We start from the raw sequence: 144,179 nt of genomic DNA on the forward strand, positions 1-144,179 counted from the left end.
TGGGAATGTATCCAGGACACCAGGGTTAACGCCCCTACTCATACGATAAGTGCCATGGGATCTTTAGTGACCACAGAGTCAGGACACCTGTTGAATGTCCCATATGAAAGATGGCACCTTAAACAGAGTAATGTTTCTAGTGTGGTATACTGCTGACTATGTAACTCTCACCTGTATATGAAGGAAAGATGGCACCTTAAACAGAGTAATGTTTCTAGTGTGGTATGCTGCTGACTATGTAACTCTCACCTGTATATGAAGGAAAGATGGCACCTTAAACAGAGTAATGTTTCTAGTGTGGTATGCTGCTGACTATGTAACACTGACCTGTATATGAAGGAAAGATGGCACCTTAAACAGAGTAATGTTTCTAGTGTGGTATGCTGCTGACTATGTAACACTGACCTGTATATGAAGGAAAGATGGCACCTTAAACAGAGTAATGTTTCTAGTGTGGTATGCTGCTGACTATGTAACTCTCACCTGTATATGAAGGAAAGATGGCACCTTAAACAGAGTAATGTTTCTAGTGTGGTATACTGCTGACTATGTAACTCTCACCTGTATATGAAGGAAAGATGGCACCTTATTGAATGACATCAGACCTTTAGATCTGTGGGACTTCTGTTTACGTGATCTCCCTGAAAACACACCACTTCAATGCAGATATGAGACTTTTCATAGCACGTTATGAGAGCATTTCCACAAGCCTAACTCTTTTACTAACCATAACCTAATTCTCATAACCGGCTACGAAAAAGTCAATTCCGGTCGTAGCTGTACCGAAGTGGCGTATTTTAGGAAATCTCTTCTGTTTAGATACAAGTAAGCGTTGCTCCTCTGACGTGAACCCTGAGGGTAGCCCAGACGTATAGGGCCTGTTTCGTGGACACAGAAAAAAGCATAGTTCTGAACTAAAAAGCATGTTCTATAGAAATTCTCAATTTAAAGTAATTTTTAGTACTAATAAATAACATGGTGTCAGCCCAATAAACAACATACAGCCATCTTTATGGAAGAAAGCAAGCATTGGTTTCCATGTCATCATCACAGGGCTAACTACCCAGAGCGCTCCTTCTCCTTGGTCAACAGGGCTGATAATGGAACAAAAGGGGTTTAAGGTTTCCTTTTATTAACATTTCTGAACAAGCGGTAGCCTTTGAAATGTAATGTAGTGGCATTTCTGGATGAAATGTACATTTCAGTCATTTAACAGATACTTATCCAGAGCAATTTACCGGATAAATTAGGGTTCAGTGCCTTGCTCAAGGCCAGTTAGATTTTTCACCTAGTCGGCTCGGTGATTTAAACCAGCAACCTTTTGGTTACTGTCACAACACTCTTAACCGCTAGGCTACCTGCCCAAATATAGTTCATTTGGGGTGGTTGATATTCTACTCCTGCTTGTGTAGATCTAACTGCAGTAAAAATCATTCATTTAAATCTGGAACATGAAGTTGTGGAACATGAGGTTGTGACATTAAACAAGGTGGCGAAGGTGATCTGTGAGGAAGTGGAATCTGGAGAATGCTGGTTCCCACATATTCCACAATGACTTATTCTACCCATAGGGTTCTGGCTATAGGGAAAAAAGTTGGTACTTTGCATAGACTGCTTTCCATATAGCATATTATCACTCCTATGAGAAGACATCTTGCGCTTTATTGTGACCAACTCAACATAAAGCACAGGTGGACATTTATTTTATACACAAATGTTTATTTAGTCAAATAAAGCAACATTCTGATAAGAACTAAAGGTGTGATCACTGATAGGTGAGCAGAGGATTGAGAAGGAATGGCCATTACAGCGGACAGTACACAGAAACCATGACAATATTTTAAAGAACTTCAAAACTCACTGACTTGCTTTTCCATTCGTTAACATGGCTAACTTACATCCTGCACGTCACTGTACTGCATGTGTCTATCATTCCTTCTGGAAATTATAAAAGAAATAAAACAATACATAAGCTCTAAGAAATGTTTGAGTTTTATATTTCTTTCTCCCTAATCATATACTGTTTTTATTTGATTAAAAATTAATTTTGGGCCACAGACACCGTGGCCATGTTGGACACACCCACTACAAAGACAGAGGGGCTAAATAATACAAAACAATGGACCAAGTCCTATCTACACACCAAGAGAGATAGGACAACAAGGGAAAAGACAGAGAGGAGATGAGAGAGAGGAGAGAGAGAGTGAACAGAGAGAAAAAGAGAGAGAGGAACAGAGAGAGGAGAGAGAGAGTGAACAGAGAGAAAAAGAGAGAGAGTGAACAGAGAGAGGAGAGAGAGAGTGAACAGAGAGAAAAAGAGAGAGGAGAGAGAGAGTGAACAGAGAGAAAAAGAGAGAGCGTGAACAGAATCACAGGAAGTACTCCAGCTCATAGCGGAGGTAAGGGTTCTTCTCATCGTTGTAGACGTGGGGGTAGTGAGCGATCAGAGCATCCTGGGAACCGATGTAGATCGAGTTATAGATCTTCCAGTAGACGTCTCGGACCTTCCTGGCTGGGTGGAAGAGACCCTGGAGAGATGAGACAAGGTTAGAGAGCATTACCAACTCAACAGCTGCACTTACAGTGCTAGTATCATTATGGCTCATTTGTTTAGACATTTTTTGTTGAGGGAGTTACAGGTACATCATCTCTGCACATTTTTAAGTTGATAAAACATGTACCTGTAGGTAAGAAATATATAGTGTTTAATAATAATATATTCAGTATAAAACAGGAAAAAACTAAAAAGTAGTCCTCCACCCATCATGTTCCCATTCAAGCCCCCCCACCAAACACCCCCAGAAACCATGTTTTCCACCCCTTCCCACAAGGTTTGTTGCTTTTTATCAAATACACTACATGACCAAAAGTATGTGGACACCTGCTCATAAAACATCTAATTTCAAAATCATGGGCATTAATATGGAGTTGGTCCCCTTTTTGCTGCTATAACAGCCTCCACACTTCTGGGAAGGCTTTCCACTAAATGTTGGAACATTGCTGCGGGGACTTGCTTCCATTCAGCCACAACAGCATTACTGAGGTCAGGAACTGATGTTGGGTGATTAGTCCTGGCTCGCAGTCGGCGTTCCAATTTATCCCAAAGGTGTTCGATGGAGTTAAGATCAGGGTTCTGTGCAGGCCAGTCAAGACCTTCCACACCGATCTTGACAAACTACTGCTGTATGGACCTCGTTTTGGGCACGGGGGCGTTGTCATGCTGAAACAGGAAAGGGCCTTCATCAAACTGTTGCCACAAAGTTGGAAGCACAGAATCATCTAGAATGTAATTGTATGCTGTAGCGTTAAGATTTCCCATCACTGGAACTAAGGGGCCTAGCCGAACCAGGAAAAACAGCCCCAGACCATTATTCCTCCTCCACCAAACTTTACAGTTGGCACTATGCAATGGGACAGGTAGACAGGTAGAATATTCCTGGCATCTGCCAAACCCAGATTAGTCCCAGACGGTGAAGCTTGATTCATCACTGCAGAGAACACGTTTCCACTGCTCAAGAGTACAATGGTGGCGAACTTTACACATCTCCAGCCGACGCTTGGCATTAGACATGGTGACCATAGGTTTGTGTTGTGGCGCTTTAGCACTTGGCGGTCACGTTCTGTGAGCTTGTGTGGCCTACCACTTTGCGGCTGAGCCGTTGTTGCTCCTCGCCATTTCCACTTCACAATAACAGCACATTCAGTTGGACCGGGGAAGCTCTAGCAGGGCAGAAATTTGACGAACTGACTTGTTGGAAATGTGGCACGTTGAATGTCACTGAGCTCTTCGGTAAGGTCATTCTTCTGCCAAAGTTTGTCTATGGAGATTGCATGGCTGTGTGCCCAATTTTCTACACATGTCAGCAATGGGTGCATCTGAAATAGCTGAATCCACTCAATTGAATGGGTGTCCACATACTTTTGTATATATAGTGTATCCACCGCAGTTCGTTCACAGACTTTATAACGGTATGTTGCTGTTGATAGTGATATCCCTTTTTACATCATTTACATCTTTATGGATATTTTATGTTAATTCTCAACATCTAGTAGCAGATAGTAGTCAATCTGCTACCTGTCTGTCAGAGCAAGGAGATCAGTGATGTAGTATCAGTCAGGTTTACCTGCAGGCAATACTGCAGCATGCGGCAGGGGCCGATAGCCACCCTGAGGCCCTCCAGGGCCCCCATGACAGCCTGGATTACATGGGGCGACGTCTCAAACACGTTGGGCCACACGTAGTTCAACAAGTGGTTAAGGGAGTCCTCACAGCCGAAGCCGTAGACGCCCAGGGACATGTGCTGCACCACGGCACTGGCAGTCTGTCTGTGGACCAGGTCTCTGCAAGGAGGAGAGAGAGGAGAAAAACAGGGTTACCATGGAGCCAGCCGAAAGGTGCAAAGGAGCAGGTGGGGCCTACTATACATTCTAACTCTGTGGTGGAAATCCACAATGACAATGAATGACACTTGACTTCTCATTTGTAATCAACAGGTGCAGGGTGAATACCTAGGATAGGATAAGTAATCCTTCTCACCCCCCCCCCCTTAAGATTTAGATGCACTATTGTAAAGTGACTGTTCTACTGGATGTCATAAGGTGAATGCACCAATTTGTAAGTCGCTCTGGATAAGAGCGTCTGCTAAATGACTTAAATGTAAATGTAATGGGTGAGAACAGAAGTGAACTGGATGTCAGATCTGCCAGTTGTGTCCATCTAATGAAGTACTAGTCCTGATCTCTGGCAGTCTCTATGGGGGTGCCACAGGGTTCAATTCTTGGACCGACTCTCTTCTCTGTATACATCAATGAGGTCGCTCTTGCTGCTAGTGAGTTTCTGATCCACCTCTACGCAGACGACACCATTCTGTATACTTCCGGCCCTTCTTTGGACACTGTGTTAACAACCCTCCAGGCAAGCTTCAATGCCATACAACTCTCATTCCATGGCCTCCAATTGCTCTTAAATACAAGTAAAACTAAATGCATGCTCTTCAACCGATCGCTACCTGCACCTACCCGCCTGTCCAACATCACTACTCTGGACGGCTCTGACTTAAAATACGTGGACAACTACAAATACTTAGGTGTCTGGTTAGACTGTAAACTCTCCTTTCAGACCCATATCAAACATCTCCAATCCAAAGTTCAATCTAGAATTGGCTTCCTATTTCGCAACAAAGCATCCTTCACTCATGCTGCCAAACATACCCTTGTAAAACTGACCATCCTACCAATCCTCGACTTTGGCGATGTCATTTAAAAAATAGCCTCCAATACCCTACTCAACAAATTGGATGCAGTCTATCACAGTGCAATCCGTTTTGTCACCAAAGCCCCATATACTACCCACCATTGCGACCTGTACGCTCTCGTTGGCTGGCCCTCGCTTCATACTCGTCACCAAACCCACTGGCTCCATGTCATCTACAAGACCCTGCTAGGTAAAGTCCCCCCTTATCTCAGCTCACTGATCACCATAGCATCTCCCACCTGTAGCACACGCTCCAGCAGGTACATCTCTCTAGTCACCCCCAAAACCAATTCTTTCTTTGGCCGCCTCTCCTTCCAGTTCTCTGCTGCCAATGACTGGAACGAACTACAAAAATCTCTGAAACTGGAAACACTTATCTCCCTCACTAGCTTTAAGCACCAACTGTCAGAGCAGCTCACAGATTACTGCACCTGTACATAGCCCACCTATAATTTAGCTCAAACAACTACCTCTTTCCAAACATTAATTTATTTATTTATTTAGCTCCTTTGCACCCCATTATTTTTATTTCTACTTTGCACATTCTTCCATTGCAAAACTACCATTCCAGTGTTTTACTTGCTATATTGCATTTACTTTGCCACCATGGCCTTTTTTGCCTTTACCTCCCTTCTCAGCTCATTTGGTCACATTGTATATAGACTTGTTTATACTGTATTATTGACTGTATGCTTGTTTTATTCCATGTGTAACTCTGTGTCGTTGTATGTGTCGAACTGCTTTGCTTTATCTTGGCCAGGTCGCAATTGTAAATGAGAACTTGTTCTCAACTTGCCTACCTGGTTAAATAAAGGTGAAATAAAAAAATCTGACCACGGACCAGTCCAACAGGCGTGTTACAGGCGTGTTACAGCACATTCAACCGAGTGATCCCTGTTACAGACAGAACTGATCTTGGACAGGATCGTGTGGCTATGTAGCATTTACAATACCTGGAAAACGTTATGTTTGTGGTTTATTGACTACAGGGTCACTGTGACTTTAGTCAGCCCACCAGACTGATTGTGAGTTACAATGTTTGGTCCTGTCACCTGTCCATCAGTGCGTCCTCCAGCAGGGGCGTGACAGCATAGATGTAGTCCTTGCCCATCTCCCCGATGTACTCAAACAGGAAGGACAGGGACTTGAGCACGCCGTTCTGCACGTTGAGCTCAGGCACACGGTACTCGTTCATGAGGGCGGGGAGCACGGTGAAAGGAGAACAGGTCTCAGCCACGATGGCGATGGCTACGGTGGTACACACTCGGTTCTGACGCTCCTGAACCTTCAGGTTGTTGAGTAGTGTGGCCAGCACATCATGGGGTCTGGAGGGGTGGAGAGGTCAATGACAGGCTAAATATATACTGGTTACCATGACAGTAACAGGTGAAGTATCACCAAGCATCATTATAATACAACTTTGAGACAACATTTTTCATGGACGCTCAGAAACCCTAATAAAATGTGCAGTAATGGAGTTCAACAACTCTTGAGAGGAGTATTGGGCAGTAGCCAGAGACAGGAGAACTCACCCAATAGCCTTGGCGATGTATCCGAAGGTGTTGACTGTGGCTCTGCGGATGGCCTTCTTGTGGGCCTTGAGGAGCTCCAGCAGCTCAAAGCAGATGCGCATCCACTCCCTGGCCGACACGTACTCAGCACCCCTACACAGACAGACCAGGGTAGGAGTTATAACATGTTTGATGAAACATCTAATATTATACCATATTTACACATATGGTTAAGAGACAAATATTGGAATTTACTAGTGAATGAGTGTGTAAACGATTGGACTGTACTGGTGAATGTCTGTATGTGTGTGATTACTTTGCTACAGACATACCTGTCAGCAATCCTGCCCACCAGGTCAATACAGTTCTCCTGCACCTTCTCATGTCTGTTCTTCAGGATTGGCGTCAGCCGCGGTAGCAGGTCTTTGATTGGTGGAGTCATCTTGTGCATACCTGAGTGACAGCACAGACAACCAATCAGCTCTCTGGATGCATATCACCAAGTGTTAACACCTCTACTATCTTAACTTAATCATAACCACTCTTATAGCATTACTTCTGTTAAACCAGCCCAATACTTGTTCTTCACTGAACTCAACTAACACAAGTCATTCACAGGCATCTCTCCACCCACTCGAGCTCTTTATCAAATGATTTCAGCTCCTCTTAGGAAGTGAGAGGGTTAAATTAGTGGGCTGAGAGTGTATGGAGCTACAAGACAGAGATTGGATTGCATTTTGGAAAATAAAACAAATGTTTTTTTTATTTTACCTTTAACTAGGCAAGTCAGTTAAGAACAAACTCTTATTTACAATGACGGCCTACTGGGGAACAGCGGGTTAACTGCCTTGTTCGGGGGCAGAACAAAAGATATTTACCTTGTCAGCTCGGGGATTTGATCTTGCAACCTTTCGGTTACTAGTCCAACGCTCTGACCACTAGGCTACCTGCCACCCCAAATGACTTTTCATTTGTAACCATCAGGTGCAGGGTGAGAACAGAAGTGAACTGGATGTCAGATCTGACAGTTCTCATGTTGGTGTCCATCTAGTGAAGTACTAGCTCTCAACATGCGAGAATGATTCGCAGGCATGTGACTGAAGACCAAAGGGTCATCAACCTTAGTGCCAACGTGCTATTGGAAGACAGGGAGTTGTAGAAGTGAGGGAGTAACATTTACATACCGATGACATTGACGATGGCCTTGAGAGCACCAAGGATACTTCCCAGTACTTCAGGATACTCTTCTCCTAGATACTCATATAACACCACTCCCAGGTGACCCATCAGCTTCTCCTGTGAGGAGAGAGAGAGAAATGTTTAGAAAGGGAATCAGCTTCTCCTGTGGAGGAGAGAGAGAGAAAGGTTTAGAAAGGGAATCAGCTTCTCCTGTGGAGGAGAGAGAGCGAGGTTTAGAAAGGGAATCAGCTTCTCCTGAGAGAGAGAGAGAGAAAGGTTTAGAAAGGGAATCAGCTTCTCCTGTGAGGAGAGAGAGAAAGGTTTAGAAAGGGAAATAGCTTCTCCTGTGGAGGAGAGAGAGAAAGGTTTAGAAAGGGAAATAGCTTCTCCTGTGGAGGAGAGAGAGAGAGAGAGAGAGAGAGAGAGAGAGAGATATTAGGGAGGTTTAGAAAGGGAATCAGCTTCTCCTGTGGAGGAGAGAGAGGGGTTTAGAAAGGGAAATAGCTTCTCCTGTGGAGGAGAGAGAGAGAGAGAGAGAGAGAGAGAGAGAGAGAGAGAGGATTAGAAATGAAAGAAGAACTCAGTCAGTGAAGGTGAAATCATTGCAGTTTGTGTGTATATAAATACACTGCTCAAAAAAATAAAGGGAACACTAAAATAACACATCCTAGATCTGAATGAATGAAATATTCTTATTAAATACTTTTTTTCTTTAGATAGTTGAATGTGATGACAACAAAATCACACAAAAATGATCAATGGAAATCAAATGTTTCAACCCATGGAGGTCTGGATTTGGAGTCACACTCAAAATTAAACAGGCTGATCCAACTTTGATGTAATGTCCTTAAAACAAGTCAAAATGAGGCTCAGTAGTGTGTGTGGCCTCCACGTGCCTGTATGACCTCCCTACAACGCCTGGGCATGCTCCTGATGAGGTGGCGGATGGTCTCCTGAGGGATCTCCTCCCAGACCTGGACAAAAGCATCCGCCAACTCCTGGACAGTCTGTGGTGCAACGTGGCGTTGGTGGATGGAGCGAGACATGATGTCTCAAATGTGCTCAATTGGATTCAGGTCTGGGGAACGGGCGGGCCAGTCCATAGCATCAATGCCTTCCTCTTGCAGGAACTGCTGACACACTCCAGCCACATGAGGTGTAGCATTGTCTTGCATTAGGAGGAACCCAGGGCCAACCGCACCAGCATATGGTCTCACAAGGGGTCTGAGGATCTCATCTTGGGAACCTAATGGCAGTCAGGCTACCTCTGGCGAACACATGGAGGGCTGTGCGGCCCCCCAAAGAAATGCCATCCGACACCATGACTGACCCACTACCAAACCGGTCATGCTAGAGGATGTTGCAGGCAGCAGAACATTCTCCACGGCGTCTCCAGACTCTGTCACGTCTGTCCCATGTGCTCAGTGTGAACCTGCTTTCATCTGTGAAGAGCACAGGGCGCCAGTGGCGAATTTGCCAATCTTGGTGTTCTCTGGCAAATGCCAAACGTCCTGCACGGTGTTGGGCTGTAAGCACAACCCCCACCTGTGGACGTTGGGCCCTCATACCACCCTCATGGAGTCTGTTTCTGACCGTTTGAGCAGACACATGCACATTTGTGGCCTGCTGGATGTCATTTTGCAGGGCTCTGGCAGTGCTCCTCCTTGCACAAAGGCAGAGGTAGCGGTCCTGCTGCTGGGTTGTTGCCCTCCTACGGCCTCCTCCACATCTCCTGATGTACTGGCCTGTCTCCTGGTAGCGCCTCCATGCTCTGGACACTACGCTGACAGACACAGCAAACCTTCTTGCCACAGCTTGCATTGATGGTCCATCCTGGATGAGCTGCACTACCTGAGCCACTTGTGTGGGTTTTAGACTCCATCTCATGCTACCACTAGAGTGAAAGCACCGCCAGCATTCAAAAGTGACCAAAACATCAGCCAGGAAGCATAGGAACTGAGAAGTGGTCTGTGGTCACCACCTGCAGAACCACTCCTTTATTGGGGGTGTCTTGCTAATTGCCTATAATTTCCACCTGTTATCTATTCCATTTGCACAACAGCATGTGAAATGTATTGTCAATCCGTGTTGCTTCCTAAGTGGACAGTTTGATTTCACAGAAGTGTGATTGACTTGGAGTTACATTGTGTTGTTTAAGTGTTCCCTTTATTTTTTTGAGCAGTGTATATATATATATATATATATATATATATATATATATATATATATATATATATGTGTGTGTGAGAGAGACTATATATATATGTGCGTGTGTGCAATACGTGTGTGTGTGTGTTCGAGTGTGCATGTGTGTATGTGCGTGACCATCTGTGAGTGGTTGGGAAGACTAACCTCCTGGCAGGTCTTCATGACCACAGCGGTGCGGGAGATGAGGTCAGCAGCCTGCTGGCGGACCTTGGCAGACTTGTTGTTGAGACGCCACAGCACTGTACCACAGATCTGAGGCAGGTAGGGCTTCACCCTCTTCCCCAGGGCGTTCACCACCGTGCCAAACCCGTTCAGCATTACAGAGTCCTACAGGGGTCAGAGGTCAAGTCCTACAGTCAGTCATGTTCTACACAGGTAGGCTAATGACAGACAGAGTGTCTGTGTCCAAAATGGCATCATATAGAGTGCACTACTTTTGACCAAGGCCCAAAGGGCTCGGGTTTAAAGGGAACAGGGTGCCATTTCGGACAACAGCAGTTACCCATCAAATCAAAATGAATCTCCCGTCAAGCCTCCGATTCCCATAAATCCACACTGCTGTTCAGACAGGGATAACTTGTTTCAGCACAGGCTTTCCCCGATGTTATATCATGAGCCAGGTTCAGCAGGCAAACGTTCTGGGCCTGGTGTCCCAAAAGCATCTTAAGGCTCGGTTCTTCATTAGAAACATCGTAGGAACATCGTTAAATCTCCGAGCTGTTTCCCAAAACCATCGTTATTAACGTTGCACTTGAAAACGCTGGTAATCTAACACCTGCCTCAGACCACTCGTAGAACAGCTAAGTGCCTCGTTAGATACTGAAGACCTCCTCTAAACATAGAATCACATGGTTTAACTGTCTCTGTGACCACGGGTAACTTCAGAACAAAATTGACTACAAAAACAAAGTTGGCAATGTCTTGACAATTGATACAAACAAGTGACGTGGTCTTTAAAAAAATGCTTTAAGAATATAAACAGTAGGCTATAGCTCTACGTCAATCATCTTGAAATACAGTTAATTTTCAATCAATTGAGTTTTTTTGTTTTGTTACTTGTAGACTATTGTTTGTAATTTGTCTCATATTTCATGTGCAGCCTAACGTGGCAATTTTTAATTGAGTAAGCATTATAATAAGCCGCCTCGATATTTGCAGCCGTAGGTGGTAATATCTCTTTAGGGGCTGATCCATCGTCAGTATTGTGACATAATTATAAATGTTACGGTAAGATTTTAACTGAGAAAGCTGATCCGAGAACAGCAATGCCTTTCTTCCAATCTTATCAATATTGACACAGGTGTTTTGGGAAATGAATGTTACATCTCAGACCATTGTAAGAAAGACACATCGGTAACACACTGGGAAGTCTAAGTTCCATTGCTTTTGGGAAACCCTGAAACGTATCAGATAGAAAGGTCAGGAGGCGACCTGATTCCTTATTCTACATTTCAGAGAGGCATGATTGTTCTACATAATCCATTTCTATCTGAACGTTCCACAACATTGTTTCTATGCTGAATGTGCCACCCCCCCCGGGTCTCACCTCAGTGGTCTGTTCCTGGAAGGCATACAGGATGCCGTCGATCAGCTGCTCCTCCAGCTTGTGGTCGATGTCAGCAGCTCCCAGGTTCCCCATGATCTTCTCTATGGTCTCCATCACCATCTTCCTGTACTGCTCTGCCTCGTCCTTCAGGTCATCTACAATACGAGAGATGATCTCTGCTGCCCCCACCTTATTGGCCAGCTCCACTGTGGTGTCCACCAGCTAGAAGATGGGCAGACATACAGGGAAGAGGTTAGCTCAAAGACCCCAAAAACACCAGACATGAATCAACTACGACCGGATTCTAAATGTTAGTGAGTTATTGTATTTCTTTGTATTTTACCAGTTTATCCCATTGAGGCTAAAAATATATGTAGATTTTATTGTCATAAAATTGACTACAACTGATTTATGATTGGTTAAACAGTTTAGATCTGTAATCAAGCCAGTCAGCATAAGGGATATGCATGGAGTCGTTCCTGTTTGAGCTGCGTCTGTACCTACCTGTCTGTAGTTGCGTCTGTCCAGGGCCATCCTGTGCTGCCAGAAGTGCTTGAAGAAGGGAGGCAGGATCTCTGTCTTGATGTAGTTGGCCTCCACACCGTCAGTACCACAACACTGTTTCACCACCTGGAAGAGAGGGGGGACAATGGGGGTTAGAAACAGGCCACACATACACCAATTCACCAAGTGTAATATGTAGCATGTGTAACTTATTTTTGTCCTGGAAATGTAACCAACAGGGTGAGAACAGAAGTGAACTGGATGTCAGATCTGACAGTTCTCATGTCGGTGTCCATCTAGTGGAGTACTAGCTCTGATCTGATAGGTCGAACAAGCGAGAATGAGTCGAACACACACGCGCGCGCAGGCTCCCTCACCTTGAGCACGATCTTCTTCATCTCCTCGTCAGGGGACTGGAACTCTCTGATGAGGATCAGCATGACCTCTCTGGTGTAATAGTTAGCGTACTCAGCATCCATTAGAGGGATCAGGTAGCCAATGGCCTTCAGGAACGCAGCCAGACCCTGGGACCCAGAGGGGAGAGGTGAGAGTTAACTCTGTTACTGTATCCAGACAATTTTGCCGTTTTACAGATCGTTTGCGGCAATTCTACACCTTCCATGGCTTATGCCGTGTTCTCATGCCATCTGAGTGACTCAAACATAACGTTTAAGTTCACACTAAAAACGCTTAAACGTCCCAAACGTTTTTGCTTCTATATTTTTTGTTATGTACATCATATTTTATTTGTATTATAATGTACATCATATTTTTGGGGGTGTCGGCCACTATTGAATGAATATTGGGGAAACACTGGTACCTGTACAGGCGAGATCCTGAAATGAAGTTGTATTGTGATGTCAAGTAAACTAGTTTATATTAACCTGTTTTAGGAATGTAACCAACAGGTACAGGGTGAGAACAGAGGTGACCTGGATGTCAGATCTGACAGGTCTCATGTTGGTGTCCATCTAGTGGAGTACTAGCTCTGATCTGACCACGGACCAGTCCAACAGGCGAGAATGATTCGCAGGCATGTGACAAAGCAATGTGTCCTCACCTTTCCTCTGTGCTGTCGGATACCCTTCCACAGGGGTTTGAGTACGGAGTCAAAGGACTCGATACCGTAGGGCGTGGCAGCCTCCGCCAGGGCGGCGATGGCCAGGGCACTGATGGTCCGCACCTTCTGCTGCTCATCCACCAGACCTGAGGGGGGCAGACACGGCAGAGGTCAGATCATCATATATGTTATCCTTCTTTGTAAAGTGTATTGTGACCATGTTATCCTTCTTTGTAAAGTGTATTGTGACCATGTTATCCTGCTTTGTAAAGTGTATTGTGAGCATGTTATCCTTCTTTGTAAAGTGTATTGTGACCATGTTATCCTGCTTTGTAAAGTGTATTGTGAGCATGTTATCCTTCTTTGTAAAGTTTGTGACCAACAATGCACTTTAAAATAAACTTGAAATGTCAACTCTCGCACCCTAGATACTAGAAAATTAATCTACTTGAGTTAAATATACTAGTCACTACTAAATATAACTAATGTACTATAACTAGAAAACTAATCTACCCCCCCAGGTCCAATAGCATCCTCAGGCAGTGGCCCCTCACCATGCTCGATGATCTCCACCAAACTCCTCAGATGGGGCAGGATGGCACAGCCCATGAGGATGGCGATCTGCTGGACAATCTTGATGCCCGTGTGGCGGGCCTGCCAAGACTTCTTGCTCTTACACACAGCTTTGAGGAAGGGCAAGAGGGAGGGGATTCCCAGAGCGGACGCTACGACAGCAAAAGCTCTTGCTGTTGTATTTCTGACGTATTCATCCATGTTGTCAATATCAGGTCTCATCGTGGAGATCATAGTGGCCAGGCCGGCAGCCTAGAGGGGGAGGGAGGAAGGGAGGGTAAGAGATCAACTAAGATGAATAGGTGTTTATGATAGTGCTTGCATAGACATCCTAAGTATACTTTTCTAATGTGATTTCAGGTCAAAATGTATTAGCTACTTGCTTTAAGGATGTGACTAACAAGGTGAGAACAGAAATGAACTTGGATGTCAGACCGGCTAGTTCTCCTGCTGGTTTTTCATCTAACGAAGTACCAGCCCTGATCTGACCAAGGACCGGTCCAACAGGCATACGACCCAACTGTGGTGGGTGTGTGAGTACACTATAGGGCCGGAAGTGGGGCTCACCTTGGCCAAATTAGAGATGATCTCTCTGCCCTCCACTCTGGCATAGTAATCTTCATCAATCAGCAGCGGCTCAATCACCACCAGGATCTGGGGAACAGAGAGTCAATTAGTGAGGGCCAATCTCAGCACAGGAGACATATTGTAAACAGAGTCAGTGAGTCCCTCGCTCTCACATGCGACGACCCACCTTGTGTACATATGGGCGGACCAGGTCATCCAGCTTGTAGAGGATGCGGTCTATGACCTTGACCAGCAGGTGGCGCTCCTGGTCCTCCAGAGTAGGAGACATGAGCAGGGGCAGGATCTGGTTGAACAGGGGCCCCGCTCCAAACTCCCTCGCCTTGTCTGTGATCTGACGCAGGGCAGCCTGAGAAGGGACGCAAGGGGGTTAGACTGGACGGTTGACTTTTCAGTGGTGAGAGTTATACACAAAAAGGAAGATGGAGCTAAGTCTATAGAGATGAAAAGTAACACTAGATAGGCCTATGTCAAACCTTCCTAAATCAGATTGTGCTGATAATGGCAGCCATCTTCAGGGTCAGCGAAATGTTCCATTAAATTCTGTGGTCAAGACTAGAGGTTGACCGATGATGATTTTTCAACGCCGATACCGATTATTGGAGGACCCAAAAAGCCAATACCGATTAAATCGGCCGATTTGTATTTGATTTTATTTGTAATAATGACAATTACAAAAATACTGAATGAACACTTATTTTAACTTAATATAATACATAAAATCATATCATAAAATCAATTTAGCCTCAAGTAAATGTTGAAACATGTTCAACTTGGTTTAAATAATGCAAAAACAAAGTGTTGGAGAAGTAAAATGCAATTGTAAGTGTAAAAAGGCTAACGTTTAAGTTCCTTGCTCAGAACATGAGAACATATGAAAGCTGGTGGTTCCTTTAAACACGAGACTTCAATATTCCCAGGTAAGAAGTTAAGGTGTAGTTATTATAGGAATTATAGGACTATTTCCCTCTCTACCATTTGTATTTCATTAACCTTTGACTATTAGATGTTCTTATAGTATTGCCAGTGTAACAGTATAGCTTCCGTCCCTCTCATCGCTCCTCCCTGGGCTTGAACCAGCAACACAACAACAACAGCCACCATCGAAGCAGCGTTACCCATGCAGAGCAAGGGGAACAACTACTAGAAGTCTCAGAGCGAGTGAAGTTTGAAACGCTATTAGCGCGCGCTAACTAGCTAGCCATTTCACTTCTGTCACACCAGCCTCATCTCAGGAGTTGATAGGTTTGAAGTCAAACAGAGCAATGCTTGACGCACAACGAAGAGCTGCTGGCAAAACCCACGAAAGTGTTGTTTGAATGAATGTTTACGCGCCTGCTTCTGCCTACCACTGCTCAGTCAGATACTTGTATGCTCAGTCAGATTATATGCAACGCAGGACACGCTAGATAATATCTAGTAATATCATCAACCATGTGTAGTTAACTAGTGATTATGATTGATTGTTTTTTATAAGATAAGTTTAATGCTAGTGTGACAAAAACCAAAAGGGATCTGCACACTCCCTCTACATGGGAAGACAACTCTGCTACAGGACATCCATGGGACCTCATGGAACCATGGACTACACTTACTGATAATGGACACCAGGGGGAGACAGAGGAGATACCAATAATAGACTTCTCTCAGCTGAGACTTGAAACACCACACCCAACAGTGGAAACAACCAGCTGGTATCATCAAGTGTAATCTACTCATCAGAACACGGAAGCAGAGCTATGGGCGTCAGTACTCTGTGACTTAGACTTAGAAGGGTGAATCAGAATGATGTAAGAGAGCTATCACTGTGCCTTTTACAGAAACCATAACATTGTGCAGTGTGGTCCAGCACTTTACAATCTTCCCCTGTAAAAAAAAGTATATAAAGAGAACAGAGATCATGAGAGAACCATGATTCTCACTGACATATGAGACAGACTTCATATGGAGAATCATCATTAGGTAAATTTACTATCGCACTATACTCTCTTTGACAGACTTAAACAATATTCAAGAACTGGTTAAATTTTGCTTAAATATTAATTGGATCTTTAACTGAATCTACCTGGTTAAGCTCTGTGAACCCGAAACTGAGTCTCTGAAACACAGAGGTCTTGACACCTCTTGATCAAAGACAAAGTGGAATTCGCACAGTGACACATCAGGTCCAGAAGTGATGAACAAATTAAAGAAACGGCCAAATACCAGTCATTGTAATATTGAGTCTATACACAGAGTTGGAAGTGAATAGTACTAAGGTATTAGAATTCGGAATCAAGCATTATTACTGAGAGAATACCAATTACGGCAAAGTGACCAAGGGACTGAGCATTTAAGGTCATTTAACTCTTTTGGCTATTTAGTCAATATTGTTAGAAGTGTTAACAATTTAAAGTATTGCAATATTATCTGGCATTAGTAGAAAGTGTATTAAGGATTGATTGTACTATTAAGTATTAGGACTGTATAACCATTGAATTGTAATGATTATGTATAAGACCAAAAACAGAGTGACTTAATAAAAGCTTGAAACTTTGACAACTAGAACAGATTAACGATCTGGAGAGGAAACGCCTTTGACACTCTCACTGAACATAAAGTGACCCTGGTTATAGGTTAAAGTGATTGCACTAAAGAATATTTCATTGTGTGGACAATAATATATTTTTAGGAGAGTCAAAACATATAACAATACTAGTTTCAAAGTGACTACTAGCTGACGAGCATAATAACTAACAGATGATTAGGTATTATTAGGTATTGATATATAAGAGAAGAAGACAAGGTAAGGGAGGAAGAAAGAATCCATAAACATAAAGTAATAAAGTACTCATCTATCCAAGGCCCCATACTAGACCGGGAAATAAGGGAGTGACAACGTGAACGAAGGAACAAACCCAACTCACGCGAAGGGCCATTACGAATAAATAGAAGGGTTGGTAGGGCCGCACGGCTAGGCCCTTGTTACACCGAAGTAACTAAAATGCTAAAGTTCTCTGCCCAGCCAGAGGACGGGGTAGAGGCTTTTGCTGCAGGTATTGGGCTAAAGTCAGAACCGTGACACTAGCTAGCAACTTACCTTGGCTTACTGCATTCGCGTAACAGGCAGTCTCCTTGTGGAGTGCAACGAGAGAGAGGCAGGTCGTTATTGCGTTGGACTAGTTAAATGTAAGGTTGCAAGATTGGATCCCCCGGGCTGACAAGGTGAAGATCTCTCGTTCTGCCCTTGAACAAGGCAGTTAACCCACCATTCCTAGGCCATTATTGAAAATAAGAATGTGTTCTTAACTGACTTGCCTAGTTAAATAAAAGGTACATATAAAAATAATTAAAAGTCGGCGCCCAAAAATACCGATTTCCGATTGTTATGAAAACTTGAAATCGGCCCTAATTAATCAGCCATTCCGATTAAATCGGTCGACCTCTAGTCAAGACTATGAGGACAGTTGGTATCTGTTCTCACCTTTCTCATGGGAGGTGTTCCGTTCTTGATCTTCAGCAGTAGTTTCATGATCTTACGTTCCTTCTGTTCCTCTGGGCTCAGAGTGGACTCATCCACCTCAACAAGCAGTTTGTCAAAGTACTGAATGTCATCTGGTTTGAGGAAGGGCAGGTTCCCACTGGGCTGGTCGTTGATCTGCTTCATGGAGCGGTCCTCCTGCTGCATATGGAAGCCCGTCATGCCCCCCATGGGGGTGGGGGTGGCAGACAGCTTCCGGGCCGGGGTACGGATGGGCACATAGCCTGCTGGTGGGGGAAGGACCTGTGGAGAATGAAACGTTAGTACTGTTCATTTATCATACTTTAGTGAGTCACTTTATTTACTTCAGTTCCATTCACTCTTTCCCTGTACTGGAATCGAGCCCTTCTCAGACAAATGCCTCAATGTCTTCAACTGAAGAGACACGCTGCTTGTGGGGATCCCAACCCAGAGACTCAGAACGGGACCCTGGCCCAGTGACCCCAGAGACAGAATGTGTCCCGTTCCAACTCGTCATTGTATCATCACCGAAGACCATTCAATCACTTAATATAGATACTGCATTTGATGTGACAAGTGACGGTTGAGCTCTATTTTGCCAATGTGCTGGGGAGTGACTGTGTACCTTGTATCCTTCTGGGAACATGGCATCCAGCTCATCGTCTGTGAGAGGTCGGTTCCTCTCGTCTATCTCCCTCTCCCAACGCCAGGCCTGCAGCTGCTCTGGGGTCATGCTCATCAGGTGACCTGACAGGATAGGAATTGCATGCATAATGTAAACATGCCTCAATAACCCAGTAGCATGACTTAGTGGAACATTCTACTACTTCTATTCCTACTACTAGTAAATTAACAAGTACATAATATCAATTCACCAACAGTTATCAGTGTTAAATGATATTCTACCTCTAAGGAATTTAAAATGGGTTTTAAAGGCCTGACAGGAAGGCTAGGTGATTAACAGTACCTGGAGAAGGAGTGGCCATATTCATGGCAGGGGTTCCAATAGGAGTTTTCCCAGGGGTCATCAGTGGGGTGGAAGAGCCCATCTGGCTGGCGGGGGTCTCGTCCCAACGGGATTTCCTTTTACTGGCCCCGGGGGTGGGGGTCTCTCCCACTGACTCGTCTCCTCTGTCTGTACGGGGGGTCTCAGCCCAACCACTTCCATGACCAGGGGTCTCCCTCTCCGTCTTGGGGGTTTCGTCCCATCGGTTTTTGCGCACGCTGCCTGTGGCTCCCCCGTGTCCAGGGGTGGTGTGTCCCGGTGTGTCTCCTCTGCCTGGCGTGGCTGCTCCAGCCGGGGTGTGGCTAGGGGTGGGGTCCCACATTCGGGAGCTGGGGGTGGCCCCTGGGGTCTCACTGCCCTTGTTCCTTCCGGGGGTCTCGTCCCAGCGGCTGTTGGAGGGGGTGTGACCAGGGGTGTGTCCTGGGGTCTGCTGTATGTGTGGTAGGGCGTGTCCAGGAATAAAGGGCTCAGTGAGTTCTCACAGTACAGAAATGGAGAAGCACGGTTGAGTTACTTTGTTCCACTAGGATCTTAAAAAGGCACATTTTAAGTCAAGGCAAATAAACTGCCCCAAAAACACTTCTACATCATTTGCTGATCGAACACCAGACCAAAAAAAATAATTGTAAGGATACAAACTGGATCTGATGAACTAAGATAATAAGTTTTACCTCAGCAGCCTGATCGGCCTGGTCCCAGCTGGACATCTTCTTCGGTGTGCCGGCGTTGCTGGGGGTTCCTGATTGGTCCTGTTTCTCGGCCGTCTGGTCCCAACGGCGTTTACGCTTTGCGGCGGCAGCAGCAGCAGCAGCAGCCTGGGAGGCAGCAGAGCCATTGACAGCCTTCAGGTCTCCTGTTTTGGCCTTCTCTGCCATCTGCTGACGGATCTCTTTCTGCATGGAGGGAAAGCAGGGAGACTGTGAGAACACCAACCAAAGGATACACACAACAGGGCAAAGTTTCCTGTGGGATTTGTAGGACTTAAGTCTATTGTAGGCAACGATACACCACACTGAACGATACAATTTCATTGTGTGGGTGTATTTATTATAAACTGGGTGGTTGGAGCCCTGAAGACTGATTGTTTGAAAGCCATGGTATATATCAGACTGTATACCACAGGTATGACAGAACGTGACGTTTACTTTTCTAATTACATTAGTAAACCATTTATAAAGCAATAAGGCACCTCAGGGGTTTGTGGGATATGGCCAATATACCACGGCTAAGGGCTGTATCCAGGAACGCAGTGTTGCGAAGTGCATAAGAACAGCTATTAGCCATGGTATATTGGCCATATACCACACCCACTCGGGCCTTATTGCTTAATTATATCCTTTGTGGGCACACAGCACTCAGAAACATAACTTCAAGACAAAGCCATGCCCTTGGTCTAAAGCAGTGTTTACCAACCCTGGTCCTCCAGTACCCCCACCAGAACACCCTTTCATTGTAGCCCCAGACAAACACACCTCCTTCAGCTCATTGGGGCAGCGGGGTAGCCTAGTGGTTAGAGCATTGGACTAGTAACCGAAAGGTTGCAAGTTCGAATCCCCGAGGTACAAATCTGTCGTTCTGCCCCTGAACAGGCAGTTAACCCACTGTTCCTAGGCCGTCATTGAAAATAAGAATTTGTTCTTAACTGATTTGCCTAGTAAAATAAAGGTTTTAAAAAATTGAGGGCTTGATGATTAGTTGACAAGTTGAATCAGGTGTGCTTATCCAGGATTACAATAAAAATGTCTATTGTCGGGGGTACTGGAGGACCACAAAGGTGGTTTATGTGGTCTGTCTTACCTCCTCTTTGGTCAGGTGCTGCTCCTTCATGACGTCCATGTACGACCTGGACTGCAGCTTAGGGTCCGGCGTTTTGCCCCCTGCGCGAAAGAGCACCAACAAGACACAGGGCAGCCGATTAGAAAACGCCCCCAGGACCCGGCTTCATAACACACACAGCAAGCACAACAACACAGCCAGCTCAGCTAGGCCCTCACTTTTTCTTTAGGAAACATTTACTGGTTTAGTTCCTTAAGCTGAATCACAACAAGACAACCCTAGATACACAACATACAGACAGTCCTCTCTTGCTTGCCTTACATACAAACATAGCTGTCTAAAAAAAAACAGGCAGATACATTGAGAAACAGCGGAGGTTGTTTTGTCTTTCTTTCAAGGAGATAACAGGAGAGGATAAAGCCATCACTGATGCAGGGGTCCTGGGCTGTGCTCTCCAGAATACGTACACTTTCAGTGCCAAGGGTCCTTCTGCAGTCAGACTTCAACCGGCAGAAAAGAAGCCTAGAAAATGTCTCTTTACCATTAGTAACACTTTGGAAAAGGGTTGGAACTCACACACATAAGCATACCACCTGTGATTTGTTTTATTTACGTCACAAAAGAAAAATCCTCCTGGGGCTCAAACTTCAAAGTAAAAATAAATAAATAAAATATCCCCCAGAGTGCGAATTACTGATAGCATTTTAAGAAAATGAAGTCAAGATTTTTTTTTAACCAAATCTAGGAATGTTCTGTGAGATAAATGTGTAGCTACTTTATGTAACCCAGGGCAGGGAGAGTATATCTATATATATGTAGTAACACGTGTACCTGAGGGGCAGTGGAGGCAACTTTTAGATCCATACGATCAATACCTTAGTTTCAGGGGAACTGGCCACATGCTACTGAACAGTCGCTAGTTTGACCTTGGAGTCCACTGCTATTCCAACTTCGTAAATGTAGATCTTGACTTCCTTTTTAGAAAAATGTTTTAAATATATATATATATATATTATGAATTACAAGATAAATCTAAAGCAAAAGACCACCATAAAATGGCAGAGGTTTCAATTTAATTCTATAAAAATAAGTCTTTGGTAGAAGACAAAATAAAAGGTTGTTGGGGTATAGCTGCTTTTCCCCCACCCAGACAGACAACCAGCCAGTGGACCCTGACAAAACTGACAAGCGCACACTTCTGTCTGTTCACCATAACCTACACAGGATGAGTTGCTGCACCCTTAAGAGACTGCAGTACAGGACTGGCAAAGCAGTACTGCTGTAGGAGAGAAATTAAGGACAGTTAGTATGGGCCTGTGGAATTGCGGCACACAGATTTCTTGATATGTTTCTATTTTACAAAGATGTGAAATAGAAATATAATTCCACAACATATTTGTATATGACAGAGCTGTCTACATGCAGGTTTGATACAGCCCTACCCCCAGACTACATTGAAGCACTAAGGCCAATTAAATATCAGACCCTACAGGCAAATTGTTGCATTACAAATAAATTGTTGCAACGTGTAAATAAACATACTGTAAACTTAATCTACAAGGTATGTGTTTAGTTAAAAGCTTAATGGCTAGTCAAGCTGTAGTCTGAGAAATAGGCCATCCTTGGTTAAACTGACAGGCTATGCGGTTCATTCTAACGAACAAACATACATTTAAGCTGGCAAGACAAACAAGTTGTAGCCAGGTTTAGGCTTTGAGAAATGTGAATATGTGTAAGTGACGGCTCCGTGCCCTGTGAGAGGTAAGGGACAGGACAATACTGGAGACAAAGCCCTTTGGCCGGCATCGTAATCCACTCTACTACTTAGACCCCTGGAGCCCAAGTTAAGATCCCTGACCAGACTTGGACTAAATGCCATTTAAAATGGGCTTGAAATCTGAAACCATAACTCACTAGTATTGTTGATGACAACTGCACTATAGTTTGTGTGTGAGTCTCATAATCGACTATGTCCTCATCTCTTCTAGTGGAACTTCCCTAGCCCCTAGAAGTCTGACAAGCCTGCAGTGGTGGTAACTGACCATAAACCTGCACAATGATACTATAGTGGAGTGAAGAAGGAAGGGCCACTTGGAAGAAAAGGGTGGTAAAATAGCATTGCTTATTACGAGTGTTCTTGTTTTACACAGGAATACTTCGAAGCCTCAGATCTGTACCCAGGTGGGTTGGCAATCTGGGGGCATTCCTTGACTGGGAGCCAAGCTTCAGACAGCCAGTACATTTCTGGCTTCTGACTGCCTGGTGATGGGGTGGTTTGCGTGTGCGGTAATGGGGTCATTGCATTACCGCTTACTGGGTACAGCAGGGTGCAGCACATTGTATGAGCAGGTGAATTACCCCAAGGATAAGCATTAAATCACAAACAATTAAAAACATGTTGCTACTCACACTACCCAATACCTTTCTTTAAATTAAACAGTTCATTATATAGATAGCCACATGTGTCTGTTAACCCTTCGAGACACTCACAGCCGACCTGCCACCCATGTAGTATTAGGTATAATAGTCTGTAACCAAGACAACAACCACCTAACCACCTCTCCCTAAAACATATGGACCCACTTACTGGCAAAAGTTTAATTTCGCACAACTTTGCACAACTTAATTAGTTTACAATTATTCTTATTTTTCGAGAGAAAAAAACCTTATATCTGCCAGGTTTGCCCCAAAACAAAGAGATTTTAGTGAGACAAAATGATGAGTGATAAAAGAGACCCTCAGGCCAGAAAAGATTACCAAGGGAAGGTCTTAGTCTGGGGAGCAAGCAGGTGCACAGTGCTCGAAGGGCTAAGCAGCAAGAGGTGGGTTGGAACCCTTGAAAGGCATCCATGGGATCATGGCAGTTACAGTACTACACATAACATATATCAGGGGAGGACACTATGGAGGGAACATGGAGGGGTGAAATTTACCATCTGCAAAGGGGTCAAGACGCTCTGGAGAGATGATCATCTGTCGACGTCTGGCCTTGTACTCGTCTTCACGCTCTGCAATCTTAGCGGGCCGGTGTTCGGCGAACGGGTCGTACTGAGAGGAGACAACACAGCATGTTATAATACATGTCATCATGGTAAACATTACAGAGTTTGATAAATAGCCATTCTAAAAATGGTGTCTATGACAAGATATGAGCAGGATAATTATGCAAATCCAAAACATTAGCACTAAGATTTGATAAAAGGTACTCTTGTCAGTTCTGAACTCCAATGTAGAATTCTACAGGAAGAGAGGAAGATGGTGTTGCGAACCTGTTCATCTGACTGTGGTATTGCATTGAGTATAGCCACCGGAGCGTGATATCCCGGTTTCTTCTGTCCAAGTAGACTCGTTGACGAGTCCTCCTCATCATCCTGAAAATAAGAGAGAGACAAGAGTCTGGTCAAGCCTAGCCATTTAAGGCAGACTCTCCCAGCTCGAGGACAACAAGACATATTGGTGTAGCCAACTCCATAAAAAAACAGACAGTGGAATAGCTGATGGCTGACCCCTAGGAAGAGAAAGAGGATTTCAGTGTTGCATATAGCAGATGACATGCAACACTTTTGCCAAGTTACAAAGAAAACATGCATCATTACATCACAGGATTTGACATCAGGACTTACATCCTCCTGTTCATTGGCCGCGATGGAGGTGACATATCCAGCGAAGCGGCTATCGCTGCCACCGTAGATCTCCTGGTCGTAGTATCCAGTAGAGTCCAGGCCCACACCCTGATCTCCTCCCTCCTCCACCAGGGCAGCTTTCATGCCCTGGATCTCCAAGATCTGGGCCTCTATGTCTGGGGGGGAAGAACAACAGTCATTGACCATCTGGGCACAACATCACCAATGATGTCAAGAATATTACCAAATCAAATGCGATTTTGCATTAATGTAAATAAATAAGCAGCACTGACAGGTTATACATGAACTAAAATAGATGCCATTACAACTAATTATTAAGCTTGACTACCATGCTCAAATCGTGCGCTGTGTTGACAAAGTAGGGCCTGCTAAATTAGTTTCGATTTTAGCTTGCCAAGGACTAGATAAACCACATAGCTAGCAACTTACAGAATATCCGGCAGGGTTAGTTAGTTACGTTATGTAGTTCCTTAGGATTTACCTTCAACGCCATCTTACTTAACTAGGTAGCTTTTACAACACCAGTGTGACGCTGTAGCCATATCAATATCATAGCAAGTTACGCATGTCTACATCTACACAAACCTCCCATAAATAGTTTCAAGAGCACACTAATATATATATATATTTTAAGGCAATCATGCTTATTGAAATTCTGTATTATCTAGGTTAGCTAGCTTAGTAGTTAGCGGGACGCCATTATCTATTATACGCCCGGCCTCGTTGAGTCTAGATTGTCAACATCATGTCACGAATGAAAATAGAGCTAAGACATATAACGTTAGCTGACTTATAAACAACAGATGCATTTTGTCGAATATTTACTATGAAACTGACGTAAGTAAAATTAGGTTATAATAGTATTTTAAAACACTTTGTAAATAAATAATCTTACCTTCGTGTGTTTTGGCGATCTTCGCCATTTTGGTGGTTCAGTAAGAGTGAAACCGGAAATCAAAATGAATTCATATCCGTTCTGCAAAAATAGATGCGCAGGCGTGTGTAAAACAGAGAAAATGTGCATTTGTGTCTAAATATCACAGTTCCCAGTTGCTTGAGAGGGACATATCTGAGGTTTTTACATTTCAATTAAAATACTTAACGCCCTAAAATTAGTTTGGCTATGAGAAAACAGGAGGTTTTAATATTGTGAATAAACTAACCAATTCATTGGGTTTGAAATCAAAGTAGCACTTTGAGGGAACTGTTTATAAATGTATGCTGAACATCCAAACGTAAACCACCATAGAATAGAGTATATATTTTATTTATATATTATAAATAAACACAGGCCAGGCTGGGAGTAGCACACGGTAAACTGAAGGGAAGCGCCCCTAGAGAAGATGAAGTGCCCTGCTCAATGGCACATTAGTGGTACCTGAGATATTGATATCAATCACCCTTATGTACATTGGATAGCTGAAGTTTCTCTAGAAACTAGCTTAAATTCTAAATTACCATTTTATAATTATATTATTAATGCAGTCAATGTTATTACAATATGCTTGGCCAGATATGCAGTTCACTTGTAAAAGCATAATCTGTGTCTCCATATCACATTACTCAGTCAGTAGCATTACAAGAACCATGCTATGGGGAAGAACTAGCTGCAGGGGATGAAAATATACAGTGACGGTTTTGACACACTATTTGGTCCTAAACGGAGAGCACACACTGGCAGAATGCCTGACCACTGTAACTGAACCAAAGTTATGGAAAGCTTTGACTACATACAGACTCAGTGATTGTAACAGTATAGCTTCCAACCCTCTCTTCGCCCCTACCTGGGCTCGAACCAGGAACCCTCTGCACATATCAACAGGCACCCTCGAAGCATCGTTACCCATCGCTCCACAAACCACTACTTCAAGGTCTCCGAGTGACGTCACCGATCGAAACGCTCTTCGCGCGCACCACCGCTAACAAGCTAGCCATTTCACATCGGTCACATGGGCATAGCCTATTGAGAGAAGCTCCCATAGGCAGACCTGGCTCTCAAGAGAAGACAGGCTATGTGCACACTGCCTTCAAAATGAGGTGGAAACTAAGCTGCACTTCCTAACCTCCTGCCAAATGTATGAACATATTAGAGACCCATATTTTCCTCAGATTACACATACCCATAAAGAATTTGAAAACAAACCCAATTTTGGGTGAAATAACACAGTGTGCCATCACAGCAGCCATATTTGTGACCTGTTGCCACAAGGAAAGGGTAACCAGTGAAGAACAAACACCATTGTAAATACAACCCATATTTATGCTTATTTATTTTCCCTTTTGTAACTTAACTATTTGCACATCATTACAACACTTTATATAGCCATAATATGACATACTCAATGTTTATATTCCTTTGGAACGCTTGTGAGTGTAACGTTTACTGTTTATTTTGATTGTTTATTTAACTTCTGTTTATTATCTATTTCACTTGCTTAGGCAATGTAAACATATGTTTTCCATGCCAATAAAGCCCTTTAAATTGAATCGCGAGAAAACCCCTGCTTACGTTGTGTCCTTTCAACAAATTTAGCACTAACCTTTCAGAGTCAAATATGCACTGTAGGTCGATCAAGTCAAGGCAACTCAATCCCACATCTCGTGACATTTTTGCACACGCACTCACAGCACAATGGAAAAAAAAAAAACACAGGTCAACAGTTTTAGGGTGACGGAGGTATACAGTGACCAATGAAAACTCTTAACAAGATAACTATTCTCCAATCATTGCGCTAGTTAGAGAAGGCGCGTCCACGAAGGAATGGGCTGCGGGAGAAGTAGCTAGTGGCTGAGAGAAGCGATCATCGCAGTGAAGATGGCGAGAGGAATGCGGGGACTAAGGAGAGCGGTACTAGAATGTATAAAACAGTTACCGGTCACAGCCAGCCGAGAAACACCTAAAGGGATTGGCGTAAGGTAACTGCCGTTCATGGTTTATGTACAAATGTAAATCCTGAATATGGTCAAGTTACTGCTAGCATTATTAGCCCACCTACAGTTCGCATTTTTTTTTCTCGATTAAGCTAAAGTTCGCTAGCAGGTTGTTAGTTTAGTTTGCCTCAGCTGCTTTGTGTCCAGCCGGTCTATCTGCTTTTCTGTCTCAAATTAACTTTAGCAGACTACTTTAGCTAGCTTACTTAAGTTATCTAACACATTCGTATAACTAGCCAAACATGTCATTTTAGCAAACTGTTTTGACAACTAATTAGGGCTGCTGCCTGATTGCTAAATGTTAGCTATGGTAGGGGTACTGATGGGTACTCGGGACACAGTTATGAGAATACATCTTTAATCACACACTCTTTAATCGTTGGACGATAGTGGTCAGAGCATTGGACTAGAAACTGACGGGTTGTTAGATCAAATCACTGAGCTGACAAGGTAAGTCTGTCGTTCTGCCTCTGAATAAGGCTGTTCCTAGGCTGTCATTGTAAATAAGAGTTTGTTCTTAACTGACTTGCCTAGTTAAATAATAAAATCCAAGGTGTTTCCTTTGAAGCATTGGTATGTAAACGTTAGTTGAGGTTTGTACAAAGGTGATATTTTTATCTATGGCATGTTTACAATTAGAATGCTAGTTGGCTAGACTGTCTACTACCTCCGATATCAGTCAGTGCAGTGCCTCTGGCTGAAATGGTTAACATGTCAAAAGCATTCATCCACTTAGCTAAGTGGCTGAAGTTATTAGAGAAGTCTGGAAAACTTCCATGTATCCAGCTACCTGTGTTACGCAATCTGTCTTTGGACATTATCTGGGGCTTAACGCATGATAACACGGACAGTGTCCTTTTGCAAAATGGTACACGGAATCATATGGATATGTGTGCAACGAAAGTTTAACATTTACTTTCTGTTATAATTTCTGTCAAACCGTCTACGCATATAGTTTGACGCATGCGTTTGCTAAATCCAACGAATGCACCACACAGAACGCTCTGCAACAGCAACAGCAATGCAAAAAGTCAAATGCAGGGTTCCATCAGAAATTAATGGAGTTCTGGTTAACCCAAAATGCAATGACCCTGTCGGTGTGATCTAGGCATTAGGCACTGCCTAGAGTGATGAAACCAAACTCCTAGTTGCTAAACAGTTTACAATTGCACTGAGTCTTAGGAGTTCCCATTCAGAAACACTACTCCTGTGCTGTAGGTGAATTCAGTAGGTGCTCTTAATCTGACTATCAGTGTCTTGAAAACATAAACGGATTGAAGTTCATTGGAACTCACAATTTTGTATTCCTCACACCATGCAGTGCTACACCAAATAACATCACGACACAAAGTGACAATACCCAAGCTGGTGGTGATAACTACTGTAGTCCAATCAGTCATTCCCCCCCAATGCTGACCTCCAGGTACGTTGTGTCCCCGTGTGGCAATCACCAGCCAGGTGCAGCGGTGGCTAAGCTGCTGGCAGATGGCCATCATCTGTTTCTGTCAGGGTCACAACTGCCACCACAAGCATGTTCTCCACTAATGCGCCTCTCTCTCTGTCACTCACGCAGCTATTTCAACGCAGCTATTGCGTTGAAAGGAACTAACAGGCTTTCACCATAATCCTACCGGCTCCTACTATTCAGTTATTTGGGATTTACAGCATTTCATTTGAGTCAGTTGTCTGCTTCTTGTGTGTATTGGTGTGCATATAGTCTTTCATTGGAATTGAACCACTGTTTGAATAGTCCTAGGTGTGTGTTGAGAGGTTGTCCTCTGAGTCAGAGATTCAAAGGTATTTTCTGACTCACTCTTTGCAAGTGTTTTTTTTATTTTTTTTATTTTTACGCTGAAATAGTTGTCACTGGGGCAGCAGCAGGTGTGCTCACTGTGCAGAATTCAGTATTTTCACTTTACTGCTTACTGAACCGAAAATGTGAAACCTGGAGGACCCTGTGTCTTTCTCAGCTTCAAGCCTCTGTAGCTGACAAGCCTTTTCATTAGGCTAGTCATATAGAGATCAACACTAGTTAAGCAGGTGTAAATGGAGCATAATTCCCTTTGTTATGCACTGTTCTCTCTGTCTATACTGACCTTGAACGTAAGCATGAGAATAGCATACTATACACCTACTATTTGTTGGGGGTGGAGATACGCCGAATTCTGACCATGACTTAATTCCACCATCTTTTACGTGTGATGAAACGATGAATGAGGTCGAGCGACCTATCGGTTCCAAGTGGAACAACCTCTACTTCATTCTTTCAGATAGAAATAACCCCGTTCTCCATGTACTGTCATTTACAACTTGGGGTTTGTAAATGACAATTGTTTTACCTTTTTGTTGCTGAAAACAAATGTGGTACCAGTCATATGGCAGCAAACTGAAGCATATCAAGTAGAAGTCGACCGATTTTAATCGGAAGGGCCAAGGGCCAATTTTCAAGTTTTCATAACAATCGGAAATCTGTATTTTTGGGTGCTGATTTCCGATTTTTGTATTTTTTTTTTTTAATACCTTTTACTTAACTAGGCAAGTCTGTTAAGAACACATTCATATTTTCAATGACTGCCTAGGAACTGTGGGTTAACTGCCTTGTTCAGGGGCAAAGCGACAAATTTTCACCATGTCAGCTCAGGGGTTCCGATCTTGCAACTTCACAGTTAACTAGTCCAATGCTCAAACCATTGCACTCCACGAGTAGCCTGCCTGTTATGCGAATGCAGTAGAAGCCAAGATAAACTGCTAGCTAGCATTAAACGTATCTTGTAAAAAACAATCAATCATAATCACTAGTTAAAACTACTAATCCAGTTTAACAGGCAATATTAACCAGGTGAAATTGTGTCATTTCTCTTGCGTTCATTGCACGCAGAGTCAGGGTATATGCAACAGTTTGGGCCGCCTGGCTCATTGCAAACTAATTTGCCAGAATTTTACGTAATTATGACATGTATTGAAGGTTGTGCAATGTAATAAGAATATTTAGACTTAGGGATGCAACCCGTTAGATAAAATACCGAACGGTTCTGTATTTCACTGAAATAATAAACATATTGTTTTCAAAATTATAGTTTCTGGACTCGATCATATTAATGACCAAAGGCTCGTATTTCTGCGTGTTATGTTATAATTACGTCTGATTTGATTGAGCAGTCTGACTGAGCAGCAGCAGGCCCGACTCATTCATTCAAACAGCACTTTCGTGCGTTTTGCCAGCAGCTCTTCGCAAGCACAGCGCTGTTTATGCCTATCTTCGCAAGCCTATCAGCCCAATGGCTGGTGTAACCAATGTGAAATGGCTAGCTAGTTAGCTGGGTGTGCGCTAATACTGTTTCAAACGTCACTTGCTTTTAGATTTTGAGTAGTTATTCACCTTGCAGCGGCTTTTGTGGAGCGAGGGTGGTTGTTGTCGTTGTGTTCCTGGTTCGAGCCCAGGTAGGGTGAGGAGGGGGACGGAAGCTATACTGTTACACTGGCAATACTATAGTGCCTATAAGAACATCCAATAGTCAAAGGTATATGAAATACAAATGGTATAGAGAAATGGTCCTATAAATACTATATTAACTACAACCTAAAACCTCTTACCTTGGAATATTGAAGTCTCATGTTAAAAGGAACCACCAACTTTCATATGTTCTCATGTTCTGAGCAAGGAATTTAAACGTGAACTTTTTTTTTTTACATGGCACATATTGCACTTTTACTTCTCCAACACTTTGTTTTTGCATTATTTAAACCAAATGGAACATGCTTCATTATTTATTTGAAGCTAAATTTATTTTATTGATGTATTATATTAAGTTAAAATAAGTGTTCATTCAGTATTGTTGTAATTGTCGTTATTACAACAACAAAAAATATCGGCTTTTTTGGTCCTCCAATAATCTATATCGGCGTTGAAAAATCATAATCGGTCGACCTCTAATATCAACATCACTTTTCCCACAGTGAAGTTTATGAAATGCTGGCCTTATAACTTGATGAAATTTGGACACCCAAGCTATAGATTTCTTTAGCCATGCACAAATTATAGTATAGCGCCAAACCTACTGAGCTGATTTATGATTTTTAGAGTTTAAAAAAAATTAAATGCCCAGACTTTTCACTGTATTTTTTTTAGTTCTGCAAGTATAGCCAAAGTATGTTGTGGTTGACTTTGCATATTTCTGGTTACTGGTAGCTTGTGGAAAAGGAATTCAAAGCAGTTGATCTTAGGAACCAACACTACCTGTTTTCACCAGAAAATGTCCTGTTCCTTTTAACAGTTTTCTTTTACCCTGTGGATGTATTGGCCCCTTCACATGGTGGTTTTGTAAATAGCTGCAGTGTGAGAACATGAGCTCAGAGACCTGAGGCTCTGATGAACCATTGGCCCTGATGAACCATTGGCCACTTCCATTGATCTTGACATAGTTAGCTTTGATCTAACTTTATTAAAAGGGCACCCAGCAGCAGCCGAGTGTAACGTTTCTAATCCTGTACGTACACCGACGGGTTGGTTGTTCAGCTATCGGGAAGAGGTGTCCAGAGAATTCGGTCATGCAGCCAGTTCATACATAGGAATTAGATACTCAGAAATGATAGTGAATTTGATGCTGATATGTGTGTGGAAAACTGGCAAATGATCGACCCTTATGATGTTTTCTGACTCACCTCTCTCATTGTTTCGGAACAGATATCTCTCCTCATGTGGGATCCTGATGATGAGGGTGCCACCCCTCCTGGGGGCCATGCCCAGGTCCACAGTCATCGTGGCCCCCACCCGCTCCTTCTTCAACCTGGCTGACACCTTCAACAAGAGGAAGGAGTACTCTGAGAGACGCGTTATGGGGTCAGTCACTGTGCCTCCCTGAAATCAGACCTGCCTTTGTCTGGGTTCAAATACTGTTTCAAATCTTTCAAATAATTTGAACGTCTGCTTTAGGCTTGCCTGGAGTGCCAGTTGGTCATGGTTTAGGAGTTCTCTATTAGTTCTATTGCAACAGTTCAGTGGAGCACAGACAAAGTTGCCCATTTGAAATTATTTCAAATAATATTTAAACCCAAGTCTGCCTCATAGAAATTAATATAGATTCTCTGGTTTCTCATGTATTGTCTGTCCTGCTCCCACCAATGACTCTCATATATCCAGTGAAGGTCATAATCACTCAATGTTACACTATTAAAAGCAACCCATTCTGTGTCCTGGGCTATATTAAAAGCAACTCATTCTGTGTCCTGGGCTATTTGCCAGGCTTATGTAATGATTGGCTGGGAAATTGCAATAGTCTGACTGCGTTAGTCCCCGGGCAAGTTGAGACATGGGGGGCAGAGAATGTCAATCATCCCTGTTAAGTAACAGTCTTCTTCCGTTGATGACCTTCACCTACATTACAAATATAATTTAAGGTCAGAGTTTGGAGGACTATCTTCCCTCTGTAAGATGTTGACTCAGGCCTCCTCTCTCTCTCAGGTACTCTATGTTGGAGATGTATGAAGTGGTAGCTGGGGTGGAGAACTACCTTCACTTCGTTCCCTGGTGTAAGAAGTCTGACGTGGTGTTCCGGCGCTCGGGGTTCTGTAAGGCCAAGCTGACAGTTGGCTTCCCCCCGGTAGTGGAAAACTACACCTCGCTGGTCACCACAGTGCGCCCCCACCTGGTCAAGGTAAGGCACTGCAGTAGTGGCTGGTAACTCCCACCACTACTGTATATGCAGTGAGGGTACTTGGCTAGATCTAAGATAAGCAGCTGATGAAGTAGATGGACACTGGGTGTGTTCCTGTTTGTCTTAATTGCTGTTGCGTTGAATAGCTGATCAGATGTCACTGTCTGGAGAAGTGTTTAGCATCTCAGGAACTACATAACTATTATATAGCAATCTAATGAATATTGTAGTGGGCCTTTTTAATAAAGATGACCTGGAATGCAGCCACTGTGGTTATATCAGCAGTCTGACCGTGGCTGTGTTGACCCCCAGGCAGCCTGTTCAGATGGTAAGCTCTTCAACCACCTGGAGACGGTGTGGCGCTTCAGCCCTGGCCTTCCTGGCTACCCTCGCACCTGCACGGTTGACTTCTCTGTAAGTACCTCAACACACTGCACTGTGGGTATCTGGGTTAGTGTATTTTATGTGTGTCCATGTATGCGTCTACATAAGAGTTAGCTATGCATCTACTATCTTTGGCACTGTTTTCTTCTCTCAATGTTTTTTTTATTTTCTTCTCTCGCACACATGCATGTATACAGGATCATATGTCTAGATCACTTTCTCAACTACTCTCCATCTCTCCGGTCTCCAGATCTCCTTTGAATTCCGCTCCCTGCTGCATTCCCAGCTGGCCACGGTTTTCTTTGACGAGGTGGTGAAGCAGAACGTGTCGGCGTTTGAGAGGCGGGCCGGGAAACTGTACGGAGCACAGACCATGATCCCCAGAGAGCTCATGTTTCATGAGGTGCACCACACGTAGCGTGCCCCAACGGTTCATCCTCTCTACACACACACACACACACACACACACACACACACACACACACACACACACACACACACACACACAGTGTCAGCCATGGCAGGGAGGGGGGGAGAGAGGTTAAATGCCTGAACACTGCAGTGCCTTATCAGAAAACAACCAATGATTTTATACCCATTAACTGCTTGTGGCTAGATTCTGCCCCCCCCCAAAATACCATCCCCCCTGTACCACCATAGACCCCTACTGGTGCCACCTCGCCCCAAAGAAACCATCAGCACCTCTGGCCAGTAGGCACATCTGAGCTTAGTGCTTTCCCCATGTGGTGAGCACAGGGCTCATAATAGCCCGCTTGTGGAGATGTAAAAACTCTTCTACTAAGGCCTAAATAAAGTCTGTTTATAGTGAAAGGCTATGTGTAAGATACTATGGTAGCGAGATCAGGGGAAAGGGACTGGTGTTATGTCCTGATCAGGCCAACAGTTTGTGAAGGCCCATCCAAGATGTGACATGTGCATTACGTTATTGTAACTAACATTATAAACTGGGTGGTTCGAGCCCTGTATGCTGCTTTGGCAGTATGTTTTTTACTGCTCTAGTTACCTTGGTAACCAGTTTATAATTGTGATTAGGCACCTCTGGGGTCTGTGGAATTTGGCCACTATTTCACAGCTAAGGGCTGTATCCAGGCACTCTGCTTTGCGTGGTCCAATAGAACAGCCCATAACTGTGGTATATTGGCCATATACCACACCTCCTATGGCTTAAGTAGCCTAATGCTATGTTGTCATGTGGATAAGATGGAGGCTGGGGTATCAAAGGATCGGCTTGTACATTTTTGAATGAAGTGTGAGCACTTGAAGATCGACGTTTCCTAAAGGAATGTCGCAACACTGCCGAGCCTACCTACACATACCTGTTCAAGAGGTGCTGTGTTGCAACAATGTTACCGGGGACATTTCTGCTGCATCCCATATAGCACGTTCTCTAATGACCATGGGAGGCATGTTCAGTTATGGCACTTGTGCAATATTTGCTTAGGGAAAAAGTAGCTGCATTTAGAAAACTAGAGATATCCACTGTTTAAAAGGGCCCAGACTGGCTAGGCAGGGTAGTGTCATCCAATTTCCTATACAATATACCCGTAGGGCTCTGGTCAAAAGTAGTTTACTATGTGCACTAAAGGGAATAAATTAACATGTCAGTTGCTTGTCTGCCAGTCAGAATACTGTCACTGAGGTATCTTACCATAGAACCTTTTAAAGATGTCACTTATGTACACCCAGTGACCTTTGACCTGATCCTAGTGGAATCATATTTATATTTTATAACCTTAAGCATTCTACTCATAGATATTTATTAAGTTAACATGTACATAGTTTTAAGACCACAGATGAGTGCTGACTTAACTATAATTGTGTTTTGGGGGTGTTTCAATGAGCAAAGATGTAAACTATTTTTTATATTAAAGGTTTGTGTGTAGTTCTAGTTGCACAGTTAATGTAGACTCCAGAACATTTAATGGGAAGTCTGTTTCGGTGTTGTCTCTTCCTCGGGTTTAGTTGTCAACATCCGATTGGTTGACCATAGACACGGGAATCATGTGAGGTAAGAATAGAACTGACAGTAAGTTATGACTCCTGCTGGACAAATACAGAACCACATGCACAATTTTTCAAGGACAGAAATGCTGTAACAAAATACCATACCAACAGGTTCTTGCCAGAGACATGAGCTAAGATACTACATATTTAACCAGGAGAGCTCATAAAATGTAGACTTGGGCTCTCCAACCTTGTTCCTAGAGCTAACCTGTATATATTCACTCCAAACAATTCTAAATGACCCGATCCAGGTTACCAACTAGCTAATTCTTGAAATCAGGTGTGCTAGATTAGCGTTTGAGTGAACCTACAGGACAGTAGTCCAGGAACAGGATGGGTGAGCCCTAACAAATGATCAAATTGACAGGAATTTCATTCTAAGTGATGTTAACTATTGCGTTTTCCAGAATTCCAGTTCAGTATATCTGGTGTTGTACTATGAAATGATCAGATATGTGAAGTGTTTGCTCATGAAAGCACAATGGTCTTGTTCAGAACATTTGGTTTTATTAAATAAAAACAAATTAATGTCTACATTGTACAAAACATGTCAAATGATCACGATTGGTTATTTGCAAAGAAATAATGTACTGGGGTGGGGGAAACACAGCTCAACACTTCTTGAATGCACGGTTGTTTATAGTACTGATTGAACACAGTAAATGTAGGCTAAACATCTATGAGCAGTAAGTACAAATCCGGTCATGAGGACATCAATGGGTTTCACAAACTTGTGGCTTGGACCTTCCCTGGCCCAAACTGCTGTAACTAGTCCGACCAACCTACAGTCCACCTCTGCTGGAAAGACATTCAGCTATCTTAATGCACAATAACCATCCTATAGAATTCTGATATGAATCTTTTGGTTCCAAAGTTCTAGAATATTTTAGTATTGAAATCAGACAAAGTAAAGGAATGCTCATGCGCCGCAATTATTTTATTTTCATTAACTCAACTGAAAAGGTTAATGTTCCTCCCAACATTACTTGGGTGAAACAGGACAAAGCTAAAACTGACACGGTTACGACAAAAATTGACAGTGGCATGTCTGGCCAAGTTTCCTTTCTCTAGCAAACCCCCTTCTATCTATAGCTATCCTGTGTTTAACCAGTTTATTCAAATCAGCCTAGTCTTTAACGTCAGGAAGTTACAGGCTTCATTACTTCCATTTGATAGAAATGACAATTTATCAATACCAGCATTGCATTATTCGCACTGGTTAGCATCTTTCATAAACAGTGAATATTCTGCATGTTGCTGATGGATGATGAGACGGCCATGTTTGTGAGGTAAATGGAGGGGGTCTCACAGCCTCAGTTAATAAGGGGGGGGGTCATCGGGGCAGACTGGGGTCTCAGAGTCTCAGTTAAAGAGGTAGAGGGATGGAGAGAGGCTGAGCGAGGACACGCTGGTCGGGTAGAGGGACGGAGAGAGGCTGAGCGAAGACAGGCAAGTCTGTTCTTCCAGAGGGTGGAGGGGAGACAATCAGCAGAAGTAGTGTGGTTCATCCATTTGCAGCTCCAACAAAACTCACGGCCATTCAGTTTTGGCAAGTCTGGGGGTTGGAGGGACAATTTGCCCCCTAGCCCCACGCTGCCATTAAGTTTTTACAGCGCTTTGAGGTGGGCCTTAGAACATGCCACCGCCCATACCTCCCATACCACCCATACCACCCATACCTCCTGGCATGCCACCCTCCTTCTCCTCCTTGGGCAGCTCTGTGACCACACACTCAGCAGTGGAGAGAAGGGATGCGACACCTGCAGCATCCATTAGTGCAGTCCTCACCACCTGTAGGGGGAGACAGACTCAGTCCTTGTTGTAATACAGACATACACCAAGAGAGGGAGCCAGGGCACTTCAGCAGAGAACCTGTAATATCATTAGCAGCCATTTGCTGTCTACACAACTTCAGTCTAGTGAAAGCATACACCGTAAACCTTATTGCAACAACTAATCAATCTTGTATGAATTAACATTCATATAACTTTGCCAACATTAGTTCTGTACATTTTCCATCACTATAAAAGGAACATGTCTTTATTATATTTTTGGTATGCTGGGTGAATGACAACGAAATGACAGTGCAGTGCCGAGCTAAAGCATCCATACCTTGGTGGGGTCAATGATGCCCTTCTCTACCATGTTGACGTACTCTCCTTCCATGGCATCGTAGCCGATCTCCACCGCGGCCTGAAGGATCTTCTCTACCACTAGAGAGCCCTCCACACCAGCGTTCTTAGCAATTGTCATGGCAGGAACACGCAGGGCTCGTCTGATGATGTCAATTCCTATAGACAGGAAGCGATATACCAAGTTAGCCTACATTACTTCTCTCTAAAAGTTTGAAATGAAACATATCTCGCCACTCCCATGTGACCAGAGGAAAGCCTATTGGCAAGTTGGGTAAAGATTAAGAACTCTACTTACCAATCTTCTGGTCAGAGTTGATGGGCACGAGGGCATCCAGGGCAGGGATTGAGCGCAGCAGGGCACAGCCACCCCCGGGCACAATGCCCTCCTCCACAGCGGCCCTGGTGGCATTCAGGGCGTCGGTCACACGGTCCTTCTTCTCATTCACCTCCACATCACTCGTTCCTCCCACCTGAAACAGAACGGTCAGTGGGTGACTATCTTTCATGCATGGTGGATACAGGAGCAACTCAAATGTAATTCCTGTCTCACATTAGGAATCTCCGAATGTCAACTCATCCTACCTTGTTTTTTTTGCTCCGTATACAAACGAACAACAACTTACAGAAGCACACACATCTGCCCAGACCGCATGCATTATTGTTCGCCACAAGACTCCAAATGGTTTTTCCTCCATCACCCATGCTATTTCAATAAATAACTTTCCCATTGTGTTGATGGCGGATTGACTGACTTCGAAGTTTAGTATACGTCGCCAGCCCATTGGGTATATTCTAGGCTTATTTCAATAGCCAGGACTAAAATGTGACAATATTCAGGGACATTAAAAGGACAAAACAAATGTAATTAAATTATACTGTCATCTATCCCTCTTAAGCGCTCTCTCTTCAATCCCTTCCATACAGCCCCCGACCTCTTCTCCTCTGACCTTGAGCACAGCCACTCCGTCAGACAGCTTGGCCAGCCTTTCGTTGAGCTTCTCCTTCTCGTAGTCGCTGGTGGTGTTCTCCAGCTGCTCTGCGATCTGAGCCTGCCTCTTCTCGATGGATGCCGTGTCTCCCTTCCCCTTCAGCAGCATGGTGTCGTCCTTGGTCACTGACACCTCGCCCACCTGGCCAAAGTCATGTGCCTGGATGTCCTCCAGAGCAATGCCCACCGCCTCATCACCAAACACCTAAGGAAGAGAGAGGAGGGATGTCAGTAAAGGGCAGGTAATCATTGGCCCTGATAAAATATTTTTTAAATGGTGTCCATCTTTTAAGAGGGGGACAGAGGGTGTACTTCACCATTATTAGAATAGGGCCATTGGGTGCCGAGCTAAACCCTTAACCATGGGATAAGCAAGACTATGCAACATTCATTGATTGATGAATCATGCCAGTGCAGACGTGTCTGAGACCAAGTGTCCCTGCCTGCTGTGGGATGCAGCCAGACAGGGACAGGAGAAGACACGTTTCTGTGTGCAGGGGGAATGACAACCGCACTGAACAAGCTCTACTGTAACTTATCCTGTTTTTCCTATTCCTTTTCTCAAGTAGTGATTGACTGATATAAGTTGGGGTGGTTACAGGTAGAAATGGATTGATGTTCGTATAGGCCCTACGGTGATGATTCGTGTAAAGTGTGCTTACAGTGCCCCCGGTAGCCACGGCCATGTCGTGCAGCTGGGCCTTCCTGTTGTCTCCAAAGCCTGGGGCCTTGACTGCCACCACTTGTAGTCCCACCTTCAGCCTAAAGACAGAGTAGAGGTTAAATGAACACACCCAAACTGACATCATCCAGCATCTACACATGAAGAGGGCAGGAATAGCAAAATTGTCTACAGCTTTATTTTGAGGTTGACTCTTCAGTTATCAATACCCAGAGCTGAATGATGTTGGTGATATATCTCAGTGTTCTATATTAGTAGTGCAGCCATGTGAGCTGGTTGTGTCCCATTGGCCCAGGTGCTCAGTCAGTGTTGATGTGAAGGGGAAAGGTCCTTAAAACAGGCCCTTTACCTCAAGGGTGTTTACTGGTTAAATTAAGGACACTGACTGACCTGCTGAGGACAAGGGCCTGTATTCACAAAGCATCTGAGCAGGATTGCTCATCTGGGATCAGATCCCCCTGTGCATATCTAGGAACAGATCCCCCTGTGCATATCATTATGATCCCAAAAACCCAAACTGATCCCAGATCAGAACTGCTACTCTGGGACACAGGGTGCTAAAGGGACAGGGAACTGACCTGTTGAGAACCAGGGTGCTGAGGGCCTCTCCGTCCACATCCTCAGCCACGATGACCAGAGGTTTGCGGTGCTGGTTGGCCAATTCCAGGGCAGGGACAATGCTCTGGACAGTGGAGATCTTCTTCTCACTCAGCAACACATAGGCATCCTGAAACTCACACTTCTGGCCTAAGGGACAGAGATGAGAGATGTTATGTAAAAGCTCCAAAATGGCCAAATGTGGAGAATCAACATCATAAAAATACATTAAATCTGTAGAGCATCAAGATCACCAGTGTGCTGGAGTTTCTTTTAATCTTAAAGCCACAAAATAGCTGGGCTTGGTGGTGGGGTCATGGCAGACAGGGGACCTTACCTTTGGCTGTGTTGATGAAGTAAGGTGAGATGTATCCGCGGTCGAACTTCAGCCCTTCAATGATCTCAAGCTCATCATGCAGAGTTTTGCCATCCTTGACAGTGATGACTCCCTTGCGGCCCACTTTTTTCATGGCGTTGGAGATGATGGTGCCGATCTCCACGTCTCCATTAGCAGAGATGGTGGCCACCTAGCAGACAGAACAGAGCATTGAAAACTTTACATTCAACATCAAGAAGGAGGTCTTAATATAAAGTAGAATATAAATATTACATCAGTCTATTAAATAATTATTTGTATCAATTGAATAGATATGAATATTGACTTATTTGATCAATCCATATTCTTAACACAATTGGTTACCTGGGCAATCTCCTCAGGTGTGGTGACTGGCTTAGACATCCTCTTCAGTTCAGCAATGACGGTCTCCACAGCCAGCATGACGCCACGGCGGATCTCCACAGGGTTAGCGCCTTTACTAATGGTGTCAAAGCCCTCCTTGGCGATGGCTCTGGCCAGCACGGTGGCGGTAGTGGTGCCATCTCCTGCTTCCTCGTTTGTGTTGTTGGCCACGTCCTGGACCAGCTTGGCACCGATGTTCTGGTACTTGCACTTCAGGTCGATGGCCTTGGCTACAGTGACACCGTCCTTGGTCACCTTGGGGCTGCCCCAGCTCTGCTCGATGATTACTGTGCGACCCTGCAGGAATGTGGCAAAGGATACAGCTCAAAACACTTGTGTTCAGTTGTTCCTGCCCGAACAAGACACACCGTGGTGCATACGGTTCTTCGGGTGGAAATAAAACCAAAATAAAAAGTGATACAATAATGAATTGGTTATACATAAGACATCCCACCCCTGGATGAAATTTAAATCGTACAGAATTGTATATATTTATTTGGCACCGCAATATAGCAGAAGGTATAGTCATAGCAATTCCCTCCTCCTACCTTGGGACCCATGGTGACGGCGACAGCATCAGCCAGCAGATCCACTCCCTTCAGCATCATGGCCCGAGCATCGGCTCCAAACTTAACGTCCTTGGCGTAGGCTCGGGTGAGGTGGGGGGCCAGGGCCCTGCAGACTGGCCTCATCTGTCTCATCACTGTGGGTAGACGCAGCATCTCTGGAAGGGGGAGAAAGAGAAATTATAGGGGGCCACACTACCAATCATTCAGTCACAGAGCCGCCAATAAAAAATGTAATATGTCAGCTGTTAGATATCTTATTTTAACATGCACTTAAATTGTTGGTAAAATCTCAAAGTAGCAAACAGGAATCCATGTTTGCCCTGTAACAAATGAATCTTCTGGATTATACCAAAGACTCCTTCTACCCCCTCCCCCGGCCCATATGTCACATAATGACTGTCTGGAGGTGACAAAACAAGCTATACAGTACAACCTATTGGCCTTTCATGATACAGCAAGAGTTGTCAGGGAATAATTAACAAATGAATGACAGCATTCCCATGATGAAATACCCCTGAAAATCTCAAGGACAAAAAGGACATAACCCCAGAGCAAGACCACAAGCAAATGTGTGTTTGAAGTCTTTCAGAAAGACAAAGAAATATCCATCTTACTTAGCAGAACATGGTCTAAAAGGGAAAACGTCAAAAGGAGGGAATCTGAATAAACTGTCACAGTAGGCTATCATAAATTAGCTTACATGTTGGCTGAATGTATTGATCTATATAACCCAAATCAAGGGCTTAAGTCAACATAATGCACATTTCTCAAGGTCCTGAGAACAGCAGCCTGAGTCCATGTCCGGCACGCTAATGCACATTGTTGTGCATCCTTTTACAAATTAATCTGAGACGTTCATTCGGAATCGTAAATTATTCATGTAATGGGGCGTTTGCTGATATTTGCGACATCATTTCTGAAATATCTCGAACTGGTCTTTTCCTGATTCTCCCCACGTGTGCGCAGGTCATGCGTCACAAGGTCAAAATCGCACAGCGTATGGAGAGTGCGCAGTAAATACCTTATCTCAATGAATGAACTACTTAATGAATAAAAAAAATGTACTTGTCGTAAAAATGTCCAGCACAAGCATTATTTGTCAAATAATGCTACATACAACAACATCTATATCGCAGCCGATACCAGCCCGAGGTAGCCATTTATTAGATATCCCAAATTTGATTTTGAATAGGCATTTAAAACAAACAAAATATTGGAAAGACTGGGACTACGTTTATTTGTCACGCCGGTATGTAGATGTATATAACTAGGAGTGAGAAAAATGATACGTTTAGCAATCTTTTGGAATTAGGCCTAGTTGTGATGGTGACCAAATATGTTGTAGGGACATGCATGAGTCAATCAATGTTGGCCCAATTGGTGACGTTATCTGACTATCTGTCATTACTGAATGAAGATCAGAGCACATGACAACATCAAAATGAACGTGGAAAATAATTGCATAACTAATGCTAATTGTTAACTAGCTACCTTCAAAAGCTGGCATGTTAGTTAGCTAACTACCAATTTAACTTACCAAATAGATAGACTTACGGAAAATACTGGAGAAATAACGACAAGTAGCAATGCCATAATTACCAGTGCCTGATATTCAGGGACATAAAGGTAAATTACCATTCCAAACGAGCATGACTACTTGACTGTCCTTGCTGGATGGAGGCTTGAAAATACTAACGATGCTCGCAAAAGCATGACGTTTGAGACAGTTCATTATGCTGTTTAGATTGATGCGCTACAGAGATTTATAAAGACATAATAGTACTTACTTGTCGTTTGAAAGATTTTAGGCTGGCACGATTTGGTCGTCTGGAGGAAACTGAGTGATTGACGTTATAGAGTTGAGGAGAACGACCAGAGAGAGGTGTGGTGAATCGAACTTCAGAGACAGCACTGCACATGGCTTTTTGCATCCGGGTAATTTACTGGTCCGCCCCAAAACCTGCATAGGGGAAATATAAATTAATTTAGCTGAAATTGAGTGACATTTTGTATCATATGTATTGTATTTCAAATTAATGGGCTATCTATGTACACGCATAAGGTAAATGACTTTATTTGGTGAGTTTATCGTGTAAAAAAATTAACTTGTCACTGTAATGCTCGTTCCTGGGCACCCAGATTCCAGAATGTACTATTGGAGAAAAAAAGAGGGGTCAAAGTTGGCACATTGTGCAACATTGCTGCGAATTGCAATCACATAAAAACTCATGAAGCATTAGTTATAATTTCATCAAAACTGTCCTGACGAGTCCCCCCTGCACACGTGTGATCATTTATGTTTGCACGTGTTACGACGTGCTTTTTTGCGTTATGTAGAGGTTATGGAATATTCTGGAACGGAAACTGTCCAGGAACCGCAAAGTGAAGACATTTGAAGACACGCATGCGCGTCCCAGTTCTCGATATTTCCTCACGTGGAGTTTCCGCTTCAGCCTGTTAGATCCACACTCAAGAAGAAATCGGGGCTCTACATCACGAGGTTTCAACGACTATCACTTAAAGATGGTAAGGAATTCTTTCTCAAAACAATGTCACATAGCTAAGATATAATTTAGGATACTTAACGTTCTGCCACAAACAGACTTGCTAGCTAGCTAGCTAGCTAGCATAACGAGTTTCATAACGTTAGCAAATTAGCTAGCTTGCTAATTATACCTTGTTTTCTCTCAGACAAGGTCAGACAGATGTTGCCATTTTCAGTGTTCGCACAAATTAGTCGAGCTTGCTAGCACCACTGCAAGAATACAGGATGAGATGAGTTTGGCAGCTTCACACTGCGCAAAGTACTTCAGACAATGTCAAGCGAGCTGCCATGCATGATTGTGCCAAAGCAGATCATTAACAGTTAACAGACACCACTTGAAACATTCAATCTCCAATCCTTGGTTATTGGTGAAAATATACATCTGATTTTGGTATTGCTAGTGTTGTACTTAGAATGAATGAAGTGATGACACGTGATGTGAACCATATTTTGCCTAAACTAATCTGAGGCCGCATGCTGTGTGGTTGATCCTTTGTGCACAAAACGTTAGCCATCAGTTTTTTTTTTTATATATATATTTTTTAAATCTAATTTTAAATTTCATTAATGGATCGATTCTGTTTTTTTTTCTGGTTCATTGTCGTGTCCTTGCACAACGACAATATGAAATACCGGCTCCTTATCAACCACTTCTGGTTTACGTTGCTTCAGACGTCGTGATTCCATGTGCAACTGCGTCAGAGCATTTTAATTTGGTCCGTGCTATCCAGGGTCCTTGGGAGGTTAGGTAGGGTTTAGGGTAGGGAAGGTAGGGTTTAGGGTAGGGAAGTCCAGGATAGCACTGACCATTTTCATTTCATTATTAATTTCAGCACTTGCTGCTTGTTTAAACATTTCAGACTAGCCTATATACTACAATAACTTAACTTTAGTATGCAACACAATTCAAAGTTGGGATACTGCCCATTACCCTAAATATGATAGACTGGGGGATCTGAATCATGAGACAAATCAGTTACTGAAGAACAGACATTGAATGTTTTCTCTGGGGGTCTGGGTCCTTGAGTCCACTATCTAGACCCCACAAAGCTTTCATTGCCATGTGGGGGTGTGTCTTGCTGACTTGTTCTGGAATTTACTCCAACAGTCCCGCCATGATTAGTCTAAAAGATTATCTGTGGGTCAGGGTCCTGTCCTTCACTGAGATCATGGTAAACATTGGCAGTACACCCCCCCCCATCCTCCACCTCCTGTTTCCCCTGTTTCAGAGATGCCCTTCACTCAAGGTCAAATATAAATTTGCTAGCAGACTGGCAGCTGGTGTTGCAGATCTTCTGTTTTGGTACCTTGCAATGTGCTGGCCACATAAAGAACCCACACTCTTCTTAGTAGTCTTAGTTTAAGCTTGAAGATCGTCCTACATCAGTATTCAAACAATTGCTTTCTTTATACCCGTCATTAGTGAATACAAAGGGTTTCTTTGTTGCCTTTGGCAGGCTCTACTTGGCAAATTGTATGGATACTGCTAGTTATCAAGGTCCATCGCTATGGATATTCCTCCCCCATTCTAATGAGGTCTGTATAGGAGAGTACCACTAACCTGTATACTAAGTAGGTTTATGAATACCTAGTTGATAACTTGACCAAACCAAGAACTCTGGGAAGACGCCAAAGGTTTAAATGTACATATTCCACCAAAATGTCCTGATTTTCAGTGGCAGATGGCTACAACGAATCTCCTTTTGGCTATTTATGGGGCCACTATGGGGGGCCCCTCCTGCTTTTGTTAAATCTTTACCAGTTCACACAATGGATCTCAGGCTCTACCTAGTGGCTATTTGAGGGTATGACCATTGAATGCTAAGCACTCACTGTAGAAGAGTCCAAACCTCTTCAACTCTGATGTGCTATTAAGCTAAAATCAGTTGCAATGTTTTTTTTGTTTTGTTTTTTAAAGTTAGATTGCAATGTTTTGTTTGTACATAGTCTCTGTCAAATTAAATACTTCCCCTTAATCTTATAGGCTTTCAGGAAATTCCTTCCCATGTTTGACCGGGTGCTGGTGGAGCGTCTGGCTGCAGAGACTATGTCGAAGGGGGGCATCATGTTGCCAGAGAAGGCCCAGGGCAAGGTGCTGCAGGCCACAGTGGTGGCAGTGGGACCAGGCTCCACCAACCAGGTAACTTACTGCTCCTGTTTCACTCTCTCCGGCTAAACAATAGCTTATGGCTGTGCTGTCGAACTAACTGGCTTGTCTCTCTGGTGTGCAGTTGATCAGATTTCAATGTAAGGAGATTAGAATTGTTTATCTTCATGGACCACATTGATACAATATAGTAATCTTTTGATGTGAGAGCTTGCTGCTCTGGCTTGTGGCCATAGAAAGAGAGGACGCATATTTATATCTGTGCCATTGTAGTGTCTGACAGCATGGGCAGTGGCATTGGGGCTACTATTCATAGGAAACCCCACCCAGTTGACTACTTTAAAATGGTGCAAGCCTCTCAATGGTGCTGTCCATGCAAAAATGGCTTTTGGCCACTAGAGGCTTCTATCATTCTCTATGGTTGTCTAAATGTGTTGTCTACTGATCCCATTCAGAAAGGATATCTGACACCCATGAGTGTCAAAATTGGAGAGAAGGTCCTTCTGCCAGAGTACGGAGGAACAAAAGTTCACCTGGAAGACAAGGTATGTCTAAAAATGTTATCTATAAAATATCATACTTATCTAATACAATGATTAGTTGTGGGAGTAATCTACATGTTCATTAGAATATAAATAATTATGACCACAGTAAAAGCAATTGATTCTTCTAATTGTATATTCAATTTCCACATTTGTCTTTCAGGAATACTTCCTGTTCCGTGATGCTGACATCCTTGGCAAATATGTAGAATAATCCTTTTTGCTGTACAACCTCCATTCATCCTAATATAGGTTGCCTCGTTTTTGCTTCTTATTGTTATTCAATTGTAAATAATTCTGATCATGTTTTGTTACAATAATAAAGTTAACTATTGAATCTACATGTGTTGCCTCTTTCATACTCCTGCCAAGCAGATATTCTATATGTGCAAGTGGGGACTCTTCGTGCTGAGGAGTGAGTTTGACCGATATAACAAGTTGAATATGCATGAACTTTCCACAACAATCAGATCTGCAGAAGACTTTGTTGAAGTACCAGTTGATTAGCAACTGGTTTTGGTTAATGGAAAAGTCCTTTCACTCTTGCAATACACTTGTTCCATGAACTTTAAAGATTACTTTCAAATCAGGGGTGAGCAACTACTTCTCTATTACTGCAGATACATATTCTATATACAGCAGCTTCGGAAAGTATTCAGATCCCTGGACTATTCCCACATTGTTATGTTACAGCCTTAATCTAAAATCGATTATTGAGTAAACAAAATGGTGTAGGAAAACACAATCTACACACAATTAGTCAATTCAGGTTTTTAGAAATTTGAGCAACTATTACGTTCACAAGTATTCAGACCCTTTACTCAGTACTTTCTTGAAGCAACTTTGGCAGTGATTTACTAGAGGTCAACTGATTAATCGGAATGGCTGATTTTTATTTTTTACACCTTTAATTTAACTAGGCAAGTCAGTTAACACTTTCTTATTGTCAATGACGGCCTAGGAAAGGTGGGTTAAATACCTTGTTCAGGGGCAGAACGAAAATGTTACCTTGTCAGCTCGGGGGTTTGTTTTTGCAACCTTCCGGTTACTAGTCAAACGCTCTAACCACCTGCCTTACATTGCACTCCACGAGGAGCCTGCATGGCAGGCTGACTACCTGTTACGCAAGGGCAGCAAGAAGCAAAGGTAATTTGCTAGCTAGCATTAAACTTATCTTATAAAAAACAATCTTAACATAATCACTAGTTAACTACACATGGTTGCTATTACTCGTTTATCTAGCGTGTCCTGCGTTGCATGTAGTCGATGCGGTGCCTGTTCATTTCTCATTGAATCACAGCCTACTTCGCCAAACTGGTGATGATTTAGCACTGTCGTTGCACCAAACCTAACCATAAACATCAATGCCTTTCTTTAAAATCAGTACACAAGTCTATATTTTTAAGCCTGCATATTTAGTTAATATTGCTTGCTAAAATGAATTTCCTATAATTAGGGAAATTGTGTCACTTCTCTTGAGTTCCGTGCAAGCAGTCTGGGCCTCGTTGCGAAATGTGAATAAATTAATTTGCCAGAATTGTTCATAATTATGACATAACATTGAAGGTTGTACAATGTAACAGTAATATTTAGACTTAGGGATGCCACCCGTCAGATAAAATACGGAATGGTTCCGTATTTCACTGAAAAAATAAACGTTTTGTTTTCGAAATGATAGTTTCCAGATTTGACCATATTAATGACCTAATTTCTGTGTGTTATGTTATAATTAAGTCTATGATCTGATATTTGATCGAGCAGTCTGAGCGATGGTAGGCAGCAGCAGGTTCGTAAGCATTCATTCAAACGGCACTTTTGTGCGTTTTGCCAGCAGCTCTTCGCTGTGCTTCAAGCACTGAGCTGTTCATGACTTCAAGCCTATCAACTCCCGAGATTAGGCTGGTGTAACCGATGTGAAATGGCTAGGTAGTGGGGTGCGCGCTAATAGCGTTTCAATCGGTGACATCACTCGCTGAGACATGGAGTAATTGTTCCCCTTGCTCTGCAAGGGCCGCGGCTTTTGTGCAGCGGTTTTTGTGTAACGATGCTTCGAGGGTGGCTGTTGTCGTTGTGTTCCTGGTTCGAGCCCAGGTAGGGGCGAGGAGAGTGACGGAAGCTATACTGTTACACTGGCAATACTAAAGTGCCTATAAGAACATCCAATGGTCAAAGGTATATGAAATACAAATGGTATAGAGAGAAATAGTCCTATAAATACTATATTAACTACAACCTAAAACCTCTTACCTGGGAATATTAAAGACTCATGTTAAAAGGAACCTCCAGCATTCATATGTTCTCATTTTCTGAGCAAGGATTTTAAACGTTAGCCTTTTTTTTACATGGCACATATTGCACTTATACTTTCTTCTCCAACACTTTATTTATGCATTATTTAAACCAAATTTAAAATGTTTCATTATTTATTTGAGGCTAAATTGATTTCATTGATGTATTATATTAAGGTAAAAGAAAAGTGTTCATTCAGTATTGTTGTAATTGTCATTATTACAAATAAATAAATCGGACGATTAATAAGTATCGACTTTTTTTGGTCCTCCAATAATCAGTATCGGCGTTGAAAATTCATAAATCGGTCGACCTCTAGTGATTACAGCTTTTTACACCTGTATTTGGAGTTTTTCCCCATTCTTCTCTGCAGATTCTCTCAAGCTCTGTCAATGTGGATGGAGAACGTTGCTGCACAGGTATTTTCAGGTCTCTCCAGAGATGTTCAATCTGATTCAAGTCCAGGCTCTGGCTGGGCCACCCAAGGACATGCAGAGACTTGTTCCAAAGCCACTCCTGTGTTGTTTTTGGATGTATGCTTAGGGTCCTTGTCCTGTTTGAAGGTGAACCTTCGCCCCAGTCTGAGGTCCTGAGCGCTTTGGAGCAGGTTTTCATCAAGGTTCTCTGTACTTTGCTCTGTTCATCTTTCCCTCAATCCTGACTAATCTCCCAGTCCCTGCCTCTGGAAAAACATCCACACAGCATGTTGCCACCGCCATGCTTCATCGTAGGGATGGTGCCAGGTTTCCTCCAGGTGTGACGCTTGGCATTCAATCTTGATCTCATCAGACCAGATAACATTGTTTCTCATGGTACGAGTCCTTTAGGTACTGTCATGTCTTTGGCTATGCCGGATTAAGTGATATGACATGCTATTCTATAAAATAATTTCTCCGTAATGAATATTACCTGATTGAGCTAATCATGTAAATGTAATTAACTAGAGAGTCGGGGCACCACAAAATAATATTTATAGAGCTGTTATCTTCCGAATAAACTCTTAAAGACCTACCAATATTTTTCATCAATAGCAGTCAATATTAATCGTCATCTTAATTCAGTCTCATCTGAAAGTTGTAAATTCTTGGTTATCTGCACGAAACCTGGCTAACAAGTTGAATCAGCAATACAAAATTGGGTTGAATTATTTATTTACTAAATACCTAACTAATCACACAGAATTACACATATACATTATTAATCAGAACTTGATTACAAATTACGTCATAAAGGAAAACGTCCCTAGCGGGCGGAACAGATATGACAGCTGGTTACACAAAATAAAAGGGCTGGGTTTTAGTGAAAGAGCGGGAAGACTGAGGGACACAGGGAGAAGCTGTGCTATCGTAAATACAGTATCTTATGCATTCTAAATTACCGCCCATTTGGAAAAGGAAAATGCAATAAATATTTACTCTGAGCTGTGCTTCGGTAGGTTGGTGGTAGATGGAAGGCCGTGTTGCCCAACCGAGTCCTTTGTCCTTTGAAGAATGTCTCTGCTGGTAAATTGGATACGTTGTAGTAACGTTGTTGTGTGGTAGACGGAATACTCTGTCTGTTCCTTCCTAACCTGCATTTGCAGCTGTTGTTGCTAACTCAACAGCTAGGAGGTATCACTTCTGTAGTGAATAAGAGTTCAAAGTTCATACCATTCGCAACAAAAGCTCACACTGATGTTTGCTTCGTTCTGTAGTTATTATCTGAACCATTCTGACATCGGACCGTCGTCCTCACATCCTCGGAACAGGAGGTTATATTGTCGTCAAGGCTTTATATAGGAAGGGAGAGGGAGGGTTTGAAAAGTTTTATAGCCCATGTCCCTTCACAGGGGCGGGCCACTGATTGAGCAGAGCCCTACCTTATGAAAACCCAAATCTCACATTTTAGAAGCTAAAATCACATCACAAATAATTTCATACTCAAACATTTAAATTGAACAACAATTCCATGTGATTACTCTGATGTGTAGACTTTCTACTGTAAAGTTTGTCATTTTATCATTGATGAGAATGTCTCAGATGACAACCGAACTGACATCATATTCATTAACTACCACCGCATATGTTCAATTGGTCGGATTACCAGAATATAGTTAATTTCCCCCCACCTTCTGATGTTCCCAGAATCTCTATGTTAACCAAGGTGTTTGCAAATGTAACATCAGTAGGGTAGAGAGAGGAAAGAGGGGGGAAGAGGTATTTATGACTGTCATAAACCTACCCCCAGGCCAACGTCATGACAGTACCTTATGGCAAACACCAAGCGGGCTGTCATGTGCCTTTTACTGAGGAGTGGCTTCTGTGTGGCCACTACCATGAAGTCCTGTTTGGTGGAGTGCTGCAAAGATGGTTGTCCTTCTGGAAGTTTCTCCCATCTCCACAAAGGAACTCTGTCAGAGTGACCATTGGGTTTTTGGTCACCTCCCTGACCAAGGCCCTTCTCCCCTGATTTCTCAGTTTGGCTGGGTGGCCTGCTCTAGGAAGAGTCTTGGTTGGAGTCCATTCCAAACAAGACTTGGCACGCCCCCATTCTAATCGACGGGGCTGTAGTGGAGCAGTTTGAGAGCTTCAAGTTCCTTGGCGTCCACATCACCAACAAACTAACATGGTCCAAGCACACCAAGACAGTTGTGAAGAGGGAACGGCAAAACCTATTCCCCCTCAGGAGACTGAAAAGATTTGGCATGGGTCCTCAGATCCTCAAAAGGTTCTACTGCTGCACCATCGAGAGCATCCTGAGGGGTTGCATCACTGCCTGGTATGGCAACTGCTCGGTTATTCTTATTACTTTTTTAGGGATTTTCTTAAAACTGCATTGTTAAGGGCTCGTAAGTAAGCATTTCACTGTAAGGAGAGTTGTATTGTATTCGGCACATGTATTTTACCTGTTGTATTCGGCACATGTGACAAATAAAATTTGATTTGGTGGTTCCAAACCATTTAAGAATGATTGAGGTCACTGTGTTATTCGTGACCTTCAATGCTGCAGAAATGTTTTGGTGCCCTTCCCCAGATCTGTGCCTCGGCACAATCCTGTCTCAGAGCACTACGGACAATTCCTTCGACCTCATGGCTTGGTTTTTGGCCAGAAATGCACTGTCATCTGTGGGACCTTTTATATAAACAGGTGTGTGGCTTTCCAAATCAAGTCCAATTCATTGAATTGACCACAGGTGGACTCCAATCAAGTTGTAAAAACATATCAGGGATGATCAATGGAAACAGGATGCACCTGAGCTCAATTTCGAGTCTCATAGCAAAGGGTCTGAATACTTCTGTAAATAAGGAATTTCAGTTTTTTATTTTTAATAAATGTACAAACATTTCTAAACCTGTTTTTGCTTTGTCATTATGGGGTATTGTGTGTAGATTGACTAAAACCTATTTAATCGATTGTAGATTAAGGCTGTAACATAACAAAGTGTGTGTGTGAGTGAGTTAGTGGTGGCAGGTAGCCTAGTGGTTAGAGTGTTGGGCCAGTAACCAAAAGGTTGCTGGATCAAATCACCAAGCTGACAAGGTAAAAATATGTAGTTCTACCTCTGAACAAGAAAGTTAACCCACTGTTCCCCGGTAGGGGGTCATTGTAAATAAGAATTTGTACTTAACTGACATGCCACGTGTCAGTGATATATAGATATATATATATATCTGGAGGAATGCAGTGGTGTAAAGTACTGAAGTAAAAATACTGTAAATTACTACATAAGTCAATTTGAGGTAACTATACTTTACTATTTATATTTTGGCCAACTTTTACTTTACTACATTCCTAAAGAAAATAATGTACTTTTTACTCTACATTTTCCCTGACACCCAAAAGTAGTCGTTACATTTTGAATGCATAACAGGACATGAAAATATTCAAATTCATGAACTTTTCAAGAGAACCTCCCTGGTCATCCTTCTGATCTGGTGGAGTCACTAAACACATGCTTCCTTTGGAAATGGTGTCTGAGCTTTGGAGTGTGCCTCTTCTTCTATGAGGTTTAACGGGCAGTTGGCATCCAATTTGTTGCATTACCGCCACCCACTAGACTGGAGAACAACTCCCTTACACTTTGCTTAACACATTCCACTACTTTCCCCAATACTACACATTCCTTTGCCTCATGCCCTTCTGCACATTTCTCACACCTTGGACCCTCCCTCCTACACACTGCTGCCACATGCCCATAAGCTTGGCATCTGTAACATCGTAATGTATTTGGCACATACGCTCCTACAAGATAACTTATATATCCAAGCTTCACTTTGTCTGGCAAAAACTCAACTTCAAAACTCAAAAGAACAGACAATGCCTCTTCTGTTTCCCCACCGTCTATGCGTCGCATCTAACGACGAGCATCACATACACCGGGATTCTTTCCCCTCAGCTGGTCAACTTGTATATTTACTGCTACCCCATTACATTTACATTTAAGTCATTTAGCAGACGCTCTTATCCAGAGCGACTTACAAATTGGTGCATTCACCTTATGACATCCAGTGGAACAGTCACTTTACAATAGTGCATCTAAATCTTAAAGGGGGGGGTGAGAGGGATTACTTATCCTATCCTAGGTATTCCTTAAAGAGGTGGGGTTTCAGGTGTCTCCGGAAGGTGGTGATTGACTCCGCTGTCCTGGCGTCGTGAGGGAGTTTATTCCACCATTGGGGGGCCAGAGCAGCGAACAGTTTTGACTGGGCTGAGCGGGAACTGTACTTCCTCAGTGGTAGGGAGGCGAGCAGGCCAGAGGTAGTTACCACTCCTTTCATTGGCGTCCTTTTCTTGAGAGCGAAACGACTTTTCTTGCCCCCATTTGTTTTACTCCGAGCGCCTTCTCCCTCTGACCAACACAAACAATTATCACTAGACCACTTCTGGTTACCTTCACCGATTCCACATAACCCAACTATTTCACCCACCGCGAAATCACAAATGGATCAGCCAAAATGCAAGAGTCCACTTTTTCCATAAACTTCACTCCTGTCAGATTCATAGTGCCGTCTGGTTTGTTTAATATGAATTTTAAATTATTTATACTTTTACTTTTGATACTTAAGTACATTTAAAAACCAAATACGTTTAGAAGTTGTATTTTAACGGGCGAATTTCACTTTTACTTGAGTCATTTTCTATTAAAGGTATCTTTACTTTTACTCAAGCATGATAATTGTGTACTTCTTCCACCACTTGACGAATGGCCACTGCTTGGTCGCCTTGCAACTCCCTGTCTGCGCCCCTGATCACACACAAGTCAGTAAATGTGCGCATCATTTGCATCCGGGCATTCTGTCGAGATGGTCATGGCGGAGGGTACTGCAGTTCTGAGGAGGAATCGGCCTGGAACCAAGGCGAAGGTATGTTTCCACAAAGCGGAATACGATTGCATATGGTAAAGAGACCAACGGTGACCACGGCGGTCTTACAGGAACAGTGAATTTCATTCAGATTTGGGGTTTTGAGTCGTTTCTCTGAACGGTTAGCTCGGAGTTGTCTTTCCGGAAAATAGGAAGAGTCGGGCTTGCAACTGGGTAGCGTTAGCTAACGCTAACTAGGCTAGCTAAAAACGACCACAGAGAATTTGAGACTTGCTAGGTAGTTAGACTTTAAAACAATGAAATATAAATACCATCTGAAAACCACTTTACTGTTGATGGCTAGCGAACTAGTAGCTATCCTAGTTTAAGTTAGCTAGATATCTAAGTTAGATAACAGCTGTAATTGTTGACATATTAGCTAGCTACTGTTAGCGAGCTATTTTGACATGGCTAACTGTTCATGAGTTGTAGTCTTCAGCTACTGTACTTTAGCTAGCTGGCTAACGTTATATTATTTTCCATCAACTAGCTATCAAGCCAAGTAACGTTAATTATTTGTGTAATTATACGTGTCCCCAATGTAGTTAGCTAGTTTACCAGTAACTGTAAACGTAGCTAGCTAAATACTGTATATTGTTTATTTATTAGGATCACCATTACTACTCTTCCTGAGGTCCAAACAGGATTAAAACAATTAGCTACATCACAACAAAACGCAACAGCCTACATAATAAATAAAACATATCATGCGATACATTATTACTTTATTATGCAAATATACAATAGTGACGAGTCGGTGTCGTTTAAGATTAGGGAGGATTTTTACATTTTTTTTATGAGCATGTCCTTATTTATATTACATTCACCCAGCTCAATGTAACCTCGATAGTTATTACACATTATACTTGAATTTTCCCTATACCCATCATCATGTTTCTACAATCTAGACTGCGATTGAAAGTTTACAACAGGTGCACAGGTCAAGAGAGAAATTTGAGTAATCAAGGTGACAGTGACACATTTAATACGGCCTTGCGTGACACATTTAATACCTCCTTTGCACACACTTGCCTGCATCTAGCTGATCTAGGGTGTAGTCATTAGTGTAAACGAGAGATTCTATTGGACAAATTCAGGTATATTTATCCCCGTTCTGTTTGCTTCCATTTAAGAAACGTTTTTCAACAGAATCTGCAGAATAAATACACCCCTGAACACATGTGAACACAGTTAATATTCATAGCAGCCACATACAAACAGCATGATTACTTTTCTAGTTGTATTCCTTCTCGCATCTATGTGCTCTCTTCCTCTCGCATTTTCCCTTTGCTTGTGGACTTCAGTGCACAACATATCAGCTGTCTGTGACCAGGCGAAAAAACCTTTCCAAACCAAACCTTCATATCATAATCGCTAACTGCTACACACGGGCCTACATCGTTGCCACCATATTAGCTAATATCATAGTCAACAAAACTCTACAACTGACACGTTAGTAAATCCGCTACAATCATGCAGTACAGTCAGCAGGCAGTTTAGTAGTTACACCGGAAGGCCCTGGTGTCAATTCATAAACCAAAAGCTTACCTTGACTTAGTTCCAGTTTTGGATAGCCATAGCATCCCTCTTTGTTTGAGCCAGGTGTTTGAGTAGGCTAAACTAGTTAAGAAAGCGAGAGAGAAAAATACAAGAAATATAGCTAGCTCTCTCTCTTGCTTCTCCTTCATTTTTGAAGGAATTAATTTGTTCAAAACTTCAACTATTGTCTTTCTCTCATTGAGTCACAACTACTCACCACATTTTATACACTGCAGTACTAGATTCATCCTCAGATCCTTTGATTGAGTGGACAACATGTCAGTTAATGCTTCAAGAGCTCTGATAGGTTGGAGGACGTCCTCCGGAAGTGGGACGGCACACACTTTTTATAGTTTTCATCCTTATGTTACACACAGTCACTCCTCTGTTAATGATTCATCACCTCGGGCATTTAGCCACCATTTTATTTTTGCCTTGAACTTATTTCAGCTTGGTTTCCATTTTCTTGTTGGCACAGAGTTTAGGGAATATATTCTATTTGTGGTGTAACCATAGCAATGATACAAAAAGAAACAGACACGCATACTCCTAATGCAGGTACATGTCTAATGGTGCTTTTAGTAATACACACCTATGCTCCTAATGCACATCTAATGAACCTCACGGGAGTGGGTAATGGCTTCCCTTATCCTGATGACCTATTGATTATTGGTTTCCCTTAGCCTTATGACCCAGACACACATGCCTTCCCTTAACCTAATGACCTATTGATTAATGGCTTCAGAGTGCACGTCTAATGGCCCAGGCACGTATGGCTTGTGTTGATTCTGCTTACTACTCTGAGATGTATAATGTGCACATATGTACTGGACAATTCCCAATATCCTCCACCTACACCATGGTGCTAACCTACAGAGTGCTGTTGAGGATACTGTAGACCTTCATAGCAAAACAGTGCTTTAATAAATTATTTGGTGACGTGAATATATGTTTCTCAAGTTTTAATGTCACATGCACAAGTACAGTGAAATGCCATTCTTGCAAACTATTTAGCATTGTTTCATCAAATGTTTCACAAAAAAAATATGAAATTCCCACTGATATAAAATAATTTTTACAGTGTGTCTCTTCACAGTCTGCGTTGTGAGGTGTTGTTTCCATCTGATTTTACTGCACGCTTCAGTTACTTGATGTGGAAGAGTTCCGTGTAGTTATCTCTCTATGTAGTCTGAATTTCCCAGTCTGTTCTGGACTTGGGAACTGTGAAGAGACCATCTGTCTAGTTAGATGAAATATGAAAGGCTGAGAGGTGACACTATTTTGCCCTTTGAGCCATAGCCACACATGCACTGAATATGATTATGGCTCCCTCTCTCACTGCAGGATTTCTACAACTGGCCTGATGAATCCTTTGAAGAGATGGACAGCACGCTGGCTGTACAACAGGTGTGGTTGAGTTAGCTAGTGGCGCATGACTGTGGAGTCCATTTTGAGCTTCAAGTGTCATAATTGCAGAATTCTGTTCGTAGCTGTCAAGTGCCAAGCCTGACGCTGACATGGTGTGCTTTATTTTAAGATGTCTGCCTGCTTCCCTATAAGATGCTTCGTAGGTTATCTATTAATGGTTGATTATTGTGATCATTGTCACCCATGTTAGAACCTATTTCTTTTAGCTAGCTAGGAGGATGATTGCAAGATGTTTTGATCACTAACCTCGGCACTTCCCCTGTCCCTCGTTCAGTACATTCAGCAGAACATCCGGTCAGACTGCTCCGGTATCGATAAGATCCTGGAGCCACCAGAGGGACAGGACGAAGGGGTGTGGAAGTACGAGCACCTCCGGTACAGTAGCTGCACGACACACTGAGATCAAAAACCTTACTCCGTGCGGGTGTGTTGACCCAGTCTGTGTCTACCTTTCTCCCATCTAATACAGGCAATTCTGTCTGGAGCTGAATGGACTCGCTGTGAAACTGCAGAGCGAGTGCCACCCAGACACCTGCACCCAGATGACAGCCACAGAACAGTGGATATTCCTGTGTGCTGCACACAAGACCCCCAAAGAGGTGAGTGTTACTAAAATCAGGATGAAGAATGATTGTCCATGTACACTTATAATCTCCACCCCTCAGAGCCTGGTTTCTCTCTAGGTTTCTTCCTAGAGAGGAGCCTTTCTAGGGAGTTTTTCCTACCCACTGTGCTTCTGCACTGCTTGCTCTTTGGGATTTTAGGCTGGTGTCTGTATAAGCACTTTAGGACAACTGCTGATGTAAAAAGAGCTTTATAAAATACATTTGATTCAATTCACTCAGGATTACATTTTTCGGCTCAGCCTGCAATGCACTTCTGTATTTAGGATTCATGTACATTGCCTGTGCTTGGGTCCACAGTGCCCTGCCATTGACTACACCAGGCACACGCTGGACGGAGCTGCCTGCCTTCTCAACAGCAACAAGTATTTCCCCAGCCGGTGAGCACTCACACACACACACACACACACACTATGTAAAGAAGTGCTTTGGTTCCCCACTCATACGCTTTCAATCTCCCCTCCCCAGTGTGAGCATCAAGGAGTCCTCAGTGGCCAAGCTGGGTTCTGTGTGTCGCCGGATCTATAGGATATTCTCCCATGCTTACTTCCACCATCGGCAGATATTTGACAAGTATGAGGTAAGTTGAAGGTTCACACTTCCCAAATAGACTTGGCAGTGAAGTATGATTTGGGCTCTTCATACCAATTGAAAATGACAGTAAAGCTTCATTGGGACATTCATTACTTGTTTGAATTAGAACATATAATGCACTTATCCACACCACATGTGCAACCGATTGAGCAGGAAATGAGTGATTACCAACTCCTTTATTCTCCGTATGTGGCCAACCAGCTATGAACATATTCCATCTTGTAGTAGTCCCATGTTAAGCCAACAGGTGGCACTACAGACTTAGACAATAGGGAAACACTGGACTGATACTGTCTACCGGAGCTGAATAGTCTGGGACCTGTGCATGTCCATAATGGCCACATCATTGTCTACTGTACTCATGCCCTGTGGAGTTCAGCCATGTAATGACTCTAAGCAGACTGAAGCTATGGCTCTACATACAACAGTTAGTTCTGATTCTGGATGCTGATTAGCTGCGTTCCAGACATGATTTACTTCATGACAAATCACGGCTGTGACAGTATGGCTTCATAGTAAATGGTCAGTCAGCCTCTAAACTAGTGCATCAGATCGCATCAACTCATCCTCTTGTTTAGGGGTTGAGGCTGTTTCTGGACAGGGCCCAACTCTCATCCCCTTTCCTTCCCTGTAGAACGAGACCTTTCTGTGCCATCGGTTCACACGCTTCGTGATGAAGTACAACCTGATGTCTAAGGACAACCTGATTGTTCCTATCCTGGAGGAGGAGGTCCAGAACACCTCAGCTGGGGAGAGCGAGGCCTGAGAGGAGAGCTGCACACAGGAGACCAGATGTGAGTTCAATTACTAGTATTCAAATACTGCTTGATTGAGCTTGCCTGTTGCAATGAAACCAATGAGAGTCCCACAAGGAAAATCCCACCCACCTGGTACTCCAGGCAGGCTAAAGCAAACACTCAAAGTATTTGAGATAGTATTTGAACCCATGTCTAATGCAGCTACACACTAGCCAGACCCACTACTCTGTGGGGAATGTTAATTGAACCTTTTGAGCAGCTAGATTTACAAAACCTACATTTAACCATAATGTGTTGATGGTAAAGGCACACCCTTATTGGCTCCCTGTATATAACCCCTGCTGTCCCACCCCCCACTATCATGTGTTTGCTTTCTCCGTGTTGCTTTTGTTCTCTCATTGAATTCCAAATAGACTCCTTGCCACTCCTGTAGATCTGAGGCTTGGATAGCTGGAAGAATATGCAGACATTTCCAGGAAACTCATTTGGAGGCAAGATGAAGCTATGACCATAATGCTTCTCTGTATCCAATCTTCTCTAGTTTACAGATGTACCTAGGGTTTAGAGAGGCTAGGGGTCCATTTGTGGTTCAGAAGCCCTCTATGCTTGTGTTGCTCTGAGTACACACCGCTCTCATCATTAAGTTATTTTGTGGGAGGAGTCTTGTCTATCCGCCCCACTTTTTATTTTCCTTTAGATAATTACATTTTGTTACTGTCGACATTTGTCTTAATAAAAAAAGACTTACCCCGTTGTTGACCCCCCCAAAAAATCCCTTTATGTATAATTTGGCCCCATCTGTTATGACTTTATTTTAAAACATTCAGCTTGTAAAAGTTATGAACATTTTGAGGTGTACACCTCTCAACACATGGATGAAGGCAGATGTGAGTGTGGGGCCACTGCTGGAACCGTCAAGAATGAACTTGTCCTGTCCGTGGCCTCTCCTTTTTAGCCTAGTGCTTTAAAAGTAAATAATTGGTCAGTAAATGTGAGGAAATCATGGGCATGTGTTTTTCTAAAGTGGACACAGCTGAATAAGGAGGAATAAACACTGATGACAAAAGGAAACAAAATATTACAAATTCTCAAATAACACTGATTTGTTTCACCATCCCCCAAAACAAGGGGGCTCATAAACCTGTATTGTATAACTACAACTGTCCATCATTGTGGTGTTCTCTTATACAAATACTTTAATAGTAGTATTAAACAAATGTCATCTCCCTTAGTAACACAATTAGGGCCTTTGTCTGAAGAACTGAGGAAAGGAATCATCACTGGGCAGAATGAAAACAATTGAGGCCTGATAACCAGTACCATAAAATAACTACCAGCTATTTCGAATGACAATAGGTGCAGGAATAGAATCTGATGCCAATGAATAAAAATGCACACTAATGATGACATCGTGAACAATCAGACAATACATGTATAGCCCTAATGTACATATCTAGAGACGGTTCATAATAATAATAATAAATGCCATTTAGCAGACGCTTTTATCCAAAGCGACTTACAGTCATGTGTGCATACATTCTACGTATGGGTGGTCCCGGGGATCGAACCCACTACCCTGGCGTTACAAGCGCCATGCTCTGCCAACTGAGCTACAGAAGGACCATGTAGTGCAGCTGACTAGTATGCAGCTGACTAGTAATTCATTCCCAGGCAACCCTGTGGCTTAGCAGTCTGGTATGTGGAAATAAAACTCACCCATGCACTTACTGTACAAATAATCTTCTCCAGGCCTGAACTAAAACAGCCCTAGTTTGACAACTATCACAGGAAGATGTCTGAATAATATTGCTGAATGCTGCAAGGCCCTGGACAGTAGCAGCAACACACAGCGAGAGTGTATTTGTCCGCCTGGTACGTTTCCTTCCAGCTGGGTGTGTTTGAGACAACAGGGGAGAGGAGCAGGAAAGGGAATACCTAGTCAGCTGCACTACAATGTATTCAACCCAATGTAGCTGTGCTTCTGGCCCGTGTCACCATGTGCCAGAGTAGGTGTGATGTTACACGTCAAGAGGACGAGATTAAAGTTGTATTGAACGGAGGTGTTGGTAGTTCTGTGGGAGGGGGTCCCAAAACGTGGGGACACGTTCCAACAACCAGGTGTGTAATTGGTCAGAGTTCAATCCAGTGGTCTGTATGGAAGCTTCTTCCTGGTTCCCCCGGTCATTGTGGAGATGTCCTGTGCTTTCTGCTGGTCACAGTTGTGTGAATGTGTGTGTGTTCTTTCTCATCATATGAAAAAGGTGCTGTGTGAACGATGTGATGTGTGAATCTGGATTGTTAAGTGCATATGTGTGAGGGTATGAACAAAGGTGTCTCGACAGCTTGCTTTTCCCAACAAAATGTATAAAAATAACACTTCATAATTTTAAAAAACAGTGCCAAGTTTTGCTTTTCTAGTCTTCTTGGTTAGGGAAGCGATTAGAGGGATATATATATATATATGTCCATTTCAGGGGTCACATGCAGGTCACCTCTGCCACCCCGTCATCATGCTCGAAGCACCCCTCTAGGTGGGACAGGGTGCTGGGGTATCCCCCTCCGAAGACGGGGAACCCCCCGATACCCCCAGCGGTGGGGGACAACTCCACATTGGGGGGTGTTAGGGGGCTGCCCACACCTCGACTCACAGAGCCAGTGGACACGTCGCTCTGAATGGACCCGGCCTTGGAGAGGACAGAGAGGAAGAGTCATTCATGTGTCTGATGGTGACTATGCAGTAACGCTAAACATTATGCAAATAAGTCACAGGTCATTCAAATATCTAGTAAAAGCAACATGCAGATGTGTGTAACGGCAACTAGCTTTCAGTCTCACTTCAGAATTAGACATTTCGAAGTTGAGTGTTTTCAGGTTAAATTCAGGCATTATAGTGTAGCAATTTAAAACCTCTTAAGGATCTCTACAGATCGGTGTCCCACCCTCGGGACGGTTGAGCTAAAGTGCGTTAATGTGATTAGCATGACTTAAGTAACCAGGACAAACTAATCTAACTGCACTGTCCAATTTACAGTAGCTATTAGTGAAAGAATACCATGCTATTATTTGAGGAGAGTGCACAGTTATGAACTTAGTTATTAATAAACCAATTAGGTGCATTTGGGCAGTCTTGATACATTTTGAACAGAAATGCAATGGTTCATTGGATCAGTGTATTACTTTGCACATACACTGCTGCCATCTAGTGGCAAATCTATATTGTGCCTGGGTTTGCATTTTGAAGATGGCAACAAAGTTTTTTTCTTTATCCTTTACCAGATCTGATGTGTTATTCTCCTACATTAATTTCACATTTCCACAAACTTCAAAGTGTTTGCAAGAATATGCATTCAGGTTCTGAGCTACAGGTAGTTAGATTTGGGTATGTTATTTTAGGCAAAAATGTAATAAAGGGTCAGATCCTTATTAATACAATTAATTGATTTGTATGACACTGCTACATCTCACTTTGCTTTCATTTTCCACTTCCCTTTATCATGTTACAAAATCCACATAGAACAAAAACACTACAACAGGTTTTTGTTCTAACTGAAAACAAGCCCTCACATGGTTCCTCTGTGGTATTGAAGAGGTCTTGATTGGTCTCTGTAGGAACACCACATGCTTGGTTGCCAGGTTACCATCACTAGACAAAACACACAACATTACATACGTTTATGAAGGAAAACAGTCAAATAAGGCGTGATGACCCGGGCTACAAAATTGACGTGTTTGTTCTGGACCATCGGGCAGTGGTGTAAATTAAGTGAAAATATTTTAAAGTACTACTTAAGTAGATTTCTGCGGTATCTGTACTTTACTATTTATATTTGACAACTTTTACTTCACTACATTCCTAAAGAAAATTACAGATTTTCTTTGACACCCAAATGTACTCGTTACATTTTGAATGCTTAGCAGGACAAAAAAAATGATAAAATTCACACACTTATCAAGAGAACATCCCTGGACCTCCCTACTGCCTCTGAAGGACTCACTAAAACATGCTAAGTTTGTAAATTGTCTTGAGTGTTGGAGTGTGCCCCTGGCTATCCCTAAATTAAAATAAATAAGACAATTATGCTGTCTGGTTTGCTTAATATAAGGAATTTGAAATGATTTAGTATATTTCAAACAAAATACTTGTAGACTTACTCAAGTTGTATTTTACTGGGTGACTTTTACTTGAGTCATTTTCTATTAAGGTATCTTTTACTCAGGAATGAAAATTGGGTATTTTTCCCTCCACTGCCATCAGGCAACACACAAAACATTTAAGTGCATTGTCAGGTTCATCACTTGAGTACAGAGACTTGAGCCAAGACTGGTCCAACAACATTAATATCAAAATGTCCATCAATTATGTGTGTTACCTGTCATGGCGGATGATATGTGTGGGCAGGACACAGGTGAGCAGCCAGCCGAACTCAGCCAGTGTGTGAAGGAGTGGCCCATAATCTGTCTTCACATCAGAACCCTACACAGCACAACAATGTTGTCAAACACTGGATAAAGGTAATTGTTGAATGTTTTCTACACTTGTTTATCCATCTTCTTGTGTTACCATTAGGGTTGCTGACACACAAACAATCTCCACCCCCCACAGACATGCTAATCCCCCACACACACACTATGAAAATCTCCCCCAACAGACACAATCCAACCCCCCCCCACACACACACACACACGGTGCTAATATCTCCCCCCACACACACACAATGCAAATCTCCCCCAACAGACACACACACGGTGCTAATCTCTTCCCCCCACACACACGGTGCTAATCTCTTCCCCCCCACACACACGGTGCTAATCTCTTCCCCCACACACACACAGTGCTAATCTCTTCCCCCCCACACACACACGGTGCTAATCTCTTCCCCCACACACACACGGTGCTAATCTCTTCCCCCCACACACACACGGTGCTAATCTCTTCCCCCACACACACACGTGCTAATCTCTTCCCCCACACACACACGGTGCTAATCTCTTTCCCCCCACACACACACGGTGCTAATCTCTTTCCCCCCACACACACACACTGTGCTAATCTCTTCCCCCCACACACACTGTGCTAATCTCTTCCCCACCACACACACACACGGTGCTAATCTCTTCCCCACCACACACACACACGGTGCTAATCTCTTCCCCCCACACACACACGGTGCTAATCTCTCCCCCACACACACGTAATGCTAACCTCTCTCTTCCTACAGGATCTTCCCTAGGGAATACCTACTGCAACACATTCACCTGCCCTCACTGACTGACCCACGCATGCACACACGGTGCTAATCTTTCCCCCCCGCACACACGGCTCTCTGACCTCGATGACGATCCACTGCTCCACTACGATAGTGTCATTGGCAGGAGGGGCAGTGCTTCTCTCCTCATAGACAAACAGCCCCTCTAGTGACCTGGGCACAGGCTCACCTGACAACACACACAGTAAACTATACTGAACAAAAATATAAATGCAACATGCAACAATATCCAAGATTTTACAGAGTTACGGTTCATATAAGAATATCAGTCAGTTTAAATAAATAAATAAATCTATGGATATCACATTACTGGGAATACACAGATACCTTAAACAAAATAATTGTAGGGGTGTGGATCACAAAACCAGTCAGTATCTGGTGTGACTACCATTTGCCTCATGCAGCGCGACATCTCTTTCGCATAGAGTTGATCAGGCTGATGATTGTGTCATACACATCAATCAAGAGCATCACAAATATGCTCAAAGAGTGACATGTCTAGTTAGAATGCAGGCCATGGAAGAACTGGGTCATTTCCAATCTTCCAGGAATTGTTTACAGATCCTTGCGATATGGGGCTGTGCATTATGCTGAAACATGAAGTGATGACGCCGGATGAATGGCACGACAGGATCTCATCACGGTATCATTAAAATTTCCACCGATAAAATGCAATTTTGTTCGTTGTCCGTAGCTTATGCCTGCCCATACCATAACCCCACCATGGGACACTCTGTTCACAACGTTGACATCAGCAAACCGCTCGCCCAGACGACACCATACAAGTAGTCTGCGGATGTCAAGCCGTTTGGACATACTGCCAAATTCTCTAAAACGACGTTGGAGGCGGCTTATGTTAGAGAAATTAACATGACATTTTCTGGCAACAGCTCTAGTGAGACATTCGCACATTCAAATCAAATAAAAATGTTATTTGTCACATGCGCCGAATACAACAACCGTGAAATGCTTACTTACACGCCCTTAACCAACAATGTTAAAAAGATTTACTAAAATTAAAGTACAAAATAAAATGAAAAGTAACACAATAAAATAATAATACCAAGGCTATATACAGGGGGTACCATTACTGAGTAGCCATTTGATTAATTGTTAATTGCCATTTGTCTTATGGCTTAGGGGTAGAAGCTGTTAAGGAGTCTTTTGGACAGACTTAGCGCTCCGGTACCATGCGGTAGCAGAGAGAACAGTCTGTGACTTGTGTGGCTGCAGTCTAACAATTTTTTGGGCCTTCCTCTGACACGTCTAGTATAGAGGTCCTGGATGGCAGGAAGCACTACCATCTGTAGCGCCTTATGGTCACATGCTGAGTAGTTGCCATATCAGGCGTTTATGCAACCGGTCAGGATGCTCTTGATAGTGTAGCTGTAAAAACAATTGAGAATCTGGGACCCATGGCTAATATTTTCATTCTCCTGAGGTGGAATAGGCATTGTCGTGCCCTCTTCACGACTGTCTTAGTGTGTTTGGACCATGATAGTTTGTTGGTGTTGTGTACACGAAGGAACTTGAACCACCTGACCTGCTCCACAACAGCCCCATCAGGAAGTCCAGGCTCCAGTTGTATAGAGAGGTGTTTAGTCTCAGGGTCCTTAGCTTTGTGATGAGCTTTGTGGGCACTATGGTGTTGAACGCTGAGCTGTAGTCAATGAACAGCTTTTTCACATAGGTGTTCCTTTTGTCCAGGTGGGAAAAGGCAGTGTGGAGTGTAATTGAGATTGCGTCATCTGTGGACTTGTTGGGGCGGTATGCGAATTGAAGTGGGTCTATGGTTTCCGGGATGATGGTGTTGATGTGAGCCATGACCAGCCTTTCAAAGCACTTCATGGCGGTGGTCATTTAGGCAGGTTACCTTTGCATTCTTGGGCTCAGGAATTACGGTGGTCTGCTTGAAATATATAGGTATTCCAGACTCGGTCAGGGAGAGGTTTAAAATGTCAGTGAAGACACTTGGTCCACGCATGCTTGGAGTACACGGCCTGGTAATCCGTCTGGCCCTGCGAATGTTGACCTGTTTAAAGGTCTAGCTCACATCGTCGATGGAGAGCGTGATCACACAGTAGTTCGGAACAGCTGGTGCTCTCATGCTTGCTTCAGTGTTGCTGAAGCAAACATAAAAGGCATTTAGCCCATCTGGTAGGCTCGTGTCACTAGGCAGCTCGCGGCTGGGTTTCCCTTTTACAGAGTTTGTAAGCCCTGCCACATCCGACGAGCCTCAGAGCCAGTGTAGTAGGATTCAATCTTAGTCCTGTATTGACGCTTTGCCTGTTTGATGGTTCGTCTGAGGGCATAGTGGAATTTCTGCCAATTGCCCACTCCCTCAACTTGAGACATCTGTGGCATTGTGTGACAAAACTGCACATTTTAGAGTGGGCTTTTATTGTCCTCAGCACAAGATGCAGCTGTGTAATGATCATGCTGTTTAATCAGCTTCTTGATATGCCACTCCTGTCACGTGGATGGATTATCATGGCAAAGGAGAAATGCTCACTAACAGGGATGTAAACAAATTTGGGCACAAAATTTGAGCGAAATAAGCTTTTTGTGCGTATGAAACATGTCTGGGATCTTTTATTTCAGCTCTCATGAAACCAACACTTTACTTGTTGTATTTATATTTTTGTTCAGCGTATCAACCAGAACATAAAAATCATACATAAATCTGAGTTACATGAATGCAATCGGGGGACAGACGTGCATCACCAGATACCTTATGTGATGTATTGTTGTCTCTACCTTCTTGCCCTTTGTGCTGTTGTCTGTGCCCAATAATGTTTATATAATTTTTTGTGCTGCTACCATGTTGTGTTGTCATCATGCGGTCTCTCTTTATGTGGTGTTGTGTTGTCTCGTTGTGATGCGTGTTTTGTCCTATGTTTATATTGTATCTATTTAAAAAAATTAAATCCCAGGCCCCTGTCCCCGCAGGAGGCATTTTGGTAGGCCGTCATTGTAAATAAGAATTTGTTCTTAACTGACTTAAATAAAGGTTAAATAAAATACCTTAACAGTAGCTGTTGAACTGCAATGTGAACAATGCTCTGCGAGGCAGTGAATTCTAGTCAGTACTGAAAGTATGTCATTGGCATGACAATGAGCTAGTTAAAGACAAGAAGAATTAGGCTGTATGTGAGCGAGAGTCCCCCGTGTGCTATACTCTCAGGCCCCAGATGTCTACAAATGATGTGGATTTTATGCTGCTAGTCTATGGTGCAACAAGAAGCCAGGTTGGGAAGAGAGGTCCAAATATAGCCACAGTGGAAGAAGAGGGAGGGGAAAGAAAAGGAGAAGGGAGTGAGGAGGAGAGAGCAGGAAAGGTGGGAGAGAGGAGGAGGAGGGATAGAAGGGGGAGAAGGAAGGAGGAGAGAGCAGGAAGAGGGAGAAGGAGGGATAGAAGGGGAGGAGAAGGAAGGAGGAGAAAGCAGGAAGATTGAGAAGGAGGAGGGATAGAAGGGTGGGGACAAGGGAGAGAAGGAGCAGGGACTGGGAAACAGGAAGTGACTGATCCGTGGGACGAAGGAAGCATGGAGACAAAACACAACAGATTTCTGAAAAGACAATGGATAGAGTAGCAGAATGAGAGAAGGATGATTGAGAAAGATGTGGATTCACGAGAGATGGATGAGGACAAAGTGTTCTTAATCTCTCTTTAATCCCATCCTCTCTTCCAGAGAAGTAAACTGTAATAGGATGTTGACCTATCATTGTTGGAGACCTTATAACTCCTAGGCAAGATGTCACAGCATGCACGTTGTTTTTGCTTTCTAAGCCTGATGTGGCTGTCACTACAGAAGAGTTATACATGCCACTACTACACAGTAGTTCCTAGGCTCGTTTTCTCAGAGTACGATTGCTGATCTAAGTTTAGTTGTATGTTGTGAATCCTAATGAATAAGATCACGTGTATGAGGGGGGCACGGATGTACATTCACCTTAGTCTCTCTATATCTTAGTATTTGACAGTACCTTTGGGTGTGTCCCAGTACACAAACGAGTCCACCAATGACCAGCCTTTGCAGTAGTAGGCTGCAGTCAGCTCCAGCCAATCGGCCTCCAGCGAGCTGACCTTGGGCCCCTTCCTGGACACGCACATGGACAACGCCCCCTGGTGGTACTGGCAGGCCAGAGCGTCCAGAGGAGCACAGCCTGGTGCCCACGAGTGGAAAAACACCAGCAACCTCAGGTCTGAGAGATGGGGAGGAGGTAAGGATGGAGAGAGAGAGATGCTCAACATGCTCGGTGATGGTCCGGGCCTAAACCACACAAAAACAACACTAGGCACTATGGAACACAAAGCTTTTACTATCTCATCCTGGAATATTCAAGGTCTGAGGTCATCTGCCTTTGACCTAAAGAGAGGAACTTAATCAAATAAATTGGAAATACAGACATCGTCATACTACATGAAACATGGTATAAAGGAGACGGACCCACTGGTTGCCCTCTAGGTTACAGAGAGCTGGTAGTCGCATCCACCAAACTACCAGGTGTGGAACAGGGAAGAGACTCAGGGGGTATGCTAACGAGGTAAGAGCAGACCTAACCCACTCTATTACATTAGTCAACACAGGAACATTTTACATCTGGTTAGAAATGAAAAAGGAAATCATCTCAACAGAGAAATGTCCTCCTGTGTGCTACCTATATCCCCCCAATAGAATCCCCATACGTTATTGATGACAGCTTCTCCATCCTAGATGGGGAGATCAACCATTTCCAGGCCCAGGAACATGTACTAGTCTGTGGCGACCTAAATGCCAGAACTGGACAAGAACCCAACACCCTCAGCACACAGTGGGACAAACACCTACCTGGAGGTGGCAGTATTCCCTCGCCCATATGCCCGCCTAGGACACAACTACAACAACATAATCAACAAAAATGGGTCACAACTCCTGCAGCTCTGTCAGACGTTTGGTATGTACATAGTCAATGGTAGGCGTCGAGGAGACTCCTATGGTGGGTACACCTATAGCTCATCTCTTGGCAGTAGTATTATAGAATAGGCCCATGGAGTTGGTGGAATAAGCCTTTAATTCATTGCCACTTACTCAGCTGGGCCAGGGGCGCTTTAATTAGGTCAGGTGGAAATGTCAGACAGATCTCAACTCCATAGAGGAGGAAATTGTTATTGCCTGAGCTCTGCTTTCTCTTCCTTAACTCAGTCTGATCCAGAAGTTCTGTGCATCCATGAATCCACGTAAGTCCACCGACTCTTACCTTTCATCTGAACTATCTGTTGCGATCCGGAGATGGGCCATTAGTTATTGTTAATAGTTATTACCGCGGAGCGCGTCTTTGAGCGCAGCTTCAAACATATTGTGTAATGTGAATTGTCAATGATCACGGCCCTACGGTTCCTCAGAGGCCAATTATGCAATCGATATGGGTAATATGTAATGAAATTGATTACATGTACACATGAAGACAATTGAAAGGGTGAAATGAGAACTGTCATCGTTTGCTAACTGATCGACTTTGATATCAAACTAATGGGGATTATAAATTGAATGACCACTATTTGTATTCTTTCATGATTTATGATAAATAGTTACGAGCCTAAATGACTCACGGATGATTACTATGGACTTCTTAATGAACTGGATTGTTGACTTCCCTAATTATGTTAATCATGAATGATTGGTATGGGATTATGAATTTGATTGGATACATGTTATTTGTTTCCTTTGTGATGCAGCACAGACTACTCAGTAAATATACCACTTTATGGTTAAAGGAATTCCTGCCTCAGTCTCATCCATTTCTCTTTCACCTGAAACCACCTGTTCACCTTCACTGTCAGTCATCCTACCTGTCCAGCTACTCACACAGATTCCACTAATCTTTCAGGTACTGTAGACTACTTTATCACTGACCTCAACCCAGAGTCTATAAGGGGTGTCAGTGGACTGACTGAACGCTCTCAGATCACAGCAAAATCACACTACTTGAACAGAGCTCTGCTCAATCATGAGGCATCAAAGCCAAAGGAACTGAATATTAAGAAATTATATAGATGGAAGAAAAATAGTGTGGAAAACAATTAAGCAACAACAAATTCAACCCTTCTTGACAATTTCCTGGAGAAAAGGTTTCACTGTAATAGGGAAGGTATAAACTTGGCAGTAGAAAACCTAAATAGTATATTTAACCTCTCAGCTTCCCTATCAAATCTAAAAATTTCAAGCAGACAACCTAAGAAAATGAACAACTATGACAAATGGTTTGATGAAGAATGCAAAAACCTAAGAAAGAAATTGAGAAACCTATTCAACCACAAACAAAGATGCAGAAAACTTGAGCCTACACCGTCACTATGGTGAATCACTAAAACAATACAGAAATACACCACGGAAAAAGAAGGAACAGCCGAAATCAGCTCAATGTAATTGAAGAATCCATAGAATCTAACCACTTCTGGGAAAATCTAAACAAACAACAGAAGGAGTTCTATCCAAAACAGAGATGTATGGATAAACCACTTCTACAATCTTTTTGGCTCTATAACAAAGAACAAACAGCAAAAACCTTTACAAGATCTAATATAAATCTTAGAATCAACTATTAAAGAGAACCAGAACCCACTGGATTCTAAAACTACATGAATTGAACTACAGGACAAAATGGAAACCCTCCAATCCAAAAAGGTATGTGGTGTCGATGTTATCCTAAATGAAATGATTCAATATACTGACCACAAGTTCCAATTGGCTATACTTGAACATCACCCTCAGCTCTGACATCTTCCCCAATATTTAGAACCAGGGACTGATCACCCCAATCCACAAAAGTGGAGACAAATTTGACCCCAATAACTACCATCAGATATGCGTCAAGAGCAACTTGGGCATTATCATTAACAGCAGACTTGTACATTTCCTCAGAGAAAACAATGTACTGAGCAAATGTCAAATTGGCTTTTTATCAAATGACCGTACGACAGACCACGTATTCACCCTGCACACCCTAATTGACAAACAAACAATCCAAAAACAAAAGTGAAGTCTTCATGCTTTGTTGATGACAAAAAAGCTTATGACTCAATTTGGCATGAGGGTCTGCTATACAAATTCATTGAAAATATACAACATTATGAAATCCATGTACACAAACAACAGTGTGAAGTAAAAATTGACACAGGACCGGGGGGTGAGACAGGGATGCAGCTTAAGCCCCATTCTCTTCAACATATATACTGTCACGATCGTCATAATGAGTGGACCAAGATGCAGCGTGGTATGGTTCCATCCTCTTCATTATGAAGTGAAACTCAAAGAAAACATTGCACAAAACGAAACGTGAAGCTGCTATAGTGCTCACAGGCAACTATACAAAGTCAAGATCCCACAAAACACAAAAGGGAAATGGCTGCCTAAATATGATCCCCAATCAGAGACAACGATAAACAGCTGCCTCTGATTGGGAACCATACCAGGCCAACATAGAAATGTAATTACCTAGATGACCCACCCCAACCTAACAGAAAATAAAAAGCTCTCTATGGTCGGGCCGTGACATACAGTTGAAGTCGGAAGTTTACATACACCTTAGCCAAATACATTTAAACTCTGTTGTTCACAATTCCTAAAATGTAATCCTCGTAAAAATTCCCTGGTTTAGGTCAGTTAGGACCGTAGTCTGGCTTTTTTATGACGGTTTTGGAGCAGTGGCTTCTTTCTTGCTCAGCGGCCTTTCAGGTTATGTCGATATAGGACTTGTTTTACTGTGAATTTAGATACTTTTGAAACTGTTTCCTTCAGCATCTTCACAAGGTTCTTTGCTGTTGTTCTAGGATTGATTTGCACTTTTCGCACCAAAGTACGTTCATCTCTAGGAGACAGAACGAGTCTCCTTCCTGAGCAGTATGATGGCTGCGTGGTCCCATGGTATTTATACTTGTGTACTATTGTTTGTACAGATCAATGTGGTACTTTCATGCGTTTGGAAATTGCTCCCAAGGATGAACCAGACTTGTGAAGGTATACCATTTTTTCTGAGGTCTTGGCTGATTTACTTGATATCCCCATGATGTCAAAATTACCCACGTAACAGTATAGCTTCCGTCCCTATCCTCGCCACGACCTGGGCGCGAACCAGGGACGCTCTGCACACATCAACAGTCACCCTCGAAGCATTGTTACCCATCGCTCCACAAAAGCCGCGGCTGGTGTCAGAAGTTCGATTGAAATACATCCATAGGTACACCTCCAATTAACTCAAATGATGTCAATTAGCCATACAGAAACTTCTAAAGCCATTACATAATTTTCTGGAATTTTCCAAGCTGTTTCAAGACACAGTCAATTTAGTGAATGTAAACTTCTGACCCACTGGAATTGTCATACAGTGAATTATAAGTGAAATAATTTGTCTGTAAACAATTGTTGGAAAAAGTACTTGTGTCATGCACAAAGCAGATGTCCTAACTGACCTGCCAAAACTATAGTTTGTTAACAAGAAATTTGTGGAGTGGTTGAAAAACAAGTTTTAATGACTCCAACCTAAGTGTATGTAAACTTCCAACTTGGACTGTATCAACGAATTGGCGAGGGCACCAGAAAAGTCTGCAGCACCCGGCCTCACCCTACTGGAATCTGAAGTCAAATGTCTACTGTTTGCTGATGATCTGGTGCTTCTGTCCCCAACCAAGGAGGGCCTACAGCAGCACCTAGAACTTCTGCACAGATTACGTCAGACCTGGGCCCTGACAGTAAATCTCAGTAAGACAAAAATAATGGTTTTCCAAAAAAGGTCCAGTTGCCAGTACCATGAATACAAATTCCAGTTGGACACCGTTGCCCTAGAGCAGACAAAAAAACTATACAAACCTCAGCCTAAACATCAGTGCCACATGTAACTTAGGATCTGGCTAAAAATACTTGAATCAGTTATAGAACCCATTGCCCTTTATGGTTGTGAGGTCTGGGGTCCGCTCACCAACCATGAATTCACAAAATGAGACAAACACCAAATTAAGACTCTACATGCAGAATTCTGCAAAAATATCCTCAGTGTACAACGTAAAACACAAATGAAATCAGAGCAGAATTAGGCCGATACCCGCTAATGATCAAAATCCAGAAAAGAGACATTAAATTCTTCAACCACCGAAAAGGAAGCGATACCCAAACCTTCCATAACAAAGCCATCGCCTACAGAGAGATGAACCTGGAGAAGAATCCCCTAAACAAGCTGGTCCTGGGGCTCTGTTCTCAAACACAAACACACCCCACAGAGCCCCAGGACAGCAACACAATAAGACCCAACCAAACAAAAATATTGTTACTTGACACATTGGAAATAATTTATTTAAAAAACAGAGCAAACTAGAATGCTACTTGGCCCTAAACAGAGAGTACACTGTGGCAGAATACCTGACCACTGTGACTGACCCAAACTTAAGTTAATATTTGATTATGTTCAGACTCAGTGAGCATTGCCTTGCTATTGAGAAAGGCTGCCGTAGGCAGACATGGCTCTCAAGAAAAGACAGGCTGTGTGTACACTGCCCACAAAATGAGGTGAAAACTGAGCTGCACTTCCTAACCTCGTGCCAAATGTATAACCATAGAGACATCTTTCCCTCAGATTACACAGACACACGAAGAATTCGAAAACAAATCAAATTTTGATAAACTCCCATATATATATTCTCCTATATACACACATATTGGGTGAAATACCATAGTGTGCAATCACAGCAGCAAGATTTGTGACCTGTTACCACAAGAAAAGGTCAACCAGTGAAGAACAAACACCACTGTAAATACAACCCATATTTATGTTTATTTATTCTATTTGCACCTCATTACAACACTGTATAAAAGATATGACATTTGAAATGTCTTTATTCACTTGGAACTTTTGTGAGTGTAATGTTTACTGTAGATTGTATCATTTATTTCACTTTTGTTTATGATCTATTTCACTTGCTTGGCAATGTAAACATATGTTTCCCATGCCAATAAAGCCCCTGAAATTTAATTGAAAAGTTGAATTGTGGGTGCAGGGAGGGAGGGGGAAGAGAGAGAGGCAGGGAGGGAGAAGAGAGAGAGAGAGAGAGAGAGAGAGAGAGAGGCAGGGAGGGAGGAGAGAGAGAGAGAGGGAGGGAGAAGAGAGAGAGAGGCAGGGAGGGAGAAGAGAGAGAGAGGCAGGGAGGGAGGAGAGAGAGAGAGAGAGAGGCAGGGAGGGAGAAGAGGCAGGGAGGGAGAAGAGAGAGAGAGAGAGGGAGGAGAGAGAGAGAGAGAGGGAGAAGAGAGAGAGAGAGAGAGAAGAGAGAGAGAGAGAGACAGAGAGACAGAGAGAGAGAGAGGCAGGGAGGAGAGAAAGAGAGAGAGAGAGAGAGGCAGGGAGGAGAGAAGAGAGAGAGAGAGAGGCAGGGAGGGAGAAGAGAGAGAGAGGCAGGGAGGGAGACAGAGAGAGAGGCAGGGAGGGAGAGACAGGGAGGGAGAGAGAGAGAGAGACAGGGAGGGAGACAGAGAGAGAGAGAGGGAGGGAGGAGAGAGAGAGAGAGGCAGGGAGAGAGAGAGAGAGAGAGAGGCAGGGAGACAGAGAGAGAGACAGGGAGAGAGAGAGAGAGAGAGGAGGGAGAGAGAGCAGGGAGGGAGAAGAGAGAGAGAGAGGGAGGGAGAGGCAGGAGGGAGGGAGGGAGAAGAGAGAGAGAGAGAGGCAGGGAGGGAGAGAGAGAGAGAGAGAGAGAGAGGCAGGGAGAGAGAGAGAGAGGCAGGGAGAAGAGAGAAGAGAGAGAGAGAGGCAGGGAGAAGAGAGAGGCAGGGAGAAGAGAGAGGCAGGGAGAAGAGAGAGGCAGGGAGAAGAGAGAGGCAGGGAGAAGAGAGAGGCAGGGAGAAGAGAGAGGCAGGGAGAAGAGAGAGGCAGGGAGAAGAGAGAGGCAGGGAGAAGAGAGAGGCTGGGAGAAGAGAGAGGCTGGGAGAAGAGAGAGGCAGGGAGAAGAGAGAAGGTAGAAGGAAAACAGAGGATAGAGAGACAAAAGCGAGTCAGATCAATCTGCCAGTTCAAGCCATCACTGGGGAGAACAAGAAGACTAGATAAAAACACAGCCAAGGAGGTTATGGGAACTATAATGTGAACTCCACTCGCTCTGCTAAGGACAAGGACATGTCACTGTATGGTTGTCTCTGTGGTGAAGAGTTGTGCCCTGCTTGGTGGGTAAGCGTTGGTGCTGACTGATAGTCCTGGGGCAGGAAAGGCCACACAACACAGAGTTAAACTGAACTACACTGACCGACTGAAGGAGAGGGGAATAAGAGAAAGATGAGTAGAGTGTTGAAGGGAGAAAATATCCAGGACTCCATGTGATGATGGGTTCAGCATGTTGAGGGTGTGTGGAGAGCTGATATAACCAACATGTCAACATTGTTCAGGGGAGGAGACAGATGAGAGAACTAGTCTCGCATTGCCATCCTTCCAAGTTATGAGAAAGAGAGAAAAAGGAAAGAGGTGGAAAGGAAAGATGAGAAGAGAACACGAGACCCGGGACAAGAAGAGACAAGAAAAACATTCTCACCAGGGCTGTTGGTAGGGCTGTGCTCCTCCAGGTCTGTGTCTCCATCACCAGGAGGGGTACATGGAGGAGTGCGTGGGAGTGATCGGCAGCCCCTCCTGGGGCTAGGCATCCTATCGTTACTGGCCCCTCCTCCAGCCAGCTGGAGCACCGAGCCCACAAACCTCACGCCCCCCTGGGCACGACTGTTCACCCTGTCAATCAGTGCTCTAACATTGTCACCCGTCAGAGACTGTCCTGTGATAGGCCACTCCTCCACCCTCAACACCGGAACACATGGACACCGCCTGCTTGCTAGGAGACAGAAGAGAGAAGAGAACATCAAATAAAATACATTTAAAGAGATATTCAGACAGGTTTAAACTGTGAATCACTAATTATCACAAGCAGAATACAGGTCATTCAATCCTTCCAAGTGACACTTGGTATTGGCGGTAGCAGGCTCGTAAGCATTCATTCAAACAGCACTTTCCTGCGTTTTGCCAGCAGCTCTGCTGTTATGAATACAAGCCTATCAACTCCCGAGATTATGCTGGTCTAACCGATGTGAAATGGCTAGCTAGTTAGCGGGGTGCGCACTAATAGCGTTTCAAACGTCACTCGCTCTGAGACTTGGAGTAGTTGTTCCCCTTGCTCTGCATGGATAACGCTGCTTCGAGGGTGGCTGTTGTCGATGTGTTTCTGGTTCGAGCCCAGGTAGGAGTGAGGAGAGGGACGGAAGCTATACTGTTACACTGGCAATACTAAAGTGCCTATAAGAACATCCAATAGTCAAAGGTTAATGAAATACAAATGGTATAGAGGGAAATAGTCCTATAATTCCTATAATAACTACAACCTAAAACTTCTGACCTGGGAATATTGAAGACTCATGTTAAAATGAACCACCAGCTTTCATATGTTCTCATGTTCTGAGCAAGGAACTTAAACGTTAGCTTTCTTACATGGCACATATTGCACTTTTACCTTGTTTTTGCATTATTTAAACCAAATTGAACACGTTTCATTATTTATTTGAGGCTAAATCTATTTTATTGATGTATTATATTAAGTTAAAATAAGTGTTCATTCAGTATTGTTGTATTTGTCATTATTACAAATAAATAAAATGTAAAAATGAATTCAACTTTTTTATTTTTATATATATATATATATATATATATATATTTTTTTATACAAATCGGCCGAAGTATCGGTATCCGCTTTTTTTTGGTCCTCCAATAATCGGTATCGGCGTTGAAAAATCATAATCGGTCAACCTCTAGTTGTTTCCCATGGTCTGCCACTGTGAGGACAATCAGCTGTCCGTCCTGTCTCCCTGTAGCGCTTTTTTAGGCGTCTCACAGTACAGACATGGTCATTTATTGCCCTGGCCACATCTGCAGTCCTCATGCCTCTTTGCAGCATGCCTAAGGCACGTTCACGTAGATGAGCAGGGACCCTGGACATCTTTCTTTTGGTGATTTTCAGAGTCAGTAGAAGGCCTCTTTAATGTCCTAAGTTTTCATACATGTGACAATTGCCTACCGTCTGTAAGCTGTTAGTGTCTTAACGGCCGTTTTACAGGTGCATTTTCATTAATTGTTTATGGTTCATTGAACAAGCATGGGAAACAGTGTTTAAACCCTTTACAATGAAGATCTGTGAAGTTATTTGGATTTTTACAAATTACCTTTGAAAGACAGGGTCCTGAAAAACATTTCTTTTTTTGCTGAGTTTATTTCCCAGGTTGGTTGGGTGGCATGTTTCAATACTGAACTCAGATACATTAAGTGTTGGTTGGGGGTTTAAGGCATCAGCGTGCTTCAGTTCAGCTGGCACCTAGCCCAACTCATCGAGCTGAACCGAACAAGTGTGCTCACATATTCCCTTAAAAGACTTCCGCTTGAAAAACGAGAACGAAAGCGGCAATGGCACTGTTTGTCCATTTTGAGACCCCGTAACCAGTATACACTTCCTCAAAATAGTCCAAATTAAATAGGAGAAATCTGTCAAATTTTTGCACTTTAGCCAAGATCTTAGTCACGCAATTTGACATCTAACAAAGATGTTTGGTGCAGTATTTCTCAATGAAATAATTAGCATGAAAACGAGTCGTTTATCACTGAATGACAACAGAATCCCTACTGTTGACCAATCACAGACGATGGGGCGTAGACTTCGGCTCCGAACATCAGCTTGTCTCCAGAAAAAAAATGTGTGGGCCCGAACAGCTGAAAAACCCCCCACCAAAGTCCAAAACAAACAAAATTATATGTCACAAAATGTTTCCATAATATATGCACCAACTCTTCTGAACTGTTTAGTCTGGGAAGAGGATACCTTTAGGGGTTGTTGTGACGGCTTAGGCATAGACTCAGATTTCAAACTGATTCTAGAAATGGGGCAATTTTCTACCATGAAAGGCAGCCCTTGCGTGTGTATGTGTCTGGTACCTGGGTCGTGGGCGGGTGAGGATGGCTCGGTAGAGCATGCTGAAGGGCAGGGAGCGTGTGCGTCCAACAGAGAGGATAATGGGATGCAGGGTGGTGAGGACATAGCCCTGGATGTAGTAGGGCTGCAGGGCCTGTGGCAGCTCACACAGAGAGGACATATACTGCACAGTGGGGCGACTACCTGGAGAGGAGAGAGATGAACAGAAAGGATGACAAGTGGCAAGGAAAGGAGAAACAGAGAAGGAAAAACAGAAGGAGAAACAGAGGAGGAAAGAGAGAAGGAGAAACAGAGAAGGAAAGAGAGGGAGAAACAGAGAAGGAAAGAGAGAAGGAGAAACAGAGGAGGAAAGAGAGAAGGAGAAACAGAGGAGGAAAGAGAGAAGGAGAAACAGAGAAGGAGAAACAGAGAAGGAAAGAGAGAAGGAGAAACAGAGGAGGAAAGAGAGAAGGAGAAACAGAGAAGGAAAGAGAGAAGGAGAAACAGAGAAGGAAAGAGAGAAGGAGAAACAGAGAAGGAAAGAGAGAAGGAGAAACAGAGAAGGAGAAACAGGAGAAACAGGGAAGGAAAGAGAGAAGGAGAAACAGGGAAGGAAAGAGAGGAGAAACAGGGAAGGAAAGAGAGAAGGAGAAACAGGGAAGGAAAGAGAGGAGAAACAGAGAAGGAGAAACAGGGAAGGAAAGAGAGGAGAAACAGAGAAGGAGAAACAGACAAGGAAAGAGAGAAGGAGAAACAGACAAGGAAAGAGAGAAGGAGAAACAGAGGAGGAAAGAGGAACAGAGAAGGAAAGAGAAGGAGAAACAGAGGAGGAGGAAAGAGGAACAGAGTGAATCAATAAAATGACAAGCAACAGAAACTAGAGGTTAGCAGCATGACATCCTTCTTTGTCTGTCTGAAGATTAACACCAGGAGTCCCAGTCCCAAAATGACCTCACCACCAATCAGATCTTCTCCTATGTCAGTCTGTCTGTTTAATAATCTCGTTAGCAGACCTACTGCATTCCCTAGTCACTCCCAGAGGAGACCAGTCTGGAGACTCTGGACTGTCCAATAAGCATGAAGATGTTAATGGATAGAAATGGTTTACTGTATCAGACAGACACTTATGCAGAGCGACTGAAATAATGCTGCCAGCAGCTATGTTTCCATCCAATTCGCAAAAGAGTTTCATGCAAATATTCTCAAATCTGCATAAAACAATATGAGCATTTTCCCACCAGAGATGCATTTCCAGCAAACTGACTTTTTGTAAATAAAAGCCTGTGCGTGATGACATAGTCCACATAAAAATAACTTTTGCCATAAAATTCCCATGTACCGAGTGAAAAATACAAGTTAAATGGATTTCCATAGTATTTTCAACTCTTCTGATACTTTCGTCACAAAAACAAATAATATCGCTGTTATCCATAATAACCTCATTATGTAGGTAGCCTACCCACATTGTATCTGCGAGCTGCGTTATAAAGCAAATGTGCTCTAGCCAACAGCTCGCAGATACAATGTGGGTAGGCTACCTATATTATGAGGTTATTATGGATAACAGCGAAATTATTTGTATTTGTCAAACGGCAGCCAAGCAATGATCATCATGTCACCAGAATAAGACCCTTGATATTTATTGGAAAGGAGTATCAAGTACATTAATTACCCTGTGAGATTCATCATAATTGATTTAATCTGTAGCCTAATAAACTGCATGCTGTCCTGAGTCATAGTGTGAGGACCACACAACATACCCTCGCGTGACTCCAAGTTTACTTCGATAAGATGGTTATATAAATATTTGGGCATAAAGGCATTTCCACCGCCATTTTATAATTTTACAAACACAAAAAGATCCCACCATGTCTTACAAACAAATTGTCTGTCTGCATTTAGAAATTTGTACCAGCATTTCATGATTCTATCAACCAGGTCGGGACTTTTTTTTGTCAGGTAATTAATCAGCATGAAATGGTCAGATGGAAATGTGGTTAGTTTCACACTTCTACAACAATACACATCACCAACTTCCCTCAGTTTATGGTTCCAAAACAAAACACATCACCAACTTCCCTCAGTTTATGGTTCCAAAACAAAACACATCACCAACTTCCCTCAGTTTATGGTTCCAAAACAAAACACATCACCAAATCCCCTCAGTTTATGGTTCCAAAACAAAACACATTCCCAGATCTTCCTCTTGCTATACTGCTCAGACAGAGAGACATCTGTTGCTCCAGTGCATTCCCTTCCACCTCTAACCCAGGGCAAGCCCCACCACCATGGAACCACCACACTATAAATACTGCATCTTACCAGCTCCTGCTCCAGCTGTGGTAGTGTGTCACAAGTTTACATATACTTAATTTGGAGTCATTCAAACTTGTTGTTCAACCACTCCACAAATTTATTGTTAACAAACTATAGTCGGTTAGGACATCTACTTTGTGCATGACACAAGTCATTTTTCCAACAATTGTTTGCAGACAGATTATTACACTTAATCACAATTCCAGTGGGTCAGAAGTTTACATACACTAAGTTGACTGTGCCTTTAAACAGCTTGGAAAATTCCAGAAAATGATGTTATGGCTTTAGAAGCTTCTGATAGGCTAATTGACATCATTTGAGTCAATTGAAGGTGTACCTGTGGATGTATTTCAAGGCCTACCTTCAAACTCAGTGCCTCTTTGCTTGACATCATGGAAAAATCCAAAGAAATCAGTCAAGACCTCAGGATTTTTTTTAGACCTCCACAAGTCTGGTTCATCCTTGGGAGCAATTTCCAAATGCCTGAAGGTACAACGTTCACCTGTACAAACAATAGTATGCAAGTATAAACACCATGGGACCACGCAGCCATCACACTGCTCAGGAAGGAGACACGTTCTGTCACCTAGAGATGAACGTACTTTGGTGTGAAAAGTGCAAATCAATCCCAGAACAACAGCAAAGGACCTTGTGAAGATGCTGTAGGAAACAGGTACAAATGTATCTATATCCACAGTAAAACGAGTCCTATATCGACATGACCTGAAAGTCCGCTCAGCAAGGAAGAAGCCACTGCTCCAAAACCACCATAAAAAAGCCAGACTACGGTTTGCAACTGCACATGGGGACAAATATCGTACTTTTTGGAGAAATGTCCTCTGGTCTGATGAAACAAAAATAGAACTGTTTGGCCATAATGACCATTGTTATGTTTGGAGGAAAAAGGGGGAGGCTTGCAGGCCGAAGAACACCATCCCAACTGTGATTCATGGGGATGGCAGCATCATGTTGTGGGGTGCTTTGCTGCAGGAGGGACTGGTACACTTCACAAAATAGATGGCATCATGATATATTGAAGCAACATCTCAAGACATCAGTCAGGAAGTTAAAGCTTGGTCGCAAATGGGTCTTCCAAACTAACAATGACCCCAAGCATACTTCCAAAGTTGTAGCAAAATTGCTTAAGGACAACAAAGGCAAGGTATTGGAGTGACCATCCCAAAGCCCTGACCTCAATCCCATAGAAAATTTGTAGGCAGAACTGAAAAAGCGTATGCGAGCAAGTAGGCCTACAAACCTGACTCAGTTACTCCAGCTCTGCCAGGAGGAATGGGCCAAACTTCTTGTGGGAAGCTTGTGGAAGGCTACCTGAAACGTTTGACCCAAGTTAAACAATTTAAAGGCAATGCTACCAAATACTAATTGAGTGTACGTAAACGTCTGACCCACTGGGAATGTGATGAAAGAAATAAAAGCTGAAATAAATCACTCTTAATTCTGACATTTCACATTCTTAAAATAAAGTGGTGATCCTAACTGACCTAAGACAGGGAATTTTTATTCGGATTAAAATGTCAGAAATTGCGAAAAACTTAGTATTGGAAAGGAGTATCAAGGAGGTGGATGTAAACTTCCGACTTCAACTGTACATAGTTTTTTTGAACAGCCATGTGTTGCTGATAAGTTAAGGCTGGCATGGCACTTTGTTTTGATTGGTTTGCAGTGTTGTGGGGGAGTTGCATCGAGTTTGTCTCTTGCATTGATACTTTAGTGCTGGTTGTTTGTGCTACTGGATTGTTGTTTATGTTGTTGTTGTTGAGAAGTTGGTTCTTGTCTGTTGAGGGGGCGTTGTGTTGGTAATATGTGAGGTGTAATCTAGTGGAGTCTCTGGAGAGTTATAGCACCACCATCACTATACTTCTTGTGTCCACAAAGAGGGTCTGTTCACAGGGGCTGGCGCTGTGCCACACGCACACACACACACACACACACACACACACACACACACACACACACACACACACACACACACACACACACACACAAGCGCACAAAAACACAACACCAAATCAGACGGCCCATTCTTGGACATAAAAACACGCTCAACACATTCCAACAGACTGAACAAACACACAAAACACTCTCACTCAAAACGCACACTCACACACTCCCACACAAACACCTCAGACTGAGATAAGAGCTTGTTACTGACATTTCTCCATGTGAATTCGGCAGGGCCTGGCTGAATATGGCCATGGTTGAAACAGAAAGATCCTGGCAAGTCCAGATCACAGTGAAATCTCTAGACGAGTGGGTGGCCAGGGAAGCAGTGAAAGGGAAGCTTTTGACCTGGCAGTGTCTCTCATCTCACCGTGTGTGATGGGTCCCACCTAAGCTCTAGAGCAAGGAGAGTGACACACTTCGACCAATAGCTCCCTAGTGGAGCTCAACGCCGGGCTATTCATCCAGTCTCCAGTGTCACACACACGTATGTCGGGGTGCTGTCGTCGCTCTCCATCTCCCTTCTTAAAGCCCCCTCACACCCACTCCCGTCCCCACAGCTCACCCCTGTCAACACACACACTGAGCCCTCTGTTCTCCCCATGTGTGAGAAAAAGCATGGAGAGAAGAGGGGGAGCACAGGAGGGGGGAAGAGGTGGTGACTGAGGAAAGAAGGAGACAAGAAAATAGGGTGAAATGAGAGGCGGAAGGAGATGGACAGATACCAAGTGTGGCGCAAAAAAAGGTGGGTTTACAGAAAGATTTGAGCCAGAAAGCTGGTCTGTGACAGGGAGAGCTTGTGTAAACGTGAGAAAGAGGGAGAAGAAAGCTGGTCTGTGACAGGGAGAGCTTGTGTAAACGTGAGAAAGAGGGAGAAGAAAGCTGGTCTGTGACAGGGAGAGCTTGTGTAAACGTGAGAAAGAGGGAGAAGAAAGCTGGCAAAAGTAGAAGAGAAGGAATGAGGATAAACGGACCAACTGGCAAGTGTCTTCACTGACATTTTCAACATGTCCTTGATAGAGTCTGTAATACCAACATGTTTCAAGCAGACCACCATAGTCTCTGTGCCCAAGAACACAAAGGCAACCTGCCTAAATGACTACAGACCCATAGCACTCACGTCCGTAGACGTGAAGTGCTTTGAAAAGCTGGTAATGGCTCACATTAACACCATTATCCCAAAATAAACCCACTCCAATTTGCATACCGCTCAAACAGATGATGCACTCTCTATTGCACTCCACACTGCCCTTTCCCACCTGGACAAAAGGAACACCTACGTGAGAATGCTATTCATTGACTACAGCTCAGCATTTAACACCATAGTGCCCTCAAAGATCATCACTAAGCTAAATACCCTGGGACTAAACACCTCCCTCTGCAACTGGATACTGGACTTCCTGAAAGGCCGCCCCCAGGTGGTGAGGCTAGGTAGCAACACATCTGCCACGCTGATCCTCAACACTGGAGCCCCTCAGGGGTGCGTGCTCAGTCCCCTCCTGTACTCCATGTTCACTCACAACTGCATGGCCAGGCATGACTCCAACACCATCATTAAGTTTGCAGACAACAACAGTGGTAGGCCTGATCCCCGATGAGACAGCATATAGGGAGGTCAGAGACCTGGCCGGGTAGTGCCAGAATAACAACCCTCAACGTGAGCAAGACAAAAGGAGACGATTGTGGACGACAGGAAAAGGATGACCGGCGGCAGCGTAGCCTAGTGGTTAGAGTGTTGGACTAGTAACCGGAAGGTTGCGAGTTCAAACCCCCGAGCTGACACGGTACAAATCTGTCGTTCTGCCCCCGAACAGGCAGTTATCCCACTGTTCCCAGGCCGTCATTGAAAATAAGAATATGTTCTTAACTGACTTGCCTGGTTAAATAAAGGTAAAAAATAAAATTAAAATTAAAACATTTAAAAAACAGGGCTGTAGTAGAACAGGTTGAGAGCTTCAAGTTCCTTGGTGTCCACATCACCAACAAACTAGAATGGTCCAAAACACACCAAGACAGTCGTGAAGCAGGCACGACAAAACCTATTCCCCCTCAGGAGACTGAAATGATTTGGCATGGGTCTTCAGATCCTCAAAAGGTTCTACAGCTGCAACATCAAGAGCATCCTGACTGGTTACATCACTGCCTGGTACGGAAACGGCTCGGCCTCCGACCGCAAGGCACTATAGAGCGTAGTGTGTACGGCCCAGTACATCACTGGGGCTAAGCTGCCTGCCATCAAGGACCTCTACAGCAGGCGGTGTCAGAAATAGGCCCTAAAAATTGTCAAAGACTCCAGCCACCCGAGTCATAGACTGTTCTTTCTGCTACCGCACGGCAAGCAGTACCGGAGCGCCAAGTCTAGGACCATAAGGCAACCCCGACAACCCCTCTTTTACGCTGCTGATACTTTCTGTTTATCATCTTTGCATAGTCACTTTAACTATACCTCCATCTACATATTACCTCAAATAGCCCAACTAACCGGTGCCCCCGTACATTGACTCTGTATCGGTACCACCTGTATTTAGCCTCGCTACTGTTATTTTCACTGTCATTTTACATCTTTTTCCCCCCCTTATCTATTGTTAACCTAATACCTATTTTTTACTTAAAAATTGCACTGAAAAAGTGATGCTCGATTGATTCCAAATATACAGTGCCCTCAGAAGGTATTCACACCCTTGACTTTTTCCATATTTTCCATTTTTCTGTCAATGATCTACACAAAATACTAATGTCAAAGTATAATATCATGAAAAACAACAACAAATGTATTACAATACTTATGTAAATGAGATATTTCTGTATTTCATTTTCAAAAAATGTGCTAACATTTCTTAAAACATGTTTTCACTTTGTCATTGTGGGGTATTGTGTGTAGATGGGTAAGAAAATTCAGGTTGTCGCTCTGGATAAGAGCGTCTGCTAAATGTCTTAAATGTAAATGTAAATGTAACAAAAGAAAATATGGAATGAATACTTTCTGAAGGCTCTGTAGCTGAATTGTTGCTTAAATGTGATTGGCTGTGGTCTTGGCGACGGAATACAGCCAGGGAGACAGGGCTGCCTGTTAGGCATCGTTCAGGGCTGACAGTGCCTTGCAAAAGTATTCATCCATCTTGGTGTTTTTCCTATTTTGTTGCATTACAACCTGTAATTTAAATGGATTTTTATTTGGATTTCATGTAATGGACATACACAAAATATTCCAAATTGGTGAAGTGAAATGAAAAAAATAACTTTAAAAAATTATATAAAATTAAACTGAAAAGTGGTGTGTGCATATGTATTCACCCCCTTTGCTATGAAGCTCATAAATAAGATCTGGTGCAACCAATTACCTTCAGAAGTCACATAATTAGTTAAATAAAGTACACCTGTGTGCAATTTAAGTGCCACATGATCTCAGTATACACACACACACACACACACACACACACACACACACACACACACACACACACACACACACACACACACACACACACACAGTGGGGCAAAAAAGTATTTAGTCAGTTCTCCCACTTAAAAAGATGAGATGCCTGTAATTTTCATCATAGGTACACTTCAACTATGACAGACAAAATTAAAAGAAAATAAATCCAGAAAATCACATTGTAGGATTTTGAATGAATTTATTTGCAAATTATGGTGGAAAATAAGTATTTGGTCACCTACAAACAAGCAAGATTTCTGGCTCTCACAGACCTGTAACTTCTTCTTTAAGAGGCTCCTCTGTCCTCCACTCGTTACCTGTATTAATGGCACCTGTTTGAACTTGTTATCAGTATAAAAGACACCTGTCCACAACCTCAAATAGTCACACTCCAAACTCCACTATGGCCAAGACCAAAGAGCTGTCAAAGGACATCAGAAACAAAATTGTAGACCTGCACCAGGCTGGGAAGACTGAATCTGCAACTGTGGGAGAAATTATTAGGAAATGGGAGCCATACAAGACCACTGATAATCTCCCTCGATCTGGGGCTCCACGCAAGATCTCACCCCGTGGGGTCAAAATGATCACAAGAACGGTGAGCAAAAATCCCAAAACCACACGGGGGGACCTAGTGAATGACCTTCAGAGAGCTGGGACCAAAGTAACAAAGCCTACCATCAACAAGGGCATCGAAGATGAAACGTGGCTGGGTCTTTCAGCATGACAATGATCCCAAACACACCGCCTGGGCAACGAAGGAGTGGCTTCGTAAGAAGCATTTCAAGGTACTGGAGTTGCCTAGCCAGTCTCCAGGTCTCAACCCCATAGAAAATACTTTTTTGCCCCACTGTACACACACACACACACACACACACACACACACACACACACACACACACACACACACACACACACACACACACACACACACACACACACACACACACACACACACACACACACACACACAGAAAGGCCCCAGAGTCTGCAACACACTAAGCAAGGGGCACCACCAAGCAAGCAGCACCATGAAGACCAAGGAGCTCTCCAAACAGGTCAGGGAGAAAGTTGTGGAGACGTACAGATCAGGGTTGAGTTATAAAAAAATATCAGAATCTTTGAACATCCCACGGAACACCATTAAATCCATTATTTAAAATAAAATGGCACCACAACAAACCTGCTAAGAGAGGGCCGTCCACTAAAACTCACAGACCAGGCAAGGAGGGCATTAATCAGAGAGGCAACAAAGAGACCGAAGATAAACCCTGAAGGAGCTGCAAAGCTCCACAGAGGAGATTGGAGTATCTGTCCATAGGACCACATTAAGCCGTACACTACACAGAGCTGGGCTTTACGAAAGAGTGGCCAGAAAAAAGCCATAGCTTAAAGAAAAAAATAAGCAAACACATTTGGTGTTCGCCAAAAGCCATGTGGGAGATTCCCCAAACATATGGAAGAAGGTACTCTGGTCAGATGAGACTAAAATTTAGCTTTTTGGCCATCAAGGAAAACGCTATGTCTGGCACGAACCCAACACCTCGCATCACCCCAAGAACATCATCCCCAAAGTGAAGCACGGTGGTGGCAGCAACATGCTGTGTGGATGTTTTTACATCGGCAGAGACTGGGAAACTGGTCAGAATTGAAGGAATGATGGATGGCGCTAAATACAAGGAAATTCTCGAGGGAAACCTGTTTCAGTCATCCAGAGATTTGAGACTGGGGAGGAGGTTCACTTTCCAGCAGGACAATGACCCTAAGTATATTGCTAAAGCAACACTCATGGTTTAAGGGGAAACATTTAAATGTCTTGGAATTGGAATGGCCTAGTCAAAGCCCAGACCTCAATCCAATTGAGAATCTGTTATAGGACTTAAAGACTGTTGTTCACCAGCGGAACCCGTCCAACTTGAAGGAGCTGGAGCAGTTTTGCCTCGAAGAATGGGCAAAATCCCAGTGGCTAGATGTGCCAAGCTTATAGAGACATACCCAAAGAGACTTGCAGCTGTAATTCCTGCAAAAGGTGGCTCTACAAAGTATTGACTTTGGGTGGGTGAATAGTTATGCACGCTAAAGTTCTCTGTTTTTGTCTTATTTCTTGTTCAGTAGGCATGTAGCGTAAATCAAATTATACAAACCCCCCAAAAATCTATTTTAATTCCAATTTGTAAGGCAACAAAATAGGAAAAATGGCAAGTGGGGTGAATACTTTCACAAGCCACTGTAAATACCCTACGAGGGCTTAGATTCCCCAAGAGCACTTAGCACAAGGGACATTTAGCTTGCTATCATTCTAACTTATGAACTGATAATGAGCTCCAAACAAATGAAAGCATAATGTTAGCATTAAAATATACCATCCCTTAATGTAGCAATCAATCAAAACATATGTGCTGATCCACCGTGGGCTCTGCCGCCTCAGCCACACTGTCAATCTATCATCAATGCATCCACTCCTATTTATAGAGTTTCTTGTGGTCTCGGCTAAATAACTTTTGTTATGTCGTGATCATGAGATAAATAAGTTCTGATCGACTTAACAAGGGATTTCATATGTCCTCTCTGGACCTCCATATGATGCATCCACCACCATGCTTGAAAATATGGGGAGTGGTACTCAATAATGTGTCGTATTGGATTTGTTCCAAACATAACACTTTATATTCACTTTATATTCAGGACAATCAATTCAATATTCACTCTGTGAACTGTCAATTAGGTTAGCATTGTGGAGTAACTACAATGTTGTTGATCCATCCTCAGTTTTTTCTTATCACAGCCAATAAACTCTAACTGTTTTAATGTCACCATTGGCCTCCTGGTGAAATCCCTGAGAGGTTTCCTTCCTCTCCGGCAACTGAGTTAGGAAAGATGCCTGCCTGTATCTGTAAATCAAGTTACTTTTTAATCTCTTTCTCTGACTATCACTGAAGCGTACGAATTCCTCTTCCTTGCTTAAGCAAGTTCTGTCTGACGCATCAGAACTGAGAAGAATAAGAGAAGTGATGCTTTTAATCTAAATGTTATCTCTGCCGGCTTTTTATTTGAGAGAAACAGTGGTTTAAATTGACCCTGTGTATCGGTATACCATCCAGTAATAAATAACTTCACCATACTCAAAATGGATATTCAATCTGTTTTTTCTTCTTTCTTTACCCTTCATAATTCCACTTTGACATTATGGGGTATTGTGTGTAGGTCAGTGACTAAAAAAACTACAGTTAATCAATTTTAAATTCAGGCTGGTTACAACAAAATGTGTGAAAAAAATTCAAGAGGTGTGAATATTTTGAGGGCACTGTACTACAGGAGTTCAGGAGATAAACATGAAAGCGGACAGCGAGTGCGATACTGTCGATCTCATAGCAAAGAGGAAAGGATCATCTTAATGTGATTATCAAGGCACTTAACCTACTAACGTATCCATCTCTGCTAGCAAATCATTACATTAGCTAAACAGTACACCGTTCTGCCAATCAGGGTCCCTCGAGTTCACTGGAAACTCAATTGAGCTGAGCAGAATTGATTCTTCACTGTGTGTTGAACCATATCACAACACCAGCCAGGTCGGCTGGTACCACTGATCTTGTAGTCTCTTCCAAATTTAAAGAGCAACTGCCCCTAAAAACAACTTCTCGTTGAGAAAACAGCCTGTGTGGCATCGATACGAGTCATTCTACTGTCAAAATTTACTACAAAGCGTAAATAGAATAATTTTGGTCGTAAAGTTAGTTTTGTCTAAAACTTTGTTTAGTGAGACTTGTAGTTGTGACTACATCACAACGTAAATTAAGGTTGGGTTTGTTTCAATCCTGCCAACAGCTGGCAGGACACAAGTAATCATCAATTCGGAGTGCAGGTTCATGTGACCCAATCGTAATAGCAGTGGTAAATTTGGGTTGACTTTGGATATCCCTATGGAACTCGTTAGGGACCATTGGTAAATTACACAATGTACATGTGACAATGTTACAATTCTAATAGCTCCAAATTTCAATTATTTAAAACCCTCCAACTATAAATTAATATACAAATATTAAAAGCATTTAATGTGAACTAAAAGGTATGCAACATGATAAGTCCCATTTAGATTGTATAATTTATTGGTCTCTAACTAGCCCCAGAGAGAACCTATCCGAAGTCAAACCAATTTTGCCACCGTCACATACCAGCCGACTGAAGCTAAATAATTTGTGTAACTCATCCTACCTGTAAACACACACACACTTGGGAAAAATGCAGTGTCTTAGACCACTGCACGACTCGGGAGGCCCATCTTTCTCTTACTCAACTCACCCAGCTCTTTCTGACACCAACCAATGAGGCCCCCTCTCTTTGCATTTACTGTAGCCAGCATCCTCACCCACTGAGCACCGACAAACACCGGAGAGCCATGGACGTTGGGTCAGTTCACCCTGGCCTTGATGTTAACGTCCGCAGACGGACTGGACCAAATCTGAACTTATTATAGATGTATGTTTGGATAGCACAGTAGTGAGTAGGCACAGTATAATACCGAGTACAGTAGAGTACAGTATACTGTACCCTCTGTTGTATTGTACTGCACTGTGAGGTCCAAACTTGTGAAACATGAGGAGAATGACATTCACATTTATAATTATTCATTTCCGTGTAGTACAGATTAGGAACCCATGATTTCATTCCGTTACCGGGTGTAAATTCACTTTAATCACCATGTCATAGCTGACACCCCATTCTTTCTGCAGACATCTTTGAATCTTGCATAAAAACCTGAGCAAGAACACCGTAATTACGTTATCAAAGTTGGTATCTGCGCAGTTCATTTTTTTTTTTAAATGTGTGGAAATTGGTCAGTCACCCTTGTGCAAACCTTGACATCAATGTTTTTTGTTTGGCATACATTTTAAAGTGAAAAAACTGAGTCAAAGCGTAATTCGGTGACAGTGGAATTGCCCATAGGTTATTGGTAATCCTAGATCTATTTGTAACGTCTTGCCAACTCATATGGTAATTTTCACACCAATTGTATTTACATTTTATCAAAGAGTCATACTGAGACCATGGTCTCCTTTACATACGAACCCTGAATTGCAGAAATACATACATCATAATACAAAATGGAAGCAGAAAGAAAAACGCAGTCATAAAAAACAAACACATTGATCAGTAATAAGGTCCTCGATCAGGTGTCTGAATGGATCTAGAGGCAGAAGAACATCACATTGATCAGTAATAAGGTCCTCGATCAGCTTTCTGAATCACCCTAGAGGCACCAGAACATCACATGCATCAGTAATAAGGTCCTCGATCAGCTTTCTGAATCACCCTAGAGGCACCAGAACATCACATGCATCAGTAATAAGGTCCTCGATCAGCTTTCTGAATCACCCTAGAGGCACCAGAACATCACATGCATCAGTAATAAGGTCCTCGATCAGCTGTCTGAATGGATCTAGAGGCACCAGAACATCACATTCATCAGTAATAAGGTCCTCGATCCGGTGTCTGAATGGACCTAGAGGCACCAGAACATCACATTCATCAGCATCAGTAATCAAGAGGCACCAGAACATCACATGCATCAGTAATCCGGTGCTCTGAATGGGCACCAGAACATCACATGCATCAGGCATCAGCAGAACATCACATGCATCAGTAATAAGGTCCTCGATCAGCTGTCTGAATGGACCACCAGAACATAGAATAAGGCATCCAGAACATCACATGCATCAGTAATAAGGTCCTCGATCAGGTGTCTGAATGGACCTAGAGGCACCAGAACATCACATTCATCAGTAATAAGGTCCTCGATCAGCTGTCTGAATCACCCTAGAGGCACCAGAACATCACATGCATCAGTAATAAGGTCCTCGATCAGGTGTCTGAATGGACCTACAGGCACCAGAACATCACATTCATCAGTAATAAGGTCCTCAATCAGCTGTCTGAATGGACCTAGAGGCACCAGAACATCACATTCATCAGTAATAAGGTCCTCGATCAGCTGTCTGAATGGACCTAGAGGCACCAGAACATCACATTCATCAGTAATAAGGTCCTCGATCAGGTGTCTGAATGGACCTAGAGGCACCAGAACATCACATTTAATAACATTTTAAAGATTGTTCTACAAATAAGGTGTAAGAAAATAAAAAAGATGACTTCTCTGACCAAATACATTTCCTGAGCCATTCCTGAGACCGGGTGTGGTAAATCATACAGTGCCGTCTGAAAGTAATCAGACCCCTTGACTTTTTACACATTTTGTTACATTACAGCCTTATTCTAAAATGGATTAAATAAAAAAAGTCCTCAGCAATCTACACACAATAACCCATAATAAAAAAGCGAAAACAGGTTTAGAAATGTTTGCAAATGCATTATAAAAAATATTTTAAAAACATATTTACATAAGTATTCAGACCCTTTGCTATGAGACTCGAAATTGAGCTCAGGTGCATCTTGTTTCCATTGATCATCCTTGAGATGTTTCTACAACTTGATTGGAGTCCACCTGTGGGAAATTCAATTGATTGGACATGATTTGGAAAGGCACACACACCTCTCTATATAAGATCCCACAGTTGTCAGAGCAAAACCCACGCCACGAGGTCAAAGGAACTGTCCATAGAGCTCCGAGACAGGATTGTGTCGAGGCACAGATCTGGGGAAGGGTATCAAAACATTTCTGCAGCATTGAAGGTTTCCAAGAACACAGCGACCTCCATCATTCTTAAAAATGGAAGAAGTTGGAACCACCAAGAACTTCCTACAGCTGGCTGCCCAGCCAAACTGAGCAATTGGAGAAGAAGGGCCTTGGTCAGGTAGGTGACCAAGAGCTCTGACAGAGCTCTAGAGTTCCTCTGTGGAGATTGGAGAATCTTCCAGAAGGACAACTATCTTTGCAGCACTCCACCAAATCAGGCCTTTATGGTAAAGTGGCCAGACGGAAGCCACTACTCAGTAAAAAGCAAAAGACAGCCCGCTTGGAGTTTGCCAGAAGCCATCTAAAGGACTCTCAGACCATTATGAAACCAAGATTGAACTCTTTGGCCTGAATGCCAAGTGTCATGTCTGGAGGAAACCTGGCACCATCCCTACGGTGAAGTATGGTGGTGGCAGCATCATGCTGTGGGGATGTTTTTCAGCGGCAGGGACTGGAAAACTAGTCAGGATTGAGGGAAAGATGAACGGAGCAAAGTACAGAGAGATCCTTGATGAAAACCTGCTCCAGAGCGCTCAGGACCTCAGACTGGAGCGAAGGTTCACCTTCCATCTGGACAACGACCCTAAGCACACAGCCAAGACAATGCAGGAGTGGCTTTGGAACAGGTCTCTGAATGTCTTCGAGTTGCCCGGACTTGAACCCGATCTAACATCTCTGAGAGACCTGAAAATAACTGTGCAGTGATGCTCATCATCCAACCTGACAGAGCTTGAGAGGATCTGCAGAAAAGAATGGGAGAAACTCCCCAAATACAGGGGTGCCAAGCTTGTAGCGTCCTACCCAAGAAGACTGTAATAACTGCCAAAGGTGCTTCAACAAAGTACTAAGGGTCTGAATACTTATGTAAATGTCATATTTCTTTTATACATTTGCAAAAATGTCTGTCATTATGGGGTATTGTGTGTAGATTGAGGGAAAAAAACAATTGAATCCATTTTAGAAAAAGGTGAAATGTAACAAAATGTGGACAGAGGTCTGAAAACTTTCAGAATGATCTGTATTTGCCCATTGTAGAAGTGCTCAGAAAGTTACTTTTCTAAACCTTAATGACAAAACATTCAAGCAATAAAGGTGCTCAAAATGGATCCATTTTGCATACCCCACCATACCATGAGACATCCATGTCTTTGTCACTGGAAAACATAAACGGTTGAGATTGATATCATTGAAAAACTTCCATAACAGTTTTTATAAACATACCTTAAAAACGTAAATGATCAAAAAAGGCATAAACTCCAATTGTACCGTGTTTTGGTGTGCCCACCATCGGTTCAGACACAAATGCTCTTGAATAAAGGGCGTGTTTCATATTTTTGTTGATACAGTACATGTACTAAAATTGGAATACAATTGAAATAGTAACTTTCAAATTATTCCACAAAGATGGTTGGAGGTGCACACATCAGAGAATGTTGACCTGAATGGGAATATCTGTTGTTTTAAATTATGCAGTCAATTCTCCCTAGGAAACCTTTTGAAATGATAGAAATATAGATAATAGAATAGACTCTGTCCGTTGAAGTTGACATTTGACGGTGGCAGCCATCTTTGTGTTAGTAAAAATGTAAATTCAATTTAAACATCAATGGTGTAACAACTAAATTGCAGTGGTCTGAAGGATAGGTCCATTCTATAAATTATATTTCTATGATTGAAATGACACCAACCCTGTATTCAAGAGCATATATCTCAGCTGATAGCGAGCACAAAAACAAAAAACAAAATACTGTTACAAGCTACAATATAAGCTACAATATATGCAAATATGAAAAAAAATATGAGTTTACGCGTTTTAGATATTTGATTTGAAAAAAAGGTAAAGAAATATCCATTTCTATTCAAATATTTTTTCTATAAATGATCAAATTGTTTGACAACCCTGTTTTTGATTGAATTCAAATGGATTTACTCTCCTATGAACTTCACGTTGGTGCTTATGAGTCCTTTTACGCGGAAATCCAGGTTCAACAGTCAGAGATAACCAACCTCGGACAGACTACTTTAGTCATACTATTTTAGGATAACAGGGTGGGTGGATACACTCATTCTCAAATCCTTTCATGTATCCTTCAATCCCATCAAACTGCAATATTTAATGAATACATCTGTCCATACACCTTCAACAAATCCTTCCTTGTGCATTTATCCATCCATCCATCCATCCCCTCCCTTGTATTCCTTCATCCCCCACTCAGCCCAGTAGAGTCCCACTGGATCAGCAGTGTAATGCCCACTCTGCCCCTCTATTCACGGGCTGCTGTCCAGCCTCTGTCCTGGGTCCAGCGGAGTGCTCCAGCTCTCCCCCATCCCACCCTCCTTCCATCCACACTGACTGCGGGGCTGAACCAAATCAGCTTGTGAAGCTTTAGCCATTAGCCACTTTGATGTGCTGCCGCAGGCCTCTCTGCTTCCACCACAGGCAGTAGTAATGGAGCATTAAAAGGAGGCTAAGCTACTGGGGTGCAACTGGGCTGGGCTGCTGCTGGAGTGGGCTTGGACTGGGCGGGGCTGCTGATGGAGTGGGCTTGGACTGGGCTGGGCTGCTGCTGGAGTGGGCTTGGACTGGGCGGGGCTGCTACTGGAGTGGGCTTGGACTGGGCGGGGCTGAGCTGCTACTTGGCGGGGCTGCTACTGGGCGGGGGTGTGCAGGGAATGGGAGGGGATCCCAGGCCAGAGAGATGGACCTGTGTGTTACACTGGATGAATAGCCCGGCGTTGAGCTCCACTAGGGAGCTATTGCTCTAGAGCTCAGGTGGGACCCATCACACACAGTGAGATGACAGACACCGCCCACTCAAAAATTTAATCAAATGTTATTGGTCACATACACATGGTTGGCAGATGTTAATGCGAGTGCAACGAAATCCTTGTGCTTCTATTTCTGACCGTGCAATAATATCTAGTAATCTAACAATTTCACAACAACTACCTTATACATACACAAGTGTAAAGGAATGAATAAGAATATGTAAATATAAATATATGGATGAGCGATGGCCTTGCGGCATAGGCAAGATGCAGCAGATGGTATAGAATACAGTATATACAGTTGAAGTCGGAAGTTTACATACACCTTAGCCAAACACATTTAAACTCAGTTTTTCACAATTCCTCAAATTTAATCATAGTAAAAATCCCCTGGCTTAGGTCAATTAGGATTACCACTTTATTTTAAGAATGTGAAATGTCAGAATAATAGAGAATTATTTATTTCAGCTTTTATTTCTTTCATCAAATAAAATGTATTTATATAGCCCTTCGTACATCAGCTGATATCTCAAAGTGCTGTACAGAAACCCAGCCTAAAACCCCAAACAGCAAGCAATGCAGGTGTAGTAGCTCATTCCCAGTGGGTCAGAAGTTTATATACACACAATTAGTATTTGGTAGCATTGCCTTTAAATTGTTTAACTTGTGTCAAACGTTTCAGGTAGCCTTCCACAAGCTTCGCACAATAAGTTGGGTGGACCTTGGCCCATTCCTCCTGACAGAGCTCATGTAACTGAGTCAGGTTTGTAGGCCTCCTTGCTCGCATACACTTTTTCAGTTCTGCCCACATATTTTCTATATGATTGAGGTCAGGGCTTTATGATGGCCACTCCAATATCTTGATTTTGTTGTCCTTTAGCTATTTTGAATCAACTTTGGAAGTATGCTTGGGTTCATTGTCCATTTGGAAGACCCATTTGCGGCCAAGCTTTAACTTAATGATTGATGTCTTGAGATGTTGCTTCAATATATCCACATAATTTTTCCTCCTCATGATGCCATCTGTTTTATGAAGTGCACCAGTCCCTCCTGCGTGAAGCACCCCCACAACTTGATGCTGCAACCCCTGTGCTTTACGGTTGGGATGGTGTTCTTCAGGCTTGCAAGCATCCCCTTTTTTCCTCTAAACATAACGATGGTCATTATGGCCAAACGGTTCTATTTTTTGTTCTTCAGACGAGAGGACATTTCTCCAAAAAGTACAATCTTTGTCCCCATGTGCAGTTGCAAACCATAGTCTGGCTTTTTATATATTGGTGTTGGAGCAGTGGCTTCTTTCTTGCTCAGCGGCCTTTCAGGTTATGTCGATATAGGACTTGTTTTACTGTGGATATAGATACTTTTGTACCTGTTTACTCCAGCATCTTCACAAAGTCCTTTGCTGTTGTTCTGGGATTGATTTGCACTTTTCACACCAAAGTATGTTAATCTCTAGGAGACAGAACATGTCTCCTTCCTAGTACTTGCGTACTATTGTTTCTACAGATGAATATGGTGCCTCCAGGCATTTGGAAATTGGACCTAAGGATGAACTAGACTTTTGGAGGTCTACAATTTGTTTTCTGAAGTTTTCTTGGCTGATTTCTTTTGATTTTCCCTTCATGTCAAGCAAAGAGGCACTGAGTTTGAAGGTAGGCCTTGAAATACATCCACAGGTACCCCTCCAAGTGACTTAAATTATGTCAATTAGCCTATCAGAAGCTTCTAAAGCCATTACATAATTTTCTGGAATTTTCCAAGCAGTTTAAAGGCACAGTCAACTTAGTGTATGCAAACTTCTGACCCACTGGAATTGTGATAGTGAATTATAAGTGAAATAATCTGTCTGTAAACAATTGTTGGAAAATTACTTGTGTCATGCACAAAGTAGATGTCCTAACCAACTTGCCAAAACTATAGTTTGTTAACAAGAAATTTGTGGAGTGGTTGAAAAACTAGTTTTAATGACTACAACCTAAGTGAATGTAAACTTCTGACTTCAACTGTACATATGAGTAATATAGGGTATGTAAACGTTATATAACGTGGCATTGTTTAAAGTGACATTTATTACATCCAGTTTTTTATTATTAAAGTGGCTAGAGATTGGCTGCTGCCAGCATACTGACTCAATCAATGTTAGTGATGGCTGTTAAACAGTCTGATGGCCTTGAGATAGAAGCTGTTTTTCAGTCTCTCGGTCCTAGCTTTTGATGCACCTGTACTGACCTCACCTGCTGGATGGTAAGTGAGGTGAACAGGCAGTGGCTCGGGCGGTTGTTGTCCTTGATGATATTTTTGGCCTTCCTGTGACATCAGGTGGTGTAGGTGTGCTGGAGGGCAGGTAGTTTGCCCCTGGTGATGAGTTGTGCAGACCTCACTACCCTCTGTAGAGCCTTACGGTTGTGGGTGGAGCAGTTGCCGTACCAGGCAGTGATACAGCCCGATAGGATGCTCTCGATTGTGCATCTGTAAAGGTTTGTGAGTGTTTTCGGTGACAAGACAAATTTCTTCAGCCTCCTCAGGTTGAAGAGGCGCTGTTGCGCCTTCTTCACCACGCTGTCTGTGTGGGTGGACCATTTCAGTTTGTCTGTGATGTGTACGCCGAGGAACTTAAAACTTTCCACCTTCTCCACTACTGTCCCGTCGATGTGGATAGGGGGGCTCCCTCTGCTGTTTCCTGAAGTCCACAATCATCTCCTTTGTTTTGTTGACGTTGAGTGTGAGGTTTTTTTCCTGACACCACACTCCGAGGGCCCTCACCTCCTCACAGTAGGCTATCTCGTCATTGTTGGTAATCAAGCCTACCACTGTAGTGTCGTCTGCAAACTTGATGAATGAGTTGGAGGTGTGCATGGCCACGCAGTCATGGGTGAACAGGGAGAACAAGAGAGGGCTGAGAACGCACCCTTGTGGTGCCACAGTGTTGAGGATCAGCGAGGTGGAGATGTTGTTTCTTACCCTCACCACCTGGGGGTGGCCCGTCAGAAAGTCCAGGACCCAGTTGCACAGGGCGGGGTCGAGACCCAGGGTCTCAAGCTTAATGACAAGTTTGGCGGGGTACTATGGTGTTAAATGCTGAGCTGAAATCGATGAACAGCATTCTTACATAGGTATTCCTCTTGTCCAGATGGGATAGGGCAGTGTGCAGTGTGATTATGATTGCGTCGTCTATTGGGGCGGTAAGCAAATTGGAGTGGGTCTTGGGTGTCAGGTAGGGTGGAGGTGATATGATCCTTGACTATTCTCTCAAAGCACTTCATGATGACGGAAGTGAGTGCTACGGAGCGATAGTCAATTAGCTCAGTTACCTTAGCTTTCTTGGGAACAGGAACAATGGTGGCCCTCTTGAAGCATGTGGGAACAGCAGACTGGGATAGGGATTGATTGAATATGTCCGTAAACACACCAGCCAGCTGATCTGTACATGCTCTGAGGATGCGGCTAGGGATGGGAGCCTGGGCTGGCAGCCTTGCGAGGGTTAACACGTTTAAATGTTTTATTCACGTTGGCCGTGGTGAAGGAGAGTCTGAGATGTCTGAGGCTATCCGGAACATATCCCAGTCCAAGTGATCGAAGCAATCTTAAAGCGTGGAATCCGATAGTTCGGACCAGCGTTGAACAGACCTGAACACCGGTGTTTCCTGTTTTAATTTATGTCTATAGGCTGGGAGCAACGAAATGGAGTCGTGGTCAGATTTGCCGAAAGGAGGGCGAGGGAGGACTTTGTATGCGTTGCGGAAGTGTAGCAATGATCCAGAATGCTGCCAGCCCAGGTCGATCATTCGATATGCTGATCAAATTTAGGGAGCCATGTTTTCAGATTAGCTTTGTTAAAATCTTCAGCTACATTAAATGCAGCCTCACGATATATGGTTTCCAGTTTAAATAGAGTCCAATGAAGTTCTTTCAGGGCCGTCAAGGTGTCTGCTTGGGGGGGATATACACGGCTGTGATTATAATCAAGATAATTATCTTGGTAAATAATGTGGTCGGCATTTGATTGTAAGGAATTCTAGGTCAGGTGAACAAAAGGACTTGAGCTTCTGTATGTTGTTATGATCACACCATGACTTAATCATAAGGCATACACCCCCGCCCTTCTTCTTATCAGAGAGATGTGTTTCTGTCGGCGTGATGCGTGAAGAAACCGGGTGGCTGTACCGACTCTGATAACATGAGCCATGTTTCCGTGAAACAGAGAATGTTACAATCTCTGATATCTCTCTGGAAGGCAACCCTTGCTCGAATTTCGTCTACCTTTGTTTCAAGAGACTGGACATTGGCTAGTAGTATACTCAGGAGCGGTGAGCAATGTGCCCGTCTACGGAGCCTGACCAGAAGACCGCTCTGTCTGCCCCAACTGTGGCGCCGTTGTTGTTTTGGGTTGCCTACTGGGATCCGATCCATTGTCCTGGGTGGTGGTCCAAACAGAGGACCAGCTTTGGGAAAATCGTATTCCTGGTTGTAATGTTGGTAAATTGACGTTGCTCTTATATCCAATAGTTCCTCCCGGCTGTATGTAATAAGACTTAAGATTTTTTGGGCTAACAATGTAAGAAATAATACATTTAAAAAAACAAAATACTGCATAGTTTCCTAAGAACGTGAAGCGAGGCAACCATCTCTGTCGGCGCCAAAAGCTTCCCTTTCTCTGCTTCCCTGGCCACTCACTCATCTAGAGATTTCACAGTGATCTGGACTTCCCAGGGTCTTATTATCTGTTATCTTTGTCTAAGGTGTTTGTGTTTGTGTGCGTTTTGAGTGAGAGTGTGTTTTGTGTGTGAATGTCTGTAAATATATGATATTTGTTCAGTCTGTTGGAATGTGATACATGTGTTTTTATGTCAGCAAATTGGCCATCAGATTGAGCTTTTTTGTGCGTTCGCAAGCATGCTTGACTGTGATGTTGTTTACTTGCACTTGTGTGTGTGTGTTAGAAATGTTTCTTTATTTCAAGGAGAACCGAGGGAGAGGAGAAGGAACGTGTTATGGGTTCTAACTAATCCCCAATCATCAGGCAGGTCCAGTGTTGATGTTAATACTAAAGCTAAAGCCCACTGGTTTGGCCTAAAGCCCAGAACAACAAACAGATCATAGGTGGGTGATTAAGGACATTAGATCTAATCCTTAATAATCTGTTTAGCTCTACCTCACACTTAAACATCTTTCTCAGAGGCTCTGCAGCAGAGAGCATTTTAATCAGTCAGGCTATCTATCTATCTATCTATCTATCGAATGCACTGGTACTGGAGGGCGTGGGAGACACCTGGCCTGGTCCTGGAGGTCGTGGGAGATAGATGGCCTGATATTGGAGGTTGTGGGAGACACTTGTCCTGATACTGGAGGTCGTGGGAGACACTTGGCCTGATACTGGAGGTCGTGGGAGATAGATGGCCTGATATTGGAGGTCGTGGGAGACACTTGCCCTGATACTGGAGGTCGTGGGAGACACTTGGCCTGATACTGGAGGTCGTGGGAGACACTTGGCCTGATACTGGAGGTCGTGGGAGACACTTGGCCTGATACTGGAGGTCGTGGGAGACACTTGGCCTGATACTGGAGGTCGTGGGAGACACTTGGCCTGATACTGGAGGTCGTGGGAGACACTTGGCCTGATACTGGAGGTCGTGGGAGACACTTGGCTTGGGAAAAATACAGTATCAACAGCAAGCATCAAATGTGGCTAAGATCCCCCACATAGAATAAAGATAACTCTGTGACACAGCCAGACAAGCAACACATTAAGGCATGAAAAGCAGTAGGCACAGCAGTCCTTTTAATTCTTGACCAATGAGCATCAAATTAAAAACATATATTTGTTGTATTTCCAATCACTTTTTGGAGTATTCCTGTTATTCAACAATGTGTGGATGTCTATCTATTCTACACAGGCCTAGAGCCAGACACGAGGCACTCTGACATAGCAGAGAGAGAGGTATTCTTGTGATGTGCTTTTTGCTTTGTCTCGGGGACATCTGCAGGCCAGGTGCTCCGCACTCGGGAATGGAGCTCAGACACGTTCAGGGTTATGTACGCTCCAAAAAAGACCCTCAGGACATCCATTATACAGCTTCTCTCCGTCTCCAGTCACCGCTCCTCATTTCAATAACATACTCAAGCTATTTAGGGTTGAACTTGACAACCTCTTATTATGTACATAGTAGTACTAGACATATCATTTGATATTTAAAATAAGTAGTACAGTATTTCAATAAGGTATATGAGGCCATGTTTTCTTCTTGACCAGGTTTCGGTTGGTATGGAAGTCACCACCAGCCTACACAGACTGAGGCTCCTATATCCAGTTGAACTGGTCTTGGTAATATGTGGCTAGTGTGGAGGAAACTCATGACTTTCTGCTGATCTCCCCCAAAAAAAGCACTTTTGAACAAACACACACACGCTTGTTGAGATTATAAGCTGGGACCGAGAGACTGAAAAAACAGCTTCTATCTCAAGGCCATCAGACTGTTAAACAGCCACCACTAACATTGAGTGGCTGCTGCCAGCACACTGACCCAACTCCAGCCTCTTTAATAATGGGAATTGATGGGAAATGATGTAAAATATATCACTAGCCACTTTAAACAATGCTACCTAATATATTGTTTACATACCCTACATTATTCATCTCATATGTATACGTATATACTGTACTCTACATAATCTACTGCATCCTTATGTAATGCATGTATCACTAGCCACTTTAACTACGCCACTTTGTTTACATACTCATCTCATATGTATATACTGTACTCGATACCATCTACTGTATTTTGCCTATGCCGCTCTGTACCATCACTCATTCATATATCTTTATGTACATATTCTTTATCCCCTTACACTTGTGTCTATAAGGTAGTAGTTTTGGAATTGTTAGCTAGATTACTTGTTGGTTATTACTGCATTGTCGGAACTAGAAGCACAAGCATTTCGCTACACTCGCACTAACATCTGCTAACCATGTGTATGTGACAAATAAAATTTAATTTGATTTATACTCAAATGAATCCCGGCTATGTCCAGATACTAAAATGGTCTGTGCTGTAGAATAAGAGTGACTGTATGAACTCTATCAACTAGTGGGCTTTAATCCCAACCCCTGGGTTGGGCGCCATGCCACTCTTTACTGTGTCAGCCCAAACCCAATAACCCATGCAGACCTATCTAATCACATCTAAAGATCATAGCCATGATGACACAGAGGTACCACAGTGAGCAAGAGAGTGGTGGCTCCCCAGGGAGTCCCAGTCTACAGACCAATATGTCATTTGTATTAGAGCAGGGTTTCCCAAACTGGGTCCTGGGGTGAGCGTTTAGGGCAAACTGGGTCCTGGGGTGAGCGTTTAGGGTTTTTTGCCCTAGCTCTACGCAGCTGACCAACTCATCATCAAGCTTAGATCATTTGAATCAGATGTGTAGTGCTAGGGCAAAAAGACTAAACCCTGTATTAGGATGGCATTGATGACCATTATTTGATTTCAACATCATTGTTTAGATTCTACCAGGCACTTTATAAACCAACACTCAATTCAAAAGGACACCAGCCACTGACATGGCTTTACTTAATCATAATTTCCCTTCCAAATAGGCCACCATGTGTACAGCAGCCTGAGTCTCCAAACTGTTTCATGTCGGGATTACACATTGTTGTGGCAGTACCAGATGATCATAAATCATAATCTAATGTGGTGGCAGGTGTCTGCAGTAGTAGGTACTGTATCGTTCATCCCACATGGAAGCGCGCACGCACGCAAAAAAAATCCTGACCTATTTCTCTGGATAATAAAATGACAGCGGTTGCTAAGAGAACAGAGAGTAGCCAGAGCACAGGAATCAGGATACACATGTCGTTCGTTCCAATTAGGATCAGCCCAAAGAAAGACGCTTGTATTTGAAAAACAAATCTTCAATTTGTAAGACAATGTTTGAAAACGAAAAGCCATACATTGTAAAAATGGGGGGGGGGGGGCAAGACTTCGAAGTAGCCCAGGCTATTTCATAAGAAAGTAGTAATTCATGTTTCTTTGTTTTCTTACATTCAGTTAGTGTAGCAGAGTCAATATCTAAAGAAACATTGTTTAGAATAAATCCAGAGTAGCCCGTTTTGTTTTATCAATGAATGTGAGATGATATCCTAACGCATAACGTTACCTTCCAAACTGAAGTCCAGTAGCACATACTCGTAAACGGTGTCTGTTATGGTCTCCACTTGCGGTCTCTTCAGAGTGGAGTATATCTTCCCGGGGCTACTGTCCTCTGGGTCTTCCAGTTTCCTCAACCCGCAGCCCATAGTGCCGTGGCGGGATATCCAGCTCACACTAACCGGGCACGATGACAGTTAGCCTACAAACAGAGCTTTGCTATTGCTATAAAGTTAACCGGATTGCTCCATCCAGGGTGGGTTGACGCTATAAAGCCGTTTGACGTTGTCCCCGGATAATCACTGTCATAGGCAACCAACCACAATAAAAAATACAAAATATGCAATTTTATATTTTTCTGTAAATAGTTATTTTTCAACCCACCGTGCGCGTGAAGCTCTCATTCTTTGGAGAAAAAATATATATAAAAAGTTACAATAATTGAGAACTCCACCACTGCTCGCGAGCGGTAACTTTGTTGCTTACGTCGACTTATTGGCAACAAATCCACTTTTAGTTTTCTTTTCGCCTATCAAATTATATTATTCGTATTATCCACTTAAAAAAACGAGAGTGATTTTAGTAATGCCAAATAAATGTGTGAGTGATTCATGAAAGCCAAAGCGTGGCTGCTCGCAGGAGGGAGAAAACATGGGAGGACCGAAGGCGAGGAGGTGATTTGTGTAGCATGATATGGCCTGTATTTTAATGGCTGCTTGGTTTATTTACTAAATATAAATATTTCTGTAGGCTATAGATGTAGCACACTGGGCACAGACGTCAGTTCGTCTATTTTTGATTAAGGCTCAATTTGGTTGAGTTGTCAACTAACATAAATTCAACATGAAATGTCACTATGATATGGGATTTAGGTTGAGAACAAGACGAAACACCCTTACTTTGATGACTTTCTGCAAATCAACATCATCACATTCAATTGTGGGGTTGAAAAGGACCTGGAAACAACATTGATTCAACTACTTTTTGCCCAGTGAAGCCTAGTGATGTTGGGCTCTATAATCTTTATAGAAAAACCTTTGCAGTTTCTTAATGAAGTTGTTTTATGTAATGAGGCAATACTCGGTGTACATTTACAACGCCAGTAGATACTTTTGAGTGCATTGCTATGACTCAAAGCCACTGGAGATCACTAAAGTTCAAAGAAAGTGAATGAAACTTGTGACCCAGGCATGACTTCACCTGCTCAAAGATTTATACACCAAATCCTTTATTTCACCAGTCATTTTCATGATGACACTGTTGGACCATGATCACCTATACAGATGGACCATGATCAACTATACAGATGGACCATGATCACCTATACAGATGGACCATGATCAACTATACAGATGGACCATGATCACCTATACAGATGGACCATGATCAACTATACAGATGGACCATGATCACCTATACAGATGGACCATGATCAACTATACAGATGGACCATGATCACCTATACAGATGGACCATGATCACCTATACAGATGGACCATGATCACCTATACAGATGGACCATGATCACAACTATACAGATGGACCATGATCATATACAGATGGACCATGATCAACTATACAGATGGACCATACAGATGGACCATGATCACCTATACAGATGGACCATGATCAACTATACAGATGGACCATGATCACCTATACAGATGGACCATGATCACCTATACAGATGGACCATGATCACCTATACAGATGGACCATGATCACCTATACAGATGGACCATGATCACCTATACAGATGGACCATGATCACCTATACAGATGGACAATGATCACCTATACAGATGGACAATGATCAACTATACAGATGGACCATGATCAACTATACAGATGGACCATGATCACCTATACAGATGGACCATGATCACCTATACAGATGGACCATGATCACCTATACAGATGGACCATGATCACCTATACAGATGGACCATGATCACCTATACAGATGGACCATGATCACCTATACAGATGGACCATGATCACCTATACAGATGGACCATGATCAACTATACAGATGGACCATGATCAACTATACAGATGGACCATGATCAACTATACAGATGGACCATGATCACCTATACAGATGGACAATGATCACCTATACAGATGGACAATGATCACCTATACAGATGGACCGTGATCACCTATACAGATGGACCATGATCACCTATACAGATGGACAATGATCACCTATACAGATGGACCATGATCAACTATACAGATGGACCATGATCACCTATACAGATGGACCATGATCAACTATACAGATGGACCATGATCACCTATACAGATGGACCATGATCACCTATACAGATGGACAATGATCACCTATACAGATGGACAATGATCACCTATACAGGTGGACAATGATCACCTATACAGATGGACAATGATCAACTATACAGATGGACCATGATCAACTATACAGATGGACCATGATCACCTATACAGATGGACCATGATCAACTATACGGATGGACCATGATCACCTATACAGATGGACCATGAGCACCTATACAGATGGACCATGAGCACCTATACAGATGGACAATGATCACCTATACAGATGGACAATGATCACCTATACAGATGGACAATGATCACCTATACAGATGGACAATGATCAACTATACAGATGGACCATGATCAACTATACAGATGGACCATGATCACCTATACAGATGGACCATGGTCACCTATACAGATGGACCATGGTCACCTATACAGATGGACCATGATCACCTATACAGATGGACCATGGTCACCTATACAGATGGACCATGATCACCTATACAGATGGACCATGATCAACTATACAGATGGACCATGATCAACTATACAGATGGACAATGATCACCTATACAGATGGACAATGATCACATATACAGATGGACAATGATCACCTATGCAGATGGACAATGATCACCTATACAGATGGACCATGATCAACTATACAGATGGACCATGATCAACTATACAGATGGACCATGATCAACTATACAGATGGACCATGATCAACTATACAGATGGACCATGATCTTCCTAGTTCAAGGAAGATCATGGTCCATCTGTATAGTTGACAGTCAGTCTATTGATCCAGCTTTTCACTACTTGTCAACAATGAATTGGAGGACCATTATTGACTCTGAGCAAGAGGTTATTGAGTGGTGGGCATTTTGTCCATTTCAATTGAAGCTGTTTTACCAATGGAAAATTATTTCCCTTAGATTAATCAATTCTATTATTACGTAATATCCCTATCACTAGGCATGGGAACTGGACACAATCAGTAATATGCATTTGAACCAAATTGACTCAAATTAAGTCTGTGTGTTTGTGTGGGTGGGTGGGTGTGTCTCTCTCTATTTCTCTTTCACGCACACAGACTGTGTGTGTGGTGGTGCAACATGCAGTCAACACACGTCTGATTGTTGAATTGTAACTGGGATCATTGAAGCAGCTGAGAGCGAGCCATTATAACAGCTGTAGGTCCTTATGGGGTAAGGCACCAGCACCAGGTTTATTTCACCGTTATTTAACCAGGTAGGCTAGTTGAGAACAAGTTCTCATTTGCAACTGCGACCTGGCCAAGATAAAGCAAAGCAGTTCGACACATACAACTACACGGAGTTACGCATGGAATAAACAAACATACAATCAATAATACAGTAGAAAAATATATATACAGCATGTGCAAATGAGGTAGGATAAGAGAGGTAAGGCAATAAATAGGCCATGGTGAGGAAGTAATTCTAATTTAGCAATTAAACACTGGAATGGTAGGATGTGCAGAACATGAATGTGCAAGTTGGGATACTGGGGTGCAAAGGAGCAAGATAAATAAATAAATACAGTATGGGGATGAGGTAGATTGGATGGGCTATTTACAGGTGAGCTATGTTCAGGTGCAGTGATCTGTGAGCTGCTCTGACAGGTGGTGCTTAAAGCTAGTGAGGGAGGTAAGAGTCTCCAGCTTCAGAGATTTTTGCAGTTCGTTCCAGTCATTGGCAGCAGAGAACTGGAAGGAGAGGTGGCCAAAGGAAGAATTGGCTTTGGGGGTGACCAGTGAGATATACCTGCTGGAGCGCGTGCTACTGGTGGGTGCTGCTATGGTGACCAGTGAGCTGAGACAAGGCTGGGCTTTACCTAGCAGAGACTTGTAGATGACCTGGAGCCAGTGGGTTTGGCGACGGGTATAAAGAGAGGGCCAGCCAACGAGATCATACAGTTCGCAGTGGTGGGTAGTATATGGGGCTTTGGTGACAAAATGGATGGCACTGTGATAGACTGCATCCAATTTGTTGAGTAGAGTGTTGGAGGCTATTTTGTAAATTACATCACTGAAGTTGGGGATCAGTAGGATGGTCAGTTTTACGAGGGTATGTTTGGCAGCATGAGTGAAGGATGCTTTGTTGCGAAATAGGAAGCCGATTCTAGATTTGGATTGGAAATGTTTAATGTGAGTCTGGAAGGAGAGTTTACAGTCTAACCAGACACCTAGGTAGTTGTAGTTGTCCACATATTCTAAGTCAGAACAGTCCAGAGTAGTGATGCTGGAGAGGCGGGCAGGTGCGGGCCGCAACCGGTTGAAGAGCATGCATTTAGTTTTATTTGCATTTTAGAGCCATGGAGGCCACGGAAGGAGAGTTGTATGGCATTGAAGCTCATTTGGAGCTTAGTTAACAGTGTCCAACGAAGTGCCAGAGGTATACCAAATGGTGTCTTCTGCATAGAGGTGGATCAAAGAATCACCAGCAGCGAGAGCGACATCATTGATGTATACAGAGAAGAGAGTCGGCCAGAGAATTGAACCCTTTGCCACCCCCATAGAGACTGCCAGAGGTCCGGACAACAGGCCCTCCGATTTGACATACTGAACTCTATCGAAGGAGTAGTTGGTGAACCAAGCGTGGCAATCATTTGAGAAACCAAGGCTGTCGAGTCTGCCAATAAGAATGTTGTGATTGACAGAGTCGAAAGCCTTAGCCAGGTCAATGAATACGGCTGTACCGTAATGTCTCTTATCGACGGCGGTTATGATATCGTTTAGGACCTTGGGCGTGGCTGAGGTACACCCATGACCAGCTCTGAAACCAGATTGCATAGCGGAGAAGGTACGGTGAGATTCGATATGGTCGGTAATCTGTTTGTTAATTTGGCTTTCAAAGACCTTAAAAAGGCAGAGTAGAATAGATATAGGTCTGTAGCAGTTTGGGTCAAGAGTGTCTCCCCCTTTGAAGAGGGGGATGACCGCGGCAGCTATCCAATCTATGGGAATCTCAGACGACACAAAAGAGAGGTTGAACAGGCAAGTAATAGGGGTTGCAATAATTTCGGCAGATAATTTCAGAAAGAGAGGGTCCAGATTATCTAGCCCGGCTGATTTGTAGGGGTCCAGATTTTGCAGCTCTTTCAGATCATCAGCTATCTAGATTTGGGTGAAGGAGAGGTGGGGGAGGTTTGGGCAAGTTGCTGTGGGGAGCGCAGGGCTATTGACCGGGATAGGGGTAGCTAGGTGGAAAGCATGGCCAGCTGTAGAAAAATGCTTATTGAAATTCTCAATTATTGTGGATTTATCGGTAGTGACAGTATTTCCTAGCCTCAGTGCAGTGGGCAGCTGGGAGGAGGTGCTCTTATTCTCCATGGACTTTACAGTGTCCCAGAACTTTTTGGAGTTTGTACTACAGGATGCAAACTTCTGTTTGAAAAAGCTAGCCTTAGCTTTCCTAACTGCCTGTGTATATTGGTTCCTAACTTCCCTAAAAAGTTGCATATCACGGGGGCTATTCGATGCTAATGCAGAACGCCACAGGATGTTTTTGTGCTGGTCAAGGGCAGATAGGTCTGGAGTGAACTAAGGGCTATATCTATTCCTAGTTCTACATTTTTTGAATGGAGCATGCTTATTTAAGATGGTGAGGAAGGCACTTTAAAAAAAATAACCAGGCATCCTCTACTGACGGGATGAGGACAATGTCATTCCAGGATACCCCGGCCAGGTCAATTAGAAATGCCTGTTTGCAAAAGTGTTTTAGGGAGCGTTTGACAGTGATGAGGGGTGGTCTTTTGACCACAAACCCATTACAGATGCAGGCAATGAGGCAGTGATCGCTGAGATCTTGGTTGAAAACAGCAGACGTGTATTTGGAGGGCGAGTTAGTTAGGATGTTATCTATGAGGGTGCCCGTGTTTACAGATTTGGGGTTGTACCTGGTACGTTCATTGATAATTTGTGTGATATTGAGGGCATCAAGTTTAGATTGTAAGATGGCCAGGGTGTTAAGCATGTTCCAGTTTAGGTCGCCTAACAGCACGAGCTCAGAAGATAGATGGGGAGCAATCAATTCACATGGTGTCCAGGGCACAGCTGGGGGCAGAGGGTGGTCTATAGCAAGCAGCAACGGTGAGAGACTTGTTTCTGGAAAGGTGCATTTTTAGAAGTAGAAGCTCAAATTGTTTTTGGTACAGACCTGGATAGTAAGATAGCCTGCAGAGTTCTATCTCTTCAGTAGATTGCAACACCGCCCCCTTTGGCAGTTCTATCTTGGAGGAAAATATTATAGTTAGGGATGGAAATTTCAGGGTTTTTGGTGGTTTTCCTAAGCCAGGATTCAGACACGGCTATGACATCCAGGTTGGCAGAATGTGCTAAAGCAGTGAATAAAGCAAACTTAGGGAGTAGGCTTCTAATGTTAACATGCATGAAACCAAGGCTATTATGGTTACAGAAGTCAACAAATGAGAGCACCTGGGAGTAGGAGTGGAGCTAGGCACTGCAGGTCCTGGATTAACCTCTAAATCACCAGAGGAACAGAGGAGGAGTAGGATAAGGGTACGGCAAAAGGCTATAAGGACTGGCCGTCGAGCACATTCAGAACAGAGAGTAAAGGGAGCAGGTTTCTGGGCATGATAGCATAGATTCAAGGCATAATGTACAGACAAAGGTATGGTAGGAAGAGAGTACATTGGAGGTAAACCTAGGCATTGAGTGATGAAGAGAGATATAGTCTCTAGAGATGTTTAAACCAGGTGAGGTCATCGCATATGTGGGAGGTGGAACAACATGGTTGGTTAAGGCATATTGAGCAGAGCGAGAGGCTCTACAGTGAAATAAGACAGTAATCACTAACCAGGACAGTAATGGTCAAGGCATATTGATATTAGGGAGAGGCATGTGTAGCCAAGTGATCGTATGGGTCCAGTGAGTGGTTGGGCTGGCTGGGGACATGGCGATTCAGACATTTAGCAGGCCGGTGCTAGCAGTTAGCAGGCCGGGGCTAGCAAGCTAGCATAAGGGCCTTAAAGGGACGTTGTGATGGGGGAAAAGTCTGTTTTTGCCTCCTCATGCGGTGACGTCGATAGACCAGTCGTGGAATTAGTAGGGTTCCATGTAGCAGAGGGGTCCAAGAGCTTTTCCGAGCTAAAGGTTAGCCGACTGATAGCTGGTAGCTGGTAGCTAGTTAGCTTCAGTTGAGGTAATACAGTTCAGAGGTAAATAGAAATACTTTAGAGAAAAAAAAACAAATACTGTCATGCAGGTGAAAGCAGGTTGCCTCGGGAAGGCACTTGAACCAGACAGACTCAGACACCTGCTCACCACGCAGCATCTGAGGAAAGCACGACACGACAGGGCGATACACAAACACAGCACGGTGAATTCTAGACAAGGAACCGACAGGACAGGAACGGAACACAAAGGAAGAAATAGGGACTCTAATCAGGGGAAAGGATCGGGAACAGGTGTGGGAAGACTAAATGATTGATTAGGGGAATAGGAACAGCTGGGAGCAGGAACGGAACGATAGAGAGAAGAGAGAGCGAGAGAGTGAGAGAGGGAGGGGAGAGAGAGGGATAGAAAGAGGGAAAGAACCTAATAAGACCAGCAGAGGGAAACGAATAGAATGGGAAGCACAGGGACAAGACAAGATAATAAATGACAAAACATGACAGTACCCCCCACTCACCGAGCGCCTCCTGGCGCACTCGAGGAGGAATCTGGCGGCAACGGAGGAAATCATCAATGAGTGAACGGTCCAGCACGTCCCGAGACGGAACCCAACTCCTCTCCTCAGGACCGTAACCCTCCCAATCCACTAAGTATTGGTGACCCCGTCCCCGAGAACGCATGTCCATGATCTTATGTACCTTGTAAATAGGTGCGCTCTCGACAAGGACGGGAGGGGGAGGAAGACGAACGGGGTGCGAAGAAAGGGCTTGACACAGGAGACATGGAAGACAGGATGGACGCGACGAAGATGTCGCGGAAGAAGCAGTCGCACAGCGACAGGATTGACGACCTGGGAGACACGGAACGGACCAATGAACCGCGGAGTCAACTTACGAGAAGCTGTCGTAAGAGGAAGGTTGCGAGTGGAAAGCCACACTCTCTGGCCGCAACAATACCTTGGACTCTTAATCCTGCGTTTATTGGCGGCTCTCACAGTCTGTGCCCTGTAACGGCAAAGTGCAGACCTCACCCTCCTCCAGGTGCGCTCACAACGTTGGACAAACGCTTGAGCGGAGGGAACGCTGGACTCGGCAAGCTGGGATGAGAACAGAGGAGGCTGGTAACCCAGACTACTCTGAAACGGAGATAACCCGGTAGCAGACGAAGGAAGCGAATTGTGAGCGTATTCTGCCCAGGGGAGCTGTTCTGCCCAAGACGCAGGGTTTCTGAAAGAAAGGCTGCGTAGTATGCGACCAATCGTCTGATTGGCCCTCTCTGCTTGACCGTTAGACTGGGGATGAAACCCGGAAGAGAGACTGACGGACGCACCAATCAAACGACAGAACTCCCTCCAAAACTGTGACGTGAATTGCGGACCTCTGTCTGAAACGGCGTCTAACGGGAGGCCATGAATTCTGAATACATTCTCGATAATGATTTGTGCCGTCTCCTTAGCGGAAGGAAGTTTAGCGAGGGGAATGAAATGTGCCGCCTTAGAGAACCTATCGACAACCGTAAGAATCACAGTCTTCCCGCAGACAAAGGCAGACCGGTAATGAAGTCTAGGGCGATGTGAGACCATGGTCGAGAAGGAATGGGGAGCGGTCTGAGACGACCGGCAGGAGGAGAGTTACCCGACTTAGTCTGCGCGCAGTCCGAACAAGCAGCCACGAAACGGCGCGTGTCACGCTCCTGAGTCGGCCACCAAAAGCGCTGGCGAATAGACGCAAGAGTGCCTCGAACACCGGGATGACCAGCTAACTTGGCAGAGTGAGCCCACTGAAGAACAGCCAGACGAGTGGAAACAGGAACGAAAAGGAGGTTACTAGGACAAGCGCGCGGCGACGCAGTGTGCGTGAGTGCTTGCTTAACCTGTCTTTCAATTCCCCAGACTGTTAACCCGACAACACGCCCATAAGGAAGAATCCCTCGGGATCAGTAGAAGCCACAGAAGAACTAAACAGACGGGATAAGGCATCAGGCTTGGTGTTCTTGCTACCCGGACGGTAAGAAATCACAAACTCGAAACGAGCGAAAAACAACGCCCAACGAGCTTGACGGGCATTAAGTCGTTTGGCAGAACGGATGTACTCAAGGTTCTTATGGTCTGTCCAAACGACAAAAGGAACGGTCGCCCCCTCCAACCACTGTCGCCATTCGCCTAGGGCTAAGCGGATGGCGAGCAGTTCACGGTTACCCACATCATAGTTGCGCTCAGATGGCGACAGGCGATGAGAAAAATAAGCGCAAGGATGAACCTTATCGTCAGACTGGAAGCGCTGGGATAGAATGGCTCCCACGCCTACCTCTGAAGCGTCAACCTCGACAATGAATTGTCTAGTGACGTCAGGAGTAACGAGGATAGGAGCGGACGTAAAACGTTCTTTTAGAAGATCAAAAGCTCCCTGGGCGGAACCGGACCACTTAAAACACGTCTTGACAGAAGTAAGAGCTGTGAGAGGGGCAGCAACTTGACCGAAATTACGAATGAAACGCCGATAGAAATTAGCGAAACCTAAAAAGCGCTGCAACTCGACACGTGACCTTGGAACGGGCCAATCACTGACAGCTTGGACCTTAGCGGAATCCATCTGAATGCCTTCAGCGGAAATAACGGAACCGAGAAAAGTAACGGAGGAGACATGAAAAGAGCACTTCTCAGACTTTACGTAGAGACAATTCTCTAAAAGGCGCTGTAGAACACGTCGAACGTGCTGAACATGAATCTCGAGTGACGGAGAAAAAATCAGGATATCGTCAAGATAGACAAAAACAAAGATGTTCAGCATGTCTCTCAGAACATCATTAACTAATGCCTGAAAAACAGCTGGCGCATTGGCGAGACCAAACGGCAGAACCCGGTACTCAAAATGCCCTAACGGAGTGTTAAACGCCGTTTTCCACTCGTCCCCCTCTCTGATGCGCACGAGATGGTAAGCGTTACGAAGGTCCAACTTAGTAAAGCACCTGGCTCCCTGCAGAATCTCGAAGGCTGATGACATAAGGGGAAGCGGATAACGATTCTTAACCGTTATGTCATTCAGCCCTCGATAATCCACGCAGGGGCGCAGAGTACCGTCCTTCTTCTTAACAAAAAGAACCCCGCCCCGGCCGGAGAGGAAGAAGGCACTATGGTACCGGCGTCAAGAGACACAGACAAATAATCCTCGAGAGCCTTACGTTCGGGAGCCGACAGAGAGTATAGTCTACCCCGAGGAGGAGTGGTCCCCCGGAAGGAGATCAATACTACAATCATACGACCGGTGAGGAGGAAGGGAGTTGGCTCGGGACCGACTGAAGACCGTGCGCAGATCATGATATTCCTCCGGCACTCCTGTCAAATCGCCAGGTTCCTCCTGAGAAGTAGGGACAGAAGAAACGGGAGGGATGGCAGACATTAAACACTTCACATGACAAGAAACGTTCCAGGATAGGATAGAATTACTAGACCAATTAATAGAAGGATTATGACATACTAGCCAGGGATGACCCAAAACAACAGGTGTAAACGGTGAACGAAAAATCAAAAAAGAAATAGTCTCACTGTGGTTACCAGATACTGTGAGGGTTAAAGGTAGTGTCTCAAATCTGATACTGGGAAGATGACTACCATCTAAGGCGAACATGGGCGTAGGCTTCTCTAACTCTCTGAAAGGAATGTCATGTTTCCGAACCCATGCTTCGTCCATGAAACAACCCTCAGCCCCAGAGTCTATCAAGGCACTACATGTAGCACCGAACCGGTCCAGCGTAGATGGACCGACAAAGTAGTACAGGATCTTGATGGAGAGACTTGAGTAGTTGCGCTCACCTGTAGCCCTCCGCTTACAGATGAGCTCTGGCTTTTACTGGACATGAATTAACAAAATGTCCAGCAACTCCGCAATAGAGGCACAGGCGGTTGGTGATCCTCCGTTCCCTCTCCTTAGTCGAGATGCGAATCCCTCCCAGCTGCATGGGCTCAGACTCTGAGCCAGAGGAGGGAGATGGTTGCGATGCGGAGCAGGGAAACACCGTTGATGCGAGCTCTCTTCCACGAGCCCGGTGACGAAGATCTACCCGTCGTTCTATGCGGATGGCGAGAGCAATCAAAGAGTCCACATCTGAAGGAACCTCCCGGGAGAGAATCTCATCCTTAACCACTGCGTGGAGTCCCTCCAGAAAACGAGCGAGCAGCGCCGGCTCGTTCCACTCACTAGAGGCAGCAAGAGTGCGAAACTCAATAGAATAATCCGTTATGGACCGTTCACCTTGGCATAAGGAAGCCAGGGCCCTAGAAGCCTCCCTACCAAAAACTGAACGGTCAAAAACCCGAATCATCTCCTCTTTAAAGTTCTGGAACTTGTTAGAGCAATCAGCCCTTGCCTCCCAGATAGCTGTGCCCCATTCTCGAGCCCGGCCAGTAAGGAGTGAAATGACGTAAGCAACCCGAGCTCTCTCTCTAGAGAATGTGTTGGGTTGGAGAGAGAACACAATCTCACACTGCGTGAGAAAGGAGCGGCACTCAGTGGGCTGCCCGGAGTAGCAAGGTGGGTTATTAACCCTAGGTTCTGGAGGCTCGGCAGGCCAGGAAGTAACAGGTGGCACGAGACGTAGACTCTGGAACTGTCCAGAGAGGTCGGAAACCTGAGCGGCCAGGTTCTCCACGGCATGGCGAGCAGCAGACAATTCCTGCTCGTGTCTGCCGAGCATGGCTCCTTGGATCTCGACGGCAGTGTAACGAGCGTCTGAAGTCGCTGGGTCCATTCCTTGGTCGGTTCCTTCTGTCATGCAGGTGAAAGCAGGTTGCCTCGGGAAGGCACTTGAACCAGACAGACTCAGACACCTGCTCACCACGCAGCATCTGAGGAAAGCACGACACGACAGGGCGATACACAAACACAGCACGGTGAATTCTAGACAAGGAACCGACAGGACAGGAACGGAACACAAAGGAAGAAATAGGGACTCTAATCAGGGGAAAGGATCGGGAACAGGTGTGGGAAGACTAAATGATTGATTAGGGGAATAGGAACAGCTGGGAGCAGGAACGGAACGATAGAGAGAAGAGAGAGCGAGAGAGTGAGAGAGGGAGGGGGAGAGAGAGGGATAGAAAGAGGGAAAGAACCTAATAAGACCAGCAGAGGGAAACGAATAGAATGGGAAGCACAGGGACAAGACAAGATAATAAATGACAAAACATGACAAATACACACCACATTGGGTGAGGCGGGTTGCAGGAGAGTATTTTGAAGTTGAGGTTTAGGAAAAATATTTAAAATAATGCAAAGAAAAATATATACATGGGACGAGACATGACAAAGACGTCTGACTGCTACACCATATTGGACATGATGTTACTGGTTCATACTCTGATCCAAATTAGTGCACTCCAGATTACAACATCTGCCTCGTTAGAATGAGCCTCCAGGATAGTAATGACTTTTGTCCTGTAATATCTTAACATAGACCTGGTAAATCTGTATGTCTTCTGATTTCATTGCAGTCATAGGCACAAAAATGGAAACATTGATTAAGAAGGTACATATGGTTATTGTTTTGTAGTATATTGGGAGCTCTTGGTAAGACTTTGCTTTCACTTGACTCTCAACAATGAAAACATGAAAGCATGTCACAGAGACCTTGATGGAGTGGAAGGTTATTATCCTTTTATAAGCACGTTGTGATTAACAGATGGCAGGAAAGAAAGGATGTTGCCAAAAGGAAGGTAATAAGAGGAGGAAAGCTAAGAAATAACAACACAAATTATTGAACAGTAAATGTATATCCCTTTGTCTGGAAACTGTCAGAAAGATGTCTAACCAGATACTGAGCTGGACCGACCAGAATGACAAGAAACTGTCAGAAAGACGACTAACCAGACACTGAGCTGGACCGACCAGAACGACAGGAAACTGTCAGAAAGACGACTAACCAGACACTGAGCTGGACCGACCAGAACGACAGGAAACTGTCAGAAAGACGACTAACCAGACACTGAGCTGGACCGACCAGAACGACAGGAAACTGTCAGAAAGACGACTAACCAGACACTGAGCTGGACCGACCAGAACGACAGGAAACTGTCAGAAAGACGACTAACCAGACACTGAGCTGGACCGACCAGAACGACAGGAAACTGTCAGAAAGACGACTAACCAGACACTGATCTGGACCGACCAGAACGACAGGAAACTGTCAGAAAGACGACTAACCAGACACTGAGCTGGACCGACCAGAACGACAGGAAACTGTCAGAAAGACGACTAACCAGACACTGAGCTGGACCGACCAGAACGACAGGAAACTGTCAGAAAGACGACTAACCAGACACCGAGCTGGACCAACCAGAACAACGAAGAAGAAGAAGACGAAGACGAGCCAGCAAACAGGCTGCTAATATACAGAGTATCCAATGGTCTCTACTACACAGTTACAGCAGAGTTAAAACAGTCATGGACAGAACTATATACAGTACAGTTGGAAATTGTAGCTCTTATGTACTTACTGCATTCAATCAAGGCCATCACAGGAGACTATACTGTATTTGTCCAGAGAACAGTAGCCATTGATTCCCTAACCGGGGTGTCAGTCTGGTTTTGTAACAGCCAGATGACAACCTGGATACTTGGACAGAAGCAGACCGTCACCCCGGCTAGCCAGTAGTCATTTTCATTTATGTCTCAGTCAAATGGTTTGGACACCACATGCTACATGTCTTTGTGGTCTGGAGGAATGTTAAAAAATAACCTCAGTGGAGAAAGGCTGAAGACTGGATGTGCATCCCAAATAGCATCCTATTCCCTATGTAGTGCATTACTTTTGACCAGAGCCTTTTATGGGCCCTTTGTCAAAAGTTGTGCACTACAATAGGAAATAGGATGACATTTGGGAATCAGACTGGGACTTTCAGACAGGAAATTCTAGAGTCTCACACAGGCCAGGACAGAGCAGAGGACAGCAAGAAGGAAGCCAGGGCCTTCTTTAAACACTGTATACATCAGTACATTAAACACCCAGGACCTAAACAATTACGTTCCTCTCTTCCCCTGCCAGGCTGAAGGGCTGGTCGCTGGTATACATCATATGCACATAGCTGAGTGAAAATAAACTCCTCTGCTCCAAATGTGTATTCTCTTTTACACACACCATACTGTATGACCTATCAGAGTTGTCCCTGACCATATGACCTAAAACTCAAAGAAAACTATGGGCCCTAGTACTCCTGCACATTGACTCAGTATTGGTACTCCCTGTATGTAGCCATGTTATTACCTCGTACTGTTGCACATTGACTCAGTACTGGTACTCGCTGTATATAGCCATGTTATTACCTCGTACTCCTTCACATTGACTCAGTACTGGTACTCCGTGTATGTAGCCATGTTATTACCTCATACCCCTGCTCATCGACTCAGTATTGGTACTCCGTGTATGTAGCCATGTTATTACCTCGTACTCCTGCACATTGACTGAGTATTGGTACTCCGTCTATGTAGCCATGTTATTACCTCGTACTCCTTCACATTGACTCAGTATTGGTACTCCGTGTATGTAGCCATGTTATTACCTCGTACTCCTTCACATTGACTCAGTACTGGTACTCCGTGTATATAGCCATGTTATTACCTCGTACTCCTTCACATTGACTCAGTACTGGTACTCCGTGTATGTAGCCATGTTATTACCTCGTACTCCTTCACATTGACTCAGTACTGGTACTCCGTGTATGTAGCCATGTTATTACCTCGCACCCCTGCTCATCAACTCAGTACTGGTACTTTGTGTATGTAGCCATGTTATTACCTTGTACTCCTTCACATTGACTCAGTATTGGTACTCCGTGTATGTAGCCATGTTATTACCTCGGCTGCCCGGAGCCGAGCGGAAATGGAGGAAAACTCGCCTCCCTGCGGACCTGGCATCCTTTCACTCCCTCCTCTCTACATTTTCCTCCTCTGTCTCTGCTGCTAAAGCCACTTTCTACCACTCTAAATTCCAAGCATCTGCCTCTAACCCTAGAAAGCTCTTTGCCACCTTCTCCTCCCTCCTGAATCCCCCCCTCCTCCCTCTCTGCAGATGACTTCGTCAACCATTTTGAAAAGAAGGTCGACGACATCCGATCCTCGTTTGCTAAGTCAAACGACACCACTGGTTCTGCTCACACTGCCCTACCCTGTGCTCTGACCTCTTTCTCCCCTCTCTCTCCAGATGAAATCTCGCGTCTTGTGACGGCCGGCCGCCCAACAACCTGCCCGCTTGACCCTATCCCCTCCTCTCTTCTCCAGGCCATTTCCGGAGACCTTCTCCCTTACCTCACCTCGCTTATCAACTCATCCCTGACCGCTGGCTACGTCCCTTCCGTCTTCAAGAGAGCGAGAGTTGCACCCCTTCTGAAAAAACCTACACTCGATCCCTCCGATGTCAACAACTACAGACCAGTATCCCTTCTTTCTTTTCTCTCCAAAACTCTTGAACGTGCCGTCCTTGGCCAGCTCTCCCGCTATCTCTCTCAGAATGACCTTCTTGATCCAAATCAGTCAGGTTTCAAGACTAGTAATTCAACTGAGACTGCTCTTCTCTGTATCACGGGTGCGCTCCGCACTGCTAAAGCTAACTCTCTCTCCTCTGCTCTCATCCTTCTAGACCTATCGGCTGCCTTCGATACTGTGAACCATCAGATCCTCCTCTCCACCCTCTCCGAGTTGGGCATCTCCGGCGCGGCCCACGCTTGGATTGCGTCCTACCTGACAGGTCGCTCCTACCAGGTGGCGTGGCGAGAATCTGTCTCCTCACCACGCGCTCTCACCACTGGTGTCCCCCAGGGCACTGTTCTAGGCCCTCTCCTATTCTCGCTATACACCAAGTCACTTGGCTCTGTCATAACCTCACATGGTCTCTCCTATCATTGCTATTCAGACGACACACAATTAATCTTCTCCTTTCCCCCTTCTGATGACCAGGTGGCGAATCGCATCTCTGCATGTCTGGCAGACATATCAGTGTGGATGACGGATCACCACCTCAAGCTGAACCTCGGCAAGACGGAGCTGCTCTTCCTCCCGCGGAAGGACTGCCCGTTCCATGATCTCGCCATCACGGTTGACAACTCCATTGTGTCCTCCTCCCAGAGCGCTAAGAACCTTGGCGTGATCCTGGACAACACCCTGTCGTTCTCAACTAACATCAAGGCGGTGGCCCGTTCCTGTAGGTTCATGCTCTACAACATCCGCAGAGTACGACCCTGCCTCACACAGGAAGCAGCGCAGGTCCTAATCCAGGCACTTGTCATCTCCCGTCTGGATTACTGCAACTCGCTGTTGGCTGGGCTCCCTGCCTGTGCCATTAAACCACTACAACTCATCCAGAACGCCGCAGCCCGTCTGGTGTTCAACCTTCCCAAGTTCTCTCACGTCACCCCGCTCCTCCGCTCTCTCCACTGGCTTCCAGTTGAAGCTCGCATCCGCTACAAGACCATGGTGCTTGCCTACGGAGCTGTGAGGGGAACGGCACCTCAGTACCTCCAGGCTCTGATCAGGCCCTACACCCAAACAAGGGCACTGCGTTCATCCACCTCTGGCCTGCTCGCCTCCCTACCACTGAGGAAGTACAGTTCCCGCTCAGCCCAGTCAAAACTGTTCGCTGCTCTGGCCCCCCAATGGTGGAACAAACTCCCTCACGACGCCAGGACAGCGGAGTCAATCACCACCTTCCGGAGACACCTGAAACCCCACCTCTTTAAGGAATACCTTGGATAGGATAAAGTAATCCTTCTCACCCCCCCCTTAAAAGATTTAGATGCACTATTGTAAAGTGGCTGTTCCACTGGATGTCATAAGGTGAATGCACCAATTTGTAAGTCGCTCTGGATAAGAGCGTCTGCTAAATGACTTAAATGTATGTAAATGTACTCCTTCACATTGACTGAGTATTGGTACTCCGTGTATGTAGCCATGTTATTACCTCGTACTCCTTCACATTGACTCAGTATTGGTACTCCGTGTATGTAGCCATGTTATTACCTCGTACTCCTTCACATTGACTCAGTATTGGTACTCCGTGTATGTAGCCATGTTATTACCTCGTACTCCTTCACATTGACTCAGTATTGATACTCTGTGTATGTAGCCATGTTATTACCTCGTACTCCTTCACATTGACTCAGTATTGGTACTCCGTGTATGTAGCCATGTTATTACCTCGTACTCCTTCACATTGACTCAGTATTGGTACTCCCTGTATGTAGCCATGTTGATTTTGCTCGTTATTGTTATTCACTGTGTATTTGTTCCTCATGTAACTATTTTTATTTTTATTTTTGTATCTTTAACTTTGCATTGTTGGAAAAGGACCAGTAAGTATGCATTTAACAAATAAAAATATATTTGATTGATAATATGGTGTTTGATTTTGTGTATGCGTGCGTGTGCGAAAGCATTAGTCTGAACCTGCTGTCTACGAAGCATGAGGCAAATACGATTTGATTTGTAATGTTGTGTCTGTGTGTTAATATGGTGTTTGCGTGTGTTTGAGTGTGACAGAAGGACATTTTTTTATTTCACCTTTATTTAACCAGGTAGGCAAGTTGAGAACAAGTTCTCATTTACAATTGCCACCTGGTCAAGATAAAGCAAAGCAGTTCGACACATACAACGACACAGAGTTACACATGGAGTAAAACAAACATACAGTCAATAATACAGTATAAAGAAGTCTATATACAATGTGAGCAAATGAGGTGAGATAAGGGAGGTAAAGGCAAAAAAAGGCCATGGTGGCAAAGTAAATACAATATAGCAAGTAAAACACTGGAATGGTAGATTTGCAGTGGAAGAATGTGCAAAGTAGAAATAAAAATAATGGGGTGCAAAGGAGCAAAATAAATAAATAAAATACAGTAGGGAAAGAGGTAGTTGTTTGGGCTAAATTATAGGTGGGCTATGTACAGGTGCAGTAATCTGTGAGCTGCTCTGACAGTTGGTGCTTAAAGCTAGTGAGGGAGATAAGTGTTTCCAGTTTCAGAGATTTTTGTAGTTCGTTCCAGTCATTGGCAGCAGAGAACTGGAAGGAGAGGCGGCCAAAGAAAGAATTGGTTTTGGGGGTGACTAGAGAGAAATACCTGCTGGAGCATGTGCTACAGGTGGGAGATGCTATGGTGACCAGCGAGCTGAGATAAGGGGGGACTTTACCTAGCAGGGTCTTGCATGCAAGTGTGTCGGTGTATGTGTAACTGTGACAGAGGGAAACCATGTTGTCTTTCAAGGGAAACATGGGTTACTTGTTTGATTAGTTGGATTATGTTGCCACCTAGTGTCCGACAATGTTATAACTCACAGTTTGAGGAAGTAGTCATGAATGCGATTTACGTACACTGAGTGTACAAAACATTAAGAACACCTGCTCTTTCCATGACATAGACTGTCCAGGTGAATCCAGGGGAAAGCTATGATCCCTTATTGATTTAACTTGTAAATCCACTTCAAGCAGTGTAGATGAAGGTGAGGATACAGGATAAATAAGTATTTTTAAGCCTTGAGACAATTGACACATGGATTGTGTATGTGTGCCATTGAGAGGGTGAATGGGCAAGACAAAAGACTGAAGTGCCTTTGAACAGGGTAGTAGGTACCAGCTGCACCGGTTTGTGTCAAGAACTGCTGTGTTTTTCACGCTGAACTGTTTCCCGTGTGTATCAAGAATGGTCGACTACCAAAAATGAAATCCAGCCAACTTGACAGAACTGTTGGAAGCATTGGAGTCGACATGGGCCAGCATCTGGAATGCTTTTCGGGGGTGGGGGTGGGGGGTGCAACTCAATATTAGGAAGGTGTTCCTAATGTTTGGTTTACTCAGTGTACTTAACACTATGGTGGTTGATCACAAGTCCATGTTCCAAATTAAACTTCTATGTGATTCTATTAATAAAAATGTCAGGATCCCAGTGCTATGCACTCTAACCCCCCTGTCCCAAACCTTAACCCCATCCCAAACCTTAACCCCATCCCAAACCTTAACCCTATCCTAAACCTTAACCCTATCCCAAACCTTAACCCCATCCCAAACCTTAACCCTATCCTAAACCTTAACCCCATCCCAAACCTTAACCCTATCCCAAACATTAACCCCATCCCAAACCTTAACCCCATCCCAAACCTTAACCCTATCCCAAACCTTAACCCTATCCCAAACCTTAACCCCATCCCAAACCTTAACCCCATCCCAAACCTTAACCCCATCCCAAACCTTAACCCTATCCCAAACCTTAACCCCATCCCATCCCAAACCTTAACCCTATCCCAAACCTTAACCCCATCCCAAACCTTAACCCTATCCCAAACCTTAACCCTATCCCAAACCTTAACCACATCCCAAACCTTAACCCTATCCCAAACATTAACCCCATCCCAAACCTTGACCCTATCCCAAACCTTAACCCCATCCCAAACCTTAACCCCAACCCAGACCTTAACCCTATCCCAAACCTTAACCCCATCCCAAACCTTAACCCTATCCCAAACCTTACCCTTAACCCCATCCCAAACCTTAACCCTGTCCCAAACCTTAACCCCATCCCAAACCTTAACCCTATCCCAAACATTAACCCCATCCCAAACCTTGACCCTATCCCAAACCTTAACCCCATCCCAAACCTTAACCCTATCCCAAACCTTAACCCCATCCTAAACCTTAACCCTATCCCAAACCTTAACCCTATCCCAAACCTTAACCCCATCCTAAACCTTAACCCCATCCCAAACCTTAACCCTATCCCAAACAACCCCCCCAAACCTTAACCCTATCCCAAACCTTAACCCCATCCCATCCCAAACTCTTAACTTAACCCTATCCCAAACCTTAACCCCATCCCAAACCTTAACCCTATCCCAAACCTTAACCCCATCCCAAACCTTAACCCCATCCTAAACCTTAACCCCATCCTAAACCTTAACCCTATCCTAAACCTTAACCCTATCCCAAACCTTAACCCCATCCCAAACCTTAACCCCATCCCAAACCTTAACCCTATCCCAAACCTTAACCCTATCCTAAACCTTAACCCTATCCCAAACCTTAACCCCATCCTAAACCTTAACCCCATCCTAAACCTTAACCCTATCCCAAACCTTAACCCTATCCCAAACCTTAACCCCATCCCAAACCTTAACCCTATCCCAAACCTTAACCCCATCCCAAACCTTAACCCTATCCCAAACCTTAACCCCATCCCAAACCTTAACCCCATCCTAAACCTTAACCCCATCCTAAACCTTAACCCTATCCTAAACCTTAACCCTATCCCAAACCTTAACCCCATCCTAAACCTTAACCCCATCCTAAACCTTAACCCCATCCCAAACCTTAACCCCATCCCAAACCTTATCCCCATCCCTAACCTTCCCTACTTTCACTAGGGTTAAGGTGATACCCCTGACAAATGTGGAATACTGAAGTGAGAACGTGAGATCTTGTTGCAGAGGAACAAACATGAATCCTCCAGAATATAGGCCACATTAGTTAAAAATAATGTATATCTGTGGTTAAGAATGAATGGGGGAAAAACTGAGGTTTTTGTGGGAGAAACACATTCTGTACTACACGCAGACTGCATTAGAGTATAGTGAGTGGTTTGGAGAGCAGGTGTGTATCTACCGGTCTTCACGCCCTAGCACAGAATGGGTCAGAGAGATAGAAAGCGAAAGAGACGAGAGGGAGATGGAGTGAATAACAGAGGGACATCGCATCTGCTGCTTTCCTCCACTCCCTATTACAGTAAGAGAGTAGGAGGAGGAGGATGGAAAGAGCTATGGGAGAAATATAACAAGATGATAGAAATATAAGGCAGGAAGTAGAGAAACAGCAGTCATCAGTTATAGCCTCTGCTTGCTATGGACCCAATGACCTTACACATCTCAACACCTGCAGTACAGCCAGAAACTCCCCAAGACACTGCAGTACAGCCATGCACACAGATGCACACACTCACTCACGCACCTGCCCTGTCTCATGCACATACACACACACATGCACATACATACACACATACACACATACGAGTGTGTGCACGCACGCACACAGACAGAAATGCAATAGGGGTGAAGGAGAGGTCCATTTTTAGAGCAGTGAATTATTGTATTTTTTACTGTCCTCCTGACATTGAAAGATTGATCCTGTTTTGAACAAGCATCTGCTAATGCCTAAATAGAATCAGGTAGCAGAACGAAACTCTTTCAATTGGGATTTAATAACCTGGTTAATCTGAATAATCTGGGTTTACAGTAACAATCCTTCAAACTGCTGATCCTCTTAAACACCAGTAGGATCTGTCTATCAATAGGTTTGCATCTCACTCTTTATTCCATCCATAGATTACTCACATGATATCACAGTGCCACTGAGGAGCCATCAAATATACACAAAGTACACAATCATATTTGTTTGTTTGTTTTCCTTTCATGTGGTGATTATACCAAATGGCTTTGAGTTTGAAAAAAAAGTTTATTTTAAAATCCAATAAAACATTCACAATCATCTCAATAACTAATATTGAGAAGTTATCAAGTTACAAAAAAGTGTGTGTACGTGTTGTTTAGCATTTATAAATATACAGTACTGAAATATAATATTTGTTTAACATGTTTGTATAAAGCCATTTGAATTGGCACGTGGATATTGAATATCCAACTCTGGAATTTGCCCTAGCAGTGACAGTGATGGAAAACACCAGGACTGGCCACCCAGAAGATTTTTTTTGTTGTTGGCTGTCTTTGCCAAAACTCTCCGTTGAGTGTTCTCAGTCCTCCAAAATTACTCATGGCAACAAGAGAATGTCAAATAAACGTTTCCAAAATGTGTCTCTAACAGAATTGTCTGATTAGAACAAAGGGCCTTGGCCCTTACCAAAAGGAGTGTACTACATAGATAACAGGGTATCATTTGGGATGCAGCCATCGTCTACAGAGAAGTTAAGAGTATGAATAAATGAGTGTGTTAACAATATGTGACTGTATCTATTCAAATCTAGGCCTATGTGTTTCAGTTATAAAGTGTTTATGTTTGTCTAGAACAGTGTGCACATCTCTGTTGGAGTGAGACACATGTAAGGGTATATTAGTGGTGTGTGTATATTAGTGGTGTGTAAGTGTATATTAGTGGTGTGTAAGTGTATATTAGTGGTGTGTAAGTGTATATTAGCGGTGTGTGTATATTAGCGGTGTGCGTATGTGTGTATATTAGTGGTGTGTGTGGGTATATTAGTGGTGTGTGTGTGTGCATGTGTATTTACGTGGTGTATGTGTATATTAGTGGTGTGTGTGTGCGTGTGTGTGTGTTCAGTCCTGGGGCAGAGTGTGTTCAGGGAGAACTGTTCCTTGGCACCAGGGGCTCAACTGTCACTCGAGACAGGGGACATGTCCCCCCACATTCTGAAATTGTATGTTTGTCCCCCCCCCAGTTTTATCATTGGAATGTGATATAAAACAAGGCAACGGTGTGCTTTAGGACCATGCGGACGCCTCCGAGAAGGCAGGTAGGCTGTTTGGAGTATTTATCTGACTGGATACAGTTTTTAATAATAATAATGATGCCCCCCCCCACCTCTAACCAAAGTTGCGCCCCTGCTAGGCACCAACAAGTCTTTTTCAAGGCCTGATGAGGGAGACAGCAGACCAATTCACAGGCCCAGGCTGGCCATCCACACACACACGCACGCACGCACGCACGCACGCACGCACGCACGCACGCACGCACGCACGCACGCACGCACGCACGCACGCACGCACGCACACACACACACACACACACACACACACACACACACACACACACACACACACACACACACACACACACACACACACACACACACACACACACACACACACACACACACACACACACACAGCACTGAGCCTCCAGAATACTCATCCCTCTCTCTTCTTTAACACCAGCATGACACATGACATGAAGGCATCAGTTTCACCATGGCTAGGCTATACAGAGAGTTGAACGTCAGTTGGACTTCTCTCAGTGCCCTCTGAAGCATTTCAATCTCTCTAACTTCATGGTGTCATCAGTGCCTTAGGGACCTGTAATATAGACAGTGTCAAAGGAATGGGATTAAGGTAACATATTATAAGAATATATATTAATTTAAGCGCTGTTTGGTCTTTCACACCGAAAAACATGTGCAATATCTTGTGTATATTGGTTTGACCCGTAAGGAGAGATGATAGACCTATGGAAAATAGTCCATATTTTTCCTCCAATTAATGGATTTCAGTCAAAAAGCCAACCACAACAAGAACGTCTATTTTCCAAGAATGGTCTCATTCACTTGCAATGTTTATGAAGCGTGGATATTAGCAGCGAGTTGCAAGGGGTGGACTCGAGCGCTAATTACCCGAACGGCCTACATACACGCCATAGCGCGCCCACGTGCCACATCTCAACTCCTGGCTAGACAATTTCAGTTGTTGCGAACACCTGCAATAAAGAATGAGAGGCAAGTAAGCTTTTAACGAACTCACACCTACCTGCAAACTATTCCACCTCAACGAAAGGGACACATGAACTTTTGCTCAAGTCAATAGGAGAGACCAATTGATGGGCATATACTTCTTCAATCTATGGAGGTGCTCAGTTCAATCATAACTCTCCATTTAAAATAAAAAGACTACAAATATGCCTAAATGACTGTAGCCTACATACACTGAACAAAGATATAAACGCAACATGTAAAGTGTTTGTTTCTGATTCATGAGCTGAAATAAAACATCCCAGAAATGTTCCATACTCACAAAAAGCTGATTTCTCTCAAATGTTTATGCACATATTTGTTTACATCCCTGTTAGTGAGCATTTCTTCTTTGCCAAGATAATCCATCCACCTGACAAGTGTGGCATATCAAGAAGCTGATTAAACAACATGATCATTACACAGGTGCACCTTGGGCTGGGGACAATTTAAAGGCCACTCTAAAATGTGCAGTTTTGTCTTGTATTTTCTATTTTTATTGGTTGGCTTTAGGCTTATATATTTTACTTAGTTGAGATGGAAGTTAAAGGCCTACTGCTGCATTGGCCTATAAGCTATCTCTGAGTTCGATGCTCTCATTTCTTTAGCCGCCAATGGATCACAGTGTATCAATGTGTCCATATGGCAGAGGCTGGTGTTCTCCATTAGTTGAATTTAAATGTTTAGATTTGTTTTATTTTTATTCAGCTTTTTTAAATGATTAAGCAGGTGACATTGATTTTAAGAAACAAAAACGTTATTATTAAAATTAAACTGTTCCATGAAAATGCGTTATGAGAATAATGATAACTGGCACTCAGATCAGTAGAAATGCTAGGATAAATTGTGAGCTTACCCAAACTTGAAACTCACCTGCTGCCTATGGTCAGCTCAAGGCCTGTTCTAGCCTTTTTGGGGCCCTTAGCGAGAGTTTTTCAGTTTTAAAGTTAATTTCCTGCAAGTCTAGGGGGCCCCCATTGACTTATGCCATGTTAATATGATATCTGAGTGAGAATGATTAACAAATCAATGGGGGCCCCTTGGAGTCCAGGGCCCCTGGGCACATGCCCTGTGTGCCTGATTGGTATTTGTCTATGATTGTTACAAGTTTAGATTGCTGGCTAGACTAACTACCAATCTAAAATAGTTAGCTGATTAAGTGATTGTCAGTGACTGACATAACAAGAGAGAAACTCCTGATGCACAACCACATTTAGAAATTGCACCTGTATCCTATCCTTGCAGCTGTATCCTACTATTATTACTCTCAATAGTTAGTTAAGACCTGACTGAGTTCCTTTTTTGGGGGGTCGGACCCCTTAGTGACTAGGGGGGCAGGAGCCCCTGGAAAAACCCTTAGCCCCCATTGGAATGAAAATCAAATGCCCATGCAACTGATTAGTTCTGGCCCCAGCCGTGAATGTGTCCCTCTCTAGTGAGACCCTCCTGCCTTTCGTTGGGGTCCGCTGACCCTAGCCCTCTCCTCGCAACCAGAACATGTGGTACGCTTCCAAAATGAGGCATTCCAGAGCCAGCGACATCTGACTCCACCCATCCAGCATTGTTTTGTCAACTGCGTGCGTTTTGGAGCTACGAGTGCCAAATACCCATGTGTATTGGTTGCTTGGCGCGTCAATTATGATTTCTAGAATAAGTAGGAGGAGCAACGCCAGAGAGAGGTGGGGAGGACTAGAGGCGGCGCAGCTGTCAGTTGTGCTCGTCAAAATCTGTTGCAGACTCGACTAAAGTGTTTAGCAGCTCAGTGTACTTTGAGAGCCTAACCAATGTACGGACCTATGGGAGATACATCTTGTTCTCCCCATAACAACATATATCACAGCGTAAAGTTGACTGCCTTGCACTTTGGTAACTGTTGGATGGTAAGGTAGACTGAGTTGGCTTCTTTGAGCAGGAGGGTTAGGCTACCCTGGAAGACTACACCTAAATACGTGTGTTGTTTTAAGGATTTTTATGCGAAGTTTATTCTTCCCAATGTTAATCTATCATTGAGTGTGAGGTAGCATCGCTGGAAGCCTACAGGACTGCTGCCAATCTGTGAGGTTGGGACTTGTTGCGTGAAAAACACATCCCCCGGGAATAGTGTTTTCGGGTAAACCCTTTTTTAAAACCAATTTGCATTCAAGTCGGTGCGTGTCAGTGGTGTTTTGATTTCACAACAGGACAGATTATCGAGTGTCTGTGGTGGGTGTTCCCCAATCCTCTGATTCTAGTCCTGACAGTATACAAGTCAGTTCGACTTTGTGGAGACTGGAGAGCGAACATGAGACTGAATGTGATGGACTTTAGGCGTGATTAAAGAAATTGAAGTAATTACCTAGGCCTACCCAACTGCCTGACCGGAGCGGCTCTAATGGTCTAACGGAACAGCCCTCGCCAGATGTGCGCTGGAGTCCAGTTCCGTGGTTCATATTTTTGGAAAGGCGCAGCAGACCCCTCCATAGCCTACCCGTGCACTTATATGTAAATAAATGGCACCCATAATACGTCGAATTTAGTGATTTTCTATAGCCTGTAACTGCTGAGAAGATGTCGGAGCAAGAGCGCTATGGGGACGGACTGTGCGACGATGGAGCTCCGGAGATCATCCCGTCGAGAGCGTCCAGGACGGGAAGGCGGAGCGGAGTCATCCTCCCTGGCCAGGACAACGACACCATCGTCCTGGAGGCAGTGAGGGCAGCCCCACGCAGGAGCAGCATCATCAAGGTAAGATAGATTAGTTACTTAAAGGGATGGTTGAGGCTACATGTAATGATAACACTGGAAAAATCTATCTGAACGATTTAGGTGAACAGATCTGTTTCACTCAATCACCTGCTTTTACCTGAGCCATTTGTTTACCTTAGTTCACCCGCATAAAATAGCCAGGCTTCGAATTAAAAATCCATCGGCTAATGCAGTAGTTCCCCCACCTATTTTGGTTACTGTACACCAACTGAATTTTGTTCTGCCTGGAGTACCCCTGAAGTATCCCCTCGTGCATTTTACCAGTAGGCATATGGTCTCACGAGTCTTCTCAAGTATCCCCTGTGGATTGGCCAAGTACCCCCAGGGGTTATATTACTCCTGGTCGGGAACCACTGGGCTAATATAATAGCACTGGAGCTTTCACAATGTGTATTCATCCACTTCAAATGTCTCTGCAACAGACACTAGACATGGAGCCGCTGGATAAAGGACAGTGGGTAATGAATAGAAGTAGGATAGGCTACAGTGGGTTGTGATTACATTAGCGTGTGAACATGAACAAGCACCAGACAAATGCCAATACTCTTCAGAGACTGTCTCAATTTGGGTCTCAGACATATTCATTCCTATAATATATAATATAATAATAATATATGCCATTTAGCAGACGCTTTTATCCAAAGCGACTTACAGTCATGTGTGCATACATTCTACGTATGGGTGATCCCGGGGATCGAACCCACTACCCTGGCGTTACAAGCGCCATGCTCTACCAACTGAGCTACAGAAGGACCACCTGCACAGCAAAATCAGTTGTGTACATTTAACTCTGAAAGTGTGTTTTCAGTGAACATATGAGTCCCACTGAACTGGTGATAAAATAACACTTTGGAGATTGTTAAAGATTTAACTCTGTTGCGGTGTTCCCCATTCAACATGTAAAGTGTTTAATTTAACTTAACTGTGGTGTTTGCCAGTGGTGTAAAAATATGTCAAAGCACTACTTAAGTAGTTTTTTGGGATATCTGTACTTTACTTTACTATTTATATTTTTGTCAACTTTTACTAAACTACATTCCTAAAGAAAATAATATACTTTTTACTCCATACATTTTCCCTGACACCCCAAATACTTGTTACATTTTGACAGGAAAATGGTCCAATTCACACACTTATCAAGAGAACATCCCTGGTCCTCCCTACTGCATCTGATTTGAAGGACTCACTAAACACCTACTTCGTTTGTTAAATGATGTCTGAGTGTTGGAGTGTGCCTCTGGCTAGCCGGCAATTTAAAAATGATTAATATAAGGAATTTGAAATGGTTTATATTGTTACTTTTGATACTTAAGTCAATTTGAGTAATTCCATTTACTTTTGATACTTAAGTATTTTTAAAACCAAATACTTTTAGACTTTTACTTCAGTCATTTTCTATTAAGGTATCTTTACTTTTACTCAAGCATGACATTTGAGTACATTTCCACCACTGGTGTTTGCATAGCCCTACTGTAGATTAATATGCAATACCTATAGTGTAAAACATGATTTAGAGTAAACTGGACTAACTTTGCTCTAAGACAATATTTCTATCATTAGGCCTTACTTTGATGGCCTAGTTTAATCTTAGCACAGTGGTGTTAAACTCCTGGTTTACAGGCCACATCAGGTCTGCAAGTCACATTAAGATGGCTTGCAAAGTGATGTATAATTTATTTTGGAATTCAGAGTTAGGATATCCAACAGTTGACATTTTTGTTCACCAGCAACCAGCATTCAGAATGACTGTCAGTGTTAGGAAAGTTTATAAGAAGATTACCTAAACCAATTGAACTGGAACAACAATTTCAGTAACGGGTGCAAAAAATGTATTATATTTATCCTTGTGTAGCATAATATTAATCAATCAATGTACATGCAAAAACAGATATTAAAAACTTTTTTTTAAATCTGTTTTTTCTAAAATAGAGAATGCTGGGAAATATGATATGGATGGGCATGGTTTTGATGGGACTGTTTTACTCTCCAAAGTAAAACAGGCTTTTAACACCAAAACTGGGGGTTAATGTATGCAGAGTGAATTTAACTCCTGAATCAACACTAGAAATGTTACACTGAAAAATAAACACTGGCCATTTTTCTGTGTGGATGACAATCTTATTGAGGACTTACAAGAACTGTTTCTCATTTTCGAGGAAAGAAACCTGCAGGGCGCCATGGTTAGGCTATAATGGTGTTCTGAAACTGAAATGATGTCAGCCTTTTGGTCTCAGTTCATTTGGATATATACTGTAGGCAACAGCAGGTGCCACTCGTGGTATCGTTTTGATTTTAACTGTCACGCACTGCATTTTTTCTGCACTGAAATTGGCCAAAGAATGTAGGCTACACATTGAGTGAACAACCTGTGACACCCGCCTGCACCTACTCCTGACAACAGCGCACATTCCACGCGCCGAGTGATCTCAATTCAGGCCCACACAGAGCATCACACATGTGTATTCACATGCCAAACCTGTGCCTAACCTGTACCATTATGCTCACTTTATTTCCATTTCACAATGGACTTTTGATTAACCTGAATATGCCAAAAACGCACCCTCATAGAAGTTGTCTTCCAAAAGAAGCTCTCACCAGCACAGATTTAAATTCTAATATCTGGTCATCAACAATGTTTGAATAGTTGTTGTCATCTTAGATAACCTGTTTTATAAAACAATACCAATTCAGAGCATCCAATGAAGAATGATCCTGCCCTCTACAGTGAGGGGAAAAAAGTATTTGATCCCCTGCTGATTTTGTATGTTTGCCCACTGACAAAGAAATGATCATTCTATAATTTTAATGGTAGATTAATTTGAACAGTGAGACAGAATAACAACAAAAACATCCAGAAAAACACATGTCAAAAATGTTATAAATTGATTAGCATTTTAATGAGGGAAATAAGTAATTGACTCCTCTGCAAAACATGACTTAGTACTTGGTGGCAAAACCCACATTTCTTGTAGTTTGCCACCAGGTTTGCACACATTTCAGGAGGGATTTTGTCCCACTCCTCTTTGCAGATCTTCTCCAAGTCATTAAGGTTTCGAGGCTGACGTTTGGCAACTCTAACCTTCAGCTCCCTCCACAGATTTTCTATGGGATTAAGGTCAGGAGACTGGTTAGGCTACTCCAGGACCTTAATGTGCTTCTTCTTGAGCCACTCCTTTGTTGCCTTGGCCGTGTGTTTTGGGTCATTGTCATGCTGGAATACCCATCCACTACCCATTTTCAATGCCCTGGCTGAGGGAAGGAGTTTCTCACCCAAGATTTGACGGTACATGGCCCCGTCCATCGTCCCTTTGATGCGGTGAGGTTGTCCTGTCTCCTTAGGAGAAAAACACCCCCAAAGCATAATGTTTCCACCTCCATGTTTGCCGGTGGGGATGGTGTTCTTGGGGTCATAGGGAGCATTCCTCCTCCTCCAAACATGGCGAGTTGAGTTGATGCCAAAGAGCTCCATTTTGGTCTCATCTGACCACAACACTTTCACCCAGTTGTCCTTTGAATCATTCAGATATTAATTGGCAAACTTCAGACGGGCATGTATATGTGCTTTCTTGAGCAGGGGGACCTTGCGGGCGCTGCAGGATTTCAGTCCTTCACGGCGTAGTGTGTTACCAATTGTTCTCTTGGTGACTATGGTCCCAGATGCCTTGCGATCATTGACAAGATCCTCCCGTGTAGTTCTGGGCTGATTCCTCACCGTGCTCATGATCATTGCAACTCCATGAGGTGAGATCTTGCATGGAGCCCCAGGCCGAGGGAGATTGACAGTTCTTTTGTGCTTTTTCCATTTGTGAATAATTGCACCAACTGTTGTCACCTTCTCACCAAGCTGCTTGGCGATGGTCTTGTAACCCATTCCAGCCTTGTGTAGGTCTACAATCTTGTCCCTGACATCCTTGGAGAGCTCTTTGGTCTTGGCCATGGTGGAGAGTTTGGAATCTGATTGATTGCTTCTGTGGACAGGTGTCTTTTATACAGGTAACAAACTGAGATTAGGAGCACCCCCCTTTAAGAGTGTGCTCCTATTCTCAGCTCTTTACCTGTATAAAAGACACCTGGGAGCCAGAAATCTTTCTGATTGAGAGGGGGTCAAATACTTGTTGCCCTCATTAAAATGCAAATCAATTTATACCACTTTTGACATGCTTTTTCTGGATTTTTAAAATTGTTATTCTGTCTCACTGTTCAAATGAACCTACCATTCAAATTATAGACAGATCATTTCTTTGTCAGTGGGCAAATGTACAAAATCAGCAGGGGATCAAATACTTTATTCCCTCACTGTATCTATGAGCTCAGTTTGTGTCTGCATCCAGGATGGACTGTGGTCAAATATGGTCTACAGTATATACTGACAAGATACCTGGAGTCTTCGCTATAAAAATGGAAGTAAAAGTTTGTCGGGAACATTCTAGCTGTCGGGAAAGTCTAGAACATTCTAGCTGAATAAGAGCGGGCAGATACGCATGCGAACAACAAAAAAATCAGCTTCCTCTGCTTCACGCTTTATTTTCAAGCTGACATATTTTAGGGCGGAGTCAGCCGTGCCTCTTCCTCTCTGCTGTGGTTGACCCTGTGGTTGACAACTGACCAGCAGCTACAAGCCAGTCTAGGGTGACATCATAGCTTTCCATGGTCGCTAGCGGTGATATGATATCAGCTGACTTTACCAGAGGAGGATCATGTTATTGATAGATCACTGTTAAAGACGTCCTCCAGCGATACTATAAATTAGGTAAAAGACACAAACTGAAGGGTCAAAACGTATGTGTGGATAGTGTTTTTTTTTTACTTCAAGGAGTTGGTCTGGTGGTCAGGTGGGACGTCATCAGCCTCCCCCCTAGCTTGAGGAACAATAGAGAACAGAAGGGGCAAAACCCCCTCCCACCCCCCCACTTGTGCCATGTTATGTCATACCGGGACCACCTATTGAGATGTGCCTTTTGTTAAATAAATCAGATGTTAAATGAGGTGACAAGGAGACTGGAGGAGGACATTAAATAGATGTCCACCCTTAGGGGACATCTATGGAGGCTCCATACTCCTGTGTGTGTGTGTGTGTATCTGTGTGTGTGTGTGTGTGTGTGTACTCCCAGCTGAGAGGCTCTGATGTGGTGATTGTGTTAACTGAGCCCTCTCTCTGTCCTAGTAGCAGGAAGTGTCACGGGTGATGCAAAGATAGAGGAATGTCAGTGACAGACACGGAGGGACGGGAACAGAGGGAGGGGGAGAGAGAGAGGGAGGGAGGGAGGGATGGAAGGGAGGGAGGATAGAGGGATGAATGCAGAGGAGCACAGAGGAAGGACAAGGATGGAGACTGAGGGAGAAAGAGATTAGACAGGGGGCTTGTGACTTGGCCCAGCCTCATGATGGCAGTGCTCACATTAGGTCCCATGTGTGAGTAACTTTGTCCTCCTCAACCAAAGATGCCCAGACATAGAAACCCTGATAGGAACCTGGCTAATCAACAGGACTTTGTTGTTTAGTGTAACCGATGGAGACCCACCCCTCAGAAATGAAGGGAAGGACGAGGTTGGTGCATCTCTGAACCTCCCCCTCTGGCTCTGAACAACACTGATTGATGCATCGCCTCTGCTTGTCAAGTCTGTATATAGGAAGTTTTTTTTTTTGTCGTTGTCTCACTGTAAATTATAAAAAGAACAACACAAGTCATTCAGTCACACGATCAGACATTAGATGCCCAGACCAGAAAGTTACACGGGTCACCCTGTGTCTCTGTCTGCCATTCCACTAATACCCATTAAAGTCCATGGGCCAGACCCTGAAATTCAGGCTCACTTGGGTGACGATGTCTCATAGTGATTTTCTTGAAGGTTTATGAGAGTTGGAAAATGTGTGATATCAGTGCAGCAATGGGAGATTCCTCTACATTATTACTCTTTATTTCATCCCTCCATCACATCCATTTTACCCATAGGGATTTTACCTTATAGAATAAAATAAAACTTTATTGTCCATCTAGGATGGACATTTTTCTTTGGCATCAGCTTAAATTAAAATGATCGCACACACATACATTCTCACATCACATTTAAACCAGTCAGTCCATCATACTGCATATGCTATCAACATAGAGGACATCAATACATTCACGCCGCTGTCCCAACTGCACTGGATAGATAAGTACATATACTTATACAATTTACTTTGCATTTTGTAGACAAACAGCACAAGCAACAAATGAATGTTTGAAAATGTTCTTCTTGGGCATTCTGAAGCGCCAGCCAGAGGGAAGCCTCTCCAACTGAGGGTGTAGAGGGTGGAAGGGGTCGCCAACAACAGCCAGTGCCTTCTTTTTGGTTGCCTTGTGGAACAGACTGGGCAAATGTGCCTGCGGTCGACCAATTACTTTCCTGGCTATGTTTACTATTCTTGTTCAGTTTGCTTTTGCGCCTCACGCTCAGATTACCAGACGGTCATATTGAAGGTGAGGATGCTCTCCACCAAGCTGCTGTACACCCTCTTCAGAACACCCTGGCTGACCCCAAACCCCTTCAATTTCCTCATTAAAAATAGGCGCTGGCTTGCTTTAAAAAAAAAAACATTCTGCATTCTCTGTAAAACTCAGTTTGTTATCAATTTGTGTGCCTAGGTATTTGAAACACTCAACCACCTCCACTGGTTGGTTGTTCAGAGAGAGTGTTTGGGACCTTGGCAAGTTGTTGCCATTGATGATCAGTTCCTTTTGTCTTTTCCACATTGATGTGGAGGGCACTTGACCGGCACCATTCTTGAAGTTTGTTTAAAATATCTGTCCCCATCTGACCCCAATCTTCTTCTTTTTAAAGACTCCCACCAGAACCATGTCTTCAGTGGACGTGAAAAGGCTCACATTGTTTCCTTGGATCTTCATCTTGTTAGTGTAGATGGAGAACAACAACAGTGAAAGGACACACCCCTGGGGTGCCCCTGTGTTCAGGGCCAGTTCATCAGAGAGGGCCCCATTCATGAGGACCCTCTGTGGGCAGTCAGTTAATAATAAGTCCTTGATCCAACCTGCCAGGCCTCCGTTGACGTTCAGGTCCAGTAGTCGTTTCAGCAGTATGTTTATTTGCATTGAAAGTTGAACGAAAGTAAAATAAATGAAAGGTGTGCATATGATTTATCATGTTGAAGGGGACTAGCCACCATGTTCATCAAGGTCAGGGTAGCATCCTCAATCCCTCTCTGTGCCTTATAGGCAAACTGGAATGGGTCCAGTTGATCTGCTATGGACAGTTCTTCAGTACTTTGCTTCGTAGTCCGTCTGGGCTCGGCGCTTTGTGTGGCTTAATATGTGACCAGCATGAGACCACCTCGTTATCTGGACAGGAGAGGATTTGAGTCAAATCTTCCATAAAAACAGTTAAGGTCGTTTACAAAGAATGAACAGTCTGCAATTGTATTGTTCTCTTTTCTCTTCCCATCATTCATTGCATTAAGCCCTTCCCATGTTTGTCTTGATTGGCTGGACAGAACCTCTGCTTCACTTTCTCCTTTCAGTCCTTTTTATCATTCCACATTTTTGACCTGAATTCATTTTCTTGCTCCTTTACAGCTTCAGCATCTCCTTTACAGCACCAGCATCTCCTTTACAGCTTCATCATCTCCTTTACAGCACCAGCATCTCCTTTACAGCTTCAGCATCTCCTTTACAGCACCAGCATCTCCTTTACAGCACCAGCATCTCCTTTACAGCACCAGCATCTCCTTTACAACTTCAGCATCTCCTTTACAGCACCAGCATCTCCTTTACAACTTCAGCATCTCCTTTACAGCACCAGCATCTCCTTTACAGCACCAGCACCTCCTTTACAGCTTCAGCATCTCCTTTACAGCACCAGCATCTCCTTTACAGCACCAGCATCTCCTTTACAGCACCAGCGTCTCCTTTACAGCACCAGCGTCTCCTTTACAGCACCAGCATCTCCTTTACAGCACCAGCATCTCCTTTACAGCACCAGCATCTCCTTTACAGCACCAGCATCTCCTTTACAACTTCAGCATCTCCTTTACAGCACCAGCATCTCCTTTACACTACCAGCATCTCCTTTACACTACCAGCATCTCCTTTACACTACCAGCATCTCCTTTCAGCAATGCAAACTTCTTTAAGTGAGGCACATTTTCAATACCTTAGACACCCAGGGCTTGTTTTTGGGAAATACTCTAACAATTTCTGTGTTAATGACAGTATGCTCACAAAACTGGATGTATGATGTAATGCTGTCTGTGATGTCAAAGCAGTCCTTGAGCTCCTCCCTACTCTCCTCTGTCCGTACCTGAATGGATTTCTCTGCAGGTTTTCTGCATTTCACCTGCTGCTTGTATCTCGGGTAGGAGATGGATAACGTTAAACGATCTGATTTCCCGATGGGTGCTCCGGACACTGCCGTGTATGCGTCATCTCCGTTGCCATAACACTGGTCCAGGATGTGAGTTGGACAGGTGACGTACTGTTTGGATCAGCTGATCGGGAAAGCCAAGAGTGGGGAGGTGCTCAGAGAGGGAGAGCGCATTAAAATCCCCAAGAACAAATACTGTCTGGTCAGTTGATCGTGAAAGCGCAGCATTGAAACAGTCTGTAATCCTGTCAGCAGCTTCCTTATTGTTAGGTCCAGGCACATAGACCAGAATAATGGTAATCTGTCCAAACTCACTTGGTAGATAGAATGGCATGAATGATACAATGAGAGTCTCATAGTCTCTGGTGCACATTTGTTCTATCACATTACACTGCGTGGCCAAAGTATTATCTACGAAGATACATAGCCCCTCGCCTATTGATTTATGTAATGTTGTTTAGTCTCCGTCTGCTCTAATAACAGTGTATCCATCAATGTCCACATCAATAACAGTGTATCAATCAATATCCTGTAATGTAATCCCAGCCCTCGTTCCCGCAGGAGGCCTTTTGCCTTCTGGTAGGCCGTCATTCTAAATAAGAATTTGTTCTTTAACTGACTTGCCTAGTTAAAAATTAAGGTAAAATAAATATTGTCCTGCTTGAGCCACGTTTCTGTAAAGCAGATTGAATTACTTCTACTGTGACAAACAATGTCAGTATACAACAACTTATTGGTCACATATACCCTTTAATCATATATCACTGGAAAGCTTACCTTCACAGCTATCCACCAGACACATTTTTGGAATGTTCAGGTCAAGAGAACTTTGACCTTTTGACCTCTAGGGTACATTTCAGAATTACTTGTATAAATTGCAAAAAATACAAAATGAAACCCATATACAGTTTCAACTTTGTTAGACAAGTGGTTCTGAAAGGTCATGAAATTATCTTTCAAATATATATACTATAACCAACTTTGAAAGCACCACCTACAACCATTGTTTCAAAATAGCACATATTGTGCAACTGTTGGAAGCTTGGCCGCCAACCAACTCAGTGGGATCTTATTGGATCAATTTTGCATGATCATACCTGTATGAAATTGTAGTGCCCAATATGATCTTAAAATGTTCATGGTGATGTGGAATACACAACCACATGAGCCAGGTGTGCCAGATATATATATATATATATATATATCACAGAATTGTTGTAAGAATGTGCCCAAAAACTTTCCCTAATGAAAAATATATGAACCCCTACAAAAAAATTGCCATGAATTATAATCCACATAATAATTCACAAACAGTGCAGCTATTCCCTCCGCAAGGCTATTAAACAAGCTAAGCGTCAGTACAGAGACAAAGTAGAATCTCAATTCAACGGCTCCGACACGAGGCATGTGGCAGGGTCTACAGTCAATCACGGACTACAAGAAGAAACCCAGCCCAGTCACGGACCAGGATGTCTTGCTCCCAGGCAGTCAAAAATAACTTTTTTTGCCTGCTTTGAGGACAATACAGTGCCACTGACACGGCCTGCAACGAAAACATGCGGTCTCTCCTTCACTGCAGCCGAGGTGAGTAAGACATTTAAACGTGTTAACCCTCGCAAGGCTGCAGGCCCAGACTGCATCCCCAGCCGCGCCCTCAGAGCATGCGCAGACCAGCTGGCCGGTGTGTTTACGGACATATTCAATCAATCCCTATACCAGTCTGCTGTTCCTACATGCTTCAAGAGGGCCACCATTGTTCCTGTTCCCAAGAAAGCTAAGGTAACTGAGCTAAACGACTACCGCCCTGTAGCACTCACTTTCGTCATCATGAAGTGCTTTGAGAGACTAGTCAAGGACCATATCACCTCCACCCTACCTGACACCCAAGACCCACTCCAATTTGCTTACCACCCAAATAGGTCCACAGACGATGCAATCTCAACCACACTGCACACTGCCCTAACCCACCTGGCCAAGAGGAATACCTATGTGAGAATGCTGTTTATCGACTACAGCTCGGCATTCAACACCATAGTACCCTCCAAGCTTGTCATCAAGCTCGAGACCCTGGGTCTCGACCCCGCCCTGTGCAACTGGGTACTGGACTTCCTGACGGGCCGCCCCCAGGTGGTGAGGGTAGGCAACAACATCTCCCCGCTGATCCTCAACACGGGGGCCCCACAAGGGTGCGTTCTGAGCCCTCTCCTGTACTCCCTGTTCACCCATGACTGCGTGGCCACGCACGCCTCCAACTCAATCATCAAGTTTGCGGACGACACAACAGTGGTAGGCTTGATTACCAACAACGACGAGACGGCCTACAGGGAGGAGGTGAGGGCCCTCGGAGTGTGGTGTCAGGTGTCTCACACTCAACGTCAACAAAACTAAGGAGATGATTGTGGACTTCAGGAAACAGCAGAGGGAACACCCCCCTATCCACATCGATGGAACAGTAGTGGAGAGGGTAGCAAGTTTTAAGTTCCTCGGCATACACATCACAGACAAACTGAATTGGTCCACTCACACTGACAGCGTCGTGAAGAAGGCGCAGCAGCACCTCTTCAACCTCAGGAGGCTGAAGAAATTCGGCTTGTCACCAAAAGCACTCACAAACTTCTACAGATGCACAATCGAGAGCATCCTGGCGGGCTGTATCACCGCCTGGTACGGCAACTGCTCCGCCCTCAACCGTAAGGCTCTCCAGAGGGTAGTGAGGTCTGCACAACGCATCACCGGGGGGCAAACTACCTGCCCTCCAGGACACCTACACCACACGATGTTACAGGAAGGCCATAAAGATCATCAAGGACATCATCGGCCGCCTTTCGTTCCAGTACTCTGCTGCCTGTGACTGGAACGAATTGCAAAAATCGCTGAAGTTGGAGACTTTTATCTCCCTCACCAACTTCAAACATCAGCTAGCTGAGCAGCTAACCGATCGCTGCAGCTGTACATAATCTATTGGTAAATAGCACACCCAGTTTCACCTACCTCATCCCCACAGTTTTTATTTATTTACTTTTCTGCTCTTTTGCACACCAATATCTCTACCTGTACATGATAATTTATCACTCCAGTGTTAATCTGCAATATTGTAATTATTCGCCTACCTCCTCATGCCTTTTGCACACATTGTATATAGATTCCCCTTTTTTTTTATCTGTGTTATTGACTTGTTAATTGTTTACTCCATGTGTAACTCTGTGTTGTCTGTTCACACTGCTATGCTTTATCTTGGCCAGGTCGCAGTTGCAAATGAGAACCTGTTCTCAACTAGCCTACCTGGTTAAATAAAGGTGAAATTAAAAATAAAACCCGAGCCACTGCCTGTTCACCCCGCTATCATCCAGAAGGCGAGGTCAGTACAGGTGCATCAAAGCTGGGACCGAGAGACTGAAAAACAGCTTCTATCTCAAGGCCATCAGACTGTTAAACAGCCACCACTAACATTGAGTGGCTGCTGCCAACACACTGTCATTGACACTGACCCAACTCCAGCCACTTTAATAATGGGAATTGATGGGAAATGATGTAAATATATCACTAGCCACTTTAAACAATGCTACCTTATATAATGTTACTTACCCTACATTATTCATCTCATATGCATACGTATATACTGTACTCTATATCATCGACTGCATCCTTATGTAATACATGTATCACTAGCCACTTTAACTATGCCACTTTGTTTACTTTGTCTACATACTCATCTCATATGTATATACTGTACTCGATACCATCTACTGTATGCTGCTCTGTACCATCACTTATTCATATATCCTTATGTACATATTCTTTATCCCCTTACACTGTGTATAAGACAGTAGTTTTGGAATTGTTAGTTAGATTACTTGTTGGTTATCACTGCATTGTCTGAACTAGAAGCACAAGCATTTCGCTACACTCGCACTAACATCTGCTAACCATGTGTATGTGACAAATAAAATTTGATTTGATTTCCTGTTGCTGCAGGATTATATTCCTGCTGTAGCAAACTGGCTAAAATTAAGATCCTACATCTGTAGGATAACATGGGAAAAAAATATCCATGTTAAGTGTTTAAAGATGAAATATTACAATTAAGGATGGAAACATTTTCATAAACAATGATTCGGACAGTTTTTGCAACAATTCTGTGAAAAATGTATATATCTGGCACACCTGGCTCATGTTTGTGTATTCCACATCACCATGAACATGTTAAGATAGTATTGGGCACACTACAATTTCATACAGGTATGGTCATGCAAAATTCATCCAATAAGACCCCACTGAGTTGGTTGGTGGCCATATTGAAAAAAGGATTCTGTGGGGTTTCATGCTTCTATCACAGAAGTTGCAATCCCAAAACATAGCTGGCCCACTACATGGAAATAAATGGCTATGCTTCCAACAGTTTAATGTCAGTTGCACAATATGGGCAATGTTTTGAAACTCTGTTTCCCATGCTTGTTCAATGAACCATAAACAATTAATGAACATGCACCTGTGGAACGGTAGTTAAGACACTAACAGCTTACAGACGGTAGGCAATTGTCACATGTATGAAAACCTAGGACACTAAAGAGTCCTTTCTACTGACTCAGAAAAACACCAAAAGAAAGATGCCCAGGGTTGCTGTTCATCTGTGTGAACGTGCCTTAGGCATGCTGCAAGGAGGCATGAGGACTGCAGATGTGGCCAGGGCAATAAATTGCAATGTCCATACTGTGAGACGCCTAAGACAGCGCTACAGGGAGACAGGACGAACAGCTGATCGTCCTCCCAGTGGCAGACCACGTGTAACAACACCTGCACAGGATCGGTACATCTGAACATCACACCTGCGGGACAAGTACAGAATGGCAACAACAACTGCCCGAGTTACACCAGGAACGCACAATCCCTCCATCAGTGCTCAGACTGTACGCAATAAGCTGAGAGAGGCTGGACTGAGGACTTGTAGGTCTGTTGTAAAGCAGGTCCTCACCAGACATCACAGGTAACAACGTCGCCTATGGGCACAAACCCACTGTCGCTGGACCAGATAGGACTGGCAGAAAGTGCTCTTCACTGACGAGTCGCGGTTGTCTCACCAGGGGTGATGGTTGGATTCGCGTTTATCGTCGAAGGAATGAGCATTACACCGAGTCCTGTACTCTGGAGCGGGATCAATTTTTGGAGGTGGAGGGTCCATCATGGTCTGGGGCAGTGTGTCACAGCATCATCGGACTGAGCTTGTTGTCATTGCAGGCCATCTCAACGATGTGCGTTACAGGGAAGACATCCTCCTCCCTCATGTGATACCCTTCCTGCAGGCTCATCCTGACATGACCCTCCAGCATGACAATGCCACCAGCCATACAGCTCGCCCCGTGCATGATTTCCTGCAAGACAGGAATGTACGTTTTTCTGCCATGGCCAGCGAAGAACCCGGATCTCTATCCCATTGAGCACATTTGGGACCTGTTGGATCGGAGGGTGAGGGCTAGGGCCTTTCCCCTCAGAAATGTCCAGGAACATGCAGGTGCCTTTGTGGAAGAGTGGGGTAACATCTCACATCAAGAACTGGCAAATCTGGTGCAGTCCATGAGGAGGAGATGCACTGCAGTACTTAATGCAGCTGGTGGCCGCACCAGTTACTGAGTGTTACTTTTGATGTTGCCCCCCCCTTTGTTCAGGGACACATTATTCAATTTCTGTTAGTCACATGTCTAACAGTTTAGTTTATGTCTCAGTTGTTGAATGTTCATACAAATATTTACACATGTTAAGTTGACTGAAAATAGGGT

The 144,179-nt window shown here is 43.7% G+C and overlaps 6 protein-coding genes and 1 non-coding gene across 12 annotated transcripts in view; 3 read left to right on the forward strand and 4 right to left on the reverse strand.

The window, feature by feature from the left end:
• Positions 1-1,702: 1,702 nt before the first annotated feature.
• On the reverse strand, positions 1,703-26,948 carry LOC124048205 (splicing factor 3B subunit 1-like). Of its 3 annotated transcripts, none has more exons than XM_046368741.1 (24): positions 26,868-26,947; positions 25,223-25,303; positions 24,307-24,482; positions 23,953-24,054; positions 23,617-23,731; positions 20,705-20,784; positions 19,579-19,800; positions 18,869-19,337; positions 18,527-18,648; positions 17,884-18,183; positions 14,590-14,769; positions 14,403-14,489; positions 13,817-14,087; positions 13,263-13,408; positions 12,580-12,726; positions 12,203-12,328; positions 11,699-11,920; positions 10,297-10,479; positions 7,950-8,061; positions 7,098-7,218; positions 6,787-6,918; positions 6,307-6,579; positions 4,125-4,341; positions 1,703-2,528 (listed from the first exon to the last, which is right to left on the reverse strand). In XM_046368741.1, exons 2-24 carry the CDS (start codon positions 25,248-25,250, stop codon positions 2,370-2,372), a joined length of 3,990 nt encoding a protein of 1,329 aa, XP_046224697.1. In that variant the 5' UTR covers positions 25,251-25,303; positions 26,868-26,947; the 3' UTR covers positions 1,703-2,369. The 3 variants fall into 3 exon arrangements, with proteins under 3 accessions (XP_046224697.1, XP_046224714.1, XP_046224707.1); XM_046368751.1 differs by lacking the exon at positions 1,703-2,528 and adding an exon at positions 3,075-3,220 and having other exon boundaries at positions 26,868-26,948; XM_046368758.1 differs by lacking the exons at positions 23,617-23,731; positions 23,953-24,054; positions 24,307-24,482; positions 25,223-25,303; positions 26,868-26,947 and adding an exon at positions 21,151-23,573.
• On the reverse strand, positions 18,285-18,434 carry LOC124048758. Its single transcript, XR_006841294.1, has one exon. It is a non-coding gene; the product is annotated as a small nucleolar RNA SNORD15 (small nucleolar RNA).
• A 135-nt stretch (positions 26,949-27,083) lies between the features above and the next one.
• Positions 27,084-35,199, forward strand: LOC124048227 (coenzyme Q-binding protein COQ10 homolog B, mitochondrial-like). The gene is made up of 6 exons (XM_046368810.1): positions 27,084-27,243; positions 31,943-32,098; positions 32,720-32,912; positions 33,225-33,326; positions 33,547-33,739; positions 33,788-35,199. The coding sequence occupies exons 1-5, from the start codon at positions 27,143-27,145 to the stop codon at positions 33,712-33,714; spliced, it is 720 nt and encodes a 239-aa protein (XP_046224766.1). The 5' UTR covers positions 27,084-27,142; the 3' UTR covers positions 33,715-33,739; positions 33,788-35,199.
• Positions 35,200-35,806: 607 nt separating this feature from the next.
• On the reverse strand, positions 35,807-42,977 carry LOC124048215 (60 kDa heat shock protein, mitochondrial-like). The gene is made up of 10 exons (XM_046368771.1): positions 42,819-42,977; positions 41,011-41,186; positions 40,424-40,759; positions 40,061-40,250; positions 39,705-39,873; positions 39,107-39,206; positions 38,404-38,649; positions 37,752-37,926; positions 37,434-37,612; positions 35,807-37,112 (listed from the first exon to the last, which is right to left on the reverse strand). The coding sequence occupies exons 2-10, from the start codon at positions 41,182-41,184 to the stop codon at positions 36,951-36,953; spliced, it is 1,731 nt and encodes a 576-aa protein (XP_046224727.1). The 5' UTR covers positions 41,185-41,186; positions 42,819-42,977; the 3' UTR covers positions 35,807-36,950.
• LOC124048233 (MOB-like protein phocein) lies at positions 42,934-59,552 on the forward strand. Of its 3 annotated transcripts, XM_046368840.1 has the most exons (9): positions 42,934-42,966; positions 43,369-43,557; positions 45,561-45,716; positions 56,740-56,802; positions 57,098-57,198; positions 57,293-57,422; positions 57,747-57,826; positions 57,915-58,026; positions 58,675-59,552. In XM_046368840.1, exons 1-9 carry the CDS (start codon positions 42,949-42,951, stop codon positions 58,804-58,806), a joined length of 981 nt encoding a protein of 326 aa, XP_046224796.1. In that variant the 5' UTR covers positions 42,934-42,948; the 3' UTR covers positions 58,807-59,552. The 3 variants fall into 3 exon arrangements, with proteins under 3 accessions (XP_046224796.1, XP_046224787.1, XP_046224778.1); XM_046368822.1 differs by lacking the exons at positions 42,934-42,966; positions 43,369-43,557; positions 45,561-45,716 and adding an exon at positions 53,732-53,856; XM_046368831.1 differs by lacking the exons at positions 56,740-56,802; positions 57,098-57,198; positions 57,293-57,422; ... (1 more) ...; positions 57,915-58,026; positions 58,675-59,552 and adding exons at positions 46,139-46,228; positions 46,389-46,566.
• Positions 59,553-59,853: 301 nt separating this feature from the next.
• Positions 59,854-103,998, reverse strand: LOC124048223 (raftlin-2-like). 2 transcript variants are annotated; one of them, XM_046368794.1, is made up of 9 exons: positions 103,354-103,998; positions 78,043-78,223; positions 77,439-77,446; positions 75,611-75,901; positions 68,053-68,271; positions 64,128-64,234; positions 63,169-63,272; positions 62,363-62,441; positions 59,854-61,482 (listed from the first exon to the last, which is right to left on the reverse strand). In XM_046368794.1, exons 1-9 carry the CDS (start codon positions 103,490-103,492, stop codon positions 61,276-61,278), a joined length of 1,335 nt encoding a protein of 444 aa, XP_046224750.1. In that variant the 5' UTR covers positions 103,493-103,998; the 3' UTR covers positions 59,854-61,275. The 2 variants fall into 2 exon arrangements, with proteins under 2 accessions (XP_046224750.1, XP_046224740.1); XM_046368784.1 differs by lacking the exon at positions 77,439-77,446.
• A 25,027-nt stretch (positions 103,999-129,025) lies between these two features.
• Positions 129,026-144,179, forward strand: part of LOC124048249 (inactive phospholipase C-like protein 1) — a 163,471-nt gene continuing 148,317 nt past the window's right edge. Inside the window, exon 1 of the mRNA XM_046368852.1 lies at positions 129,026-130,024. Within this exon, the coding sequence (XP_046224808.1) occupies positions 129,848-130,024 (177 nt within the window). The 5' untranslated portion in view covers positions 129,026-129,847. The remainder of the gene's footprint in view (positions 130,025-144,179) is intronic.

The sequence above is a fragment of the Oncorhynchus gorbuscha genome, linkage group LG01 (assembly GCF_021184085.1).
Source record: "Oncorhynchus gorbuscha isolate QuinsamMale2020 ecotype Even-year linkage group LG01, OgorEven_v1.0, whole genome shotgun sequence".
NCBI classification, from domain to species: domain Eukaryota; kingdom Metazoa; phylum Chordata; class Actinopteri; order Salmoniformes; family Salmonidae; genus Oncorhynchus; species Oncorhynchus gorbuscha.

Bases quoted from the DNA above. Each gene is read 5' to 3' on its own strand.
- LOC124048205 (XM_046368741.1), bottom strand. From the start codon at position 25,250: ATGGCGAAGATCGCCAAAACACACGAAG. The intron at 19,338-19,578 runs GTAAAACTTATT...CCACACATACAG, and splicing joins AGGCCGATCAGGCTGCTGAG to CAGACCCCAGGACACACCCC. The intron at 6,580-6,786 runs GTGAGTTCTCCT...CCACCCCTCCAG, and splicing joins TACATCGCCAAGGCTATTGG to ACCCCATGATGTGCTGGCCA.
- LOC124048227 (XM_046368810.1), top strand. From the start codon at position 27,143: ATGGCGAGAGGAATGCGGGGACTAAGGAGAGCGGTACTAGAATGTATA. The intron at 27,244-31,942 runs GTAACTGCCGTT...GTTTCGGAACAG, and splicing joins CCTAAAGGGATTGGCGTAAG to ATATCTCTCCTCATGTGGGA. The intron at 33,327-33,546 runs GTAAGTACCTCA...TCCGGTCTCCAG, and splicing joins CCTGCACGGTTGACTTCTCT to ATCTCCTTTGAATTCCGCTC.
- LOC124048215 (XM_046368771.1), bottom strand. From the start codon at position 41,184: ATGCTGCGTCTACCCACAGTGATGAGACAGATGAGGCCAGTCTGCAGG. The intron at 39,874-40,060 runs GTAAGGTCCCCT...TCTGTCCCTTAG, and splicing joins CTTCATCAACACAGCCAAAG to GCCAGAAGTGTGAGTTTCAG. The intron at 37,927-38,403 runs GTCAGAGGAGAA...GTTCTGTTTCAG, and splicing joins ACGGAGTGGCTGTGCTCAAG to GTGGGAGGAACGAGTGATGT.
- LOC124048233 (XM_046368840.1), top strand. The intron at 45,717-56,739 runs GTAACTTACTGC...CTCTCACTGCAG, and splicing joins GACCAGGCTCCACCAACCAG to GATTTCTACAACTGGCCTGA. The intron at 57,199-57,292 runs GTACAGTAGCTG...CATCTAATACAG, and splicing joins TGGAAGTACGAGCACCTCCG to GCAATTCTGTCTGGAGCTGA.
- LOC124048223 (XM_046368794.1), bottom strand. From the start codon at position 103,492: ATGGGCTGCGGGTTGAGGAAACTGGAAGACCCAGAGGACAGTAGCCCC. The intron at 63,273-64,127 runs GTCAGAGAGCCG...TGTGCTGTGTAG, and splicing joins AGCAGTGGATCGTCATCGAG to GGTTCTGATGTGAAGACAGA. The intron at 62,442-63,168 runs GTAACACACATA...TGTTTTGTCTAG, and splicing joins CATATCATCCGCCATGACAG to TGATGGTAACCTGGCAACCA.